The 127,719-nt window shown below is 44.8% G+C and overlaps 3 protein-coding genes across 3 annotated transcripts; all 3 read left to right on the forward strand.

Annotated features, from left to right (window-relative positions):
* Positions 1-13,993: 13,993 nt before the first annotated feature.
* Positions 13,994-72,034, forward strand: ITCH (itchy E3 ubiquitin protein ligase). The gene is made up of 25 exons (XM_066561456.1): positions 13,994-14,047; positions 39,465-39,555; positions 42,084-42,222; positions 44,082-44,206; positions 45,382-45,519; positions 47,581-47,623; positions 49,654-49,823; positions 50,930-51,164; positions 52,323-52,418; positions 53,675-53,849; positions 54,702-54,768; positions 56,292-56,376; positions 57,853-57,981; positions 58,618-58,690; positions 60,084-60,155; positions 60,802-60,890; positions 61,499-61,658; positions 61,938-62,071; positions 64,228-64,368; positions 66,070-66,190; positions 67,135-67,239; positions 67,459-67,555; positions 67,922-67,994; positions 68,646-68,784; positions 69,565-72,034. Exons 2-24 carry the CDS (start codon positions 39,486-39,488, stop codon positions 68,743-68,745), a joined length of 2,637 nt encoding a protein of 878 aa, XP_066417553.1. The 5' UTR covers positions 13,994-14,047; positions 39,465-39,485; the 3' UTR covers positions 68,746-68,784; positions 69,565-72,034.
* Positions 72,035-74,760: 2,726 nt separating this feature from the next.
* DYNLRB1 (dynein light chain roadblock-type 1) lies at positions 74,761-80,558 on the forward strand. Its single transcript, XM_066561596.1, is given in 5 exon segments — positions 74,761-74,802; positions 74,805-74,945; positions 77,443-77,518; positions 78,816-78,983; positions 80,064-80,558. Coding segments are annotated over 5 exon segments (471 nt in total). The 3' UTR covers positions 80,108-80,558.
* A 5,868-nt stretch (positions 80,559-86,426) lies between these two features.
* On the forward strand, positions 86,427-104,379 carry MAP1LC3A (microtubule associated protein 1 light chain 3 alpha). The gene is made up of 4 exons (XM_066561691.1): positions 86,427-86,540; positions 96,312-96,367; positions 102,544-102,650; positions 103,184-104,379. Exons 1-4 carry the CDS (start codon positions 86,501-86,503, stop codon positions 103,344-103,346), a joined length of 366 nt encoding a protein of 121 aa, XP_066417788.1. The 5' UTR covers positions 86,427-86,500; the 3' UTR covers positions 103,347-104,379.
* Positions 104,380-127,719: the final 23,340 nt, after the last annotated feature.

Here is a 127,719-nt window from a genome sequence, read left to right on the forward strand (position 1 = left end):
TGGAAGATCCTGCTTTGCTCTTGCTGGAACCCATTCCCTACCAATGCAGGGGCTTCCATCGTTCCCGGATCAAGTCTGGTGGACCTGTGGGCAACAAGTCTGTCCCGTGTGCATCTGACAGCAGAAAAGAGCAGGACATGGCTGCTTCCAGCACTTGTCTTGGCCGCTCCTTCAGGGGGCTGGCAGCATCATCCAAGACACAGAACAGCTTCTCCTCCCAGAGTTATCCCTATCCTCTGCACTTCCCCAGGTGTCTGTCTTGATGTTCACTGGGGACCTCCCTGTTTGTGGCCGTCCTTTGCCATGCTCAGCAGGCAGCCAGTTGTGTTTGCACGTGAGCTGCCACAGGAAGACACACAGGAAGTGGAGCATTGAATAGCAGAGGCTGGGCCAATTCTTTCTCTTTCTGAGTGCAAGAAAGACAGAAAAGCACAAGGAAACATGACAGTGTTTTGGTGGAGTCTCTTTCTCCTGTGAAATTCTGTAGCTACTGGTCTTTCTGTGCTATTGCTAATCCCTTCCTTGAAAAGATCATTCCAGGAAGCAGCAACATCATCTGACATGTACCAAGTGTTGCCACCAGTTGCTCCAGGTGCTCCTACCAAGAGCCCCTGTAGGGTGGAGCCCAGGCCCCAGTGCACAAAGTCGGCTTTGGCTGCCCTCTGGCAGAGAAGCCCTCTGGAGGCACAGGTCCCTGGGGCAGGAGATGGGCACCAGCGCTGCCAGGGGCTTGGGGGACTCTGCTTTGGTGGGGACTCTGCCACACCTGCTGATATCAGGGCTCCCTGGGCCCCAGGGCTCAGAGCAGCATTTGTGCCCTGGCTCACACGCTCCTTGTCTCTGTCACACAGCCACGCTTAGCATGGACACCACGCGGGACATGTCCCGAGGAGGCCGTGCCAGCTTCTGTGGAAGGCCCCGTGCCCTTCCCGCCACGGCTGGGTCAGCAGCCACGGGGGCTCCTGCTGCCCTGAGCCTGCCGAGCAGGGCAGCCTTTGCTTATGGTTTGAGCCGTTCCTAAAGATCCTGTCGGGCTGTCTGAGACACTTGGGGCAAGGCATTCCTTCCAACCTTGGCCACTTTGGGGGGGCTGGGGGCGGCCCCAGGGCAGGTGGCAGGGTGTGCAAGGGCCCTTTGTGACATGGCGCTGTGTCTCGGGGTGCTGCCTTTGGGTGCTCCCTGCCTTTCCCTGGTGTTGGGTGTCAGGGCATGCATTGCTTCCAAGATTTACCTTTCATATACAAGATACTCTGTTTGAAAGAAGTAACAGTGTCAAGTTAGTGGCAAGTGTGGCACAAACCTTATCCATCCCTTGGGGAAGTTTTTGTTTTGAAGAGGTTCGTGTGGCATTTGCTAAGATTTGGGCTCCTGCCATTTTATTTTCTGGGTTTGTACTGTCAGGGTTTGACACTGGCATCATGCCAGTGTCCCCATGAGAATACCCTTTCCCTGGTTTCTGCTGTGAGATGTGACCCAGAATAAGCAAAGCAGGCTCCCACTTAGGAAAAAAAAATTATTAACTAAACTACAAGGGAAAGGGAAAAAAAAAGAAAAAAACCACACAAGGAAAATGAAAACTTCACAAATACATCTCCTCCTCCTCCCCACCAAATTCCCAATACAATACATCCCCCAAATCATCGACTCTCAGTCCCGCACCACCCTTCAGAATACTCAATCCTCAGTTCATCAAGAGGAGAAGGAGTCCTTCTTGTGCCAATGGGGACCTCTTCCTTTCATGTCCAGCCCTCTCACCACTGAACACGGACCAGAGCTGCTTCTAGGGTCAACTTTTAAGGATGCTTCGTCCCACTCCAAAAAGGCACAGTCTCAACTTTGGGACATCTGTCCCCTCCATATTTCACCTCTTGGGCCCGAGGGGTACCAACACTGAACCCTCTTGGTTCTGAGGCATTGCCTCCCCCTAGATGCAGTCTCTGTATCACAAGGAACATGGTTCTGTCCATGGCTGTACAAAAAGAGTCCAGCAAAAGCCACTCCATCATCTCTTCCCACTAAGATTCTTCTCTATTCTTCCAACATCTCTCACTTGCCCAGACCTCTCTCACACTTGCCCATTTCCTTCTTCATCTTCCACTCTATCTCTCTTCTAGGAAAGGTTAATGTTCTGTAAAGTCTTCATTGTCTGAAAAGAGGTTAAAAGCTCTTACAAGCGGCCGGCTGCACCCCCCCTTCTTCTCCTTCCCAGCCGTGCTGCCGGCACAGGCACGCGTTTATCAAGTCTCAAGGTTACAGTCCCAGGCACTGGCTCTCTCTCTCTTTCTCTCTCTCTCTGTCTCCCGGGGGTGGGGAGGGGGGCTGCCCGATGGCTCCCGGTGTCTCTCTCTCTCTCTTCCACCCTTCCACCCCCGGGCTCAGGCCTACCTCTCCCGGCCACATGGCTTTCCCCTCTGCCCGCCCAGCCAGCAGCTGGGCCGGGGGAGAGACCCAAACTCTTTCCCGCCGGAAACCCAAGAGAGGCTCCCAGGGGAGAGCCCTGCTTTTAACCCTGTGTTCTCAGAGGCGGATCCAATGTCCCAATGGCCACATTAGGTGCCAATATTAAAATCTGAGCACCAATTGGCCTGACCACAGCATCCCAGAAAACATATTTCCTGTCAAACCACCACCCTACCTAGAAAAAAGAGACTTCGACTCTGAATTAAGCTGTATTGGGAATTACAGATGTTTTCAGGAGGACACAGAACCTGCCAGGGTCTGGGTGCACTGCCTGTCCCAGAGCAGCACCTAGAGCAGGTTTTGGAGACTATGGTATTGTCTAGGCTTCCCATAATGAACAGCCAAAAATGAAAACGGGTGGGGTGGCTGTTCTGGTCCTCCCCCACCACACAGAAGGGCATGGCCCAGCCTGTTCTAGTCCCCACACAGCCGGAGCACAGCCCTCCCTCTTCAGCCTGGCATGTTCAGCAGGGAGCTCACTGGAAACAGCTGAAAAACAGTTTCTTCAGGGCCACCACACTGCTCACCAAATATAACAGAGGTGCTCAGAGAAGGGATAAAGCCTTGGCAGGATGGATACTGCTCTGGGTAAATGCAGCATGGAGTCATCCGATGGAGGTGGCCCCAGTGTCACTGTGCTCTTCCTGAGAATCTTCTCCTGGGCTGTGATTTTCAGCACCACTTCTGGTGGGCTTTTTTCCTGCCTTGTCCTAGCTCTGGATCTGAAAGAGAAAATAAAATCCAAATTGCTTCTACAGGGGAAGCAGCCAGGTGTGTCTTCAGTGAGAGGCTCCTGGTTTGTTCCCACAGAACTGTGGGTTTTCTTTGCCTGTCTTTGTTTTTTCTTTGGTGGTCCCCGAAAGCCTCTTTCCACTGAACAGCTTCTACTTGTCTAGGTGGTACCCAGCAGATGAATGGGGATGAATCTAATGAGAACACAGTGGATAACTCCTCCTGCCTCGCCCATACCTCAGTTAAAGCTGCAATTTTCTGTCAGAATTCTTGTCCTTCTCTGTGTTTTGTGCTCCTGTTTGCCCTTGACTTTGCTTGGAGAAAGCTTGAAGAAAGTGATAAATGAGACAGGGTGGGCTTTTGTTTGCCACCTCTGTGGGACACTCAGGATGTCTGGTGCTGAAGGCAGAAGGCACAGATCTGACTGTGTGGAGTGTTTGGGAATTTGTAGATACAGGGCAGAGGATTTGGGAAAAAATGATAAATTCTAGAAAAGTTATGAATGCTAGAAAAATTATGAATGTCTTTTGCACTCTTCCATGGCTACTGGAAGGAAATCTGTTTATTTTCATGACTTTTTCTAACAGATCAATTCTCCAAGTGTTTGATTTAGGCACTGAAAATAAATGGGCATTTTTAGCACTGTTTTTTGAGCTGCAAGAGATGATGTCTGTCCTGTCTGGACTATTTTCTTTGAGGACATGGTGAAACCCCAGCTGAAGAATAATCACAGTTGCATGACTTCGTCTCTTGCACATGTCTGGATTCCTGAATAATTCCTGCATTATGTGTAAATCCTTTTTCTAAGGACATAAAGATCAAAAATATTTGGGGGAAGAGGGAGTGTTGTCAAGTTAACAGGACAGAAGGGATTTATAGCAACTATTCTGCTTTAAAGCTTTCCCTGAGGTACCTGTAAGCAGCTCTGTGGGTAGAATGAGTAATTCCAGAGTATTAAAGTTTGTTGTAGAGACAACAGCACAGCAGAAGTTATTTGTCCTTGCTCTTGCTCATAAGCACAGTCTCCCCTTGTCTCCTTTGTGGCTCAGAGCATTGTTCATTTTGCAGCTTCGGTACAAAGGTGGAAATATCTGGAACAGATAAATGTTTGCAAGAATTTTCTGGGTATGTTTAAAAAACACAGCAATAGTTTTGGGCAGCCAAGGTAGTCTGTGTTTTAAGGATGCTGCTGGAGCTCTGTGCCTGGCCTGGCTACAGGTAGCTGTAGCTACTGGGGTATTTGCTCTACAGTTTGAGGAGGGGATCTGGGGCCCTGCCAGCTCCTCAGATTCCACTGGATGCACTACAGGCAGTGGAAAAACTACAGCAAATGATCTTTTTGCCAACAGTGGTGTTGGGTCATGCTCTCCTTTGGCATTTACACGTTCTTTCTCTTACATTCACAATCACTTGTTTTATTAAATGAGGACAGATCAGCTCCACTTGGTGTGAAGGTACTCCTGTGACAAAACATTCTTAGTGGCTTCTGAGTGCATAAGGAATGCTTAAGGCGAAGCCTCTCTAGCTGTGTGGTTCATCCTGACCCTCTAATTTAGGAGATTAATACCTCACAGCACACAGTATTTTATTACATTTTCGTGTAAGTATCTCATGCCTTTACTGCTCCTATACACCCTGGTCCTTTCATTTTTGCTGTCGCTGGTAAATTTGGGACACCAGGTGGCACAAGATAGTCATGAAAGGAAGAGAATAGGGTGTAGTGAAAAAGAAGGACAGGAAAAAGAAGAGTACAAAACCCTATAACCCAACAGAGTCCATGACACAATAACAGAATGTTATTCATGTTATATATCCTGTGACAGTTTCATTTGGTGCAGTAGTTAAAGGAGGGAAGTTCTGGGATGTAAATTTACATATTTCACAGTCACTGAAATGCTGTAGAACTCAGGGGGGAAAGTCCCACTGCTTTAAAATTAAGAATATGACATTTCTTCAGAAGTATATTGAAAAAAAAAACAAACCTGGGCTTACTGGTATGGCTAGGGAGTAGATGACAAGACCAAGAGGAAAAGATCAGTCTAGCCTCTGTAATGCAGGTGATACTGACACAGGTGCTCCATACAAAACCACCTAGTGGCTCGACTGGGACGATTGACATGCTATAAATATTACGAGAAGGATTTTGCGCAACCTGAATTTTTATTATAAAAAGAATAATTTGTTCAACAGGATTTTCACCTGCCAGGACACTGGAAGGATCTGTGTGAGTGTGAATTAGAAACACAGAAAATGAGGCTGTTGTTCACAGGATTTCATTTGTTGCAGCAGGAAGAAGATGGACACCAAAGAGTGGCAAGGATGGTCTGACAACACAGTGCTGCGTGAACATGGAGAACAGGGTTCTATCCTCCACAGCACATCATCCCCTTGTGGTGCTGCCTCAGCCCCTTGGACAGCTTTTGCAGTGATCCTTTATTTCATACTCATTTTCTAGGTGTGCATGACAAGTGTCCTCTGCTCTTTCCTATTTCTTGATCAATGTCTGTCAGGCTGCATGGACCGAAGTCCAGAGTATATCACTGACCTCAATAAATGTAGCACAATGCCAAATACTCTGACAAATACTCCCTGTATGTCTGAAAGTGGTATCCACAGAGAAAAAAATCACTTAATGTTATATTCTGTACCTCAGGTTGCCCTTGCATGCAAACTGCAATGATTTCACCCTTCCACAAACTCAGATGCACATTTCAAACACAAATTCAGTTCTGCCTTTTAGGCACTACAATATTGCGGTGGTGGCCTTCAGGAGACCCTGGTTAGGAAATCAACGTTGTTCTACCCTGCATAGTGGCTTGGTGAGGAGTGAAGAAGAATCCCCATGGTGAATGATGCAGATGAAAGGTGTCTAACTGCTGTTCCAGCCAGCACAGCTGTCCTGTGCAGAGGGACACATGGAATGTTTGATGATCCAGTTAGATCACACCAGAGCAAATGTCAAAAAGTGCCTAGTGAAGACACCAGTGATGTCTTCTAAGCAAAGTCTGTAGCCTCACACTTGTGAGGGCCCCAGCCAGCAGTACAGAATGGCTGGGATCCAGTTCAGTTAATACAGTCTCCATCCACGAAATGTTTCTATTAGTGTAGCAAGCATTTGCATGATGATGATTACACCACTTGCCCCAGTGATAATAATTTTTACACATTCCAGTTTTACTGTGGCAGACTTTCTCCCACCCTGTCCTCAGTAAAGGCTTCTGCACCAAGCCAGATCCTAATGCTGTAATGGTACCATCCCCTCCTACCATGAACTGCCCAACAGAGGGCAGAGAGAGCCTTCATTTTGCTTCCCTGGGAACGAGGATGAGCAGCATTCAAAAGTTGGGTATGATGGTGCTAATGCCTTTTGGGAGGAGCATAGTTAGTCCCAGGGTTAAAAGGTGGCTGTGTTTTTGTTTCAAGAACACTAGAAATTATTTACTCCTGAACATGTTGCGTGTACACCAGTGCAGGCAGAAACCGAAGCAAGACCCAGAAGACAACAAATGAACTGATGTGAAGGGAAGCTTTGACTAATTTTATTACCTCTTGCCTCTTATTTTCCTTATACCCTTAACAAGAGGAAAACCAGAACATTTTGTTCCTTATGGGAATCCTGGGGCCAGCCTATTACACAAGAGGCTGGTTCAGTCCTTGAGAGTCCCAGGCTCTGGGTTGGTGGTAAGTCAAGTGCACCATCTTCTCCTCCCTCTCCAGTTGTAGCAAGCATGCACAGAACATCTGCTGAGGACCAAACCCTGGGCCTTGCAGAGCAAGTTTAACCGAGTAAATTCTCCCCTAATCCAGTCTGGAAAATCATGAGCACTGCACCTGGTATGTTAATGGCATGTGATGGGACTGGTAAAACAACCTTCCTGCCCCTGCTGTTACTCACCCTCAGATTGCAATTCAGTGCCCAGTTACTCACTGCACACTGAGCATAAGAAAGGCTGGATAAAAGAAATTGAGTGAATGAGAAAGATTTCTGCTCAGCCAGGGATCTCTCAAACCTGGACTGTCAGTCCAAGACCAGAGGCTTTGTTCAGAGCTCACAGGTGTAATGCTGCAGCTGCAAGGGACAGAGGGATGTAGTGAGATGCATAACTCCACCTCTAACTCATCAGAATCGATAGCTTGTGTGAGGATTCAATTTTTAGCAAAGGACATTCAGGTATCCTGTTACAAGGTGCTACATAAGGTAAGGAAGGTACAGACCCCTAAAGCTGATAAGGACTATTAAAGAGTTATTAATGGAAACCAGTTCATTAGCTTTATTTGGCTTTGGATCAAGCTCCAGGTATTTAAATCATACCTCCTCCCTTTGTATTAGTTTTGATGTTACATGGCTTTTTTTCAGCACCTGTTCTTCTCTGAAATACAAGCTGATTTATACCAGTGCGATTTGCAAGGAGGCAAACCACTCAGGGGATGAGTCAGCCTTTCAGATGTAGATAAGTCACAATTGTAGAAATGAGGGACGTGATCAGGGTGGAACAAAATAAACCTGGGTCTAAACAAAAAGTTCTGTCTCTACAAACATCTGCATGTCAAAAACTCTTCTCAAAGAGCCTGGCAGAAGCAGGCATCCAACTCACACTGACACTGCACGTCTGCTCCCATCGTGCATCCTCAATGCATCATCCAGAGGGCAAAGCTGTAACTGGGATCCAAGTGGTGCCTGTGGACACCCTGCAGATCTGCTGTGGTGCCTCCCATGGGCCCAGCTGACCCTGCTTGCAAGGTCCCTGTGGAGACAAGAGCTGGACAGAGCAACCAGTTAAGCACTGCCTGGTGTATTTTACCTTTCTCAGCACCAACACTTCATGTTTGCTTCTGAAAAACCTGCAGCACATTTACAGTGTCATGTTCTTCACTCCCAGGGAAAAATAATCGTCAGTCTTTTGAGTGGGTAAGAGAGGTTCAGTTTTCCCAGTAGCTTCTCCTTCCTTCAAAACATATCTTGGTTGTGTCATTTCCGTTCTCAAGACACCTAATCACTCCCTCCCACTTCTCTGATTATGCACTGTAGAGCAATTGAGTAATAAAACAATTAAATAGCCGCATGTCCTTTTTATACCCTTTAATTAGATTACTTGGAAATAATAATAGTTTCTCGCCAACCTGAAGGGTTCATTAATTCTCTCTGCAGATAACAGGAAGTAATCTATCTTTTCCTACTGGTATTTTTTCTAAATCCTAAATCAAATTAATCAATTCTGATTTTAAAGTCAATTAGAAATATAGATACACTCTGACACTACACCATTATCTTCATGAGTGAAATGAATTCAGACTCTCCTTACAAGGCAGCTCAACAAAGTTTCTCCTTCTAGGGATGACAATTTCAAGACAAGAAGTCAGATTTTAAAATATAAAGCACTTCCTGGAATAATTACCCAAGTAACAAAATGCTCCAGAAGAATAAGAAGATTGACGTTATAGTACTTACAAAGTGCTTTAACAACAGTACAGAAAAAGGATGTGAAAACTAAGTACTCCTGCATTTATAAATCACCAACTTTACACAGCCTTAAGTCAGACAGCAGCATTAAGCCATAGTTAAAGACTGACAATTGCTTAGGCACTAATTGGTGCTGATGACACCTGATGACTGTTCCATAGTCATTGTGTGATACTTGCTCAGGGCTGTGTCTATCCCAAAACAGGTAAACATCCACACTACCAAAACTGCCTCCATGGAGACATGGCCACTGTGGTCTCCCCAGCACCAGCTTCATGTTGTCAAGTTAATCAGCAATAGGGACTGAGTTCCTACAGGAAGGTGGAAAACACCCTCAGGAAACTCAGCAAAGGCAAATGCAGGTGTCAAAGATAGTTCTGGGTCTGGGAGGAAGTAACTCAAATTCAACAGGACATGGGATGCTGCCTTGAAAGCAATTTGGTGGAAGAGGTGCTGTGGTCCCAATAAGTTGAGTAGGACCCCAGCTGAGTGCCCTGTGACAAAGAAGTACATTCAGGGCTGTGTCACCAAGAGTGCAGCCAGCGGGGTGAGGAACCTCACCTTTTACTCTGCAGTGATAAGAACTCACCTGTGAGTGCTGGCACCAGCCCAAGCTCCCTGGTGCCTGTCCTGTCTAGGCACTGATGAACCAGAGTCCAGAGGAGGCCACCAAGCTATCAGGGACAGAGCACAGGACACATGAGCAGCTGCTGAGAGAGCTGAATCTGTTCAGCCTGGAGAAGAGAAGGTGAAGGGGCACCTTACTGCTGCCTAAAACTGCTTGCTGGGAAGGTGTGAGGAGGATGAGCTATATTCTTTGCAGAGCTGTGAAATCACAAATAAACATAAGGAAATAAAATGTACTAAGGGGCATCAAACACTGGACTAGGGCACGAACAGGCTGTGCGATCTCCAGCCTTGAAGGTATTTATCTCTTACCTGTGCTGCATTATCTAAGCTGGCTCTGGTTCAAGCATGGGGTGGACCTAGAGACCTCCAGAGGTTCCTTCCTACCTGAATTATTTTGTATTTAAGTGATTCTGTCAGGATTTTTGTGTGCTTCACACAAAAACCAAACCAAAACAAATGCAAAAACAACAACAAAAATCCCAACACCACTAAACTAAAAAATCATTACACTTGTCAAGGAGCTAAGAAATCCAGCCCTGATTCCAAGTTTGACAAGAGATTTGGTGTGCAACCTTTAGGAAATTATGTAATGTTGGAAAGGTTTGTCTCGTGTGAGGTCAATGGAGTTGGTTGAGAGTGGGAAAACTGAGGGAATGAAGGCAGGGTCTATTTCAGGAGTGGGAATCCTGTACTCTAGGGATAGGAGAATAATAAGAGTGTTCAGTCCTTTTGTTACACAGTCTTGTCCCAGCCCTTTAGCTGAGGGAACCCAGAGCCCAGAGGTATCAGAGAGCAATGTCCATTTGCAGACTTATGCTCAAAAATCAAATAGAACCCCAATATTTTAATGATCTTGCAGGATTATTTTTATTATCACATGAAAGGGTCAAACATGGGAGTCATTTACACCACTCTGCCACACAGACCCTTATCCTCAGTGGCTTTCTAGTCAGCTCTCAGCACCAACAGCACTCACTGAGTGTGGCAGTTCTGTTACAACAGGATAAGTTTCCATTAGGAATGTGAATATTGTTACTTACAATAGCCCAACCAAGAATAAATGCTACACATATTTTGCCACAAGCACAAATCCCACTGACCAGTCTGGATTGAACTGAGAAATAAAAGAAAAATATTATGAAAATTATTAAATATTAATTCTCAGAAATTATCTCCCAGAAGAACAGCTTCACCCAGCAAATGTGGAAAGCTACTAAGCATTCAGTTTTCCTGAAAAACCTTTGCACAAGATCATCCTGCACTGTTGTGGGAAGGTTTCCTATCTGTTGGGGTTTGTACTTGTCAAAAGAAAGCTATGACAGGGAATAGAGAGAAAATTCCGTCCTGCCTAAGTATCTTGTAGTTATAAAAAGCATAGGAGGAAAAAAAGACAATAATCAAGCATTCTACTCCTCTCCCCAAAGGTAAAATCTTGGATACATAGTTCTTCTGCCACTCAATTATATTCATCTTCACTCACCACGTATTCTGTGTTAATTATTTATTTGTTTTTCCAGTTCACTGACAGGCCATGATTTTTAACAGGGCAAATGATATCTGAAAGAGTGTGAATGTGAGGATTGCTCTGCGTTCCTCTTGTCCTGGCAAGCACAAGCTGATCAGTAGTCTGCACCTGGAATCCATTCTTTTTCTCATGAATTTTACAGAGCAGATGGAACAAATGGAACTAGACTGGAGGCATCAGAAGCTGGAAAACAAAGAGATTAGGGCTGCTGAGGTTGAAAAAAAGCGCTTTGTCTGAAATGCCAGTTGGAAAAAGGAGGGGGAAGACATTAACTCAGAGGACAACTGATGTAATGTTCTTAAAAAGAGACACTGAGTGTTATTCACATCTGCTTTAGCAATCTTTACTTACCAAAACCCAGTACCACAAAAAGAGACTGCAAATGGCCACACTGCCCTAGGGATGGGTACATGCAAACCTACTGGATTCCACAGGGGCTACAGGGATGTGTCCTTGGGGCAGCATTCAGCTTCTTCCTGCAAACACCCAACTCTGCTAAATGTAAAATGAACCCAGGTGGCTGGGGAGAAGGGTACAGTGCAATTATCCCACTGTTGGGAATCAAACCACAGGCAAAACCAGTCTGCAAAACCAAACACCGTTATGTTGTAGGAGCGACAGGGGTAGGACAGCCGGGACGGACGGAGACCAGAGATCTCTGCAGCCAGGGCTGGAACTTGGGGTTTATTGCAAAGGGCCTGGGGGCAGGGCCCTGCTGGGAGCTGCCACAGCTCAGAGCAGGACTGAGAGGAGCCCAAAAGGGAGAGAGAGAGAGAGAGAGAGAGAGAGAGAGAGAGAGAAAAGAATGAAAGCAAGAGGGAAAGAGAGCAAAGTTCCTGTTACAATACAATAAATCTTCTCTGCTGAATATTCTAATTTTCACTAGCCAATCTAGTACAAGGTACAAATCCTACAGCATTTCCATACAGCCTATAAGAATCACTATATTACCATACTGTGTTACATTTAAACCCTAAAAACTCCTCTTTGGGCCCCTTCTGCCAAGCCAGTGGGGTCTGCTCTGCCCCTTGGGCCTGTCTGCAAGCAGAGGGTGTTGTTCCATCAAAAGGGGATCACCTTCAGCTGGCCACACCATTGTTTTCCAGTTGTTCTGGAAAACAGAATAACTAAGGCTTGGTATCTCAAAGCTTGCTTTCATTTCAGTCTTGCTTATAGTTTCCATATTCTCAAAATCTTTTGCCAGGCAATCATATTTATAAGGCTTTCCTGTTTCATCTTCTCCAACATTATGTGCCAGCTGGGAGACAACAAACCCACAGCAAAGGATGCCCAGCTGGGCAGATGTGGAACTCCAGCTGCAGTCAGCCAGAGCGTCACTGGCCAGGACAGGAATTGGATGAGAGACCACTGCTTATGTAGGTGATGCATGAGACAGAAATCTCTGTTAAGCAAGGCTTGTACAACTCATTTTTATCATTATTAATTTGAATAGAACATTAACTATGGAAATTTAAATGTATGTGTATCGGGTAAAATATCTCTAAAGGAACATAAAGACTTAAAGGTGCATAGAAAATGTTTAGAGAAAATAAAAAACCCTCCAGACCTTATATGAGCTGATCAATTTGCTTGTCCTTATACTGGGCTGTAACCTTGGCTCCAAACTTGCTTCCCATGTATTCCCACCTCTCTGACAAAGCCCCATGCTCCTGATTTTTCCATACTCAGCCGCTAGCTGAGCAGCACATGTTGTTCTGTTCTGGAATTAAAGTGATTTCTGTGCCTGAAGTGAGGTGCACATGTACCTTGGTCAGTCGGAACCACAGGTGGCTGATTGCCATCAAAACACATGTGTTGGTCTGTCAGGGAAACAGTAGGAGCTGTTTTCTTGCTTAGGCCTTATCAACAGAAACAGTCACTTAATTGTGGCTGTGAGATCTTATTGGAGTTTATGTGTGGAAGACAAGATGGATTTTCACATCCCTGCCAGTTGTAAGAAAATGCTAAACTTTGCACTTGCAAAGTGTATAATTTTTCTGAAAAATTATTGAGGATATTCTCCTACTCTCTGAATATTGAGTATTATTTCCTCTGATTTCAGAGCCTACACTGTCTCATTCCTCACTGTCAAAAGAAGAAGTGTATTGTAATTTCTATGCATTCACTTATGCAATAGTGCGTTCATGTTAAGAAAAAACACACTTGAAACAAGAAAAATTTTATGTAAAGGTTAAATAATATTAGTGGCTTAAGCACCTGCAACAAATACTTTAAAATCACAAAAGTTATTTTATTTTCAAAGGGCTTTATTTTGTGTCCCAAAGCCCACAGTGACAGCAGTGATGTCCCAGCTGCTTGACTGTTATAGACTCATGTTAGCCAGGATGTCCCTTTGTGCTCTCAGAGATTTCCCTTGGCTGCTGTCACTGCAGTAATGTGGGGCCAGGGGGGGCCGTGGGTTCCTCAAGGTGTTCCTGTACCAGTGAGCCCTCAGGGCTGCTTTGATGATCCAAGATTTTTACTGTAGTGTATGTGCACACACACACACACACACACACACATATATATATATATATATATATATATATATATATATATATATATGGTCTGTTTACAGAATCATAGATTCATGGAATGGATTTGGGCTGGAAGGGAACTTAACGATCTCATTCCACCCCCTGCCATGGGCAGGGACACCTTCCACTGTCCCAGACTGCTCCAAGCCCTGTCCAACCTTGCCTTGGACATTTCCAGGGATCCAGGGGCAGCCACAGTTTCTCTGGCACCTGTGCCAGGGCCTCAGCACCCTTACAGGGAAGAATTTCTTCTCAATATTCCATCTAATCCTGCCCTCTGGCAGCGGGAAGCCATTGCCCCTTGTTCTGTCACTCCAGGCCCTTGTTCAAAGTCCCTCTCCAGCTCCCTCGGAGCTCCTTTAGGCAGTGGAAGGCGCTCTTAGTTGTTCCTGGAGCCTTCTCTTCCCCGGATGAGCACTCCCAGCCCCCAGGCTGGCTCCAGAGGATATGGAACTCGGCTCGTCACCCTGCACCTCACAGCGCCTCACGGTCCCACCCCTCCCGTCCCTGCCTCTCGCTCCCGTGGCCCGCGCTGAGCATGCGCAGTGCTTGGCGCGGGGCACGGTGGGAGCTGTGGTCCTTGCGCCGCAGCCGGGGGACTCGGCGCCTGCGCACGTCGCGCCCGACTTAGCAAAGTCGCTGCCGGAGGCCGGGCGGGCCGCGCTGCCATCTTGGACCTGAGGGACGGGGGAGCCGCGGCCGGTGAGCGGAGCGGGGCCGGGGGGTAGAGAGGGAGCACGGGGGTAGCGCTGGGGAGGGGACCCTGCGGGGGGCGCGGGAACCCCGCGGTCGGGCCCGGATCTGGAGAGGCTCGCTAAGGGCGGACCCGCCGCTCTGTACCCCCGGGCCCCGCGGGGCAGCTCTAGGAGCGGGGCAGCACCGCTCCCTCCCCGGGACGCGGGCGGCGATCCCGGGACCCCCGCGCTGTCCGCCCCCGCCGCCCCTCCGCGGCTGCCGGGGGCACCTGCCCACACCCCGGTGCCTCCAGTTCCGAGTCTTTCCTCAGCCGTCCCCGGCAGTGTTGCGTCCCTGCCCGGCCGGACCCCGCCAGCCTCTCCCTGTTCCTGGTCGCCAGGATCTGCCCCTAAACCTTCGCCCTCTCGCAGGCTCGCTCCCTTCAGGGCTGTGCTTTCCGCAGCCCTTCCAGCACAGCCTCCTTCCCCCGTGTGTGTCCCCCCTGTCCCGGGGCTCCTTCCAGGTGTACGGGGCTTCGGTGTCTTTATCTCGGCCGAGTACAGTCGGACGCTGAAGGAATGTGTCCTAGCGATAAAGCGTGACTACAGCCAGAGGTTTATCCCGAACTGTTCTCTCTTGTAAACACGGCAGAATGGCATCGTTGGTGCCACCGCTCTATTTTGGAAACATGGACAAGTTCTGGCTGTTAACTCCTCCGCTCCCACGCCGGTTTTCTTTGACCTTGTGTGCTAGTGCTGTCGAGATAAAAGCAGACAAAGGTGTTCGAGGATGGGTTTGCTCTAATAATCGAGAATTCAGCTTGTTTTAATTGCTGTAATTTGTGATGTTATCAGAAGACCTTCTGATCTGAGTGTGATGCAGAGAAAGGGGCAGGTGTAGCGTTTGGGATACCTGTGTTGTGGCAGCCTTTACCCTTGATGCTTGAGGAAATACCCCCAGCAAAACTTACCTTTATAGCTTAGTTAGGCATGAAGAAGTCAGAAACCAGCGTATTTTAGACTGTCTTTTCCCAATATATTGCTGCTTATTGGCGTGAGTTTCTCATTGTTTTGCTTGGTCTCTGCTACCCTGCCTGTCAACCTTTTTGAAGAGAAGTGGAGAGAAATCTGGACTGGTATTTGAAAGAAGGCATTCTGTGCTGAGGGAGTGACAGTAGATCCAGCAGTTGCTTGTATTTACCTGAGAAAAGGCACAGGCGTTTAAGAATGGAACATGAATCACAGGCCATCTTTGGTTCTGAGGATTTTAATGCTTAAAAATGTATTGTTTGAAAAAACAGTAAATTCTTTTCTGTTTTCTTGAAGTGAAAGTCCAAAGCAGTTGTAATTTCATTACAATTACCCTGCTATTCACTACAGCTGTTTAAATGTGGACTGTGTCTAGTGTGCATTCTTGGTTGTGATTTAGCTGACATTTAATCACTGCACTGAATGCATTCACCTCCAAATGATCTTTGGAATAATATGTAGCATTCAGACCCAAAGTGAGTTTCTTGTCTTTAAAACAACAGTAGATGTGAGAGATAATTTGAGAGTGGAAAATAACTGAGACTTCTGAGTGCTAACTTTGAAAGCTTCTTACAGATTAAAGTTATTTTAGGGCTTAAGAGAGATTGAGAGAAGATTATTTATATGAATTTATTAGTTAAGCAGCATCACTTCTTTTTCTTCCCTCAATTTTCTCTCCTTTCTTAAAGTTCTGTTTCTTCTGTTGTGAAACCAACCTGAAACATGAGTTATCTTATTTCTTTAAGTTTCAAAATGGTTTGGGGAAAACTACAGCATAAGGTAATAGGAAGAAAGGCAGTAAAGTAGCATGGTGTTTGTCTTGAGGAGATTAAATTGATATTTTTTTTCAGAGAGTTTGTCACAGACTGCTTGAAAAATGTTTCATGAGAGATTTACAAAGTAATTTTATTCTGTTTTACAGCATGTGAAAGAGATGTTTGTCAGCAGCATTATCAGTATCAGTCAATGATAGCATCTGAATAAACATCTTTTGTGAGTTTAAGCTGTTTAAACAAAGTGATAAATATATTCAACCATAGTGAAGTACTTTTCAAGCAATAAACCCAATTTGATTTCTTCTTAAAAGCAAGGAAAAGAGTCTGTAGGCTGAGAGTAGAAGAAAAACCCCTTGCACATGGTAATGATGACACTTCTGCGAGTTTATTTTTAAGCTTTTCTGTTTGGGTGTCCAGTTATGTTCATGTAATGTTCTAGTTTTTGTCATTCAGCTATACTTACATGTAATTGCAGGAATTTCTTTATTCCCTCACAACTGAGGAAGGTGAAGGTGTGTGCATAACCCAGAGGACTGTTGGCCACAGTTCCTTGCTGTGGCTGCACTTTGCCCAGATGCAGAAGCATTTTGAAGTGAGTGCTTGCCTCAAAGGGGAAGTAGACAAACCATGATTATAGTCTAGCTTGGGAGTATTCTAGATATTTAGTTTTACTGTCTTGTAACTTGAGTATTTTGAAAGACTGTAGGCAGTCCTTCTTGGGCCTGGTTGGACTGTTAGCTGAGCTAATTCTGAGTGCACATTTTGGTGAGAGAAAGGTGCTTCATCCTTCTCTTAGAAGACTAAAGCAATAGAGACTTGGTGAGTTTCTCTAAGTGACTGACACTCAGGTTTTACTGTAGTGCAGAGTTGCTGGAGCTGAAGGATTGATATTTTTCTTCATAAGAATTGCAAATTACGCATAATAGGAATGAAAGTATTACAACAAACTGGGAAAGAGTGTTTTGAGGAAGCCAGGGCCCTGTTTCATATGACCAGCTCTCAAGTTATGTCTGGAATTTCTGCTTTTACTATACCAAAGCACTGCAGGTTTTTTTTCTCCCCTCTGAGGAAACACGATACCACATCTTGTTGTGCTGGTTATTCAAATAGTTTTTCAAATTTGGCGGTATGTTGCTGTTCTTTTTTTTTTATTTTTTATTTTTTTTAAAGTTCCTGCTTTGCACCCACCTGCCCAAGCTATTCTCTGCTGCTGGGAGAGGCCGATTGTTTCAGTCAGGCACAGAACTCCTGTCATGTTTGCATTTACACCATTGGTTCTGAAGCTGGAGCTCAGACTCAAATGGTGCTGTTGCTCAGCAGGAAGAGGCCAATGCTCTTCAGGTGGATTGTTCCAATTTGATTGTGTAGAACCTTTCTAATCAGGAAGTGAGAGTTCGGTGACTTACCTTTCTTTACCTGAAATGTACAGGTCTCAGGTTCTGGATTTGGTAGCCCATAATATGAAAACTGGAACTTTCAAGAGGAGTGTTGCTATCAGCCTGTATAAAATCTTCATGTTCTCAGTTTTCTATTTTTTATAGGTCTAATTTTCTTTCAACGGTAGCCTTTACACATATTTTTTCTTTCCTAAGTATTTACTGGATACCTAGTAATCTTTTTGAAGTTTATTACTAAGGAAGAGAAAGATCAAGTGAAAGATTAAGGTGATCTTGAAACAGAAAAAGATGGTAAGACAGGCCTGCAATCTGCTTCCAATTTATTCATTAATTCATCAAATAAATAGCCATTAACAGTGAAATATCCATTAGGAATATAAAATTTGTGACTGGAAGCATGTTAATTTTCAGAAAAATAAAATAGGCTCTTTGATCCCTTCAGTTTCATGTGATTGGGATGGAACTTTTGCCTGGGCAAGTCATTCATAACTTACTACCCTTTTTAACCTTGCCTCATTCAGTGGAAAAAGTGAAGGAAAGCTCAATGCTGAGCAAGCTGAAGAGATGGACTGAGACACAGAAGAGTGGGTTGTGTTAATTTTTAACATGCTTTTGGTCAGTATCCATGCTTAGTGCCTTCCCAGTCCCCAGTGCTAGCTAACTTTTAATTGTGTATTAATAATCATTAGTCTTGCTTAACAGTTAGAATGCTCAGTTATCCAGTTTTTTATTTTATTCACTGCTGGCTTCATAAACACTTGAATGTATTAAGACTTGTTGCTCTGAATATTCCTCTTCTACTTTTCTGACACCCTGAGGTTTTTGCTCTGTCAGTGTTGCTCTTTTCATCTATTTGTAAAGCAGATAGATGGAGCAAGTTTGTTCTGGATAAGGATTCCTCATCCTTAAAGTTTTTTCTTTTACTTTGGCTTATCAGAGCCTGAGTTAAGTGATCTGTGGATCACTGTTGATTCATTTCTCTTAAGGCTTGTCTCTACAAGTGTATGTGCCTTGTATATGTACATGTGTATTTTCTACTGCTGTAAGTATATAATTTCAGAGACTAGATAAGAAATGTATTGACCAATATATAAAAATGTTCATAAAATGGTAATTTATTTGGGCTAATCTTTAACCAGGCTTGCTAACTTCTGTGAAAGTGGTGAGCTGCATATTTTCACCAGATTTTACCTCAACACCCTTTACTTTCTGTTCAGATTAAAACTTCCTGGGCAATCCTGCATGTGAAGGGCACTTTATAAAGGAAATGAGAGAAAGGAGAATTTGTGAGCTTAGAAGATAAAAAGTGAGACTTGTGTGACACTGACTTGCTTTTTGTATCTGGATCACAGCATGGTTTGGGTTGGAAGGAACATTAAAGACACCAGTTCAAAGATCACAAAGCTGCTTTGGTTCTTAAATGTCTGTGATTGACCCAGTGCATGTGATGTCTTCAATGATGAAGCTTTCAGAGCAGTTTCTTTTTCCAGCTGTTTGAATGGAAATAACGTGTATGATGGTAATGGTAAAGAGGAGGGAAATGCTGAAGGAAGACACTTTGATCACCTCACCTCTACCTGAAAGAAGTTTCCATAGCTGCCCAAACTAAACAGCTCTCACCTGTGTTTTCAGATGGAATACTCACCACATGTAACATTTCTAATTCCATTTGAGTGATCATCACCCAAAGATACAGAGGAAAACTTAGGATCCACAGGCAGTAATCCTGCATGTAATTGGCATGTTCCACATTGTGCATGTTAAATTGAGTTTACCAGTAAGATTTTAAAATACCTTTTTTTTGCTTTATACCGATGGGGCATTTTGTGAGTATTAAAAAGACCAATTTCCAGAGCAACGCTGCGTTTATTAAACGTTTGCCTGAACCAAACTGAGTTCAGGTCAATGAAAAAGCTGTCGTGAGGCAGCGGTGTTCTCATTGTTCTCCTGTGCACCCATTGAATCAGGATGTTTAACTCCTGTTCTGAAATCTGGTTTGGGCAGGTGGATTTGCTCTATGTGGAGACCTGTTGACATTGCTGGTGGTTTATTTGATATTCTCCATGGTTTAAAGGTTTTAAACATAGCCCTGTGAGGTGTGGTGTGGCATCTCATGACTTTTTTCTGCTTTCCCTTCCTTTCCACTCATCATGAGGCTCTCTGGACTACAAGATTTAAGGCACTAGTGAGAGTTTGAGTTATTAAAGAAAAAAATAACATTTAAGCAACATCTTGCTTTCACATCTGTGATGTGAACAAAATAATACTGTCCTGAGGGGTATTGCAAGGTGGACAAAATAACACTGTCCTGAGGGGGATATTAGAGGTGAAAATATTTTCAGACTAATGCCTGTTTGTTTCGAGGCTGGAAGCTGCCCAGTGCACTCTGTGTTTGAGTGGAGAAGACACCAACAAAGTGAAATTCATAGTTAGGGGTGGCTGATGTGGGAGGTGACAGAGGAGGGGACTTAGACACAGTAATAATAGGGATGAGATTTATTCTAAGAGTCTGCATCACAGCTGGGATTTCTTTGCTTTTTGGAATTTCACTTCCTGTTTTAAAAATAGTAAACTCTATATTTCATATTCTATATTTCTGCCTTCATCACTTCTAATCTCACACAGTAATGCAAGCTACATAGTGTCTGAACAGAATTTAGAAGAAAGTTGTCACAGTACTCCTCACATGGTTCAGACTCAAGGTTTGTATCTGTAAGGATGTTTTGCTGGTTGAGGTGGTCACTGCACAGTGTTCTAACCCTATGAGCCTGTTCTTTTGCTCCAGTGTGTGGGTTCCATTTTGGTGTTCCACATGATGTATGGCCAGGGAAGCCATGAGGGGTGGATATATGGTATAGTGTGTTCACAATAAATTACTCTCCTCGCATAGAATATTTTGCCAGGGCATACAAAGTATGCCTATTTTGTTTTTAAAAAATACACAGTTTCACAGTTATCAGGGTTTTTTTCCTGAAGATTTCCTGGATTAAACAGATCCTTGAATGTCAGTTTATGACTAGAATTGACACGAAGATAGGGAAGGACTGTGAGACAGGGGAGTGTCACGGGGAAGGGGGCCCACTCCTTGGGCAGTATCCAGCTGCAGGAGGATAATTCCCCATCTTCACTGCTCAGTAGCTGCACTGCTGACATGTGTAGGTGGTGCAGTTACCTCTGGTTCACTTACAAGTTTTGGTTTAGGAGTCAGTCCTGTGCTTCTTCACCCACCTTTGAGCTTCCAGTTGTATCCCAGCTGTAAGGCAAGTCCCTTGAAATTGAAGGATACAGTCAATGTTTGTTGTTAGAAGATAATCTTGTTCTTTTGTTTTTATTTAATGTGCAATTGTCAGTTTTTCACATAGAAGATCTAGGATGTAAAGACTGAAACTTTTGTTTAAGGAATTTACTTATTACTTTAGTTGAAAGAATTAAGATTTCTGACATCTGCTTTATCTTTTTATAAAGGTTAAAGGAGTCTTAGGGCAGCCTCAGAAAACCCAAGTTTAATGGAAGTGTTGAGAATATTGGAATAGTGGTACAATTCTAGGCCACCTTTCTCCTATAGTTTCTGTTTTATTTTACAGAGAGGCATGAGCTGGAATTTAGCAAGCTGTCAGATTTTGCAGGGTTGAGATGCCTTTGTTGTCCACCCATGGCTGTACTTTGACCAGTTGCCATCTGGTCACTTGTAAACAATTTCTAGGAGCAGGTATTGGACTTCTGGTGAAATTAGAAAACATGAAGATGACTCCTCTGGAATTAAAGGTTTTGCTTGCGGCAGTTTGCGGTTTTGGAAAAGACAATGACCCGTAGCAGACTTTCAGATACCTCAGGGTTGACTTAAATAATCTCAATACTTTCTCCCCTCCCTGAAATTCTAATTTCCATTGCATCTTTTGGATTTACTTAAGTAATAAATAATTTAGTTTGGAAAAATGCAACGTTTATTTTCAGCTGACACTGAATTTTGCACATAGCAATATCATTTCATTTTGTTCCAAGTACTGGCTTTCCACTTCTAGTTTCTTTGATTCTACTGTTCAAGAATACTCAGAGAAGCAGCTTCTTTTTCTTAGGGGGCAGTGCATGTGTAGTCATACCTTACCTGTGAGAATTTCAGTGCGTTGTCTAGAGCAGTTCTTGTTCCCACAGCTGAGTCAATCAACAGGAACTGTCTTACACCCTCTACTTTGCTGAAGCAGGTACAAGCAGCAAGCGACAAAGAGCTTTCTTTTTCAAGAGATTTGAAGTCATCAGCACATTTCAGATATGTGGTTGTTGCTGGTAGTAGGGAATGATTCATCATTTCTTTGATGAGCCTTGCCAGGCTGAATTGCAGAGCTGTGCAGTCTGTTTCGATTTCGTTTATTGCTCAGGTACCTGCAGTGATGATCTGTTTAGCAAGTTTTTATGGGCAATATCTCATGAAAGCTCCATAGGCCTTTTTAGCTGTGTTCTTGGGAGCAAAGGAGTGGAGCTGTGTCGGGGGCTCTCTTCATTGCTATACCCACACAGGGAGGTAATTTTGTGCTCATTAAACCTTCACTGGTGCTATTGGACACTTAAAACAAGGTGCATTGTGTACTGGACAGTCCTGCACAGAACATCCTGAAAAATTGTGTTAAGGTTCATGTAGACACCAGCATTGCACTTTTGGAAATTGCATCTGCTCCATTTTAGGCTTCCAGGTGAGATGGTTGGGGTTGACATTTTGCTGCTAGACAACAGTCTTTCCAGAAGCTACTTTTAAAAACATTACGGCTGTACAATTTTACAACCATATAAACATGTACAACAACTGTAATGGCTGCTGAAGTTGTCATTCTTAGTAATCACTACAGGTAATTGGGTAATTGCATGGTCAAGCTTTTGGATTTTTTTCATTCCCCAGAGTTAAAAGCTTTTTGCAGGTTTGTTTAGGTGTGTGTACGAACCATTGATAATGAAATGTAGCTCTGAGAAAGGAATGGGGAAATAATGTGAAGCAAGCACTGAGCTGTAAATAAGAGGTAAAACTAATGGCCGGAGATTATGAAATCCTCTGTAGGTGCTGCCCTCTGTTAATAACTGAATGTGTAACTGCTTCTGAAGGGACTTGTTCCAGAGCTGCAAGGTGGATGGTGAAACAGAAGGTGGTGGCCTCATATTTTGTTTTACTGTGTTATTTTACAGCAGAGAAAATGTTTCTTATTGACACTTTGATGTGCTTAGGCCTGAGCAGCAGGCCTCAGCCAGAGTTGACTTAAAAGATGAACCCTGGGCATTATGTGACTAACACAATCAGTATTATTTAGCTAAAAATAAATAACACAGATGCTTATGCTAGCTCTCTATAACCTTGTGTAGTTATCTGCAAGAAATGTATCATTTTAAGAAACTTTCCCAACTGCCATGAATAGAGGTTTGTTTGTAGGGTATTTTAGGGGAAAACCCTCCCAGCCAAGGCCTGGGCTCTGGCCAAGCTCTGGCCCCTGCTGCTTGGGAAGTGTGCCATTGGATCCAGGAGTTTCTGTGCTAAAAATATCATCAGGTCACTTTGACTTGCTGATTTGGGCCTATAAAAACCCATTTTCAGGGAATTTGGAGACCTCACTCATGGGTGGATGCACCATGTGGGACTTTCTCAGTTGCCAGCAGGTGTTCTCTCGGTCCTTCCTGCAGAACGGGGCTCCCCAGTGACTGTGGGCTCTGGATGATGGTGGAGTATTTAGGCAATTGGTGATGTATCTTTCCAAATCATTATCCTGTCTCTCATACAGCAATTATTAGGTGCATTACCTTGCTTCTTTTTGCTTGTTGCTAAAGCCAAGAGTGTAGTTTTATTGAATGTATTATTTTACTTTTGTGTTGCCTTAATATTCATAGTCAAACAAGACCACTCTTTCCATTAGCGTTTGTCCTTTAAACCGCCCCCATCAACTGGCAGAACACACTTCAAAAGTAATGCCTTTGAAGTATTTTTAAAAATAGCTGTAATACAACAACCATGGATGTTTTCCTGATGACAAGTCACAAAATAATGTGTCAAATAAGTTAAAGTGGTTCTCTTAACATATCCAGTGATACCAGTCTTTTATCTCTTCCCATAAGCATCAAATTAAGTTCTGTAGTTTCTGAAATTTGCTCATGGAGGTTGACTATTTCCACCTTTTTAATTGGAAAGTAACTTAAAGCAGTAGTGTGAGCTGTGATGCTGAGTGGGTATGTCTGTACTAACGAGATAGGGAAGATAAATGTAGGCACTGGGAAATGAGGGAAATTCAGTGGATGTGTGAAAATCATCAGGCTAAAGTGGTAGAAGAGCACATTGATGGGAAAGGCAGCTATGTTATGCTATGCAGCTATATTATACCTCCAAAATCCAGTTACCTGTGTAGACATTGTGGGGATTTTGACAGCATCATGTTTGTTTAGTTTTAGTATCATAAGTGAAACTTCAGTGCCAGTCTTTCCCACTGAGGTTTGGACTAATTTATATAGACACTCAGGAGAAGCTTTTAGAAACTGTTAGAGGATCCTTTAAGCGACTCTCCAGCCTAAATTTGTCACAGATGGGATATTTTGTAGGTAAAAGAGAGTAATTAGTTTGATTGAAAGTACCAGGACAGTGGCTTTAAAGAAGCATGGGAGAGATAGGGAACAACATACAGGTAACTGTCCAGATTTGCTTGGGTAAATAATAGCCATATAAGTTAACATGAAGGAAATACATGAAAGCATGAACAAATTATGATATCTTTTTGAATAAACAGAGTATCACCCATGATATTTAATGACTTTCTCATCACTGACGTTGTTTTTATAACGATGGGATAGCACAGGTTCCAAGGCAGTGATATGTGAATTTTTTGTGAGGTTTTTTATTAGGGCAAAAGAAAATAAACCAGGAAACCAGTGTGCATATAAAGTGTCCACTAACAGCTTTATGTTGGGACAGTTGAACCAGTTGACTTTTTGGATATTTTTCAGTTTCATGTAACCTGATTGTCATTAATTGGAGCTGGCTAACACTTGGGTCTGCATAGTGCTGGACATGTAGGAAATTCACTCGAGCCATATTGCTCTTGCTATTGTTTGTTATAATACACAGTAGCAATAAGGGAAATGGAAGTAGTTGTTAAAAGTGAGAAGAAATACCTGGTGCAGACTTGTGCACTGAATTTTAGTGTAGGACATAGGAAAAGCTGTAGAAATTAAAATCTTGATGTTCAAGATGAACATTACTGAACTTGAAGAAAGTGCAATGCTGATTTATGCAATCTGTGTCTTTCTATTCAAACTAGTAAAGCTGTATTAATAACTGAGCACTGAAAGGGATCCTCAGTTTGGAAAAAAAAAAATAGCCTACATGACCAGCTTGATAGATGTCTCTTTAGAGGAGGAATCTGCTACAGGACAGAGACTCAAAAAGAAAAACAGGACAGGTACAACAGGAATTACTGAGGTTGTTTTAGGGAACCGAAAGAATCACAGAATGCCTGAAGTTGGCGGGGACTCCTGGACATGGCTGATCCAAATTCATCTTCTTAGAGCGAGGCTTGTTAGAGCGGTCAGTAATGTGTTCAGTCAGGTTTGGAATGGCTCTGAGAAAGGTGATTTAACCTCTCTTGACAAGTTCTCTGCTCTTCAGCCACCTCACAGAAAAATAAATTACTCCATCCCCTGTTTTTAGGCTGAATTTCCTGCATTTTAATTTGTGCCTGCTGGCTATTGTCCCATCCCCGAGTACTGCTAGGGAGAGTCTGCCTTCAGCCTTTTAACCCTTCAAGTATTTATACACACTGATTAGATCCTCCTGATCATTCTCCTTTCCAGGCTTAACAATCCTACCTTTCTCAACCTCTTCCCAATCACTTTATTGTTTCTGTACCCCTTTGCTGGTGGGTGTCACATCAGTCCATCTGTGTCACTCTTGATTTGGGGAACCTAAAGAGTGGTTCTAATTCTAGAATTAGAATGAAAGAGAATGATCACCTTTCTCATGCTGCAAGTGATGCTTTTTCCTAATCCAGGACGCTGGCAACCCTTTTATTTGTTGTCACTGTGAGGAAGCATTGCTTCATGTACAACAGCACCAGTGTCTTCTGCAGAGTTGTGTCTGTCCAGCTGCCCCCCAGCCTTTACTGGTTCATGGGTTTATTCCTCACCATGTAGAGAACTCTGCACTTCTCCTTGTGGAATTTTTGTTCCATCAGCATATTTGCTGAGGGTGAGCTGGGTGCAGGTCATAAATGGGGAACTTAAACAGTGCTGGTCAAGTCTGTACCCTTGGGCTCCAGCACCAATGCCTGGGTTCTAACTGGGCAGTGCACCTCTGATCCCAGCCCTGGGAACCTTGCCCTTCATCCAGGCTTGCAGTTACCCCCTAGTCCTGCCTGGCCCTGCTTCATCCCCTTGTGTGAGGATGTTGTAGAAAATGGTGTTGTCCCAGCTGCCAAGTCATCTTCTCAAAGAAAGCTGTCAGGTCTATCAGACATTATTTCCTCTTTATAGAGCCATGCTGACTAATACAAATCACTTTCTCGTCCACATTATTTTTGGAATGGCTCCTACGAGAATTTGCTCCCTGACCTCCCTGGATTTGAGATGACACTGATCACTCTGTCTTGGATCATCCTTCTTGCTATTTCAAAGAAAGGAGGGTCATTTGGTTTTTTCAGTACCAGGAATGTGGAGAGTCAACTGATAGGAGTTGGACTTTTCACTTCAGTGTGGCACAGAGTGTGGGCTTCACTGATTTTCTCTAATGCATAGAATAAACAGGAGAAGAAACTTCAGTTCTTCACCATCTTTCTAGATGCTGAATACTTCTGGAAATTTATACTCCTTGTGGTAAAAAACCATTTGTGCTTACACAGATAGTAGTACTCAGTGACTGCTCCTCCTTCCACATGAAACAAGCAATTCTGTAGTTTGGCTCATCACTTAGGCCTCAGGGAGACAATCTGTTACCCTGTTTGATGACACAAATATGTTGTGCTTTATGACAGACCTTTTTTTACCTACAGCATTCATCATTTGTATTGAATAGACATACAGTCTAAATGTAATCTTAATCTCTTTGACTAAATACTCTGTTTTTTCTTAGACCAGAGCACAGCAGTTAAAACTTCCTAGTAGTTTTGTAGAAGCAATTTTCTAGCCTTGATTTTGCACAGAAGAAGGTAGAAAAAGCACATCTGTCCCACTGATGGAGAGTGAGAAACTTTGGGATTTCCTTTTTATAATTTTATAAAGGAAAATATTCTGAAAAAAATCTCCTCTGAAGCTGTCAGAATGGAACGAAAGGTGGCAGTTCAGAAAGAAAGGGGCCCAGCAAGGACAAACAAGAAAATACTCATGTCCATGTGCAGGGAATTAAAGAAGAACAGAAGTAATGCAAAAAGAGTGAACTTGAGTCAGTGAATGTGAGAGACCTGTGGAGGTTTTCCTCATGGCCAGAATGCATAGCAGAGAGAACAGGAAAAGAAACAATCTTCATTAGTGGTTTAATTGTTTTAATTTGGACAAGGAGTCCACTTTGGAAATTAATCCACTGAATGTTCTCACAGACTGCACTTGATTTGACTTGTGAAATCTGCTTGGATCAAGGAAGCTGAGTTGCTTTTGGATGAAAGTAAACTGGAAGCTGTGGTCTTGCTCGTGTTGGACTGTGGGATCCCACTGGAGCTGTCAAACTAAAACTCCAAGAACATATCCCATGTGGGTTTCAGGTGTGCAGACCTTCCTGCCTGGTGCCATTCCTGTTGTACTGCACTGCTTGTGGGTGTGGGCACAGCAAATCCTCATGAGGGAGTTCAGAGACCGTCACTGGAAATGGCTATGCCATTGTGAAAGGGGCTGCAGCAAAAAAGAGACAGGTTGACTACAGTAATTCTGAAAGGTGTAGGCACAGAGTTTTTCCGAATATCACAGTGCAGGAGGTGAAAATGGGTCTGTAAGAAAAGAGGAATCTGTTTTGGCAAGTAATTCCTGCAGTGAAGCTTAGAAGCCATATGACAATGCAATTAGCTGGGATAAGCTGAAGTAGTCTTATTCTTAAATACAGGTTTTAGTATTCTTTTTATTTTAATTTTCTCTGAATATGTACTATATGAACAAGTTTTGAAAATGAGGCAGCAGTGAAAGTCTTCAAGAAGAAACAAACAAACAAAAAAACCCACCTAAATTGAGAATAACTGAAGCATTTATATAGATTGTTATTAATCAAAGGTGCAGAGAAATACACATCCTAAGGTGTTAAAGGAGTAGCTGAAAAACTGAGCAGGAGAATCCTTCCAAAGGAGTTAGCTTGGAAACTCTTCTCAGTCCTTCAGTTCAAAGCCATCTGAAATGAATGTACAAGCATACACTGAAAAAATTATTGCACTTCTAAGAATTAAATCATGTAGCAAAATAAATCTTGTCATGTACAATGTTTGGGCTGTTTTTTTAACTGTTAGATTTTTCCTGTGGTTTAGAGAAGCTGTTTGATTTGTGGTATGAAGTTTTGACAGAAGTAAGCAATCTTGACCGTGAGCAATCTCTTACCACCAATATCAAGAGGAATAAAATTTCTAAGGAATGCATCTTTTTGCAATTTCATTTTTAATGTGTTTTAGTTTCCTTGGTAGGTTTTAGCAGCAGTGTGGTATGGAGATGTTGATGGCTGACATGTTAAGGATGGAAGGCATTATGCACATTCATGCCCTAGTATGTGTTTGTGTAAAGCCTCAGAGCCACTCACTTTTTTCTCATTGTATCTGCAAGCATAAATGTCTGTTAAGATGCCTTTATTATAACTTGTATTTTGCTCCTAGTTGAGTGTAGTGAACATTTCTACAAGTCACTTGAGCAGCTTGGGTTAACAGTGATGTACCTTGTTTTGGAGGATGTTGGACAGGATTACCCCCAGAGGCCCTTTCCAGCCCAAATTATTGTTTGCTTCTATTAAAAAAAAAATAAAAGGAAGAAATTGAAAGGAATTCCTAGAAATGTGTTCTTGTTTTAAGATATCCTCATATGGTCTTTTAGTAACCCATTTTCATTTATGTTATTTTCAGATCATTCTTAGATCATGTTTTGCTTAAGCGCACAACATAGGGAAGAGCAGGAATGCATGGAAAGGTTCTGAGAGGTAAAGATATAAATGTAGCTTGGCACTTGTTAAGACTGTTTTCAGAAATCTCCAAGACTTAAACCAAGCATGCTTTTCTCATCCTCAGTGAAAATTTTCACAAGATTAGGTACCCTGACTTCAAAGTCAGTGCCTATTCTGTGTATTTTTTCTCCTTAATTATCTGGGTGCTTCATAACAGGCAAAATTTTGGGGTTTACTCTGGTGTCTTTTCATCTTTTTGAGTTTTGTTCATGTATTTCATGGTTTTAATCCATGAATGCCTTTGTTTTAAATATATAAGTGTTAATTTTTTGTTTTTCCGTACTGCTTCCACTGACTTCTTGGATTGCAGGAAAACTGTTGAAATACCTCTTCCAGGCAGTCATCAGTTAATAGATTATAAGTAAGAAAATTGCCTAAAGGAAGGGAAATAATGTAAAATTTTTACTTAATGTTTTTCCTCTGAGTGATCGCATTAAGATAATTTCATTGCCCTAATCAAAAATTAATTGAATAACATGAATAAGTAGCTTATAGCTTGTGGATTTATGTGACTGTCTCTTCTCACTACTGTGTCATGCAGCTGAAGCAGTGATAAGCAGAGGCCTCCAGATAAATTCTTTCCTTCCCCTTCCCATAGCAACAGGCAGGAAGGGACTTTGGGTAAAGTTCTTCAGAAGATGCCTTTGCCTGCTGTCATGGTAAGGTCTAAAATAACCTGTTGTGAACAGCACCATGAATATTTGACTGAGATGCTCAAGATTGGAATTTTTGCTTTGTAGGAGCCTCTCTGCCTCTGAGCCAACTGAAACTAAATATGACTATAGGGCTAAATAAGCTTTTACAGGGCAGATGGAACAAAATATTATTGTTTTGGGTAACTGTTTTGTTAACTACCTCGTGGTACTTCTCTTCAGTGCTTCTTTGGGCTCAAAGTCGTCCTTTCTGATAAAATGTGAGTTAGGAAACCTGATCTCTGAATTACAAAACAGATACATGTATTCCTACAGCCAGGGTGGGATGTTACTTGGGTGAGCCATAACTGAGGCTGTGTGCTGTAGGGTTTTGTGTTTATCAAGCAGCTGCAGTTTACAGAAAGCACTAAATGTTCTCAGATACCCGGTCAGGTTAATGTCAGAGCAGTTTAACAGTGACTGCTTGGAAGTGTCTGGCCACACTGTGTGCTTTTCCCTGGAGAAAATTCTCTTCCAAGGTTACCAGTGAAAAAATACTGTTTATACTTTCTAGGTACTTTCTTTATAGAAACCTCAAAATGTAACAGTTGTGAGTTTTTAAAAGTGAAATACAAAATGTTTTATTGCCTGTTAGGGAAATACATGCTGTTCATAACATTGCTTCAGTCTGTCTTATTTCTGAGGAAGGATATCCCTAAAGTTATAGCACAGAATATTTCTTTAACCTCTGTTTCCTCAAAACTCCATGTAGGACATGGTTCACAGTGCAAGGAAGTGGAAGAATTAAGAGGGGAAGCTGTAATTTATTTCTACAAGATATGAGAGCTCTGATTGCTAGAACTTTAGCCTTTTTTTGTTAGAGATCTAGACCAACAATCTAACAGTCCTAGTAACAGGAATATTTAAGGTCAGAGGGATTTTGGAGATACTAAAAGGGTATTTCCCTGTGGAAGAAGAGTATTGCTCATTCTGAGAAGTTGGTTCCCTATAGTCAAATCATTCCCAGTTCTAGGACTTTAACCTTTCAAGGGCATAAACTCTCTGCTCACAATACTGTCACCTGGTGGGTTTCAGATTGTGGGTTTAATTTGTGTTTTGCAAGCTGAATTTCATTGAAACCAGTCTGTAAGAAATGTGATGGTCACAGCAGAGCAATGGGGTGGGTTAACCATGGCTGGCTGCCAGGTGATCACTCTGCCTCCTCAACCAATTGTGATTAGGTGTGTTTGATAAGTGAAACTCTTGTGTGCTCTCACCTTTAGGAGTGTCCATTGAGAAAAGGCAGCCAGCAGTGAGTTAAAACTCTTCCAGAAAAGGGGGCCTAGGAAAGAGTTCTACCCATCATGAGCTAGATAAAATAGCACAGACCCCTATAAATGAGCTTTTACCTTGTGTGTTGCCAGCCCATGATAACACCTGGGAACTCTCATCTATAAAGGAACAGGATTGAATATCTGGTTTCTTGAATGAAAAGCAATTTGTCTTGTGCAGGTAGCAAGGTAACTACTTACCTTTCCACTCCACAGATTGTGACTTTGTTCTGGTCATGAACTCCCCCTGGGAAATTTTCCTGAAACCTCATCATAGAAGCATTAGAATGAAAGAGTTCTGAGTCAGTGCAGCATTGTGTTGTAATGATGTGATTACCAAAGATTTTTTGCAAAGAATTTTAAAGGCCAAAATTAATTTCTAAAAGCAGTGGTTTGTAAAACGCAGGAGTTAATCCAGTTAATGTCCAGTTTATATGGGCAAATCCAGTAATTCAAAAATCTGTTTGAGTTTGTGGTAGTGACTTACAACTATTCCAGTTTCACTGCCTTCTCCTCTGTCATCTTAATACTAGTTTAATTCTCTGTACTGGGGTTACTGTGCATGCCAAGTTTCATAGATGTTTTCCAGTGGCAGCCTTTAAGAACCAGCCAGTTTAAGTATTGCTGTATTTTGAAGATTACAGCAGTGAACCAGTTCTAGCTTAGTGGTTTGCATATATGAATTGTTGTCCTCTTTGAAATGGATTGTACCATGAGAAGGAAATGGCTGAAACAAAAATAGACCATCTCTTTGTTTTTACAAATGGTTTTAATTATCCTGTGCAGCTCTCTGCAGTGTCTGCTCTTGCCAGGCTTTTGGAAATGAAGCAGAAGGCATATGATGTTCATGTACATTTTTCCTTTTTTCCCTTCTTTGAGCATTTCTTAAAAGTTAGTAAAAGCTAACATCCTCCTAATTAGGAAGGAAATCCATTGGGAAGTTGTCTGAGTTGGTGGCAATACCAGTTTTACCCCTTCTATCCTGCCTGCCACAGTTTTAGTCTAAGAACAGCTTGTGGTTGGGGAAATTCTGATCTACTGAAAGCGTGAAAAACTGTCAAATTACGTTTGTCTTTCTTGGAATTTTTTATATTGCAGTTCTGTTTCTTTACACATTGTCTTTTCCCCATTCTTTTATTCAGAATCAAATGCTACATGTGTGTAGAAAAAAGTGGTGTGAACTATTTCTGCTGAGGTGCAGGTTTCACAAGCAGGCTTCTTGTTCCAGAGAAATGCTAATGACTGAATTCTTTATAATTTTGCTGTAAGTCTCCAGTTTGGGAGGCCTGAAGACAGTTGAATTTGGACTGCAGTGTAGGAAGCATTTTTCTCCTCAGGCTGAAGTTGATAGACCAGTTTTTCTAACCTGTGCCATTTGCACAAGGAACCCTACCTGGTGATCCCAGGTATTCAGGGAAAAGTTAAAGTGAGTATCACTGGATGTCTGCCCACAACGTTTCCAGAGTTATTCTGCCTTTCATTGGGCAATGTCTTTGCTTTGGTAGGCAGAAGGAATTTTTTTCAACATTTCCAACTTAAAAACTTCAGATTCAGAAGAGTTTTCCATGCTCAGTTCTCTCTTGAAGTGGTAGGTGTTTAGGAACAAGGAATCAGTGTGAGGATTACTTTTGCCTAAATAATTGTTTCTAGAAAAGGTATTTAAGGTTGATAGTATGTAATTTCTTAGTGTTTGCTGCTGTAATTTAAGATCTGTTTATGACAATCATTTTTGATGCCATTGTTGTATATCAATATAGTGTCACACTTGTCATTCATGTTGCACTGAGGTCACAGGAAGTTAGTTAAACAAAATTCACTATGAGTTTACAGGGTAAAGAATCTCACTCTCTTTACCAGGGATAATGTGATATTAATCTTTAAAATCTCACACTACTTACACCCTCTCACACATTTCATTAACTCATGCTCTCACATGTGTACTCTCAGACACCAGAACATTTCTGGGTGTTGAGGTGGGATAGTCAGTGTCTCTTTTGTGCTTTGGGGAGGATGGAACTAATGGTGTCTGTCACTGTTCATTGTGCTCCAGGTTCCTGTTGGTGATAACAAACTACTTCACATATGGATATTTTATATCCTCTGGGAGTCAGGAGTTGTTTTTTGCTAGTCCTTTGCTCCAGAATCTGGCTTACTTCAGCTTCCATAAATCTTCAGTGGAGGCTACTGCTGCTTGTTTTTTTCCTTATTTGGAATATCCATCTCTTTAAAGCTACAGTCTGTTTTCCTGTTGGGCTGACAGGAAATGGAATGACATATGTGATGTGACATAACCCTGTTGGCACTCTTCTCTTTGAAGCACAGGCTGTTTTGCTGGTCAGGCATCTGTGCTGGAGTCTTATCAGAGTGAAGGCATCCTGGCCTTGACACAAACATTCCTGTTTTGTTCTTGTAAGAAGTGCCCTTTGTTATCAATCAAAGCCATTTTAACTCTTGTTTAGCTGATTTATGCATGTTTTCATCCCTACTTTGTTCATCTCAATTTAGCATCTTCATTACATTCTCTATAAGGTATGTTTGTTCATAAAAGATGTTTGTTCATAAAGTAAAAGATTCAGTAGAAAAGTTCAGAATGGTGGCTCTGGAGAACAGATACAGATAATCTCACTTGTGGAATTAGAGATCTCACCTGTTGATTTAGAGAAGATGTAACTTCTGACTCTTGATATACCACTGTCCTTGGAAGGGGTGATCATCTGTACGGAGCTGTAACAAGAAAGTGATTCCTGTGTTGAGCCAGGAGTACAGTAGGTCATATATATTATATATATGGTTCAGATATGAAAAAAAATATACAATTTTAAGACAGGGTAGTAGATTAAGCTTCTACTTCAGCATCAAGGATTTCTCAATAGTAAGTCTACTGTAGAGCCAGGACAGAAGTTGGGCGCCTCTTTTCATTTGTTTTGTGGTTGATCTATCTTGCTTGTCCCTCCTTGCAGCCTCTGAAGGTCATGTCACTTGGTTTGCTTCCCAAACTGATTAAACTGTATTCCCCACAAACATATTTTTAGCCTGTGTGTTGAATTGGCTCCAGTCTTATCTTTCAGTCAGGATCACTCTTTGTTTCTCTCAGAGCAGCTGTGTGGATGTTGGCTTTGTACCTGGATAACCTGAGCATGGAGGCTGCAGGGAGCTGTGCCTCTGATGGCAGGAGAGACAGGACCACACAGCTCAGTAATCCAGCCCATGGCCTGTTTTCAGACCCATCATGTATGTGACATTTGTATAAAAACCAATTTGGGCATTTGAAATTCCAGCAGTTGTATTCTGGCACAGACTGCTTGGATTCTCCAGACTTCTTGGTGAAGTAGATGGATGTAGTGCTGCTCACAAAGTAATGGCCAAAGGGAGCCAAGCTGCATTCTGTGTTAAACCTCTCTGATCCATTCCTTATATAAATATCCTGTGATGCAAACCTCATAATTGCTTCCCTTTCCAACGTGTACTCAACACTCTTATAATCTGTGTCTATTCTTTTCTCCCTGGTTGATTATTCAGCAGTTTCTTCCTTTCTGTCTTTTGACTTGTTTGAGCAAACCTGACCACGTCCTTAAAACTTATTTTAGGGGAAAAAAATGTGTAAACCACTAAAACCAGCTTTGTCAAACCACATTTTACTTTAAAGATGAACAGTCAAAGTAACTGCAAATTTGCTAAGCAAGTAAGTTGCCAAACTCCGTCTCACTGTGTAGTTATAGCTAACATTAAAGAGAAAAACCTCTTCCCCAGTATGCATGCCTTCAGTTAAAGAGAGGCTTCAGTGTTTGGGGGGAAGAACAGGAAGCATTTCTATAATTTCTCCCACACAAAAAAGTGCATGTATTTATCATGTACCTGTTGATAAAGGGGGCATGTTACATTTTACATGCAGTTTTCTGAACAAAATTTTGTATATTTTATGGTTTCTCCCAAAAGTCTGTATTCCTGTTACATAGTGAGGTTCTCAAAACCATTTTTAAAATTACTGGGTATGTTAATAGAATTTTTTTCATTATGCAGGTTTTTTTTCTCCATTATTGAAATTGCAAATGCACTTTGAATAGGAACACCTGCAAAGAGCAGCTTAGCCTATTCTTAAAATTAATTACTAAACATAAGACTTAAAGCAGCCAACAATGTGCAATTATTTCAGTATTTTTTAAATTATAAAGAGCATGTGCCAACATATTTCCAAAGCTATGCATGTGGAATACAGTCACAGGGTTTCATTCTCACCTCAGTGTCTCCTTTCAAATAAATACAAAACAAAATTACCTTCTTCAGTAAGCTGGTTCCTTACCAGATAAATTCCGGTGCTGAATAAAGTCACCCAAGTTAAATTGGTGTGACACTGAAGGTCTCTCAATCCGTTTATAGCATTTTTTTTCTGTCTATACTCCCTGATTTTTGTGGTTTGAGGAGCTCCTGCCCAGCTCTTCCCTTCCTTTGGTTTAACCACGAAGCACTAAAAAGGGTGGGGATAAAAGCAGCTTTCTTGTGATTTCTTAGAAAAATAACTGAGATCCTCCTTTGCTGCCTTCCTTTCTCCCAGTGTAGCATTTGGGTTGCACTCTCCTCTTTCTTTTACCCCTCACACTGTAAACTGTGGTGGAAATTTGTTGTCTTGGATGAAAATAGCCCAGCAGCACTGGGCCAGGCCGGGGGGAAGCTCCTGGGAAAGCACTGCAGGTGGGATTCAGAGAACAGGAACCAAAAGGATGGTCCGAGGTTCCTGCTGTGAGGCAGGTTTATTTTAAGCAGTGTTTGTTCAAACCTGCCTGAGTACCAACAATGGTGCATGCAATTATGAAGATGAGTATAATTTATCTAATAATTTACATGTTATGGTAGGATGTTATAGAACCAAACCTCCCTTGGAGCAGGTATGCAGCCACCGAGGAAGTTCAGACAATTATTTCAATGGTTTATTTTTAGTTGCAAGAAGATACTCTGTCTCTATTCTATCTTTTTATATGCCAAATAATTTGTCTTGTTCATTTCTGAGAAAATCATACTTACCTGATCATGCTCTGAACATCCATTACATTGCCCCAGTCATTCTGTCACAGCTCTCAAACCTTTCAGCTGATGTTCCTAAATTTCAGATTCTGACGGTTTCTTGGAAGTGAGTTGCAGCATCTGGGAGAAAAATGGCAATAGGAGTTTTCCATAATTTAAAACAAAACAAAACCAGAACAACAAAACACCAACCAACAACAACAGCAACAAAACAACAACAAAAAAACCTCAAAACCCAGCCCAAACCACACAAAATCCTAAATATCCATGAAGATGTGTTTGATTTTCTACTGCAGAAAAAAACCTGAACATGCATTCTCAGCTTTGGAATGGCAGTTTCAACTTGTGAAAGTGCTTGTAGCATTACAGTGACTTTTATAAAGACATTTGCTTTTCACATTCCTAAGTACCATTTCTATTACAATAAAACTAGATGGAAGTATTTTAATAATGACTGAGGAGTGGTTTTTTAATTTTGTGATTAGGCTTACAAGTAGCCCTGGGCTGATTCCGAGTTGAAATCGTCTGCAGCTTTTAATAGAGTAGTTTTTTACACACAAACAAAATCTGTTTGGTGTATTTGTTACATAAATCAAGGCAAGTAAAATGTTAAAAATTAAATGTAAATAGACAATAGCTGAATATGTGTGACTGACGGCATTACTGCCTTTGGCACTCTTTTGTTTCTTTCTAAGTCTAGTTCATTAATCACCAGAGATTCTTCTTTGGCTAATCAGTATATTTTAGCTTAGTTTCCTAACAGAATTAGGTGTACATAATTCCACCTTCTCTCTTCCCATTCTCCCATGTGCTGCACTACAGACTTTCTAAATTACTAATTCATTCCAGCTAGAAACTGATGGAGATGGAGATAGAGAAGTTGATGAAATTTCTATGAGTTGTGAAAAATCCAGATAAAGTATATATATATGCATGGTAGGGAAGGGACTTAAATTAGTGCCCAGCTGAGAGAAAAGCTGCAGTGTGTTTTCTGTGATGATTCCTTGCTGGAAGCTTGGCATGGAACCAGCTATTCTGCTTGTGGAGTCTTTCTCAGCGGGCACTTAGGGGGAGTAGAAGAGGAGCTGGAGTCAAGGTATTGGAAAACATGGAAAGAGAGGTAAGGATGTTGAAGTGCAGGGCAGAGGTAAATTGTTGCTTCCTTCTTCTTCCTCTGGAACTCTGCTTTTCCTGGTTAATTAATGGAGTTTACCATAGGTGTGCAGCCTCTAGATTTTAGCAAGAGTACAATAAAATAAGTCTCTTCAGTTTTATTGGTCAAAAATAATTAGAAACTTTCTAGCAGCTGAGAGAACTAAACAATGTGTAGTACAGTTTCTTTTCTTTTAGAAGTTTTGGCAGGCAGTGTATTCCTGGAATTTTCCTGAAGCTGGTTGTTGGTGAAGGCCGTGTCTCCCATCATAGACATTTATCCTTCCACATGTGTTAGCTCAGTGGGTGTTTGCAGGACTTTCATTTCAGATGTGGTTAAGCTGCTAGATTTTCTTTGCATGTTCTCAATGAAAATGATCAAATGTTACTAAAATAATTTTAATGAGTGTAGTTGCTGGGTTAGAAATCAAAGTTGGCTTTAACACGTGCTTCTGAATGAGTGTTGTATGCTGTAAATGCTTAGTGTGGGAGTTCAGTAAAGAGGGATCCCCTTCAGGGATCCCAGGTGTATTCTGTGCAGTGTTATTTCTCCAGGTGGGAACTGGCAGCTCTTTTGTAAATCTGAACTCCTTCAGACTATCCAGTGTGTCTGTGCTGGTCTAGATGTGATCTGATTGCTTTCATACAGCATAAAGGATACCCAGGGAGGTTGGGACAACCAGTCACAGGAGCAGAATTAAAAATTGCCCTCTAAATCATTTAAATTTAGGCTACTTTTTAAAAACTTAGGTAAAAATCTTTTTCACTCTAACATGATTTAAATTTGTGTGATTCACATCTGAAATTTAGTAACAGTATTGAACTATACTAATAACACCAAATACTATTTGAGCAAGTCATTAGTACCTTTTTTGGAGGGGTCACATTTTGCAATAGGAAACACTGGCATCAGCAAGCTGCAGGATGCAAAAATTACCCATTTCACAACTTTCAAACACTTGTGGGGTTACAATTCCCATAGTCACTGTCACAGACATTTGCTTCAAATCACAGCCTCCAAAAAGAAAGTTGCCATACCGAGACCTGATCTCCTTGCACAAATTCTGGTTTCCTTGGTGTGAAAAATGCAAATAGTAAAATGAATACTATATGTGTTATGTTGGGAAGTTATGCTCTATTAGTCTCTTTTAAGTAGTGCTGTATTAATCTATTTTAAAGTAATGTGGTAGCTATAGTTTTGAGGCTATAACATAATATTTAAATAGAAACTATGTGGTGTAAGATGCTTTTTGTAGCTAGCTCAAGGAATGGATAAGATAATCAAGAAATTCTTCACAAAGAGATAACAGCAACAAGACACCAAAAATCCCAAGAGAAGAATTATTGCCTCCTTATCAGGACAACCCAGACTTCAAGGAACCTCAGCGATTGATTTACAAGATGGGGGGAGTTGAAGTTAAGCAGAAATACCCATAGTTTGAAAGGAATATTTGTATCATGTATGAGATAGATGAATATGCAATAGGCTATTGCTTTTAAGGGTTAATCCTTTGTTAGCAAGGTGTTCTTTTGTGGCAGAATGCAAAAGCACCCAGATGTCCATAATTCTTTGCTTTTTTGTTGCCATTTATTGTCCTAACTTGCATTGTCCAAATTCTTATTGTTCTAATTTTTATTACTATTTTATTACTATTAAACTTCTAACATTTTAACACAAGTGAGTGGTGTTTTTTACGCTTGGCGTGGCTGAACATGTTTGGGGTTAGATAAACTGCTTGTGGTGTTAGCAGCTGCAGGTTCATAAATGGAGTCTTTTGACTCACGGTACAGATAGCAGCAGCCTAAGGTAACACTTTTCCTTCCTTGCTGGAAGTCATGTGTGCAGAAAAGTGCTTGAGGGCTGGCAGGGGATGTTTGCTCTGCATTGGGATCCTGTCTGGTGGCTGCCCAAAGCAGAGCATCAGTGGCAGCTCAGGGCTGCAGAGCAGCTCCCTGGCCACAGCAGCTGAGCCCCATGAGAGGGGACACCCAGAGAGGTGCACAAATGGTTTGCAGTAGGCTCTGAGCAGGGAGATGGTGTGGGAGGAGGGAACAGGGCATGACAGGGATGCAGGGAGTGCTCTGGAAGTTGTATCCAGCAAGCTGTTCCTTTTGCAGTGGAGTTGGTAAGAGATGCTGAGGTGAAATGTGTTTTAAAAATGAATAGGTGACAGGGGTATCTGGGTATTTCCAGAGTGATGACTGTGTTTAATGTAATAGTACACAATTTAATTTCTCTGGAAGCTCTATGATGCACACTGTCCACTTTGTCTGCCCCCCCAAAACCAAATACTGCAAGGAGGAACCTGTGCTGCCTTTGGCTGGGAGGATCAGACCAGCCTTGGTGTGAGGGTTGGGGTGTGCCAAGAAAAGTTGTGCAGTGACTGGAAGTTGTCTTGTTCTCTTTCAAAAGTGATGCATTTCCTTTTTTATTTAAGTGCTTTGTAGTGTTACAGCCTCTATCTGTAGACTTGCTCTGACCAGGTAAAATCAAACAAGATATAAAAGCGGGTTTCTCTAAATTTGAAATTCCCTTTTTAATTTAATAATTTATTTTCAGTCTTTTTGCTATGCTTGTGGATTGTGGTGTTTGTTTATTTTTAAAAACAAAGTAGTACTTGACACAGAAAGATAAAGCTACCCAGGATTTATGACACCCAGACAAGCAGATGTTTTAGACATAAGAGGTACAGCAAACTTTGGAATTAGAACATTATTCACTCATTAATTCACAGATTGAAGTGACATAATCAAAAGACCTCTTTTGCCTAGAACCTGAATAGTTACAGGTCATGTAACAGAGACTGAGCCCTTTGTAAAGGATTTTCTGTACTTTGGGAAATTGAAAGGAACTAGACAAAAACCAAGTATGGTGGGTTTGTTTGCACTGTAATGTATCCACATGTCAAAAGCCAGATGAATTTTTGAGCTTCTGAGTATTGAAATGTTTGCATTCTCTCTTCATGCAGATTCAAGATCCAGCCCATATTATGGCTGGCAGTGGGTCCAGATCAGGACCAGCCAGTGGGTTGTCCATGAAATCGCAGCTTCAGATCACTGGTGAGCTTTCTGAAATTATCTGTCTTTTCTGCTTAGAAACGTGACAGTGTTTTTCCACAATTAAACAGAATTTACTATGTTGCATTTCAGGAAGTTTTGCATTTTAAAGCACCCAAGAGAAGTCAGGATTGATGTTAGGCCATCATTACTTAGCAACTGCTTTATTCTGGGTTTTATCTAAAATGCATTTTGAAATGATACATATTGGTGTAAAAGAAAAAAGAAAGGAATCATTCTTTTTGGTTGCTGTTAATTGTACAGACAGTCCTCCTGGAAATTTAATAGTGTATTATGATACTGCTTGCACTTACTGCATCCTGGCATAATATCAAATCCAACACTTTTTCCTGATTGTGCTGTTCATTGAAGTTGACTTATGGCTTCTCCCTTGTTACATGTTTTTATGGCCACCATTGAAATGGATTAAAAAGGGGATAAAAAATTTAATGAAAGTGTTGGTGAGAATATCACTGTAATTGAACACCTCTGGATTGTTTGGAGATGGATTTACATTACAGCCTTTGCTTTTTGTAGTGCCTTACCAACAGAGCAGCAGTTGAAAGTTAATTATCAAAGTTTTCTCACTTCTGCTTTCTGGAAATTTAACTGGGGCATCAAAAAAAAAAAAAAAAAAACCAAAACAACTGAATGGGAGATCAGGGGTTTGTGCAGGTCTCTGTTTAGAAGCATCAAGAGTAAATTTTGCACCCTCAGTGTGAAGACCTGTGGGCATATGCAGCAGTTTCAGGAAAGGAATATTGTGGGGATGAAAAGAATGGTCAAAAATAGATAAAAAGCTTTAGATTAGGAAGGAGGTTGGATCTCACTGTTACACAGGCTGTAGCTGTCCCTCTGAGGTCACAAGCTTGTGTTTCCTCAGTAGGCTGTGAGGCTGTAGAGAAATCTTGTCCCTACAGGTTGATATTGGAGAGAATTTGGAAGAGGTTTTCATAGAGGCACCTCCTGCACTCAGGGATGGAGAGCAGAGCCAAGGATTGAAGTGGTGACTGCTGTCCAAGGCCTGAGACTCGCACAAGAACAGTGAATAAATGCCTCAGTGTTTAGAATTGAGATTACTGAGGTATTTGAATTTCAGGTCTGAATTTCTGTAGATGTTCAGCCATGATTTGCAGCAAACTGTTGCTGGTGTTACCTCCCTCCTGTCCTACCCTCAGATCTCCATTCTGCTGCCCTCATTAGTTTTAAATGAAGTTTCAGAGCATCTGGGTAAGAACAAACTTGGAAAGTAGGTACAAATCTGCTGATTTCTGCTGCTCCAAGGCAGGTCTTTGGGATAATTAGAGATGTCCTGGTATGAGGTGCTATAGCATAGAAGTACTGGAGACAGGAGGGGAAGGATGGGGAGCTGTTTGTGAAAATTAATGAGTTAAATTCTGTGAGATGTCTGTAATACACAGAGGAAGAGTTTTCCTTGTGAGTATTTCAGAGCAGTTTATACTAAGCTACTTCTCTAAATCTCTAAAGGAGCAGAGGCTATAAAGGGAATCTGGGGAGATTAGCCAGATGGGCCTGAATTAGTCATTTCTTTTTAAGGATGTAGTGAGGCTGTGGTGGGTGACAAACACACAGAAGAGCAAGTTGTTTTTTGCCACAACAGTGAATTCAGGGGCCAACTGGAAATGATAATATCTTTGTCTTCAGTACTGTTTTGTGAGTTCAGTGTTGCCAGTGAATCCAAGACACCTGGGACTCAAATATCAGGGTAGACACGCATCATAAAGGAGGCAGCATAGCAGTGGTGTTTGGAAAGATGGGAATGCTGCAGTCAGTAATACTGAAAGCTTTAAAAAAAATCCAAACACAAAAAAAAACCCCACCCACCACACCCCCTCCCCACCAAAATTAAAGCTCTAGAGCTGCAAGTCTTGCCCAGATTTGTTGTTGTTAGAACAGGAGGTAGCTACTGGAACCCAGGGTTTGGATTCAGCTTTTCAGTAAATCTACTTAGCTGCAGAAAACTTTACACAAAATTCATTTTCTCAGTGATGTTCTGTCCATGAGAAGTTGTGGCAATTTTCCACAGTGCCTTGATGAGAGGCAGATCATATTTTGAGCTTTTTAACAAGCAGTGTAATAAACTCCAGGAATTCTCTTGGCTGGTGATAGACAGGAGACGCTTGTGGAGGATATTTTCTCTTTCAACACCTAAGCACTTCTGTGGATCTTGTACTAGTTATGATTAATAAGTGTCTGATGTTGCAAAAGTATTGTTGCATGTTTTAGGTGTTTGTGTGAGCTGTGGCATTGTAAATGAGCTGGAATGCAAGAGGGTTTTTATCCATGTAATGTGGTTTTATTCTTGAGTGTTCCTCTTCCTCTTCCAAATTCTCTCCCATATCAACTTGCAGGGACAAGAGGGTTTTTATTAATGTAATGTGGTTTTATTCTTGAGCCTACTATCAGGCATCAGTGATGTGACACTTGAATACTGAAGCACCCAACTGAAAAATACTATTTGTAATTGAAATCTTTCTGAGTGAATTACTGGTTTTTCTCTTTCTTAACAGTTATTTCAGCAAAACTAAAAGAAAAGAATAAATGGTTTGGACCTAGCCCTTATGTGGAAGTCTCAGTAGATGGACAGTCAAAGAAGACAGAAAAATGCAACAATACAAATAGTCCAAAGTGGAAACAGCATCTTACAGTGTAGGTTTGGTTTTATTTTCCAATTTATTTGATTAAAGCAATTGACAGTGGGCTTGAAGATTATGTTTTTATTTTAAGCAAGGAGTTGAGTGTTGCATGAGGTGGTGACATTTGTATAATTTTTAGAGTAAATATAGTACAGTCTGAAATAGATATTTACAAACTATTACACTGCTTGTGCTTATATTTTGTATTGCTATGTGTGGCATATTAAAGAAGCTCTAATTCTGTGATTAGTAAGGACAGTAATTTGATATTAAAATTGATGGTCCCATGCCCATTTTTGTTGTCATATTTAAAGTTACAGCTTTCAGAAGTTCTGTTGCTGAAAAGTGTAGCTGTTCTTTGTGTCCCACTGTGGTGTACCATGCCATGACACAGGTAGTTGGCTCTCTCTTGTGCACCTCTAAATTCAAGCAGAAATCCAAAATTCCCAATCAATTCCTGCAAATTGTTAGTACAAAACTAACATCAGATTCAAGATGAATACAGCTGTTGATATTTGCTTGGCCCAGTATTTGTGTTGTGAATAAAGAAGATACACAAGTTCTATAAAATTTAGTTTTCTCTTAATGTCACATGGAACTCTGGGATAAAGATCAGTCTGTGCTTGCACATTGGACAGGGACTTTTCACAAGGGCATGCTGGATGGGATACAAGGAAGAAATTCTTCCCTGGGAGGGTGCTGAGGCCCTGCACAGGGCTTGCCCAGAGGAGCTGTGGCTGCCCTATCCCTGGGAGTGTTCAAGGCCAGTCTGGATGAGGCTTGGAGCAATCTGAGATAGCAGAAAGTGGGGTGGAATGAGACAGGCTGTAATGTCCCTTCAATGCAAACCATTCAGGGGTTCTGTGATTTGCTTGTACTTAAATTGTAGATTATTCTTCTTGAAGCATCCGGAACATTGCCTGAGGAAAACCATTTTTGTATCTGTACTTTTATTGTACTTTAGATTGTTGTGAAGTTTTAGTTACTACTATTTACTGCCTTGCTTTGCACTGAGATATATTAAGAAAAAGAAAATCTTGCACTTTGTATGGAGGTAAGTGTAGAAGAGCAGAATTTTCTTTGACCTTTGAAAGCTTTCCTTTTTCTCTTCCATTTTTTAATGGGAATGTTGGTGATTTGTGCTGTGCAAATCCACACAATAATGCATGTGCCATTTTTACTCTTCTTGAGTAAGAGCTGAGCACAGGCACCCCCTATATATCAACTGCATTGGAAATTACACTAAAGCTGCATGGAGCTAAGTGAAGTAAATTGGTTTTTATGAAATATATTGGCACAGCTGCCTATATCTGGATTCAGGATAAAAAGGAAAAGTATAGTGGCTTCTGCAAATGAGGCTAGACCCTCTTGGGGTTCCTCTCTGTGGAGTTTGTTAGGTGGATCTTCTCAAGGGATTGGCTAACTGTGAAAGTCTGGACTTACCAACCATATACAGCTAAAATTATCCACTGAGAAAATAGCAGTCATTTGTACCCATTACTCACAATGAAAATAATTTAAAACTATATAAATGTTAGAGTATTCCTTATAGAAAAAGAAATCAGTATTAGAAGTTACTTTGAAGTTGTTGTCACAGAACTTACTGTGTTGTATATGCTGGTAGTTTTTCTGTATTTCCCTTAAAATAGTAATAATAAAAAATGTATTTGGTCTGTGAACTGTCTTGCAACAGTCTTGATTGACATGACATATCCAGGTGACATGAGAATGTGATAATTGGAAATGGTTTGATGCTACCACCATTATTTCTTTGTTTTTAAATTACTTCTAGTGACAGTGGAAGTAGATGGCTCAGTTCACCCCCTTCCCCACCAACAATTGCCCTTACAGTGCTCAACTTTTTCTTTTCAGAATTGTCACTCCTGTAAGTAAATTAAACTTTCGAGTCTGGAGCCATCAAACATTGAAGTCTGACGTCCTGCTGGGAAGTGCTGCTCTGGATATTCAGGAGACACTGAAATCCAACAGTATGAAATGTAAGTCTGAGACGGAGGGTGCCTCTGAACTGTCTGTTAGTGAGCATGAGTGCTGTGTGCACCTCTGGAAATGGCCCTTAAGGGTTCCTTTGGGTGCTCCTGGTTGCTCTTATGAGCTTCCTACTACGTTTTCAGTTTCATCTTTTTTAGTTATACACAGGCTGCCATGGTGTCCCAAAAAACAAGATGTTTTTTCTTTGCTAGTGTGTGCAAGACTGAGTGAAAGAAAGGAGTTTCTTTCATATAGTTTAAAAATCCAAACTGTGGTTGGCATTCTGGTGCTAGACAGGAAATGTGTAAAGTTATTTTTGTTCTAAATAGTGCTACAGGGGTATGTTGTATTATTAATCTTGGATTTATTTAGGCTTTGGGCAGTATTTGCATCCTGGACAGCTTGAAGGAGAAATACAGAATTCTACAGACCCATTCCAGCACTCAGGGGGCTGCAGCACAGAGCTCTGTGCTGTCCTGTTTTTGTTCCATCCTTTAAGGAAGTGTTGGCTTCCCAACTGTCACATGGGTGTTGCAGATGGAGTGTGCTGACAGCAGTGAGAGCTGCTCTCCTGGCAGTGTCTGTTCTGCTGAATCTGGGTGAAAATCCCTGTGGATCAGTGCATTTGCTGTCTGACACCAGGCACCTGTTGGAGCTCACTGGGGTTTGTTTCAAACATTTCAGCAAGAATGCTTATTTACAGTTCTGTTTCACTGAAAACTCTGAATATACCATTGGTCTGGGGATATGATGGAAAATGTTCACATTCTGAATGTGAATCTGGATGTCATTAGGTAAATGTGAAGCTTTTTAGTCAGAAGACAGAAATTGTATCTGCTCTTAAAGTGAATTACACTTCCTAACTCTTTATTGAGGGCAGATGCATTAATTGCTGTGGAAATGTGAGAGTCAGTCTCTGCTGTCATGATAATCCTTTCTAGGCAGCAACAAGATTACGCTCCAGTTTTGCCCTTTTTGTAGAAACAATAACTTTCTAATGATGTGTGAAAATGCTCGGTTTTACCACACAAAAAATAATGGAGAGGTAGAGCTGTAGGTCTGGGGTGGTGTTTGGGATTTTTTCCCCCCTTGATCACTGAGGTTTGCAATTGGCTTCTTGAATAAAAGGCCCTTTTTTCTCATGCAGTGAGATAAGCTCCCTTTGTTCTTTGTTCTTTTCCAGTGGAGCAGGTAGTGGTGACCTTGCACCTCGTCGGTGACAGGGAGCCAGCAGAAGTGGTGGGAGATCTGTCAGTCTGTCTGGATGGGATGCAGGTCGACCCTGAGCTCCTCACCAATGGGGAAGCCTCAAGTACAAGAAGTAAGTACCTTTGAGTCCAAATCTACATATATCTGCTATGCAAAGCCATTTTTGGAGAAGCTTTAACACAGTCTTGAAATAAGCACAATAACAGCAATTTCTGTAACTCTCTGTTTATAGAGATCAGAAATCTCCTGCATTTTGAGGTGGAGTCATAGTTCACAGGGCAGACCTTCAGCCTTATTGCAACAAAAACCAGATCAGCATCTTTATTTTCTGAACTTTGCAAACTTTTATCTAGTGATCCCAAATGTTCATGAAGGTCTCTAGCTTCCCTGAATTTTATAACGTCATAAACAGAAAAATGCAAAGTTGGTTTGATCTCATCATCATCCTAGTAATAAGTATTCTGCTTACTAGGAGACATAAGTTTATATTAACTTTTCTTAAAATAGCTCATTTAAATGTATTCATAGATTTATTTCCCTGTGGAGAGCTGCAGAGAGGGATCCACTTTCTGTTTTGTTGGTGTGTACAGTCTTTTAAACTGAAAACTTGAATACATGTAAAATATCTAATTGCAGTAAAATAAAAAGGTAATTTTAATTCCCTTGGAGCAGGACAGTGGAGCATTTCTGAAATGCTGTACATTGAGAAGTAGAACTAGGTAAGGGTTATTTTCCTAGAAAGCAACAAGAGACACTGTCTGCAGTAGTGACCAGCTGGACATTTAATTGGCAAGTTCTAGGTTTCTGGGCTGGGGGGGGTGTTAAAGTCCTAGAGGAAGTTGCTTTGAAATTTCATCTTGAGTATCATAGAAAAATGGAATTAATACACAAATTCTGTAACCATATTTCTTAGAGCTTTTAGTCCATTTTCTTTGCATTTTGTTACAAGGATCAATTGCACAGACTGATTGTGTGGAATTTTGTTTATAAATAAAAGCCAGATGGTGGGATTTTGTGGGACTTACAGAGTGGGGCTGAGGTATAGGGATAGAAGTATCTAGTGAAAGTACCAAATTTTCCTTTTATCCAATACTTGATTTTCATCTGTGCTTTCTTGGATTTCCCAAAATTCAGCCACTGAGAAAAAGGTGGGAAAAGCCATGCAGGTAGTGGAACTGAGTACAGAGTTGGGCACAACACAGCAAGCCCCAGGCTCAGCAGAAGGTTCCCAGATAATCAGGGGACAGGAGCACATAAGGAAGGAGTTAGATGTTAAAGTAGTCTAGCACATTGTACAGGCTAAAGGCACTTCAGGCAAGCACATTGTTTATGGAGTTGCTTTTAAGTTAAGATTTCTCTTGCTGGGATTTAATTCCTTCCATGCACAGTCCTTAACAGCTCATTATCCTAAGCCTTTCTGTGACTACATCCTTGTCTTTGGCCTAGATCTCTCCACAGTTCCTATCAGAACTGAAAACTGATTTCTTTACTAATCACATTTAACTCTATGGAAATAAAGTATTGGTGCTATCTACATGAATGAGCAGTTCTGTGCTGCATATCCAAGGTTTGCAAATGCTGGCACAAAAGGCAAATATTTCTAAGCTGTCTGAATAAGCAGTTGCAAAACATTTGCAAATCTAGGCTGAGCTGCTGCAATGCTTTTGGAGTACAGCCATATTTTGTACCTGCTTCAATGCCTTTATATTCAATAATTTACAGAGAAGGGAAGGGTCTGGGCTAGAGAGTCCAGTAAACAAAGCCCCCAGCCAACCAGAGAGGAGATTCCAGTGAAGTTTTTGTCCTTTCTGCTCTGCCTGCCCTCACTGAGAGAGTATGAAAAGCCAGCTCCACTTAAAAGAATGAACACTGCTTTATACTGCTAGAAAGAGAGCGTGTTTATTTGGGAATATTCACACAGTCAAATGATGTCCTGTTATGTCTTCCATAAGGTGGAAGTATTACAGTGGCAGTGGTTAAAAAAAATTGTATTCACACACACAAGTAGAGACATGCAAAATATATACAGATTTGAAACCCAGTAGATAAGCAGCACATCGTGTCTCACCTCCACACTTGAAAGAAGTGTGAGCATTAAAGGCTGTTCCTTTCCTTGGAAATGATTCAGAGTGTTGCTTATGCTTCTGTTGTCTTTTTCTTCCTGGTATTTAAGGTCCTACACAGAGTGAAAGCTCCAGAGTAAGGAGTGATACACGGTAAGACATTTTTCCTCTCTCTCTTTTTTTTTTTATTCTGTCTTTTAATATTCACAGTTTTGAAAGAGAGGAATTGTGTGTTTTGTAAAGAAGACAATGAAAAATTTATGAATATGCCCTGCAGCAGTATCTGTTAAGATCTGAGCATGCCCTAAACAAAAGTACTGAACTGTTGCTCTGCTCCATTGTCTGGCTGCAGTTTTGCCTCCATACCTGACTGATCTTTTTGTGTTTTCCCTTTGTGCTCCTCATCCTTCTCCCAGTGATTACCCAAGGTAAAATATATATTTTAAAAACCCCAAAACAAATGGCACTGGTTGTTTTTACACTGGTTTGTTTTATAGTATGGAGGTATCAGAATTATATTTAGCTTTGTTAAGATCCCAAAATCTGTCTGGCACTTACAGTGTGCTAAGGCTGATATCGGATTATGAATCTTGCTGCCTGGTAGGATAATAGTGTGCCCAGCCATGTTACTTTAATTAGTTCCATGTTAACCATGTTACTTTAATTAATTCCCAGTACTAAGAGTATTTTAAGGATCTGTACAAAGCACAACACTCTGGATGACATCTGGAGTAACCAAGCTAAATTTCACTTTTTTTCAGTAGTTTGTGTTCTTGGCTATGTTGTCTGAAGTCTTCCCTTGAAAGTTTGGGGTTTTTTCTGTTTTCTTTTTGTGTTTGAATGATTTCTTAGATGCCTGGATATTCAGAATACCTGAATGTTATATAATAATAACAATAATAATTATAATGATTCAGTTTTGCTATCAACCAGGGGGCTTCTGGTGGTCATTGTGAGGATCATGGAAATGATCAGGAAAGTGACATTCTACAAGGGCATGATGTGAAAGAACAAGGGGGAATGGTTGAAGAGGTGGGGCTAAGCCTCCTACAGATTTGAGGTCACTGATGATTTGGACCCATTTATTTTGAAGTTGGTATAGTATGAATTACGTGCACCATGCCTAGTATAGAGCAAAAGTGTGTTTGACCATGATACTGAGGTTAAATCAACAACTTGGTCCTTTACAACTTGGGATTTACTTAGCCTTACCTACTGTGTTTTAATTTGTGTACATTTGAAGGAATGTAATTTTCAAGGTACTGGGTTGAAACTGTAACCTCTTCCTTCATTTGTGATGTCTTATGTGCTTGACCTGTAAATCCACTAGAATTTTAGTTGACAGCCTTTTTGTTTTGCCCAACATATTCTGAAAATAAAATGCTTTTGACTTAAGATGTGGATACCTCTAACTCTGCTTAAGGAGCTACAGATGTATCAGAATAATACTCTGCTAGGTGTAAGTGAACAGCACAGCATGGGTCAGTACTGCTGTGTAGTTTCTTATGTCTTGTAAGGTTGAGCAGTTTATATTCATAGCTGCTAGTTAAAACTTTAGTGCTAAATTCTCCAGCCTGTTCCAGAATTGAGTTTAGAGGAAAAAATATGTACGCATTAGTAAGATTTCTAAAAATTTGTAGCATTTTGTATGTTCTGAGCATATGCCAGCCCTGTGGAGTAAAGGCACGCAGGCTGTTTTAAGGTGTTAGCCTCTCATCTCATTAGGGACTCATGGGCAGAAATAGCTGAGCAGCAAAATCCAGAGCCTGGACCTAAGGGCAAGTGTATCAAATTGGGAAATGAAAGAGGAGATTTTGATGACAGATGTTATATGCATCTATTTCACCACTGTTCCATCAACTGAGGTTTCAGGTACCTCAGGAGATAAACTCTGTGTGTTTATACAGATGTCTAGATACTTGGAATTATTGCGAGTGTTACAAATCTCACCTCGTTGTAACTATTGCATTCTAGTGTCTTTCACATGTCTTTTCAACCCCCCTGAAAGTGTCCCAGGCCAGGCTGGATGGGGCTTGGGGCAACCTGGTCTAGTGGAAGGGGGTTGGAACAAGATGATCTTTAAGGCCTGTCCTAACCCAAACTCTTCTGTGATTCTGTGATTTGCAAAGTTTCATGTCACCATGCACTACTAGAACACTTCTCTGTGTCTTTTCCTGCAAAAGGACTAACTCAAATGGCCTTGAAAACTGTGAGGATGCTGCTTCCAGTGAAAACAAGACTGTTAATGGCAGTGACTCTCCGTTGCTCACAAATGGGACCTGCAAACCTGCCAGACCCCCCAGGCCTGCCAGGCCCCCGCCCCCCACTCCCCGCAGACCCCCGTCGGTCGCTGGTACGTCCTTGGGCCGGGCATTCCTTGAGTGAACATAACTGTTTCTGCTCCTGATGTTTAACTGCACTTTGGATGGTAAATTCTTTGGCAGGTCACTTCTGAAGGAGTATTTTTTAGCTTGCATTTGGTACAAGTTGTTTAGTCATTATTACTGGAAATTTCTTGTTTCCACGTCTGCTCAGGGGTGGTGGCAGTCAGTGATGGTGCTACAGAGAGTGGAGCTGGGACCAGGAGAACACAAGTGAGTGCTGCTGCTGCACTGAGGCATCCACTGAGGGTGACATGAAATCCACTGAAGGCTCACAGAATTGTCTCAAGTTGATAATACTGCATTCTGAGATAAAAGTTACTGGTTTCTACAATTGCAGTTAGATTCTGTGAAGCTGCAGCACTTAAAACACATTCATTATCTGCTGAAATGCATAGATTTTTTTTATCTAGCTATTAAAAACTACATGAAGGCCACTAATTCTGAAAAGTTACTTGATATTTTTGAAGTAATTCCTTTACCCTCATACAATGCAGTGTTTCTGTAGTCTCGTTATTACAATTGATAAATGCTGGATCTGGATGGGCCCTGCAATACAGTAATTACTTTAAAAGATTAATCCCATGCAGTTAATTAATGAAACTTGACCTGTGTTCAACTTCTAACCCCACCCACCAAATGGCATTAAGATAAAACTGAAAACATTTAAAGAATGTCTGTGTTCCCCTTCCATTGTGATTGTTGCTTTCCATGCAATATCAAATCTCCTCTTGAAAATTTTATGCTTATCCTCACTTAAATTATTATTCCAAATAATAAATGGAAAAGAATTAATTCATTGGTACAAAGAAGTAGTTTTTTATCATCATTTCATGTTTACAGAATGCAGACAAGGTAAATATTTATCAGAAATACCAAAACGCTGTTCATGGCAGTTGTTGGATTAAAGCATTTTTACAGTGAGACAGAGTTGCTGTTCAGTTTTTGTTTGAGCTACAAAATGTGGCTGTGGAAACAGCAGTTCTGGCAGGTTTGCTTTTGTAATGTGTAACTTCTACAATAGATTGGTGATAAATGTCAGTTAAAGGCTTTTTCTCTTCTCTTTCTGACATCATAGCAAGTGCAAATGGTCCTTCATCCACATCCACAGAAAGCGATGGGGCCAGTGCAGGATCACTGGCAGGTACAGCCTCAAATACACCTTCAGAGCAGAGCCCTGAGGGGGCAACAGCCGCCAGCACAGCTCCTGCCACTCCTGCACTCACCACTCCTCCAGTGTCCAGACAAGTCCAGCCAGTAAATCCTTCACCTCAGGCTCTTACTACAGTCAGCCAAGGGCCTCTTCCACCTGGGTATGGGTTTAATGACTTCTTTCTCCCCATGTGTGCTGACTTCTCTGGTTTTACTTTATTTTACTTACAGTAGGTGTAAGAAACCATAGATAATATCTGCCTTCTGTTGCCTGACAAAAATCCCCCAATATGAATTTGGAGGGTTTATAACTGTTTCGTATTCAAGTATTCAAGGAAAGAATTCTGATACTTATATGTTCCCATGTCAGTGGAACATAAGTTTAAAATAGTGTGGCAGGTTATTGTCTTCAAATTAAAATAAACTCAGGTAGGAAGATATTGGTACAGATAAGTAGAAGAAAAGCTGCTATTGCAGTCCTGAAGGTTTGGATTTCATACTGCAGCTCCTGAGTAGTGTGGACATACTGCTGTACTTTGGGTACCTATGGAATTTGTCAGATGGTTGACCTCTTGCCTCAAAGCTCTCAACTTTAAAAAAACAGCAGGAAAAACATTTCTGGACTCTCTGAGTGAGGGAAATCAAAAGCTTCCCAATGTGAATGGTGAAGTTGGTGAATTACCTGCCTTGATTTGCAGGTAGTGGAAGCAAAAGGTAGGAGTGCTCTGAATAAAGAAGTGGTCTTGAAAACAGCAGTTGTTCCTTATTCATTTTCTCATTCAACAGAAATGGCAAATAGCTTTTTTTTTTTCCCCTGTGATGTTACATTTGATGCAAATACAAGGGTAAGTCATTATCCCAAATACTGCATGTGCAGAAAATGTGACCAATGCCCTTATGGTGATCTCTGCATATACTTGACCACTGAAAAATGTGCATATGTTGGATTAATGCTACTCTAAAAGGGGTTTATTATCTGTAGTTGGTTCTGTTCAATAGGTTATTGATACACTTGATATTGAATACAAAATTTTGCTAAAATTTTACACCTAGGCATGAATTTGAGCTTCTGTTTCCCAGAAAGGTGGTCATGTACAATGCTTTTTATTTTAGTTGGTATAGAATCACTGTTAATATGAATGGTACCATTGTGTGTTGCACACTGTTCTGGTGCATTTCATGAGCCAAGGGTTAGTTTGAAGCATTTTTTTTAGAAATAAGCATTTTATGAAAACAGATGTTTCTCATCTTTAAGCTGTACATGCATGGTTGGAGTAGTTTGATCTGGAGGAAGATTAAACCTTTTGATCTCTATTCAGTTGGGAGCAAAGAGTAGACCAGCATGGTCGAGTGTACTACGTGGATCATGTTGAAAAAAGAACAACGTGGGATCGGCCAGAGCCTCTTCCTCCAAGGTGAGTCGGGATCAGCCATGCAATCATCTCAGATGTCTGGGGTTTTCAGGAATTAATTGCCTGACAGTTTTCTAAAGCTGGAACAAATATTTGAAAACAGAAATGTGAACCCAGTTGCTCTGGGTTGTCTCCAAGGAATGCATATGGAAAAGAGTTGAATGTCAAAAAGAGCCAAATCTGAATTTCCTGTCAAAGATGAGGCAAGTGCATCTTTAGTGACCGAGAAACAGATTTCAGTTAAAGACAGTAGACACCCCTCAGAGTAAAAGGGAACAAAAACCACAGAAAAGTATTTTAGCATTGAAGTAACTATCAGCTTGAGCAGCAATGCTCTTGGTTACCTCTTATCCTGAGGTTACTGTTTGCAGGCCTTTGATCTTGTCTCAGGGCTCCCAGCTGCCAATTTATTATGCACGTAGAAACCAGCTTTCATTATTAAATGTTTCCAGTTCTTGGCATCAGAACAGCTAGTGATGTTAGCTCACAGTTGCTGTTTCTTATTTTTTAACAGTATAAGAAAAGCACAAGAGTTGTTCTATTGCACTTTTTCATCCTCAAATGGTTCACATGCTATAAAGAATTACAAAGTGAAAACATGGGATGGTAAAGAGAACTTGTTATTAAAGAACAAAAACTGGCAGTCTCATAAATGGAGCCCACCTGTCATGTTTCAAGTTATTTTGAACTTTTTCAGCAGATAAACTTGTATATTGCTTAAGCTTACTTAGAATAGGAATGTTTTCTTTCAAGTTCTGTAAGTAGTACTGATCTCATGTGAACTGAAAACCAGAAAAAAAAACAAAAAACCAAAGAAAATCAAAGCAAAACACCAAACCCCATGCCCAAACCTTTCTTTTCTGCCAGATCAGAGTGTGAGGAAGTCTTGTGTTGAATAGCTTAAAATGTCAGAAGGTTTGCTGTCTTCTGGGACAAACCAGCTGGGTGGGAAAACTGCAGTGATGCCAGCACAGTATGGACAGTGGTCTAGACAGCTCTTGACAACTATTTCAAAAAACCCTGAAAATACAATAAATTGCATGGGTCTGACTTTGTATAGTATGCAACAAATAAAAGTGATTCTCATAAAAAAAGTCTAGCTCTTGCATAATTTTAGCAGAGGTTACAAGGAGAAAAAAGCTACTGGTGAGCCCATGCTTTCTGTTCCCTTCCACCACACTGGCCTCCAAGTGCCTCTGAGCCATTAATTGCCAGCTGTTGACAGCTGGCAATTGGGGGGCTTGTCTTTTCCCCCACAGCTGGGAGCGCCGAGTGGACAACATGGGCAGGATTTATTACGTCGACCACTTCACCAGAACGACCACGTGGCAGCGGCCGACGCTGGAGTCCGTCCGCAATTACGAGCAGTGGCAGCTCCAGCGCAGCCAGCTCCAGGGAGCCATGCAGCAGTTCAACCAGAGGTTCATATATGGGGTAAGGACTACTGGGGTGACTGAGGTTAGGGTGGTTTTGGGGTTTGGGCGTGCCTGTGGGTCACCTTTCCCCATAAAGGCAGCAGACTCTGTTATGGTTTATGATAATGTCTCTGTGTGTAGCATGGCAGGGAGGGCTCCTTGTAATGTTAGTTCATCTCCTTCCAATCAGCACATGGGGTTTAGTTGTGACCTCAATATAGGGATTCTTAGATAAAATTTATGTAAAATATTGATAAAGCCTTTGGCTCAAACTACAGCTTAGTAATAAGCTGGTGTATTTGTATTGTATCTTGTATTACCCTGGCCAAACACACGGGAGGTAAGCAATGCATTTCTGCTCTGGGTTAAATAAATTATGCACAATGAATGTTAGGAGAGCAGGGAAGTTGAAAAGAATCCTTCCAGCATTTTTACTCCATTATTTGTCTCTGATGAATAGCAGACATTAGATCACTCCAACTCATGCTACTCATGCTCATCAAGAATGATGGAGGTTCTGATTTGCTGTACATGTGAGAATAAAATGGAGCCTGTAAGTGGTGGTAGGGAGAACTGTACTGAGTGCAGGAATGAAGGTTCTGATTGCTTTGGGTGCTACTGTACTAATTTCCTCCTGCCTAGGCAGGGGTACTAAACAAAGAATAATTATTTCTTGGCACTGTAGTTAATTAAGCATGCCAAGGTCAGTAAAATGGGCTTCTCTGTGGAGGAAAAGAAAGAGTTGGCATCCTTGCTTATGTGTAACATTAACAAAAATGCATTTACTTCAATAATTCAGGATGGCTATGGTAGAACATCTGGAAAGCAAATGACTAGTCATTAATGCCTCATTTGTTCGTGTGACTTGCAGAACCAGGATTTTTCATCCACACAGAACAAAGAGTTTGATCCTCTTGGCCCTCTGCCACATGGATGGGGTAAGACTAACTTGAATGTGTTTTGTAATGCAATGTAATTAAACATTAAAGCATACTTCTGCCAAATTATTTGTCAGCTATTCTAAACTAGATTTTGCAAATTAAAATCTACATTTAAAATATTTTTTAAATATTTTGAAATATTAGATCATATTTTAAATATATGATAATAAATATTAGATCATATTTTAAATATGATCTAATCAAATGTGCTATTAAAACAGAATCCTGACTAGGCTATGCCATTTCAAAGTGGTTTAGAAACTATAAAGTATTCTGGTTTACTGCATTGGTAAAAAGTGTGATAGCTGCTTTAACACTGTCATCCTTTTGAGACTTTTTCATTTCCCCCCACCATCCTGTTCCTGCTAAATCAGGCTCCAATTCCTCTCTAAATCAAACTGCTCAATTCTCTCTCCAAGACAACTCTTGAAGAGTTTTGTTAGTCTGAAAATGTTTTTTATAGTGACAACTAACTGCTTCTTGATTTGGCCCTCTCCCTGGAATAAATTTGTTCTTGTACTTTACAGGGCTGAGAATTTACAATTAATACAAATTTTGGCAGGGTGTAATAAAAATAGAAGTGTAAAACTGCTTTCTGGTGTGACTATCAAGCAAATATAAAAATTCAAGTTTTATGATACGTAAGCAAAGCTCTCAGAATTCTCTTGTGGAATTTGGAGAAGGTAATTACTTGGCAGAGTTGGACCTGAGTTTTTGGGTTCCTCTGCTTTTCAAACAGAGCTATTTGGATCTTTAGTCCTGGTATTGCTGCAACTTCATGCCATGAAATTGTCATTCCCCACCCTTGTGCTTAGGCACATTATATATAACATTTCACAGAAAGGTCTCGAGGCTGGCAGTGTCCAGGAAATGGCAAACTGAGTCTCCACATCGTGTGGAATTCTGCTGTCAGGCTCACAGGCAAATGCCTACTTACAGACTTCTCTTGGAAACTGAAGCTTTTGAGCTGTGGTAGTCAGATTTTGATTCATTTTTGTAGTTTGTTTCTCTTGCAACACTAAATAAAAATGGTATGATGAGCTACAGAATGATACAGAGGGCATTTCTCATAGGCAGTGTATGCCCATGGTTCATCTGAGAGAAAATATAAATGGGTTTTCTTGGAAACTGCATTTGACTGTGTTTTATTCCCTGCTATAAATTGAACTTGAAGACCCTTCGTACCTTCTGGATACTTCTGTGTATATCTGTTCCCTCCTCTGTGTTTGCTTTTTGTGTTGCTTGTCAGGCACATCACAATATTTGAAACAGCTGAAGTTTCCTGTGGACAAAGCAGCTCACAGTTTTCAGTTTCCAATTAATTTCTCCTACAATTGAAAAATAAATTACATAGTAAGGAGTAACGTCAATGAAAGTGAAAATATGTTGGGTCAGAGGAGGTACAGAGAAACCTGAGAGCAGGAGAGGCTGAGTCTGGTGATTTATATTGTATATTTGGTATAGTCTCAACAATATATTAAAGAGGGAATTGAATTTGTTCTCCTTTTACATCTTTTCAGAAAAAAGAACTGACAGCAATGGCAGAGTGTATTTTGTCAATCACAACACACGAATCACTCAGTGGGAAGACCCCAGGAGTCAGGGGTAAGAAAAAGTTGAAGCTGCATGTATGATAAAAATGTAAATTAAATTAAAATGTAGCCAAGTAAGTGAGAGTAGAGTGAGCCAAGAATTGCTGCCCACAGGTGAGGCATGGGTTGTGCTATGCAAACATCAGAGAGCATAATAAAAAGTTGAGATATTGGCCAAAATGGAAACTGTCACAATATTACTGTATCATCCTACAACTACCAGGAAAGCCTTGGTCAACAGTAAGCAATGAACTCATTCCCCAGTAGAAAAGCTTCTGCTTTTCACAAGTAATCAATTACATTTGTCTAAACATTTGTGTCATTAGAGGAAGAAAAGATTTCCTTTGTATGATGATGGGATGGTGCAGAGTCTAGAGTAAGACTTTGGTTGTTTCCCACACAGTCACAGAATCACAGAATGGTTTGGGTTGGAAGGGACTTTAAAGCCCATCTCATTCCACCCTCCTGCCATGGGCAGGGACACTTTCCACCATCTCAGGGTGCTCCAAGCCCCATCCAACCTGGCCTTGGACACATCTGGGGATGGATAGGAGACAGAAAGAAGATGACCCAAAAAACTGTAGCACCTTTCCTCACATCTCTTTAAAAAAGGAGAAATAAAGGAGACAGAGAACTTGAGGCACTACTAGAAGCACAAGAGTTTTGTTTATTTTGAGCTCTGTCACTGCAAAGTCTTTGAGGTAAGGAATGGAGGCAGGAAGTTGAGGGTGAAGGGTGTTCAATCCCAACTGCTGTTTGAGCTGAAAATGTCTGTTTGGTGAAGCAGCTTCACCTGTCCTCCATGAAGGAGGGGAAAGGGGACAGCCAAGGCTGTGTGAGTAGGGTCACAGCTGTAGCCACTCACCTCTGCAGCTGCGGAGAGAAATTACTCTTGGAGCAGCCCAGCAACAGAATGTTTGGGCTGCACAGTCAGGACATGGTATTTATGGAGGGAAGCCACTGGGGAGCACTTCACAGTGATACCACTCAGATCTTCCAGATATATTGAGATCTAGTTTTGTATACAGCAAAACCGAGTTGGAAAAAATTGGCAAAAAATTTTACATGATCAGGATTGGCATTTTCTTTTATTTTTGTCATTCTGAAACATTTTTGGCTGCTGTGATTATTCATGAGGTACCAAAAACTGCTTATTAAAATTATATCAGTTTTTGAGTAAAAACCTCATAGTTAGAAGATAAAATTCTGTTGTTTGTGAAGGAAACAATAAACCTTACTTACACTTTTCCCTTCAGGCTTTTTCTTGCCTTTATTTAAGATATTGCAAGCAAATGAGATAATGCTTTTGATCTAATTGAGAGTTGACTGCAAATTTTGGCGAGGGAGGGAAGCTAAAATAAAACCAAAGAGAAACTTTCTCAATCTGTAGACTTTCTAGATTTTCCAAGATGTTTACTGTCTCAGGTATTACACCATTGACATAATGGATTCAGTTGATCAGTTACCATGTATTTTCTTGTATCCATAGTCAGTTAAATGAGAAGCCCTTGCCAGAGGGCTGGGAAATGCGATTTACTGTGGATGGAATTCCCTATTTTGTGGATCACAATAGAAGAACCACTACATACATAGATCCCCGCACGGGCAAGTCTGCTCTGTAAGTGTTCTTAACATTTTACTAAGGTTTCAAAAGTCGAGTTTAGCACACATAATTTATAAAATATTTTTAAATATTTATTTTTTGCTTCTTACTACATTATTAGGCAGGAAGGTTTACATGGAGCAGTGCTTCTTAATTACCTGGGATTTTTTATTCACTGAAAGTCCCTGAAGAAGCCAGAGTTCTAAACACTGCAGAATCCTTCTTGCCATGTAATATATAAGATTTGAGAGTAGTGGAGGAGCTGCATCTGTCTTGTTGATGACCAAATCCCTTCCTTCTCTCTTTAAAAAAGACCCAACCTTTTTCTGATATTTTTTTTAGGAGCCAGAATGAAGTTGAAACCAGAATTTACCTCCTAAATTAATTGAATGTCGTCCCTTCTTTATTGTTAGAATCATTTTTTACAGTTTAATGTTCAGGTAGTTTTTTAAATGTACTGTTAAGCATTCCACAGTTTACAAAGGAAGATTTTTCTTTTTAGTTTAAAAACAAGAAATTACACCCCAAAATCAAAAAATGTGACTAGATAGCCAGCTATACCATACAGCTGTATAACTAATACATCTGTAGGCTTTTACTTCAGTTACAAAAACACTTGGAAATTCATTATTTTCGTCCTTTTGTTTGCAGAGACAATGGACCCCAGATAGCCTATGTGCGTGATTTCAAGGCCAAGGTCCATTATTTCAGATTCTGGTGTCAGGTATGGATTCTTTTTTTTGCAATATTTGCTTGCATTTTTGGTTTTGCTTACACTCTTTTAATGCCTTCTTCAGTGCCTTTCAGTAAAGGGAATCAAACTACTCTAAGGTTAAAGGCGAGTTAAATTAGGAGGGAGTAAATGCAGCAAATGTATAATCTCATGTAAGCTTTAAAGTGATGTAACTTTTGGCTTTAAAATATTGTAGAATAAGGGAAAACATTAATTTCCCTACTTTTTTAAAGTGGTGGGTTTCTGAATAGTGTTGTCTTGCTGTTGTTAATACAGGAATATATGGAGGCACAGTTTAGAGTTAATACAACATCTGCTTTCTATGTGAATACCCACTTCTGGCAGAAAATGCAGGGCATTTGCAACACAACAGACATATCTAAGCACTGAGGAATATGCTGTGGTGTACATAGGGTGCTCTAACATAATATCAAATTCCAGCATGACCGTCTTGGTCCTCTAAGCTCCTTATATCAAGAGATGAAGTAACTTGATGTTTGGGAAAAAAGTTTTTGGTTTAAATGTTCCAGTTTTCAAGAGTCAATTACCCTTTGAAAATAGTGGAGAGACGAGCCTCGTTTTTCACTTGGAACTTTGTGCAGTATAATAGCCTGAATATTCTAGTTTTTTATTAAATTAATAGGATCACAGAATGGTTTAAGTTGTAAAGGACCTTAAAGATCATCTCATTCCAACCTCCTGCCATGGGCAGGGACACCTTCCACTAGCCCAGGTTGCTCCAAGCCCTGTCCAGCCTGGCCTTGGACACTACCAGGGATCCAGGGGCAGCCACAGCTGCTCTGGGCACCTGTGCCAGGGCCTGCCCACCCTCACAGGTGCTGGGAATTCCTTCCCAATATCCAGTATCCCTGCTAACCCTGCCTCTGGCAGTGGGAAGCCATTCCCTGTGTCCTGTCCAGGCCTTTGTCAATAGTCTCTCTCCATTTTTCTTGTTGGTCCCTTCCAGGTACTGGAAGGTCACAATTAGGTCACCCTGAAGTTTCTCCAGGTGGAACAATCCAAATTGTTTCAGCCTTTTCTTAAGGAGAGGTTCTTCATGTGCCTCATCAATTCTGGGGTAGAAAGGCTTCCTCAGCTGGGACATGTTATTGATCTTCATGTTTTCCAGTATCTTGTAGGAGTGCAGTATTTAACCTGCTCTGAGCAGCATCTGGAGGTGTTCTTGTCACTGTAGATAGCAGTATTGGAACCAATTTATTCTTGGATTAAATTACAATTCAGATACCTTGATTGCTGGATTTGTTTTATATTGATTGGTGAAATTCAACTGTACTTTTTAATATATACAACAAATAGCAGTCCAAACTGAGTAGTGGAAACTTTAAGTGATTGTACCCTTCACATCTAAAAAATTTCCTTTCAGCAACTTGCAATGCCACAGCACATAAAGATCACAGTGAGCAGGAAAACATTGTTTGAGGACTCATTTCAGCAGGTATTGTGTTAAAACATGGGAGTAATGGGTATGAAAAGTAGTGTTACTACATTTATTCTCACATGTCATTTTTGAACCTTTGATGTCTTGCTAATATTACTTTAAGTTAGACTAACAAAAAAATATTTATTTAATAGTTAGGCTGCATTCACACTTACCAGATCATGCTAATATATGTCATTCTGGCACTGATTTATCTGACAAAGGTGGGTTTGGGTTTTTTTTTTCCCTCAGAATGATTTAAAATCTGAGTTGATTTTGAGGAGACTGCTGGGACAGAGCAGCACCCCATTCTCAGGATGTTTTTGTGTTGTGCTTATGTTTATGCATTTTTCCTCACAATGTGTTGTACTAGCATGGTCTACATACAAAAAATATATTAAGTTGATCTTAGTCTGGTTGTCTTGAAATGAGTAATTTATTTTTTTTTTAAACAAAAATTATTAATTCTATTTGCATTATTAGGAGTGAAATTCTTACTAATCTCTGTAGACCCAAGGTTAAAATATTAAGGTTTTGTTAAAGTCTGTAGACCCTGATTAAAATTTTTCCAAATTATTAAGTGCTTGCTAGAAAATAGTAATAATTCTAACCGGTGCTTATAGCTGTTTTCTTAAAAATAATTGATTGTTTTTCTTTCACTAAGATAATGAGCTTCAGCCCTCAGGATCTCCGGAGACGTTTATGGGTTATTTTCCCTGGTGAAGAAGGTTTAGATTATGGAGGTGTGGCAAGGTAAACTACACTGAAATGGCAGATAACAACTTGTTCTGATAGTGGGGATGTGAAGCTTCCCCAGAGTACTTAACTGCAGTGCTTTCACAATAGGAGTGAAGTTTATTCCTTAGCTTGGAACATCTGAGGAAGGCAGTTCTGTAAGATGTTTGCATGTCTTAAAACTATGTAAAATGATTTTCAGTTTGCATTAGGAGTTACTTAAATCATCTCCATGATTAAAGAGATGCAGTTTACTGAACTAAAGTGACCCTTTGACCCAACTGTTAATGTCAAAGTAGAGTTTATTGAAAAAGTGAACAGAAATCTACATTTAAATACAAAGTCTTGATTGGAATGTACATGAGAAGTGCATATGTTAATTGGCATTCCCCAGCCCTGGATGTTTAGATCAGGGGTACACTTGTAATGTGCTCATTTAGATAAGAGTGGGTTTTATCCAAGCCACTGACAGTTGTGTATCATTGCAACTTTGCATTTTAATTTGTAATTTGCTGTAGTTTCCCTTTGGTGTCAGTGTAGGTCAGCTGCTCTCTGGGAAAGGAGGCCCAACAAGGGCCTGAGTCAACATGAGTTTTTGAAATGTGTTTTTGTTTGTGTGATTTCAGGGAGTGGTTCTTTCTGTTGTCACACGAAGTTTTGAACCCCATGTATTGCCTGTTTGAATATGCAGGGAAAGATAACTACTGCTTACAGATAAACCCAGCCTCTTACATCAACCCAGACCACCTGAAATACTTCAGATTCATCGGGAGGTTCATTGCCATGGTAAGTCCTTAAGCAGGAAGCAGGTCTGTCTTGTAATTTTCCTATAAGTAAATACTGTGCCATCAGATGGATAATGATAAAAATCCATTTTTGAGCTGACAGTATCAGGTGTTTTGGCTACAACTCTTGTTGGTATAAGCTACTTCAGCATATTGGCAGTGATGGTACTCAGGTTGGTTTAATTCTTTGGCTGATTTCATGGGCACAGAGAACAGAATGTTGTCATATTAAGTACTGAAGCATCCTTTGCATTATTTTGTCTGTTTTTGTGTTCCTCAGGCTTTGTTCCATGGGAAGTTCATTGACACTGGTTTCTCTCTGCCATTCTATAAACGTATCCTAAACAAGGCAGTAGGACTCAAGGATTTAGAATCTGTTGACCCAGAGTTTTACAACTCTCTCATCTGGGTAAAGTGAGTTTGACTTTTTGTTCTTGAAATAGCAATACAATGTTTTTGGTTTTCACTTCTGCCAGGAAGTAGGTGTAAATCTATTACTAACAACCCCACAGAAGAACATGATCTGACATTGCAGAGCAGTATGGAATTTTTACTGTGAGTTTAGATACACAAAGAATGATTTCTTCATGCAGAGCCTTTCTGGTTCATTGACTATTCCGTGCAGCATCTTGTGTTGTGTTTTTATTGGCTGTTACTAATTCCAGGTAGACATACAGCTCTGGCAGTGTTGAATGTGGTTACAAATAAAATGGCTTGAGTAAATTTGACTGAGACTTTTCAGATAACTGATTAAAAGAAATCATTTAATGTTTCTCTAGTACTGGTTTAGTTAGAAAACAAAATGTTTAGTGCTACAAGAAGATGAAGTTAACAAATGTAGTTTATTATTTACTACCACACAATTCTTCTGTTGCAAGTCACACTTGCAACTTGACCTCAAGGTTGGTATTGAAGATTTAATGCTTTAAAGAAGTTCTAGCTGTGCTGGTATTTTTGCCCCAAGCTTAATGATTCCAGACCATTCCTACCTGCAGCCTTCCATGTCTGCATGGTCAGGCACCTCTCTGTCCCTGTTCTTGTGGAGTCCTTCTCTTGCACTCTTTTGCAAATTCCTCTCCAGAGACTAGCAAGTAAAAAGGATGTGGAGTTTCTACACCACAGTTCTTTTGGAATTATGTGTTACAGATATTTTAAGAAATAATTTTTAAAACCCCTTTGATCTAAAGCATTGTAATTTTGTACTGATTTTTGTCATAGGAGGATGTCCCATGTTTCAATCTGTGATTGATATGCACCATTTGTTTCAGTAACACAGATTTTTTTTTCTTTCAGTTAAAAATGTTAACAAATATATTAGAAGAAAAAGACAAACTGAGTAATTTTTTTTCTTCAGCTATAATAAAAACAATTTTGCAGAAAAGTTAGTTCTTTCCTGTGACTAAACATTCCACTTAAAAATCACATGAAGAATAGTTTTAAACATGGTTTGAAAACTTCATAGAAGGTGTGAGAATAGATAGGGTTTTGAAATGCAAAAATAATATAAAAGCCAAGATTTTCATCTGTAGTGGTGATTCTTGGAAGGTTCATATTAAATACTGAGGAGCAGAGAAAGCAGCATGAGATGTTTAAGAACTGAGATGGGAATTTTGTTGGGTTTTCAGAGTAGTATGTTCTGTACTCCATGGATGTGCTGATAATGTGCCTTCATTTTAATTCAAAGCAATTTCTGTAGTGATAGGAATCTAGGCTGGAGTGCAGAAGAGGCTTTGCCTCTTTGAAAAATCACTTAAGGATGTGAAAATTGGAGAAAAGGCTTCAGACCTCCAAGGGCTGCGGAGTCCTCTCAGTCCAGACCCAAACTTCAGTGTAGCTGGCGCTGCTTTTCTGTAGTGCTGCTGAGGTACCCCTGAGGAAAGCACTGCACATTTACAGCGGAGAAGAGCCATGGCTGTCAGGACAGGCATAATTTTGTTCCTCACAAAAAAGCAAATTTTATAACTTTGCAGGAAGCATTCCTTGGCACTTGTATCAGGGGGCTGTTTTTGTCATTCTCACCAGTTTGAGGATTTCAGAGATTGGCTGAGTTTGGAAGGAGACTTTTAGAGGTCACCTGCCAAATCTCGGTGCCCAAACTGAGCTAGAACATGTAGCTTTCATTTTAAAAGGGATGGATAATGAAATAAAATCAGCCTTTCATCTGAAGCCTTCCCTCCTCACCCAAGGTTTCATGCAGTACTGTATATTTTGGAAAGATGAAGTTCAGAAGTGCAGTTGCATCATGGGGCTCAATAAACCACAGCTATGTTTTCAAGACTGGCATTGCTGTGTTATGAGTCAGAATAAATATCTGGATTTTGCACTTGATTTTGGAGGAAAACCATCATCAAAAACTCTGTATATATAGGCAGTTCTTCACTTTCCAAAAGCATAAATCAACATAAAAACTCCAGGACTTCTGCCAAAGCCATAATTACTGTGTAAAGAACATTTCCTTATCTTGACTATTTAACTCCAAACCTTCTACCTTTAGGTTCTTCATACTCATCTCCTCTGCTGTGTGCAAGTTCTCAACACAGTTATTTAACACGGTATTTTTTTCTTTCCAGAGAGAATGATATTGAAGAATGTGGCTTGGAAATGTTTTTTTCTGTTGATAAAGAAATACTAGGTGAAATCAAAAGCCATGATTTGAAGCCAAATGGTAGCAACATTCTGGTCACAGAAGAAAATAAAGAAGACTACATCAGGTAAGAATAAGTGAAGACTTTAAAATTCTCTGTCATTTTCTTTCTTTGAGTTCTAGCAACAAAAGACTGTCTGTGTCATCTAAAGCATTGCTGAGAAACTGCTGATGCTGGCAACAAGTGGCAAGTGTTTGGATCCCATATTTGAAAGAGGAATATTGATAGAAATAAGTTTCTAAAATCCGCTTTTCCTAATGATCATGGTTAGAAGAAAGTCCACTTTTTTCCTAGTTATCTCAGTTTAGCAGAATACCATGACAAGAATTGTGGCTGTCATATATTTAATGAAATGTTACATCTGTTTATTACTGTAATTATATTGCTTTATAGCCTGCTGACCTTCTAGCCAGCCATTTCTGGTTCATGTGGGGTTTTGAGGGGTTGTTTTTTGTTGGGGCTTTTTTGAGAACATTTTTGGATGTTTTTGTGAAGATTCTTATTTTTCAAAGATACTTGGAATTGCTATTAGTTTTATCTGGACTGGTCTTGTAGTTGTAACAGTGTTTTGAATGATGTCATAGGTTGTATTGTCATAAAGTAAGGATCATACTTGCAGCACCAAAATGTTTTAAAGCAATAGATTAAGAGTGAAGGAGCCTAAGAGTGATTAAGGAATAAACATGTGAACAGTGACCTGCTTTGTCCTGAAATATCCCCTCCTTCCTCAGTGTGCAGCCATACAGCAGCTCTGATTTAAGGTGTGAACTTCAACATAAAAGCTTGGAGGATGTGCTTGCAAAAAAGGCTGTCACACATTGCGGGCACAAACTAAACTGAATCACAGAGAATTTTCCTCTTGGTTACAATGTGTTCTGTGAAGGCTTTTCCATGGGCAGGGGAGGGAGTTGGAGTGAGCTCTGTTTTCATGGCCTGAGAAATCTGCAGACATTTCAGTGATTCACAAAAGAGGTGGTGTTTGCACCAGAAACATACTGGCATTTGGCAGGAGGGAGGATCTGCAGGAAATCATTCTTCTCTAGTTCCTAGGAACCCAGGGAGAGCTCGATTTACAGTTTCATTCAGATTCTTTTGTCTTACTCCAAGTCCTGCTTTAAGTCCCCCAAGTTTCTAGGACTGAAATGAGAAATAGCCACCTCTCCTTTAGAATCTAGTGCTCCTGATAGCTTAGGCTTGAATTCAGCATAATATCTGCTTCTCCCTGGGTTCAGGTTCTCCGAGTCTCCTGCCTGCTTTTCACCCTTTTATTAATGGAGAGTGGAGTTTCTGCCACAGAGCAAAGTTTCATGATTAACAGAAACAAATATGGAACTTTCCAAATGGACATAGTCACTGCTTGGTAAGCTGGCAGTCCTGCTGCTTTTCACCAGTACAACTTGACTTGTTTTTTACCTTGTCATGGATAACAACTGCGATTTCTGGGGAGAATATCAGACAAAATCTTCAAACACCTCAGGACTGCTGTGCTCTCATTAATGTAATCAGTGAAGAGATGCTGACTCCTCTTCAAGTCCAGAATACTTCTGTAGCAGAACAGTTGAACACTTAGGGTAATTTAGAGAAAAAATGCAATCATTTGCAAAGAGTAAAGGCTGCTGATAAAATTATATGGTGCTCTATCCCCAGAACTTTCCAGACTTTCCATGTTTTTTTAACTTAGCTTACAGTTCATCTCAAAATAGGTAAAGATGTGGACTTGGGTTAGCATGAACCATTTAAATGATCTTGGTGTGTCTTCTTTTCCAGGCTAGTGGCAGAATGGAGACTGTCCCGAGGTGTTGAGGAGCAGACACAGGCTTTCTTTGAAGGCTTCAATGAAATACTGCCACAACAGTATTTGCAGTATTTTGATGCAAAGGAACTGGAGGTAAAGGATTGCTTGGCTATTGCTGGATCCAGGTCATTACCCATAAAATAAACTCCAGTCAGTACATCTGAAGAGCAGAACTCATTGAGGCTGACAACTGTTTTATAGGGAATATGGGGGAAACTTCATGGAATAGTATTAGATTAATGTGTTTTCCTTAACTTTGCTCTTTGCAGCCAACTTAGATGTTTCTAAATGCCAAGATTCTGTCAGCAGAAATTTCTTACTTAGTGATTCTTTGATTTGCCTGTGTTCAAAGAATGAGTAACTTGACAGACTGAGAGATAAAGCCAGATATGCAGTGGATGGTTGCATATAGATTGGGCCAAGTTCTTGGTTTGGGTTTGATCACTCAAAATTAGACTTTCTGAATAATCTGTTCAGTTTGAAAAGTAAAGCCATCAAAACAAAATATCCCATCCCTAGTGAAGAATTATATGGCTAGGCAAAGATAAACTGGCTTGAATAGAATCCCAGAATGGTTTGGATTGGGATCTTAAATCATCTTGTTCGAACCCCCTTCCATATGCAGAGACACCTTCCACTGTCCCAGGCTGCTCCAAGCCCTGTCCAGCCTGGCCTTGGACACTTCCAGGGATGCAGGGGCAGCCACAGCTGCTCTGGGCACCTGTGCCAGGGCCTCCCCATCCTCACAGGGGAGAATTTATTCCTAAAATTGCAAACAATTACTCCATTTTTCACAACAGAGATGCTCTCTAATTTGTGACCTCTCCAAATACACTTCATGAACCAGTCTTTGAACCACTTCATCATCAGTCGTTGTTTATAGAAGTTTTGGATGAAGTTTAAAATTAAAACCAAGTGCACTGTTTTTGCAGATGCTGCTAAGTGGGGGTCCAGTTGTTCTCTTTTGCTGTGCAAGGTCATAGAAGGAAAGTGGAAATTTGTACTCCTCTGCTTATTTCCCTTTTTCTGCCCCAAAGGTGCTTCTCTGTGGAATGCAAGAAATTGACCTGAATGACTGGCAGAGACACACCATCTACAGGCACTACACCAGGACCAGCAGGCAGATTGTGTGGTTCTGGCAGGTTTGCAGATTTTACTTTATTCTCAGACCAGCAGAAGTTACAGAGCACAGCTCATTGAACAGTGGTCAGAACACTGAGCACACCTGCAGCATGGAAATAGAAACTGTTACTGCTAACCCAGCTGTTCCCAACATTACTGTTCATCTGTGGATGGTGATGATGTAAAAATCTGAAGGTTGAATCTATCCCTAAATGTTTATTTCCATTACTGTTTTTCAGTTTGTGAAAGAAATAGATAATGAGAAGAGGATGAGACTCTTGCAGTTTGTGACTGGAACTTGCAGATTGCCAGTGGGAGGATTTGCTGACCTCATGGGTATGTATTAATAACCCTTCTAATGCAGGAGATACACTTCTAAAAAGAATCTAATTATATATTTATGGCATTTTTAATGAGTTTTAGGTTAAATGCTGTTTTGTAAGCTATGCATATACTTGAGCTATGATGGAAAGAGATGGAAGGAATGTTTACACCTATTTATTGCACTTTAAAATCACTTCAGATTGTTGCATTTCTCCACATGTAGACTTTGATCCAGGCAGAGCTGTAGAGTGAGACAAATGTCCCTTCTCTGTGCAAATAAGTGTAATCCTGTCTTTATTTAAGCCTTGCATGCTTCAGGTGTGTTACAGTGATAGAAAGGTAGCTGGACTATGCCTTGTCTATTGGAATTTGTTACAGGGAGCAATGGACCCCAAAAATTCTGTATCGAAAAAGTTGGAAAGGAAAACTGGTTACCCAGAAGTCATACCTGGTGAGTACATAACAAATCAGAATATTGCTGTTGCTCTGGGTTTGGTGACCACAGTCTGCTGTGACATTTTAGTAAATGGCTAATATGCTGAAATGGTTGAGACTCTGTGAAAGCAAACACAAATTACGCCAGTGAACTATGTTGTTGAATAATAGCTAAACTTGTGAAAAGCTCTTGTGGCATGGAATAGATTCCACTGGGAATTCATGGATTTGTGTAATATATTACTGAACAATTAAAGTCATTACCAGTAGTGTCTAAGAAGGTTGGGACTATCTTTTGTTATCACTGCACTCCTTAGTAAAATAGCCACATTCACACACTTCCAGAGAAAAGGTCAGTTCTCCTCTTTTCTTTGGGTAGGCAAAACCACACAAATTGAAAATTTTGTATCTGAACGATGACTCTAATTAACCACCTAGAGGTTGGTTTTCCTCCAACTAGGAAAAGTTAATGAAAACTGTCTCTGTATCAGCACTTGAATACTAACCTCTGCCCTCAGAAATACATTTATATCAGTAGTCAGCTTTTCTCAGGGTATAAATCCCACTATCAATCTCCACGGCAAAAATTCTAATCACCCATATTCATAATGGATTTTTTGTTCCTATTGAATTCTTCCTCAGTACATAATTTTTTTTTATTTTGCAGTTTCAATCGCTTAGACCTTCCACCATATAAAAATTATGAGCAGTTGAAGGAAAAGCTGTTATTTGCAATTGAAGAAACAGAAGGATTTGGACAAGAGTAGCTAAAATTTGCACCTTGAAGAATGTGAACCCAACACGATGTATGTGCTTCACTTCTTCTGCTTGTTGCACACTTCATTGTAAAGTAGACATGACTTGGATTTATTTAACAGTACTAATGTGTAAATAAATGGATGTTGTCCTGAGGTTATCCACCTTAACTCTGGATTTCTGCTGAGCACTTTCAGAAATCAAATGCGCAATCCAATGTGGCTTCAAGCAACTAATGACCGAAGTAGAGGTTTAATACAGCTTTGGGCTCTGCTTTGTTTTACCATTCATTAATTAGAATGTATCCTTAATGACTGACAGATTTTTAACAATAGTTTTGTCTTTCCTTTTTAGTAGCATTTTTGCTACTGATGCACTGGGAAGTTCATTGGTAGCTGCAATGCTGCAGCAGCATCCTAAGCCTCCTAACAGCAGTGTCAGAGCCAGCCTGGATCCCCCTCTGTGCCGTGAGCAGCTCCAATCCTTAAGCTCCTTTTTCTAACTCAAGTGTGGCCAGACTGTTTTTCCTTGCCTGGAGTCTGCTCACGTGCCAGCTGGACTGAAGCTGCTGTTAAGGGGATGTCAAACTGTGGCACAAATCCAGGGCATAGCTTCGCTTTGGTTTATCCCAGTCCTGCTCCTGTCAGCAAAAGAGACACCTGCCCAAAGTTGTTGGAACACTGCTCTGTGCCCTCTGAAGGGTTCTGAGCTTTTGCTGTGTAACACCTTTTAACTTTGAAATCAATATTAACACTGTGGTACTTCATTTGTTTTGCAAAAGACAAGCCCAGCTGGGATTGCACTGATTCCATTGAGGTTCCTGTTTGCAGGCTGTTTGTCAGCAGTGTTAATGGACATTACCCTCGGTGTTTTTCCTACATGTTGCAGTCACTTTGCTCCGAAGAGTTCGTTTGGCTGTCAGGAAGAAGCACAAAACAACTGGATTGAAAAAATGATCCTACTCATCATTTCTGTGGATGAACTGATGTGTGAGACTGGCTGAGGCCAAGAGGATTAGAAAGTTCAGACACGGATTACAGGTTTTTGGGAAGCTGGAGCATCAGTAAATAGTTCTATAAAGTTTGAAACTAAAGTTTTTGGGGAGGTTTCTAAGCTAATTCACCCTAAGCTGCTTACAGCTAGTAACTTTTGTAGCGAGTTCCTGTTAAATTAACATTTGTTATTTCCTTTTAGAATCTGTTAATTCTTTTCTGGTTTACAATAACATTTTGCATTTTACTGCTCCTTTAGACTGAATGCACTTTTTGGGTCTGGTCAGCCCTTTCCCTTCCCCCGAAGGGAGGAAGTCAGACACCAGTGAAATGAGCTGTAGCCACAGTGAGAGACGTGACACTTGAAATAACATGTAGCACATACTAAAGCAAACCTGCAGCTCAGAGCACTGGGGCAGGAGCTGCATTTAAGACTCTTTCAGATGACAGAGCTGAAACAGGACAGTGGGAAAGTGAAACACTGAACATTCAGTCTGGAAAAGAGTATTTCTTTCCCGCTGTCTTATCCATCTAAACTGCAAGAGGGAAAAACTGATTCAGGCCTAAGAACCAAGACACTACAGGTTTTAGCTGACTTCACAAGTGTGTCAGGGCTCAGTGATAAATGCTTTGGGAAGGCAGGAGGGTGGGACTTGTCAGGCTTAATTGAAGGAAGGCCTGGGGAGAGGTGCTGATGATACAGAAATGCCCCTCATTTAAAGTTTCATTGATGGTGAGAATTCACCTTCAGGTGTAACTGGGAGGAGAACTGCCAACTTCCACAATATTTGGATCTATGACAGTATACAGCTCATGAGAAAAAATAAAAGCCTTATATATATTTTCTGTTTATATTAATTCTTACAGTGAAATGTAGTTATCTAACATATTTACAAGAGAGATTAAATTAAGCAAGATAATGCAAGGTTAAGCTATGAAAAATAGTCTATGTTCTGCATATTGCTTTACAATTCGTGTAGGGAACCTAGAACTATTGTTCATGTATAAATATCACCCAAAAGGCTGTCAGCCCTATATTTTTAAAATAAAGAGTAGTTATAATTGAAATAGCCTTAGCCCTAGTTCTATAGGGTTTGGCTGTTTAATATTTTTATGGTTGAAATGTTTAGTTCAGGAAAAACATACCTGCTTGTATATATTTTTGATGTCCAGGATTCCACTTATTCCATTGTTTCTTTAATTTAAATGGCATGTTTATATGTCTTTTCTGCTGTACCAGGATGGGAGAAAGGGGGCTGGATATTCCAAGCACCAGATATGATCTTAAAATATTGCAAATAAAGAATTCATTGAGGGGGAAAAATAATCAGTGAAACAATCGGATTTGGCCAAATAGAAAAAAATTAAAGCAACTTTACAGCATTACATTGACAATATTTCTGAAGGCACAAGTTTAGATTCCTTAGGCATTTGACTTGTGAATACTAACAAATCTGTTAAATTTTTACAGCATGTTGTGTATAAGGTAAAAGGAATTATACAAGCCACTGGTGCACTTTTCAGTTCTTTCTGGGGATCTGGTGAAGCAATACAGGGATGAGCCCAGAGCAGCTGCTATCCCAGATAACAGGTTTTTGTGGATTGGATTTACAAGTGAGATTTTCAGCAGAGATTAATTAATTTGTCTCCCATTGTTTCAACTGTTTTAGCTACCTGAGCTGCATAAATTCATAGTATGTCACAAATGTACATTCATATGCAAGTGTGAGTTGATCCTAATTACCAAGTATTAAAAGAAATTTTATTTAGAATTTTCCTTCATGAGAATGACATGAGAAAATTAAATACTGAGAATTAACAAAGCCTTATTGTTACAAGTAGCTCAGGAACTGTTCATTTACTAATGACATGCACAGTAAATACATTCTTTATCTGATCTAGTATGGAAGTTTGAGGTTTTTAATCCAGTTGCTTGTCTTTAAAAAAAAACAACCTTTTTTATTATTTTGAGAAAAATAAAAAATTGTTTGGGGGTTAGGGGTTTTTTTTGGGTTTTTTAAAAATTTTATTTTACTACATGCTGCACTGGATTTGTAATCTCAACTCTGTTATATTGGTATCTCCAGCCCCCTTTTTTGTGGTGTCTTTTAATTTTCTCCAAGAATCACTGTTTGTGTATATGTGCTCTAGTGAACTCATGTAGAAACTGGGATCAGCAGCACTGGATTGTAAAATACTGTACTGAAATTCATTGTCGATATTTCCTTGCATTGTAATTTCAAATACTCAGGTAACTGTAACAGTATCTCAGTAAGTCAAATACTTTTATAAAACTACTTAAAGAGCTGGTGGTCTGGTCCTTATTCCTTATGTGTGACAGAATATCCAGGTGGAAATGAATTGTCCAGGGGTTCCTGGGGGTGAGGGTCAGGCTGCCTGGACTTGTCCTTCCACTAGGATTCTTCAGGAACAGTTCTTTCCCAAGACCTCATCCACCCTGGTTGATTGCACTGGCTCTTGAAGAGGAGATTTTGGACACAATTTGTGGATTTTTAGTGCTTGTGGATGCTGCCCTGAGGAGCCATTGAGGGCTGTGAGGCTGCTGAGGCCTGAGGGAGATGGGCTGGAGGGAGGTTCTGCAGGAGCCACAGCTGTAATATCCCATTGCAGCACTGGTGCAGGGATACCAACAATGAGGAATGACACTGCAAGGGGTTTGGAGTGGCAGAATGCCACAAAGGAGGGGGCAAAGCTCCAGTGAGACCAACCAGCCTTGTAGTGTCCCTGATCCTCCCTGAAGGGGGAGGTGGCACTGAGATTCTTCCTGTCATGAGGATCTCTCCTGATGGCCACAAGCTTTGCCAGGTAACTGAGATGGGCTTTGCAGTGAGGTGCCAGTTCCCTCAGTGCTCACAGGGATATCCCATCAGGTCTTAGCATCATACAGTACTGGACTTGATGATCTCAAAGGTCTCTTCTAACCAAAACTAACCTAGTTAATTTTGTGATTCTGTCTCAGGGACTTGATTCTGTCCAGTTTGGTCAAATGGTCCCTGAAGTGGTCATCCTTCCCTGAGGGTGATATTCCCTGCTGCAGACCTTCCCACTGGGTTCTCCCTCTGCTGACTTTCCCAGCTGTTCCCACAGGCTCAGTTAACTCAGTTTTGTCAGGGGCAGCAAATCCCAAGGATGATTTTCTGTGCCAGGCAAATACATGCAATAACAACTGCCTTTTTCTGCAGTGGGGAGGTTGGTGAGGAGTCACTTCCTCCAAACTTTGAATGGAACCATTTAAAAGCATCCTAGTAAGTTGTGTAAACCCAAAACTTGACACTGCTTTGAGCAGCTTTATATGAATACAGCTGCAAGGGTATTTCACATACATCTGAAGTTTATTTTAAAAAGGCAAAAATTAATCACGGTGCAGTATATGATAAAAGTACATCTCAGCTGCACCATTTTTTTTTCTATTTACTTTAATGATGAGGGTGCTAATGTCAGCACCAGCCCTGGGTGGGAGTGTTGAAGGTTTTGTTCATGGCAGGATGGGAATGGTTGTTTAAGCAAACCCATGTTTGCTTGGGTGTCTGATGGCAGCTATGGGCTTATTATTGCCCAAATTATCCACCACATCCTTACTATTGCCCAAATCTTACCATTGCACAGACCAGAAATTAAATCAATCCATGGCAAAATGACTTCTTGTAGCCAAGCTGTAAAACTTGCTGCTGGACTGGTCAGAGAGATTAGAATTTAACTGAATTAGGTTCGCAGAGCTGTAAACAGCCACTAGAAGAGGAAACGGCCATATCTCTTGGGTCCTAAAGAAGGATTTTTTCCTGATCTGTGGCAATGCCTGATCCAATTTCGATTCTCAGCCTGTCAGCCCAGCAGTGCACAAATGACAGGGCTCATTGGAGAAATCTTGTTTTCTCTAAGGAGAATGCAGACTGACAGATTGGAAAGGCCAGTGAGCTTACGTGCTGTGTCAAATCCTGGCTTTCAGAGGGGGGAAAAAAATCTAAAAACACTTTATGAGGACATGTTTTACATTTCACCCAATACCATCTCTCTGTGACCGCTGTGGGAGCTCAGTGTGAGCTCTGTGTCTGTTTGCTGATTCCAGGATTGTGGTCCCAAAAGAAGGATCATTCAAACTGATAGGGAGTAGGTTTAAATTGGATATTGGGAAGAAATTCTTCCCTGTAAGGGTCATGAGGCTCTGGCACAAATCACCCAGAGAACCTTTGGCTATCCCTGAAGTGTCTAAGGCCAGCTTGGATGAGGCTTGGAGCAACCTGGAATGGTAGGTGTCCCTGCCCCTGGCAGGGGGGTGGCATGAGATGGCCTTTAAAGGTCCCAAGCTATTCTGGGACTCTCTTTCACTTCTAGCAGAGCCTGAGGTCAGAGGGAAAGTCCCAAGTGCTGCTGTTGTGTGTGTAGAACAGAGCTGGGGTTATGGGGATGCAGTTCTTGGATGTGTTATTTTGTTTTGCCATCAGACTGTGGGACATCCCCAGTCCTTCCTCCAAGGGAGCAAAGAGCTCTCCCTTTCTCATGGCAGGGGCAGCACCCACCTTCACCCTCGGGACACGGATCCCCGGGGCTGTGGCAGGGAGGTCCCCGGGCTTTAGGGTGCACCATGCCTTGGAGTGGCTCTGCCCCTGTCCCAGGGGCCTCCGGCTTGCGGCTATTTGGCGGAAAAGAACTTCCCACACCGGTTATGATGGAATCACAGAATGGTTTGGGTGGGAAGGGACCTTTAAAGGCCATCTCATTTCACCCCCTGCCATGGGCACCTCCCACTGCCCCAGGTGCCTCCAAGCCCCAATGTCCAACCCGGCCCTGGACACTTCAGGGATCCAGGGGCAGCCACAGCTTCTCTGGGTAACCTGTGCCAGGGCCTCCCCACCCTCACAGGGAAGGATTTCTTCTTAATCTCTAATCTAAACTTCCTCTCTTTCAATGTGAACCAAGCCCAACTTGTCCTGTCATTCCAGGCTCTTGTAAACAGACTCGTCCCATCTTTCCTTAAGTCCCTTTCAGGTACTGGAAGGATGGGGTTTCACGCTGATGTCCCTAAAGCGGGATCAGGGACCACCGCGTCCCCGGGAGCGGCCTCGGGAGCTTGGGGGGATTTGTGCGGGCTCCGAGGGGTGGAGGGTTCGGGGCGGTGTCTCGGAGCGGGCCCGCCCCGCGCTCCAAGCGCTTCCGGAGCAGCGCCGGGGCCGACACGGGGCGGAGGCGGCTCCATCATGGTGGGTGAGGCCGGTCTGGAGTCCGGGTGGGGCCCCTGTGCCGCCCTCGGGGGTCTCTGTACCTCCCCGGGCCTTGGGGGCTCCTGCGGCCGGCGCAGGGCGGGGCGGTCCCGTCCCGGTGCCGGTCCCGACTCCCCTCAGGCACAGGCGCTGCCCCGCGGGCGGGGCCCGGGTAAAGGCGAGACCCCGCTGCGGGGACCGCGGGGGCTGGGAGCGCTCGGTTCGGTTCGTGTTGGGTTTTGTGTCCGGTTCTGTGTCGGGCTCCCGGGCGGGGCCGTGTTTGTGCGGGGCGGGCCCGGCGGTCCCGCCCGTTCCCCCAGCACCGGGCCGGGAGCGCTGCGGGTCCCGGCGCTGCCTCCGCGGGGCTGCCCTGGCTCTGCCCGGCCCTGAGTCACCGCGGGGAGAGGCCGGATCCAGCCCAGCCCCGTGCCGGGGAAACGCTCACTGCGAAACCTGCATTTCCTACGGCTGCCAGGGCACTGCTGTAAAGCTGGAAGCAGTCAGGAAAAAGAGACTGGTTTTGGATGTTTAATAACCGCGGCTGTATTTGTTCTGTTGTGATTTTATTGGAGGCTTCTCCCTGCTCAGACATATGGCTGGCTATGGCGTGTTGATGAAATTGGGGATCAAATGTATATCAAAATTTGTAAAGAAATAAATGCTGACCAGAGTTCCAGAGGGAAACTTGAAATTATCTAATAAGATGTATTTTTTAGGCAAACCTAGCAGTTTAGTTATTCCAGATGAAAACAGGAAGATACAGGCTGCTGTTGTACATATAGCAAAGGATATTTAGCAGCAAAATGGTGTTGAGGGAGTGTTTATTCTCCTTTTCTAGAGTGCATCTCTCCTCCTTCATGTGCTATCTCTTGCAGTTATCCAGCCCTTCATTAAAATGGGGTTTGTGTGTTTCATGAATTAAATATGTGATTTTGTTCTCAGTACTATTTTTTTGGTCTGGTGAGCTGCACTGGCTTGTGGAGGAATTGGAGGAGCAGGACCTTCTCCCATCAGCAGCAGTGAACTGTCAGAGCAGATCACCCACCTGTGAGTTAGATCAGCTGAAGGTGTTAAGAGGAAATTAAGAGCTCGTATCCTTCTTTATGGATGCTGCTTTGCATCTGAAAAGGTTTGTTAAGGTCCTGTGAAGGAAAGTATTTAATCAGGACTTAAATAGTACTAGTAGGAAGGCAGGAAATCAGATCTTAATTTCTTAATAGATTTAACATTTTTCCACTATATTTTCCCAGCATTTATACACCCTTTCATTTGTTCTTTGTTTAATTTCCTTTGTCTTCCATTTGAGAACAGTCCAGCACTCAGAAATAATCAAGAGTTCTGTTGAAAATACTTGAATTTTTCTGTGCTGGATCACACAGAAAAACTTCTGCTTCGTAAAGACCAGCCTGAGGGCTCCCATCTCTTAGGAGCCACGGGCTGTGTTACCAACAGCACCCTGAGCAAAGTGCTGGTGCTGCTGGGGCTGAGCTGGTGTTTGTTTTGTTGTGTTGGTTGTTGGATGAGGTCTCTTGCCAGGGAACAGGGTGTGTGAGATCTTTGTGCCCATTTGCTGTGGAGGAGGTGGAGAGGGCTGTTCGGGGTGCCCAGGGAACACAGCCTTGGCCAAATGCCCCTTGTAGGTCTCACCTGGTTCAGGTGATTCTGGTCTCCCTTCCTAAACCATTTCTGAGGGACTCTGCCTTGCAAGATCTGAAAGATGCTACTCGTTTCTGTTTTCTTTAATGGGAATAAAAAATGCTAAATACTCATCCAGCTGTGGAAATCAGCTCAGGTGTGAGGGTTTCTCACCCTACTACAGATGCCATAGTTATATTTAGATGGGTGTCTTGTAACAGGAATGTTGTGCAGAAGGTACTGAAACCTCTTTTGATGGTTTCTATAGATCAGATAAAGGACTGTTGCCTTGGCCTGCGTTGACATTTTTCCTTTTTTAAGTTGTAAATTATTGGCAGTGGTTACAGCCTTGCAGCCATCCCAGCACAAATCAGAATTACAAACAAAGAGTGTTCATTCATTGTTTTTTCTCTCACTTCTCTTATTTGTAATTGCTTTTGGCATTCATTTGCTAAAAGGGAAGGTCATCTTGCACCCACAATGTATTCTTTTTCCTACTTTTTTCATAAAATTCCATGTCCATTTTCAAAGATGATTTTTGTTTGACACCTAAATTGTAGCAGTCTGCCTGCAGCTTCCAGCTGCAAGCCTTCAGCAGGAGGCTTGGGGAGGAGGAGAGAGGGGAGTTCCAGGATGATAATCACAAATGAGTGAAGAAGGCAGATGGAACTAACTGGAAAGGTCATGCAGAAAAGGTGGCACCAAAGTACAGACACTTGGCTGTATAATCCAGTGTAGGCAGTGGCTTTTTAATCATCCTTGTGCAGCTTTGTGTTCAGCCATGTTATCCTAAAGCTTTGGTGGGATGCAAGAAGCAGCTGTAACCCTGTAACCCTGCATTGATTTGTGCTTTGTCTTGCAGGCTGAGGTGGAGGAAACACTGAAGCGAATCCAGAGCCAGAAGGGAGTGCAGGGAATCATCGTGGTTAATTCAGAAGGTGCCGTGTCAGCCTCACTTTTCTGACCTATCACTCACTCCAGCCACCCCCTTTGAGGGCTGCTGCTTGTACCACTTGCACTTAGCTTAGAGTCTGGCTTTGGGAGAGGTTTTCCTGCAGCCCAAGGAGACAGACAGTAGTCAGGCTGCAAAAGAAAATTGGTTTCCAATTTCTGGAAGCTCACATTATTATTTTAGGAAATACATTAAGATAATTTGCAAAAGCATTGTAATATTTGAGTTATGGTAGTGTTTGAAACTGAGTCTGTAAAAACTTTCATCAGTAACACTGAGGCTCTCACAAGATGGAAATCTTGCTGCTGGGCCTATCCAAAACCCTGCTGGCCTGGCAGGCTCCAGTTCTTTAGCGCTGTCTGGTGCTTGTGGAACTCATCAGCAAGTAGTCCCTTTGTGGAGTCTCTGATGAGTTCAACAGACCAACTTCTTCAGAGCATTCTCAATACACTGTGAGCAGCCCAAAAATTGAATTTTTCCTAGAAGTAATCCTTAGAAAAGATGACAGCAGCTACATGTGAATATACTGAAGATCACATCATGAACCTTGGCTCCTGCTCACTGGTTTTCTATGATAGTTGAGTGGTTTGTGCTCTCTGTGCTGCAGCTGCAGTTACTGGAACAGACACCTGGTTCTGCCCAGCAGAATTTGGTACTTGGCTGCTCTGTTCTGACCCTGGAGCTGGGGTTTGACTGGGTTTTGGAAAGAAAACACATCTAATGGGTGGCTGAAGTGTAAGGGAGCTCTGTAAAGCTCTGGCTGAACAGTGTGCCTGCCCTCCAGGCTGGTTATCACTGAACCAGGACTGCACTCTCAGGACTGCACCTCCTCTTAGGGCTGAATGTTGGAGCTGTGTGATGCAGCAGCTGATGTCCTCCATAATCACTGATCCCAGCCTCGTGTAGCTCAATATCATTTAACTGGTGTAGGGGATCCTTTCTGTAGTAAAAAAAGTGTCCCTGTCAGGAGAAAAAACTGCCAACATTGGTATTTCTTCTCTCCTTTACAGATTATTATTTTTGTTTAATTTATTTCTATTTTTAACTCTGAAAATGAAAAAGTAAAGTACTGGTGCTACTAGAGGTAAACAGTTCTCACCTACACCTGCGGTCCCACATCTCAGCTTTTTCCTATTTTGTTTTTCTTCATGTTTTCCTCTTGCCTTCAAAGAGAACAGCCCTGACCCTCTGGTGCAGTGGCAACCGAGGTTGGACCCGCTGGTGCCCAGTGCAGGGTTGGTGCTGGAGGTTTGTCCCTGAGCCTTGCTGTCCCTGTCCTGCAGGTATTCCCATCAAGAGCACCATAGACAACGCCACCACCATTCAGTACGCCGGCCTCATGCACAGCTTCATCATGAAGGCCAGGAGCACCGTGCGGGACATCGACCCCCAGAACGACCTCACCTTCCTGCGCATCCGCTCCAAGAAAAACGAAATCATGGTTGCTCCAGGTAGGAGAGAGCAGGGTGAGAGCAGCACTCTGGGAATCCAGCTGGATTGTTCTCACTTGAGACTGACACAGTCAGCCTGGAAGGAGTCTGCCTGCTGCTTGTATTCACATTGGATAATCCCTTCTCTCCAAGAAGCTGCTCTACTTTCTGGAGAGTTGAAAGCTTTATCATTGACCTAAGTTTCCTTTGTCATGTTTGAATGTGGCAAATCCCTTCCCTCATTTTGTGTAGATCAAAGTAGAAAGTATTAGATAATGCTTGAGAGGGTGCTGCACCCTCTCATGCTTTGTTTTTCAGTATAAAACCCTAGCATTTGGAAAGAAATACATTCTGGGAGCAATTTCCATGCAGAACTGTGGACTGAGGGATAAAACCAGACAGTCCTGACTTTCCAGTTCTGGGAAAAGTATTAGAGCACACTGTAGCTATTAATGTATGTAGCTGGAATCATGAGTGATGGTATACAGCAGCAGCAACCTTCTTTTCAGGAAACATCCTCAGTATTTTGTTGAATTCCAAACTGGGAAGCAGTGGGATGAGTGCAGGTCGCTCATGTGGCAGGAATTCAGCCTTGTCCCTGTGTGCTTCCTGCTGGGATGGGGCTGGTGGAGAGGCCAAGCAGTGGATGGCAGTTCCCCATGGCAGGCTTGGGTCAGGGCAGATCTTAACACAGGCTCTGGTTCGTGCTGAGGCAGCCTCAGATTTCCACAGGAAGCATGGGAAGAGGAATAAGCATTGCTCCAGCAAAACCAGCTGCAGCCCCAGCGTGCCTGTGAGAGAAGGGCAGTGGCCACCATGCACCAGTGTGGCACATGCCTGTTACTGAGTTTCCTGGCACTAACTGGGTTAAATTCAGCTGCTTTGGGAATGTGCAGTTTCTAAAGCTGAGAGTTTTTCTCAGTAAAACCCATAAAATAAATGACCTAACACTTGGAGCCTGTTTTGCTCATTGAGAATGAATGTCAGGGCTCTGCAGTTCCCACAGCACATCAGAGAGATGTGAAAAATGTTGGAATTTACTGTTTCTGTGAACAAATACCAGCAGTGAAAGAATAATTTCTTTTTTTTTTTCCTCTCCAGATAAAGACTATTTCCTGATTGTCATCCAGAATCCAACTGAATGATTACACTCGGTCTGTTTTTTTCCCTTTGCCTGTTTTATTTTCCCTGGTTTATTTTTTATTTAATGGTAAAAGAGCATTAGTGTTAGCTGTGCTGTGACTCTTCAGTAAGGTTTGTGAGAATTAAAGCAGGTGGTTTTGTTGTCTACAAACAGAAAAAATGTCGCTTTTTGTATCACAAGTCGTTTTGAGTGAGAGCTGGTGAGTTGGAATTGGGCAGTAAAAAATGCAACAGATTCTTTTAATAGCTAAGATAATATAATAAAATTCTAATAATAACCAAAAAAACCTATTCTTTGTATGCTTCTGTGCTTCTTTCACCACTGAGTTCTGCTTTTACACTCTTAGTTTTGAGTGGCTGTAAATATGACTGCCTGTCCTCTAGTTCTGTCTTGCTCTCTTGGTTTTACTTCAAAAAGTCTGACCATAAGAAATTAAAAAGTGTCACCAGTAACTGGTTTTGTCTTATGTGTTTTTCTTCTGAAGATTTTAAGTTTTCTCATGATTGATTGAGTTTTTCTTCAAAAAACAGAACTCTTCTAAACAACAGAACCTTCCCAAAACAGAACCAAACTGTTTTTGTTTGCCTGTTGCTTTCTCTCAAGGATTTGGCCCAAGGGCATGTGCAGTGCACTCACAACTGGCTCTTGTGTTGAAGTGTTTCCCTGCCACTTTCCCTCTGCTCCAGACAGAATTTTCATGGCTAAGAAAGGCCATTGAGCCCACCCATAGGAGATCTCACACTGTCACAGCTCAGTAGCCAGTTTGATCTGCTGTTTTCCTTTAGTAGTTTTTTATTGATGCCATTAAAGACCAAAAAAAAAAGAAAAAAACCCCACATGATTACTCCAAAATGCTCAAGGGGGTTTTTTTGGTGGACTTTTTCTTCAGAAAAAAACAAACAAAAACAAAACAAACAAAAAAAAAAAACCAAAAAACACAGGCCAGGGCTGGGGAGTGCTACAGTAAGTGCAGCTCTGGAGATTTTGGTAAAAATGTTGGTGTTGACTTGGGCACCTGTGGCTTTCAGAGCCCCAGGAAGGCTGGTTGTGTGGCGCCTCAAACAGCCAGGGTAACCTGCATGTTTGGGGTTTTCTCTGTGCATTTTCAGACCTGGACATGCATTTTCAGACTGTGTCTGATCTTCTAGGTGCTGGCCATGACCCCGAAGGTCAGAAATGCCTGTTGGGGTCTGTAGCCCTGCAGCATCAGTGCTCTGGGTGTCCCAGCTGCCCCTGTGACTCAGTGTTGGTTGGTGCTGTTCATGAGCTGCTTTGAGCCATTCCATCAAAACAGGGAATAGGGTCTGGATCCTGCCTGGCCTTTGGAGCAGCTCCTGATACACAGCAATTTACATAAGGCCTGTGATCTGCAATAACCCAGCAAGCTGAAGTCTGGGTAAAAACTGAACAGTGAGGCAAGGCAGAAAAAAAAGTGACCTCGGTGATCTCTCACTGTTCTTTGTAACCCAGAGAAATATTTCCTTGGAAGTGGTGACCTGCTTATGGATTTTGGCTTTCCCGAGTAGGTGGCAGTGCTACTTCTCTGAACAGTGGAAAATCTGCAGTGTCCTGCATTCTTTTGGACACTTCCTTAAGGACAGCTGTCCTACCAGTAGTTTGGGACAGAGAGTGTTGAGTGTTAGTTTTACTTAAAACAAGCTGTAATAAATAACCTATTGCAAAACCAAAGATCACGGCCCTTTTCTGTCATGTTGAGATCATAAACTTGCAGTGAAATGACTGAGCTCCTGCTGTGTGCTGGTTGGTTGGAGGGTTGGGGGTTGGTTTGGGGTTTTTTTCTCAAGGATTGAGAGAGCCTGGCATGAAATATACTTGGGGATTTGAATGAAAGGCTCTTAAGCTGGGTTTGGAGTCAAGGAGTTTGTCAGATCCATCTGGGCAGGGTCTTACTTAGACCATGAAGTGCCACCTTTACACCAGCACCCAAAATTAATTCAGATTTATTTTTTAAAACTGGCAAGAGGTGAAGGAAATTGAAGAACAACAGCTTCCATTTAGTTACTGTGGAACAAAGTAACTAAACTAAATAGTAACTAAACTAATAAATTAAACTAAAGTTTATTTGGATCAGGACCATTAGAGGGTCACAGAGCTGGCAGCAATTTTCCACAGAGCTGGCAGCAATTTCCATGTATGAAAGTTAGGGGAGGGTTTCACTTTCCTACTCTATCATAAACAGGGTCAAAAAAAAGGATGGATGGAGCTCAGATTTTGGTCCTGTGCTTCATGACTCTGAGCCTGGTTATTTGTATGGTAAAACTACTGCCAAACTGAGGAAGAGCAGAAAAATGAGCATTTTGGTTCCAGTCCTTTTTTGTAGCCAGGATCACAGGAGGCCTGGGCAGCCTGTGCCACCTGCACCTTGGAGCTGCTCTGTGCTGGGGCTGGACACTGGCCTGGTTTGCTGTCTTGGAAAAGTCAGTTTTGGTTTTGGGGAATCCCTGTTGAAGGCTGGGGAAACATCTTCTGCTGGGAAAACAAACCCTGATGGATTAACAAGGTAATGAAAGGGAGTTTGGGGCATGGCTCTGGGCTGGGAAGGGCAGCACTTGAGGCCCCAGGATGTGCTGCCTCTGCTGAGATAGGGCTTTGACAGAGGAATGGAGGTAACACTGTAAAAGCTGAGCTTGTAGACACCTTCTGTGGATTGGTGTTGGCTCCAGAGCCCTCCTAGGAAACTCCTCCCCTGCCTAAGGTGGCTGATGAGTGTCCTTCACATACAGGACATGGAGGAGCTGTGGCTGCCCCATCCCTGGAAGTGTCCAAGGCCAGGTTGGACAGGGCTTGGAGCAACCTGGGACAGTGGAAAGTGTGGGCAGGTGTTGCCCTGATTTTTTAATATTTTCTAAACCTTCTGATGTTTACATTCTTGTAGCAAACTTTCTCACACACTTTCTGTAAATAACTTATTGTTTTGCATTCTTTTATGGAACAAGAGAAATTTGATAGACTGTTGGTTTGTCCAGTGTCATTGGAGAAGTTGCACTGTCACCCTCCAATCCAGTCAATTTTAGAAAACTATAAATGTTGGAGTCAGAAAATAAACTTCCCTTTGTCTTAAGAGCAGAGGTGTGTGCTTGTGTTGTTTTGTGTCCTATAGCGACAGGCAGGGGTGGGACTGGATGAGATTTACAGAATTCCCAGAATGACCAGGTTGGAAGAGACCTTCAAGATCATTGAGTCCAACCCAGCCCCAAGCCCTCAACTCAACCCTGGCACCCAGTGCCACATCCAGGCTTTGTTAAACACCCCCAGGGATGGGGACTCCACCACCTCCCTGGGCAGCCATTCCAGAACTTTATCACCCTTTCCATGAAAACCTTTTTCCCAATCTCCAGCCTGTATTTCCCTTGGTGCAGCTCGAGGCTGTGTGCTCTGGTTGTGTCAGTGCTGCTGGAGAAAGAGCCCAGGGCCAGCTGAGCACAGGCACCTTTCAGGAGCTGTGAGAGTGATGAGGGCAGCCCTGGGTCTCCTTTTCTCCAGGCTGAGCACCCCCAGCTCCCTCAGGGCTTCCTCACTCACAGGGTTTGTGTTCCCAGCCCCTCTCCAGCCTCGTTGCTCCTCTGGACACACTTGAGCATCTCAATGTCCTTCCCAAACTGATTTAAGGTCCCTTCCAAGACAAACCAGTCTGTGATTTATGTTTGATCTTGTCTTAGCTACTTCTCTAGGGGACAAAGGCAAAGATCTCACACCAAGAGAGGCTGGGCTAAGGTGAGCAGAGCTACACAAATCCTGGGACCCAGCAGCTGCAGGAGAAGCAGAAGCAGCTGGGGCTGCAGGGGCAGGAGCTCGGACACTGCCCTGGCCAGCAGGAGCCTGAGCATCAACACAGTTCTGTTGGCAACAATACACTTCCTTTGCCAGGATTACAGGATTCCTTCAGGGAGATTTCCCTCACTGCTGTGGTTTCACAAGATCCAGGAGTGCTCCTTATCAGTGGTGCTACCCTGTGGAATGCTGGCATGTGGGAAGCTCCTTGATGATTCCAGGTCATGTTAGGACAGCTTGCTGGTGCCTTAAACCTTTGACTGATTGGGGGAGAGGGGGGCTTGGATCTGAAATGCACCTCCTTAAATGATGAGTTTTGCCAGTGACATCAGTAAGACCAGGCAAGAGAGGCATTTATGTGTGCAGAATTGTTCGGGAAGCTGACGGCTGAAGGAAGAAGTGGATAAATTAAATCAAACTTATTTGATCCATATCCCACTTCTGGAAGCACACTAACATGCTGAGAAGCTCCAGAGCTCCTAGGAAATGGAGTTTTTTCTCCCTTTCCAGGTGTCTGAATAATATTCTGTGGAATTATGGCCCCAGTCCTGCAATGAGGTCTGCACGGATAAAACCAGGGGCCACATCACTAAATTGGAAAGACTTTCACATTCCTCTCATGGAAAAGAGGTTCACACTTTATAGCAACAGTAACAAGTCCCTTTGCTGAGGATGAAGTCTGTAAGGATCATCACTTGCCAGGTCTGATTCAACATTCCTGCTTTACCTTCAGTATTCTCTGATTAACAGGACCTATATCAGAGATTAATAGCTCTACTTGTATCTTAATTATGAAAGTGAATCTGAAGAGTTTATACTTCCTCACCAGTGTGTGCTTGTTTAACTACTGCTTGGTCAAGGAAAATCCATTATATTGGCCATGAAAGTGTTTTCTTTCTTGGGTAAACTCAAAAAGGAAACAAGAATATCTTCAATTCTTGCTAAACATATATTTGTTTAAATTGGTGACACAATAATCGCAGCAGTTCTTTCAAAACTGCATCTTTCATGTATTTTTTTTTACCAAGGTTATACTTAATCCTTTAATATTTTGTGTTCCCTCCTGTTTTGTGCCAATTCACTGTAACAACGAGACACTGCTCCAAATGATACAGCTCCTGTTGTGGCATGCAGTGAGGAGGGATACTGGACCTGGTGAAACACTGATGCTCTGTTTGCAGTTGTTTTTTGATTCATTTACCAGCTCCAGAAATAGCTGCCCTATTTGTAGTTGTGTTGCAGGCATTAATATATTCAGCACAGCCATGGCTGTGAATGCAGGAGGGAGAACAAGGGGCTCATTAGTGGGGAGATGATTGGGGTAGATGTGGGAATCACAAATCTTGGAGTATCTGTGAGAGAGTAGTTTATGTCCAGGTTTGTTGGCTGGAGCCTGTGGTCTGAGCTGTTGTGGCTTCTTCCCCACACAATCCTTCCTTCTCCTGCACCCTTCTCACAACAGCCACATTTGCTGCCCAAAGCTGGCAGTGGCACTTGGGAAGGTTTGAGCCAGAAGATGCCACTGCAGGCCAGAGTCACGGACACCTCTGTCCTTTGGGGACCTCTGGAAATCCCAGCCCAGGGGTACTTCTGCTGCCTTAAGCAGGGCCCTCAGGTGCTCTGCTCCATCAGAACTGGAAAAAATGCTCGTGTTTGGGGCCACCTCTGAATAAACCATTATGTCCCATTGGGAAATGGGGATGCTCTGCCACGGTGTTCCTATGGCACAGCCGTCCTCGTGTCACCAGCTGCTCTCTGCCATGTTGGGGCTTATAAAAAAGAGAGGGGCAGATAGTAATAGGACAAGAGGGAATGGTTTTAGACTAAAATAGGTGAGATTTAGATTGGATTTGGGGAGGAATTCTTCCCTGTGAGGATGGCGAGGCTTTGCACAGGGTGCCCAGAGAAGGTGCGGCTGTCCCATCCTTGGGAGTGTCCAAGGCCGGGTGGGACAGGGCTTGGAGCACCCTGGGACAGTGGAAGGTGTCCGTGCCCATGGCAGGGGTGGCACGGACTGGGCTGTACGGCCCAAACCCGGCGGTGGCTCGGTGCTGTCCGTGCCCCGGGGGTGGCTCGGTGCTGTCCGGGCCCCGGGGGTGGCTCGGTGCTCTCCGGGCTCCGGGGGTGGCTCGGTGCTGTCCGGGCCCCGGGGGTGGCTCGGTGCTCTCCGGGCCCCGGCGGTGGCTCGGTGCTGTCCGGGCTCCGGGGGTGGCTCGGTGCTGTCCGTGCCCCGGGGGTGGCTCGGTGCTGTCCGGGCCCCGGGGGTGGCTCGGTGCTCTCCGGGCCCCGGCGGTGGCTCGGTGCTGTCCGGGCTCCGGGGGTGGCTCGGTGCTGTCCGTGCCCCGGGGGTGGCTCGGTGCTGTCCGTGGCCCGGCGGTGGCTCGGTGCTGTCCGGGCCCCGGGGGTGGCTCGGTGCTGTCCGTGGCCCCGGGGTCGCTGCGGGGCCCGTCCGGGGCGAGCTCCGGGGTCGCGGGGGTGGGTGGGGCCCCGGCCGAGCAGCCCCGCCCCATATGGGCGGTTACCGGTGACGTCACCGCAGCTCCGCCGCAGCCCCAGCGCAGACGGAGCCGCCCGGTCCCGGTGCCGTCCCGGTCCCGCCGCGATGCCCTCGGACCGGCCCTTCAAGCAGCGCCGCACCTTCGGTGAGCCGGGACCGGCCGGGAGCGGCCGCGCGGGAGAGAGGGGAGGGAGGACGGACGGACGGACGTGGAGATCTGCCCTGCGCCGCCCCCGCCGTGCTGCCCTGCGGGGCGGCCCCGCCCGGGCCGGGGCTCGGCCGCCGCGGGTCCCGCCGGGCGCGGCCGCGGGAGCAGCGGGGCCCGGGCCGGGGGCGGCGGTGCCGCAGCTGCCGCGCGGTGATGTCATTGTCATCCCGGCCGGGCCCGCTCCGGGGGGGCCGCGCCGCGCCCGGGCCATCCCCGCCGTGTCCCCGGGCCATCCCCGCCGTGTCCCCGCTGCTCCCGGGCACGGCCGTCACTGGGGCGCGGTGGCGGCCGCAAGGGGCCGTGGAGTGCCTGGGACGAGGGTGGTGGCCGGGGGTCCCTTTTGGCTGTCAGAACACAAAGACCTCCCCAAAAATCGCCGCCCGCGCTCCCCATCCCGGCGGCCTCGGGGCAGTTGTTGTTGCAGGATGCCGCACGCCCTCTGTGATGGTTGTGGAGGCTCAATGCTCACATCCTCCCCCCCCCTTTGTCAGAGGTGCGTGCTGGGGACGCTCAAAAGGTGAGGAGGTGACTGTAGAAAGTGCCAGATTTTTATCTCCAGACCCGATAGCGGAATCCGAGGAAACACCGACTGCTGTTTCCCTTGACCTTTGCCAGCTGGCGCAGGGAGAGGTGTGTGTTTCTGGCAGGTTAAATTCCTGGGGAAGGGGTAGCATTTGAGCTTTACTCGCTGTATAGTGCTGAAATCAGTGTTTTCATGCCATAAAAAACCCTCATATTATGCCAGAGACTGTCCGAACACAGGTGAGGGCGTTTCCTACATGAGTTTTAAAATTGGAGCTTTTGCCTGCTGAAAACTGCTGATCCAGGCCCTTGCTGCTCTCTTGGAAACTGTAAATATTTGGTATTTTATTGGCACAACCCTTCTGGCCTTGAATGCTTACCCAGCCCTCCCCTGCCACAGGACCAAGCCAAGGGAACACGCACAAACAAGAACCAGCCGAAGCCTGGGAGCTTGGGATCCTTGCTGGAACCCTGCTGTGTTCTCCTAAGCAATGTCTTAAAACCAGCAAAGTCCTAAATCAGCCCTTTAGTAGCTACCTACTGTTAAACTGGTGAGAATCAGCTTATTATGGTTAAGAGGAGACTGGTTTGCCTTTGTGGATTGCTCAGACTTTCTTTGAGCCAGAAGGAAAACAAAATCTGAGGCTCAGAGCAGTTGAAAGAAAGCAGGATTAAAATAGCCCAGGAGGGACAGAGGGGGTGAGGGAGTTTGGTGCGGCGACTGCAAGTGCTCCTTGATTCTCTGTACTTTCCTCTGCCCTTTTGCTCTCTCAGCTGACTGGGCTGCAGAGCTGAGCCAGGAGGAGGAGGAGGCCTGGCAGCCCCCGCAGCTGCTTTGGGTCAGGGCTGGAATTACTCTGTTGGAGAAAGTAAATACGGCTTGTTTTTGTCTTTGAATCATTACACAACAGGAGCAGGAAGCGATTGTTTACAATGCAGTTGGAGAGGGCTGGTGGAAAACATCTCCAGCGATTCTGTACCCTCAGAATGGCTTGATTTTTAAGGCTTCAAAACTTTACAGAAATGGAACAGTTCCAAAAAAGCAGTGAAAAGGCAGAGTCAGGGCTATGGCTGTTTACAAAAGGCACCCAGGCTCCAGTTTCATGGCAAGTGGCTGCCTTAGGTCTTGGGCTGCTGCTCCTCAGCGAAGATTCTGCTTTCCTCAGTGCTTGTGTTCCCCCTTCTTGTATTTTTGGAATTTTTCTGTGAATTCCTTATGTTTGTTCATCTGCTTGGTCTTGGGTCTCTCCTGAGTAAACTTTCCTGATTTCTCTTCATCACTGTGAGGACTTGAGAAGGGGACTGGCTGGGAAACAGCAGGGGTTTGACCTGAGGTGTGTGGAGGGCACGGGGCAGTGACTCTGCCGTGGCCTCAGCTGCTGTCCCTGGGGGCAGGTGAGCTCTGTGGGCTGCCCTTGGCAGCAGAACCTCCTTGCTGTGGGTGCAGGGGGTAAATGTGGCAGCACCCTCTGCATCCATGTGCTGAACCCAGAGGCTGAGGCGTGTTCAGATCTGTTACAGGAGTCCAAAACAATTCCCAGAACAAAGCTGTGGTCTGTGTCAGAGGAACAGGCTGTCCTGGCAGTGCTGAGAGCATGCAGCAGCCTGACGACACCGTTGCACTTCCCGAAAGGAACACGAGTCCTTGGGAGCATTGTCCCACTGCTCCTCAGCTGGGTTTGCATTGGGCTGGCAGCAGCTGCCAGCTGTGTCTTCAGTGCAGCACAAAACCAGCGTGGTGATGGACACAGGCCTGGATCCCAGACCAGCCAGGTGACCCAGAGCACCTCGGTCCCGTGTCCCCGTGTCTGGCAGGAACAGAGGCAGGAACACACCCACGTGTGTCTGCTGGCTCAGCTGGAGCCCCTGCCTTGGGGACAAACACGGAGGTTTGACCTCAGCCTCTGTGGACAGAGTGTTCCCATCCCAGGTTCCATCCTCTGGGAGATCTGCCCTTGGTTCTGGGGAGCCACTCATCTGCACAGGAAAGGCAGGGGTGGGTGTGGAGCAAATCCCCTCTTGGCTCTGGGGAATGGCGTCCCTGGGGACTCACCCGGTGCCTGTACCCACTGAGAGACCAGCAGGGCCTGAATTGTCTGCCTCACACCCCATCCTGAGCTTATCACAACAGTTCTGCTCGTTGGCTTGGAAAAACATCTGGATATTGATGTGAGGTTGGGTCTGTGAGCCCTCCCTGGCCCTTGGGTGTCTGTGCTCTGGCAGTTGTGCTTTGAGAGCTGGGATTCCTTGAGAGGAGGATGCTGCTCCAAGCTGCTGCCTAGCTGCCTGTGTCTTGGATTAATTACTGAGGACATTCTGTGACTTGACTGGATGTGGGGGTCATTATCAGTGTTGGAGAACTGAACAGGCTTCTAGAACAAAAGCCAAACTGACATGTAAGACCACAAATTTTGATTTTTTTATTATTACTCTTTTATATAACACAAGTTCCTGACTGGCAGCCAGGAATAATAAAACCTGTGTGTTTTGTTCATTACTTGATTTTTTTTTTCACTATAAAAACTTCAGATCTGCCTTTGAACCAGAAGGGTGGAGACTGGTGAATGCAGGGGCTGTCAGGGTGGTAGGCCCTTGCCACCTCTGCCATGGAGTAGCCATGAGCCATGGATAAGTCATGTCCCTTGGCTTTGGTGTTCCTTCTGTGGTCAGTCCCAGCAGGGATCACAGCCAGGAGAGTCACTTGGGAGGTCTCACAGTGTGTCACCTGCTCAGGTGACATTCTGTGGGTGACTGGCAGTGTGTAAACACCTACAGCTCTGTCATGCTGTTGTTTGCTGCCTTTTGTCCTCAGAAGGTGCTTTAAGGCTGTGAGAGAAAATGCAGGAATGAATTCAAGGCTGGTGTCTGGCATGTGTCCCCAGAGCAGCTGTGCATGTCCGGGCCTGTCTGTGCACAAACAGCAGTGAACTGTGCTGGGCAGAGGCTCCTGGTGCCTGCAGGTGCACAGGGGCTGCACCAAAATACCATCCTGCCAGCAGTGCCAGTGCTTTCTTTGAGCAGTTTGAAGTAGCCTGAGTAGTCCTGAGAAATCTGAGAGTGTTCCTGCTGTCATGGAGATGGATGGGGATGGATGGGAAGGTGGAAGGTCACACAGCAGGCAGAGGGAAACCCTGGCACAGCCTCCCCAGGGTACAGAGGGAACTTGCTGTTCCTTTACCAAGGATAGTGAACCTGTGATTAAATGTTGAGCAAAAAAGCAGTTCCTTATCTGAAACTGTGATGTAAATCCTCTGTTTGCCGTCCTGACGTGACACAGAAGGTGCTGCCCATTTCCCCCTCATGTCCAGAGGGTGCAGTGAGTTTTAAGCTGTTTGGATGACTGGAGGTCCAGTGCTCATCATACACAGCCCATGGCAGGGGTGGATCACAGAATCCCAGAATGGTTTTGTTTGGAAGGGGCTTTAAAGTCCATCCCATTCCACCCCTGCCATGGCAGGGACACCTTCCACTGTCCCAGGCTGCTCCAAGCCCCATCCAGCCTGGCTTGGGGCACTGCCAGGGATCCAGGGGCAGCCACAGCTGCTCTGGGCACCCTGTGCCAGGGCCCCAACACCCTCACAGGGAAGAATTCCTTCCCAATATCTCATCTAACCCTGCTCTCTGTCAGTTTAATGCCATTCTGCCTTGTGCTGTTGCTCCAGTGGTACTGTACAACCAGAGGACAAGTGTCTTGACATGTATTTAGAGTTCACAGTTGTGGTGTGGCTCTGCTTGATCACGAGCTGAGCCCTTATCATGATTTTCCAGATGCAAATGCTCATTCCTGGAGCCAGGCTCAAAATCATACTCTTGTTACACTTTTAAACTGCTAAGAAAAATGAAGGTGTTTCCTCTTTGTGTCTTAAAATCCATTTTCAAGCTCTGTTCTGGAGCCAGGAAGATTGGGAATTTTTGCAAATGAATAAGGCTGCTGAGATGCTTCTGCAGTGACAGGGCCCCAAGAACCTGGCACTCCAAAATCCTCCCAGACACTGCACATCTGGTATTGGACCTGTAGTGATGGGATGGAGAGTCATGAAGACAGAGCATCCACTGCTCCATGTTTATGCTGGTAATAAGGTCCAGGGACAGTGGAGCTTCAGGCTCCACCTATTCTGTGATGCAGAGATATGTTTTTATCAGGTTAAAGCTTTTAGGTTCAGGGCAGTGTAAGTTTGGTCCTGAGTCATTTCTTCTGTGTGGAGCACCCAGCTTTCCAGACAGACAAATAAAATAAAGCTGACAGTCAGAATCACTGTCAGGTCTGCAGTGCTGCTGTCCTGTGTAGCCTGGGACAAGCACCCTCTGGGGTGCTGAGGACACCTGCCCTGGGCACAGCCTCCTTCCTTCCTGGATGTGGGGATCTCCTCTCACTGCTCCCGCAGCACCACTGGCCTGAGAAGGAGCACTGGGCAAGGACAGGTCAGGTCAGCTGCTGGGTGAGCCATACACACTCACAATTTGGGTGTTTCCTGGTGGTTAGAGGTGTCTGGCCTTAGGGTGGTGTGATATTACAGAAATAGTCATTGATGTTCATCTGGAATGACCTGCATAACTGGCCTGTGTCTCCAGCACTTGCCAGCTCATCCCACACATATCCTGATTTCAAACCATCCAATTCCTCCTCTCCTGGCAGAAAATCTCTTGGGAGAGAAGTCCATGCTCTAGCAGCACTCTGCCCTGGGCATGACCACAGCAGCTTCTTGAAGAAACATGTTCATTTTTGCATCTGCCTCAAATCTTAGGCAGATCCCTCTCTGGGCTGGCTGGCAGGGTGTTGTGTGGATGGCAGGGAGAAGCCACAGGGCCAGCAGCCTGCTGGAGGTGCCAGGGATGTCTGTACACTCTGGAGCTGTGGGACACAGGGAGAGAGGCAGCAGCTCCTGGCTGCATTTCTGGTCTCTGTTCTCTGCACACGGCCCTGCCCAGCTCAGGAGCTGTTGATCTGCACACTGATGACATTTCCAGGTGGTATTTGCTCTTACTGGTGTTTTCCTGACAGCATTCCTGCTGGTCACAGGCAGCAGGGCCTCTCCCTGTCATCCATCTGCTGCCTTGGGGCAGCACCAGTCTAGAATCTCCTGGAAAATGGTGCCCCTTATGCAACAGCGCTGTTGGAGGACGTGCCATGTGTTTTCCTTCTGTCCCACCATCTGTATCTTTTGTCTGCTGGGGCTCTTTTGCATCCAGGACTGTCCTTTCATCCCATGCCTGCACAGCACCCAGCACAGCAGGGACCTGGCTCCCATGGCCAGGGCTCCTGGGCACAGCTGATAATAAAGGTTAATGTTTGCAAAGTGTGCCTCAAAATTTTCCACTGTTCTCCTCAAGTGCCGTAATGATCTCATCCTGCATTGCCATGGGATACACTGTGTGCTCGCATCTTCTGGAGCACAGCTTGGGAAGGACCTCAGTCAAGAAAACAGCCAAGATTCTGGTGTTTTGGGCAATTTGCAAGCTTTGCTGTTGGTACTTAACAGTTGAAACAGCACTTGGAGGAGAAATAGGCAATTTCCCGGCATATGCAATGCTACAAAAATACTCCTGGCTTTCAATAGGCCCCAGCAGAGAAGTTTCCCTGGGAAAAACCAATAAAATTGTGTGGGTTTTATCGTGCTGCCACCTTGAGATCTGCCGTCCTGGCACTGGGGAGAAGGCTGGCTTCCCTCATGGCAGAGATGTGGTGCCCACAGCTGGAGCAGGGATGGATGGGGCTGTTCCCTCTCGTGCAGGTCAGTGGGAGCAGCAGGAGCCTGGAGCCCCTGAGCTGCTGCACTCAGGGCTGATGCTCTCCTGCCCTCAGGGCTGGTGTCCTGCTGCCCTGGCAGCCAGGAGGGACCAGAGGAGGAGAACATGGATGGGGACAGGGCTGTGTAAACAGCTCTGGTTTGCTCTGCACATTGGCTAAGGATTAACTGTGGCCAGGTGCTGCAGGGATGGGGAAAGTCTCAACTTCAGGACAGTTTGGGAGAGCTGCAGGAGGAGAACAAAGCTTATAAGATCAGGTCTGTTGTATGTGAATGTGAGAGTGCAAACACTGCAGGTGCTGGGGTGGGGGGATCCTGCCTGTCCTCAGCACCGTGGGGGCTCCGGTGCTGGGCTGGCACCTCCAGCCAGGTTTATCTGCAATGCCCTTTAACCATTTTCTCTGTATTCCTGTGACTTAGATTACACTGCATAGACACTGAATTAAGGCTGGTATGTATAGCTGCTCCTGCTGTGTGATGTTGATGCTTCCATGAGTCACAGGCTCAACCTCTGGCTCCCAGCCCAGGCTGAGGAGGGTGTGGGTGACCATCACTGTCTCCTGCTGGAGATCCCTCGTGCCTGAACTCCTGTGTGCACAGGAATCACCCAGAGATTGATGCAGCTATTCCTGATTGCCAGGCCTGCTTCCTTGGCTCTCCTAGGCTAGGATGGGACAGAGTGTGCTCTTTAGGAGTGCTTCAGGTGGCCTGGACACTTCTGCCTGTAGATTCAGGAACATGAGCACCTTAGGTGGGATTGTTCCCAACTGCCTTCCCGAATGGAGTTTTTGAAGTGAGCAGTTGCAGAGGAAGAAGTGCAGTGCTTGAGGTGTTTGTAGTTGCAATCCATGGACCTGCTGGAGGGATCCAGCAGCCCCTGGAGTAAAGCAGCACCTGCTGCCAATGCCCTGTGTCACCACAGGCTCCCCTGAGGTCAGGAAGGCTGCGAATGCCCTGGGCCTGCTGGCCAAAGGAAGCAGGTCCTGGGCATGTGGCAGGTTTTAAAGGGTGGGACAGGGGAGCTTCCACTGTGGCCCAGCAGACTTGAGGGTAGCTGAGAGCTCTGTCACTGGTGTCTTGTGCCCTTATTCCTCCTGAGCACGGAGTCAGCAAGACCTGAAAGGATCTTTCTGCAGCAGCCACCCTCTGCCCAGGGCACCCCATCTGCTCCCCATGGGGGACAGAGGACTGAGGTCCCAGGGGTGGGATCCTGAGGCACTGATGTGCAGCTGGAGTGATGATGGACCCTCTTCCTCTCTGTGTGGCATCTTTGTCAATGTCATGGGCAGGAGGCACCTCTGTTCCCACTGTGTAAATGGAGGTGGAGAAGGAGATGGCTTCTGTCATCTTGTGCTGTAGCTGGTGATGCCTCCAGGGAGCAGGGAGGGATGTCTGGCATGTGGCTGCCCTTTGGCACATGCAGCCTGGGCTAGCTGGATGCTCCAAGATTACCTTCATTTACTAGCCATGATAACATGCCTTCAGCACATTCCTTCTCTGACCCTTCTCACAATTACCTGCATTGTTGGGGCTTCTGTGCACACAGTCCTGTGACCTTGCAGGGCAGCACGTGATGTTTAGGAAGCTCATGCACATGATAGCATGGAGAGAAGCAGGCTAGGGTGACACTGAAGCCAGGATGACTGGCCAGATGTGAGGACACAGCTCTGCAGGCTCTCTTAACACCCACAAGTCTGAGCTGGCTGCAGTCAAGCTGCTGCAATTTCACGGTGATTGGTGTTGTGCAGTTGAGCTCTGGATCTCTGGATCTGCAGCCTTTTGGATGCTCCATCCTGGACACAAGGGAGCATGTGGGAATGGGCTCTGTGGGAGGGGGCAGCTGGGGGCTGCTGGCACCTCTGTACCAGTGTCACGGGTGCTGCTGATGTCTCAGTCACTCCCCGGCTGGTTGGTACCTCAGGGGAAAATTGGCTGTATCACAAGGATGACTCTGGATCCCTGGAGCACTGGATTGGATGAAAAGGAAACATGAGAAGCTGCATCTTCAGTCATAGAACCCAAAATAAATATGCCTGAATTTTTCATGAAATCCAAATAATCTTGCTTTGTGTTGCTTGCCCATGGAGTCCTACAGAATAAAAGATCTAACAGTTCCTAGCAGAGTGATATTTTCCTCTCAGAGGAGGCAGAAATGGTGCTCAAAACTTTCTATGATCTGGTGATTTTGTAGTCTTGTGGCTTTTAAAGAAACTCCAGTTTCTTCCCAAAGTCATATCTAGCCAAATTCAACATATAAGCAATAAAGTTTTATTGAGTGCTCAGAGGAGAAATTATCAATGTTTCTGAGGAGAAAACACTCATGCATTTATTCAGCCCTCCATTCTCCCAGTGGGCCATGGGGAGCTGGGGCTGTGTGAGCTGCTGAGGGGAGCTGGGCTGGGGCTGGGGCTGTGCTGGGTGTGGCAGGATGGTCCTGTGATAGACCCTGCAATACCCAGACCTCCTTTCTAGGCAGTGCTTAGTCACTGACCTTCACCCCTGGCTTGGTTTCTGGGCATTTCAGGTGCAGGCTGTGGAGCACCTCCCAGAGCAGTGGCAGTTCCAGGAGCAGGGCAGGTCTCCAGGAAGAGCATGCACAGAGGGAGCAGCACACCCTGGCACTGCTTCTCCTCTGCTTTCTGCTGCTCTGGGTTGTGGAAAGAGGAGAGCCCTCTGGTAAAGTAGTGAGGGGTATGGGAATTCTCCTGTAAACTAGAAGAGTGCACAAGCTTTGCTGCCTGTTGTGTGTGTCAATAAACTCTGGAGGAAAATGGAATAGAAATAGCGTGAGAACAACTGCAGGAAAAGTCTTTCTGCATGTGGGTCATCTCCTTGCTTAAGGTTTTCTTCCTGCCTCCAGGCCTGGAAATGTCAGGCCAAGAGCTGTTGTAGGTGCTCCACAGATCTGTGCTAGGGCAGGAATCCTCCTTGGTGAGGTGCAGCTCTTGTGGAGCCAGGCTCTGTGCCAGAGAGTGCTTGGGAGTGAGCAACAGGCAGGAGGAAATGGCTGAAACCCAGCCCCAGCTGGAGAACTGTCCCCCTGGGGGAGGCATCCAGGAGACACAAGGAGCACAGCCCCCAGAGCTGTGCTGCTGCCCTGCACCCACTGCCAGCAGCTGCATGTGCTTAGGGTGGATTTAAGTTAATTTTGTTAGCTTTATGGTGTCCTTTCACTCTCCTGATTCCAGGTGTGCTGCCCAGTTTTAGCAGGCAGTGTCCCAGCCCGGGCGTGGCTGGGGCAGTAGGAGCCCGTGAAGGGTTGGTCACTGGAGCTGACACCTGGCACACCATGCTCAAAAGGGCTGGGGAGCAGAATGTGCATTCCTTGGGAAATGTCCTTCTCTGGGTCAGGCTGTGGCTTGCAGAGTGGGTCCCTCAGTTCTGCCTGCCCTAGCCCCCAGGTGTTTCTAACTTGATTTCTTCACTTCTCTCCCTCCAGCGGATCGTTGTAAAGAAGTGCAGCAGATCCGAGAGCAGCATCCAAACAAGATCCCAGTAAGTGAATTGTTCTCACTTTTCTTGTCAGGCTTTGTTCTCAGGACCCCTCTGTGCTCCTGGGTGGCCTCCACAGAGCTTGCAAAGTTTTGCTGCCTGGAATCGACACAGGATGGTCCCCATGAGCCTCCAGTGTGTGCCAGCTGCCCAGCAGCAGAGGTGTTCTCTGCAGTGCAAAGCACAGCTCTAAAGCTCCATGCTGCCCTGGAGGCAGGGGACTGATTTCATCTCAAATCTATTTCCAGGCGAGTGCAGTAGGAGAAGACTCTGAAATGGCTTTTGTTTTGGCTGTAGTAGCTACCTGATTTTTCCTGGACAGCCTGGTAAGGATTTCTCTGCCCAGAGAAAGATGTGTGGGCTGATCTTCACTGCTCTGAAAGCACAGAGTCTCTTTTAGGATCATTCAGACCCATTCTGTGCTGTCCCAGCACCTGTAGTTGACAGGCACAGGTGAGACACCATGAGCTTGCAGTTCTTCCTGCCCATGTCACACCTGAAATGCTGAGTTGTTCTTTGGCTGTGAGTCTGCTTTTGAGTTCCTACCTGAGGATTTGCTTCTCCTCCTGAGAAGATGGAGAACTTAGAGGAACATCCTGTTCCTAGAAGTGTCCAAGACCAGGTTGGACAGGGCTTGGAGCAGCCTGGTCTAGTTGCAGGTGTCCCTGCTCACCTTTAAGGTCCCTTCCAACCCAAACCATTCCATGATTCAATGAAATTATGTACTTGGGGCTTGCTCAGCTAACTATTTGCTATATCACAGCATCTATGACCAAAAAGACATGATTCCTTTTTCAGCTCCCTCTCAGTGTTGGATGAACATCAACCTTGTCTTAAAATTGTAGACTATCAGCATTTGGCCTTCAAGACTCAATGTCTCAAACTGCTCTTGGCCCATCTTAGTCCACTTCTGCCTCACTCTTGTTTTGTTTTTAGCACAGTGTTTTCTAGCCAGAAGAATTCTTTCTTCTCCTCTCCTCCCACCAGCACTGTGGTGTTCATGTGATGTTCACGTGTTTCCAGCTCAGCAGGGCAGGGCTGCCCCTCACAGCACCCTGGGCCAGTGCTCCAGGTCATCAACACATTGATTGACCTCTGCTTTTAACGTGGTTTTGATGGCATTAGACTGGCTCTGCATTTCTCCAGAGCTGTGGCAGAGCTAACTGCAGTGCATTCAGGCTCTGGCTGTAAGGCCAGGCTAGAAATAAGTTGTACATAAAAAGCACACATGTGCATGTATCAGGTGCCTGCATACAAATGTGTTTTGCTTGGGGAATGGACAGAAGGAGCCAGAGCTGTGCATCCACTGGCAGAGTTCTGTGGCATCACTGAGACATGGTGGGAGAGCTCCCATGGCTGGAGGGCTCTTTGTGTTGGAGTCAACACCACAGGTTTTGCAAGTTTTGCTGGAGGGGTAAAAAGAATCAGGTGGTGAGAAGGGTCATGAAGGCTTGTGGGGCCCAGCTGTGTTTTGTCACTGCTGTCTCTAAAGGCCTGGTCCCTGTTAGAGCCCAACACCAGCTTGGTGCTGTGTCTTCTCTCCCAGGGCAGGTTTCAGGGCAGTGATCAGAGCCTGGTGCAGCAGGGTGCTGTGGGCACTGCCATGGTCCAAGCACTGCAGGCTCATGGGCTGTAGGAGGGTCTTGGTCATCTGTGCAAGACAGGAGCTGTGTTTTCCCAGGGATTGGCTTCCCTGGAGAGGCACTTGGAATCAGCAGAGGGGTTTGAGCCTCCAGCCCAGGGGAGTGAGGGAGAGCCAAGGTCACACCCTTACTGCTGACAGAAACCACAGCAAAGCTGTGCAGCACCTGCTGCCCTCCCACATCTCCAGTTTCCAGCCAGAGTCCTTGGGCAAGTCCCTTTGACTTTGAGAGGGGGCCAGGAGGATTTGAGAGGGCATGGCCTGGCTGTGTGCCCAGGGAAGAGCTCATCTCTCCTGTTTCCATGAGTGAACTTGCAGGGAAAGCTGAGGAAGGGACTGACGTGGAGTTCTTTGCTTCTGTTTCACGGAAAGCTCATCCCAGCTGCCCCCCTGGCACGTGCAATAAGGACAGGAGGAGCCAGGACCCCTGTCCATGCCAGGGGCTCCTGTGCTGTCTCTGCATTCCCCAGAGCTGCCTGCTCTGGCAGAAGCTGCTGACCACAGGCACACCTGCAGGCAAGGTGAGATGGTTGTGTTGGCAGCAGGGGCTGCTCACGCTCTGCTCTGCTGGGAAGAAATCTCCAGCTGCTCCTCGCAGGGCAGTTCCTCCCTGGGCAGTCAGAGCAAGCAGAGAACTTCAGCCTTTCCACTGGGACTCCCATCCACAGCCTCAATATGTTTTCAAAATCATTTCTGTCCTGTTAGAGGACAGGGAGCCTGTGCTCCCTGCACTGTCCCTGCCTGCTCTCAGCCCCAGGGACCGTCCTGGAGATGACTGAACCCTCAGAGAGTCTGAAATTGCTGGGGAGCAGCTGGTGCTGGGCAGCAATGGACCAAACCCCTTCCCAAAGCCCTGCAATGCTAAATTCAGGCAGGCCTGGTGAGTCAGGGAGTGAGGGCAGGGCCACCCCTCGTGCTGGCAGGGAGGGCTGAGGGGGAATTTAGGCTCTGTTGGGTTCATCTGGGCACCCACAGAGGAGCATGGAGAGACAGTGGCAGCTGGGAGATCCCACATAATGCCCTGGCCTGGCACAGGGGTGGATGGAAGCCCAAATTATGGACTCAGAGGAAGGGACAACCTTCTCTGGGCTCCTGGGAATGCTCTTCTGGGGAGCTGCAGATCCAGTGTCCAGCACTGACATGACTCTGGATGGATCAACACCAGAGCACCTTTTGACTGAGGGCTGCTGTGTCTGCTGCCACTAAAGCACCTGCACCCTGCTCTGCCAGAGGGGGACAGAGTGAGGCTGGTGCAGGCTGTGCTCGTGTGAGGTCTGTGTGTGTCTGTGTCAGTCTGTGCCTGGCTGTGGATGTCAGGGAGGTGTTGCATACACACACTTGAGCCTCTGTGCCTGCTGGGAATACATTCCCAGCCTCACTCCTGGTTGGACCTTGCCTCTGTTGACCCCCACATCTGGCCATATTCCCTACCAGACTCCCTGTCCATCTCTCCAGACAAAGGCTGTATTCATAAACACTGTCCAAGCCCCTTTGCAGCAGGACCAGGACTTCAGGCTCTGCCCTGTTTCCCCTCCCCACCTGTGCCCACTCATGATTTCTGCAGAGATCTGTGGTGGTTCCCTCTGCAAGAGCAGGTGTCCCATGCTGAGGAAGCCCTGGCTCAAGGCAGCAGCTTGGAAGAGGATATGGGCTGGGAGGTGGCTGTGCACACCCTCCCTGGGGCCACAAGGATGTAACTTTAGCATCTGATCATGCTTTTCCCTCCAGGGCTAGACAAGAACGTTTTGTCCATTGGCCACCTGTTCTCATAGCTGGGTTACCCAAATAGCAGCTCATGTTCTGGGAACAGAAACTCTTGGAGTTGTTCTACATGAGAGGCTCTGTGTCTGCTCAGGGCACAAGGCAGCTGCTGCTCCAAGAGCCAGGACAGCCATTGCATCCCCCTCTTGGATTAATCTAATGGTGGTTCCTCTTGGGATGGAACTGGCTGGTAATGAGAGACACCAGCCTCTGGTCCTGCTCCTGTGAGAACTGAGGCACCATCCAGGTGTGCAGGGCCCTCTCTGCAGGTGAAGGTGGATGCACAAACAGCTGCTGTGTAGCTGCTTCTCCATGCAAACCAAAAAGCTGAGGGGCCACTGCTGCCTGTATGTTTCTCAGCAGCATCCCTGTCTGTGGTGTTGGGAGTGCTCAGCCCCTCAGGACTCCTCTCCCCACAGCCAAAATTCTCACCTGTCCTTGCAAGATTCAAGTTAAATGCTGTAGGGTGGTTCTGCTCATCTTGTCCTCCCTGTGCCCTCCTTGAAGGGATGGAGGGCCATCAACAGCTCAGTGGGGGATGTCCCAATGCATGATTTAGTTGGTTGCAGAAAATGGTTCTTTAATCAGATCCTCCTTTGCCCAGGAGGGCTACCTGGTGTTCACATGCTGCTAGCCCAGGTGTTGGGCTCCCCTTGGGTGAGATTTGTCCAGGGTGTGTGGGAACCCAGGACATCCCTCTGGCAGTCCAGGACAGCCAGGACCCTGCCAGGGGGCTCAGAAACCCTGGCACAGAGCCCAAAACACCTGTGGGTTTGATTATGACCTGTGGAGCAAATTACCAACCTTGTATGAAGATCAGCAAGCCACAACAGTTTAAGAATAATAGTGAAGTTATCATGGAGTGGAAAAGTAGATTTTGGGGTTTCTGGTATGGAGGTTCAGGAGGCAAGATGGAGGGAACTGGGCATGTCCAGCCTTTCTCCTCCTTCTTCTTGGCCTCCATCTTCTGCTGTGATGTTGGCACTTACAGATTGGTTTAGAGCAGAAGCTCACTGTCTAACACAGGTGATAGGTATTGGGAAGTAACTGTAAACATTGTACAGGTAGTTTTTAGTATAAAGACATAACCCTGCCCTGGGGGCAGGCAGAGTGCCTGGAACTGTCCTGCTGGATGGACTTCAGCAGGGCAGGAGAAAATTTTTTATAGATAAGATACAATAAACCTTGAGACCGAGAAATGAAGAGCCCTGACTCCTTCTTCAAGCGCTGGGCTGGGGAAAGAGACTTTCCAGCTTTTCTCGGGGTCACTCTGACAAGCTGGAGATCCCGACAAGGGTGGGCTCTGCAGGGGCCGTTTAGGTGCAGAGCCCCCAGCAGGGCACCTCACCCCCTCTCTGGTGAGTGCCTGCAGCCCAGCCCTGTCAGAGCAGCCTGGGGGCTCCTCGGCCATTCCCAGCTCCCCGGGGACTCCGCTCTGTTCCAGCCGGGGGTGTCTGATCCAGCTCTGGGGGAGCCTGGCACGAGTTCCACTGCTGCTGCTGCAGAGGCTGAGGTGCCAACAAGGGATCAAAGGGAAGGGAAATCCGTGTTCCCAGAGGCTCCCTGGTCCTTCTGGCTCTGCAGAGCCATCTCCTGGGGATCCTCCTCTCTGCACCCTGCTCCGTCCCTCTGCTGCCAAAAGCCATTTGCAGCTCTCGAGTATTTTTGGAAAGGACCTGGGAAAATAAATTCTGGCAATTCCTTGCCTTACAGTGAAAAATACTGTTCAGTCTCAGGTGGGAGAGGATAATGGGCTGATGAATATCCAAGAGTCTCTCTGTGGGGAAATCAGCAGGTTGCTGGAGAGATGTGAGAGAGCAGCACTGCAATGGGAACATACTAAGCTGTACATTCTTCACTTATTTTCATTTTTCTTAGAAGTACCTTCCCTATTTTAACTTCCTGCCACTTTGTTTCTCAGAATACAAAGGTACCTTTCCACGCAGGTTTAGAACAGCAATTGTAGCTGTCAGCAAACAGCTTCACAGAAGAAAATCATTAACTATAATAGCAGGAAAATGGATCAGAAATCATCATTCAGCCATTTCAGAATGTAGGGATGGTTAGAACTTTTCCAAGCAAGATGTCTGGCAGAGGAGGATGGGCTGAGTTGTCCCTGTGGTGACACCATGCAGGAGTGCCTGGGAAGCTCAGCGCACAGCTGGGGTGGCCCTGGGTTTCTGATCCTTCTCAGAGTCTGGCTGTTAACATAAGGAGTGGGACTGGTGAGATCCAAACGCCCCTTTCTGAAGGAATGCCTGAGTGGCTTCACTGGGATTTGTGGAAACTGCTTGCTTGGGAATATCCACAGCTGCTCCTGAGCAGGCAGAGGGATGCTGAATGGCAGCAGGAAGGAAACTGCATCATGAGCTGTCTGTAGCTCAAGCCAGCAAAACCTGTGGGTTTGGTCAGACAGAAAGTGATATTAAAACACTTCACTCCTCTTCAGATGTCCTGCATGCCAGAGTACAGAATCTGTATCAGTCCAGTGGTGCCCACTGTTTCTGAGCCAGGCAGAGCACTTGGTGCTTTAGTTCATTGTTCTGGACACTGTTCACTGCCTGGCTCAGGTACAGGTGATGGATGAAGAGCCATCTGCAGCCAGCCTGGTGCTCACTGCTCATGTCCTTTTTTTGTTTTGTTTCCTGTGAGAGTGAAGCAAAGTGAGGCTGTACCTCAGCTTTTCTACCCATGCTAGTTGGATTTGTATCTGACTTTGGGACCAGTGTGTGGGGCACTATGAACATGACTAATCCTGATGTTGCCTTTCCCCCAGGTCATCATTGAACGCTACAAAGGGGAGAAACAGCTGCCAGTGCTGGATAAGACCAAGTTCCTTGTCCCAGACCATGTCAACATGAGTGAATTGGTCAAAATAATCCGGTGAGTGGGGTGGTCTCAGCTGGCATGTTGAGAGCCTGTCCTCCCCCACAGGCCACTCACTGCAGGGTGCTGGGGTGAGGGTGAGGCAGGGGCAGCTGCTGAGGGCAGGGGTGGGGACGTGGCAGCCGCAGCATCCTTGGGTGTGGTACAGGCTGTTGTGGGGGGCAGGGGAGGGCAGGTTCTGAGCACCTTGTGAAGGGCTGGGGTCTCTCCCTCAAGGGGACACTCATGAGCAGTGAAGGAGTCCCATTCCCTCTTTTTATTCTTCAGCTCAGAGGGAAGAGGCCCCTCTGCTTTGCCCTTGCTAGCAGCACTTGGAGTAAAAGGGCTTTGCAGAATCCTGGCTCAGGAGGCCTTGGAGCCTCCGGCAGCTCAGCTGGAGTCATGGATGCCATGTCCTGAGTGGTGGGAGCAGGTCCTGAGGAGGCCCTGGCTGTGCAGGCCTGGCCCCAAGGGAACAGCATTGCTGGGGAGGAGGAGCTGGCAGTGAGGGCACCACCCTGACCCTGCCCCTCCTGCCCTTGCCTCCACAGGCGCCGCTTGCAGCTGAACCCCACCCAGGCCTTCTTCCTGCTGGTGAACCAGCACAGCATGGTCAGCGTGTCCACCCCCATCTCGGAGATCTACGAGCAGGAGAAGGACGAGGATGGCTTCCTCTACATGGTCTATGCTTCCCAGGAGACCTTTGGCTTCTGAGGGCTGCTGACAGTTGGCATGTGGAGACAGATGAACTGTGGCACAGAGGCCCCTGGCCTCGGAGGACAACACAGCCAGAGGCTCATGGGGGGGGGGGCTGTGCTGACCCCCCTCCTCTCCCTCCCTCCCTCCCTCCCTGTCACCAAAGAGGCTCGTGGCGCGTGTTGGACTCGCACAACCCCTTCCCCTGTGTAGGTCAGTCCCGCTCCCCCAGGCGCTGCCCAGGTGTGTGACACCCCCAGCCAGCCCTGCAGACCCCGCTGGGGCCTCTCCCTTTGTCCCCGTGTCCCCCTGTCCCCGCGCTGCTCTCGCTGTGCTGTGTGTGCTCTGCTGCTGCCAGACCTGCTGGGCCACTGTCACCCAGCACAGGGAGAGCCACCTCTTCCCAGGCACTCACAAAGGGCAGGAGGTCTGCAGAAGCAGCTAACAGATGTTACCATTGCTCCCGAGTTTTAATTGATTTTAATTACACCCATATCAGATTCTTGGTGCTACTGAATAGATGTAGGCGTCTCTATAGGACTGTGGATAATGTCTATCCTTTAGATTTATTTTATTGGTTTGTTTGTTTGGGTTTGTTTGTTTGTTTTGGTTTTTTTTTTAGGGATAGATTGGAATGGGGAGAGGGGGAAACTTTCCTGTATTCTGTAGGTAAATAAATCAGGCTTCATTGCACTTTAAAGCATAGTAGATGTCAGAGTGGAATTTTCTTTTAATTTATACAGGTTTGCCATCTATAGTGCTGCTCCTCTGTTGACAGTTGTACCTAGATTATCTTGTTTCAAACTTTTTTTTTTTCCTAATAAAATTGATTTCCCTTCTCTCTGTCTCCCCATTGCATGCAATTTTTCACTCTCACTGTGTCAAGGAGTTCACTGAAGGAATGTACTGATTTATATTTGCTATGTTCCTGTCCCTGTTTCTCATGTATAATACCAAAAAAATGTATATGATAAAATCCCCCCCAGTTTAATCTATACAAAGGTATATATATATATATATAAATATATATATAAAATAAACATAAATTCAATTTGTGTCTTGTAGGAATGTTCTGTTCCCATCTCATTTGTCTGTGTTAATGTCTCTGGTATATCAAATGTGATGTGTGTTCCCCATGTTCCCTGGTGTGTGTGTGTGTGTATGTGGCCAGGCTTCTGAGCTGGTTAAAAGAGCAGCTGGTTGGGACTGAGGGGCTGGGACAAAGGGGGAAGATTGGTTTAGAGAACAGAGCACTGGACAGAGACAGAGAAACATGGTTGTCCTAGCCCTGCCTGTGTAGAGTCTCTTGTCCTTTGATTAAACTTCCTCATCTGGGAACAAAAACTTGAGTTGGAGGCATTTGTAAAGTTTGTTTTTAAGGGAAGCTTTGAGCAGTGCAGGAAATCGTGGCTTATCCCGAGCCCTCCATCAGACTTTTCTCCAGGCAAAGGCAGGGGCTGATGGACCTTGGGCTGGTCAGTGTCTCCCTGCTCCTCAGCTCACTCTTCTTCCTTTGCACTGCCCAGCAGAAAAGGGTTTGGGCACTGAAAAGACTTAGGGCTTGCCCGAGTTGCAGTTCACTGTGCTGTTCCTGTCCTACTCCTGCAGGGAATCCTCTATCCAGGAAAGGAGCTGGTGTGAGGGACAGGTCCAACAGAGCACTGCAGCAAGATGCTGGAAGCCAGCTGGAGCACAGCTCCCAGCAGAGTGGGTGAGAACAGCTGCCCTGCTGGTCCTGGCAGCTGGAGCAGCTGTGGATGTTGCCCCTTGCACCAGCCTCATGATATTTAAACTCCAGTCCCTGCGAGGGTTCTCTCCCACGCAGCTCCCTGCAGGATGGGTGCTGCAGCTGATGGGGCTGTACCTGGTCAGCCCCTGGGAGGTGCTAAAGGAGATGCAGATGTGCTCCAACAGCCCCACATCTGTCCTGGGCTGGGCCCCAGGGCTGGAGGCAGCTCTGCAGGTGGGGTCTCCCCTCAGTGGGGCAGAGGGGCACAACCCCCCCACTCCTGCTGCCCACACTGGGGGATCAGCCCAGGACACGGAGGGGGCTCTGGGTGCCAGCACACATGGCCAGGACGTGTCCACCTTCTCATCCACCAGCATCCCCACGTCCTTCACTCGGCTGCACCGGGCTGCTTCCCATGTGATGTTGTCTTTGAGGTTCGACCACTTCCAGGATCTCTCCTCTTACTCTTTTCCAGACAGTTCTTTGCTGTTCTCTGTTCTTCCACTCTGCCCTTAGCTCCCAGTGAGTTGGAAATTAAGGTGAGTATCTTCTCCCCAGGGGCACCCAGCAGCGCTGCTCATCCCTACACAGCTGTGTTTATGCATTCAGCTGGATCTGCACAGCCTGGCTTCTCATTCCTGCAGCTTCTCAAAAGGTCTCTGAAGGGGGATGCTGCTGTCTTGTCCCCTCCTCTCCATGGGGGAGATGAAAGTGGGCCCCTTTCCTTGTCCCCCCCACCCCGCTCTGCTGTCCTTTCATACGCAACCCTCAGGAAGTGCTGAGTGTTTTCACACAACCACCTGCCCGGGCTTTCTGTGGGCAATGCCTCTGGGCATTGCTTGACTAGTGGATGATAATGTGCCAACCTGGCTCCAAGGACTGACCAGAGCTGATGGAGGCAGCCAGCCTGACCCAGAGCTGAGCCATGCAGCTGTTGTGGCACAGCTGTATGACTGATGCCACACGATGGAACCACCAGGGTAAGAGGAGGCCAAGGTTCCTCTGGGAATGGTGGAACACAGGAGAGCCTGGGACAAGGGTAGGTAGGGCAGAGCACTAGCAAGGAAAGATACAAATGCAATGCTGATCATTTCCCTCATGACAGAGGACAGGATAAAGACCTGAGGATGAGTGTGACAGTTTCAGAGGGCACTTTGAGTTCCCCCATCTGTCTCAGCACAGAGCTGCACATGCTGATGCTGGTCTGTTCATCTTGAGGGCACCCCACAGTGAAGCTGTGCGGGAGCCTGGGGTGAAGCTGCACTGCACTGGGGCTGTGCCTCACAGCATCACTCAGTTACCTCAGCCAAGCCTCTGCATGTGTCCTGGTTTAGGGTAAATTTGGGAGGAAACTTCCAAAGAGGTCCCTCTAGAAAGCAGATTCAAGCGGCCCCTACTGGTTCAGGAAAAGATTTCCTTGGAGAAACTGGAAAAAAACTGTTTCTATAACAAGCAAAGTATTCACAAGCATAAGACATGAATAATATTAATAAAACCTCTCACTGTTCTGAAGAGATGGCAAATTCAGAAAGTCCTTTTCACAGGGTGTAGCTTGGCTTGTTCAGTCTCCTATCAGTCCCTCCTGCACTGGAAAATGCCACGTCCTGGGTCCTGGTGGGCCATAGATGTGAGCTCCAGGTGTTTTTCTGGGTTTTCGGTCCAGAGCAGGGACAATCAGTTCCAAGAAAAAGAAAAGCCACAGTCTGGGGAACTTCTCTGCCTCAGCTAAGAAAAAATAACTAAAATAAACAAACTAAATAACTAAAACAGCTAAGAAGATCAAGTAAAAAGCAAAGGAGAGCTCCTGCTGTCTGTGCTGCACACAACACAGTTTGTGAGAAGAAAAGCTGAAGCTCTTATCTATATGTTTTTGAATACAACAGCCTCAGACATTCCACCACTTCTCCTTCTTCCCCCTTCATTCTCAGATCTAGTCTTAAAGGTGCAAAACTTATTTCTGGGCTAAAGGGGGATACAATTCAGCATCATAAATTCACCCTAGGACATTATGTTACATGTTGCTGTAGAGGGTACAACTGACACCAAAAAAGGCTTCAAGCATCAGCCCTTTTTTGTTCCTCAGTTTTTGTTCCTCAACCTTTTATATCCTTCATCTTACATGCATTGCACCTGTGTGCTCTCTCTACCCTTTTGTGGTTGGTCAGTACACCTCAGCACTCCATGTCTCATTACCTTCAATACTGGCCACCTGTCCTGCACAGCTGGAGCCCATTAGGGATGAGGCTCCATCACAGCCCCATTCCCAATTACCACAAACTGTGTGCCTACAATTCCCCCTCTCTTTTTCTTGTAAATAAATGCCATGTCTACCATCCATCTACAGGGCCCTTGCAGAAGAAATAGCAAACATGGTACAAGTATCCCCTGTGTAGATTCCACTAACTCTGGAATGTGTCCATGTACTGACCTTGATTCATTCCCCAAACTTACATTACACATCATCAAAAATCCTTATACCTACACTTACAGAACATTGAGAATATCAATACCTGTACTTTATAAGGCAACACACAAGAATAAGCTAAAGGCTAATATATTAAGATATTAACAAAATCAGTAGCTACAATCAATAGCTTTACAACAACATCAATAACTATACAACTTCATAAAGTAACAAATAAGGATAAGAGTCTATATGTTCCCATCACCCACATGTTTTTGCTTATTCCTGGGAGTCAAGCGAGGTTCGTTGCTCCGAAGGGTGTTATCCAACACAAACCAAATGAAACAAGCAGGCACCCACTGAACTCCAGTATCTGTTGAGTGCACTTATGCCTATGGAATATAAACTTTTATACCTATGCCTAATCAAAGATCAATAGCTGTAATTCACAAACACAATACATGTTTCACCAGCAAAAAACCACACGGTACTGTACAATAGAGCTATTCTGTCCCCAGCTCCCACTGCTGCTTTAATAAATTCTCTTGTTCCTTTTACAGTTTTTGTTGCATTAGTTGGTTACTGCAAGCCTCTCTTGCAATCCCTCTGCTCTCTCTTGTCCTGCTCTGGACAGTTTTCCATTCTTTTAAAGTTTCATAGCGCAATCTCCAGGCAGTAGCCAAATCTGCAGCTGTCTTGTCCCCTTTTGATACCATGTCCCGTAGTCTTTCCCCAATTTCTTTCCATGCTCTAACACTAAAAGCAGTACTTGCATCAGTCTCAAAATCTTGTGACTTTGCCCATAGTAAAACACTATGAAGAGCATATTCATTAATGTCTTTTCTTTCCAACAAAGCTTTTCATGTAGATAAAACAATCTGTTCTTCATGTGATAAGTTATTCCCCATTACATCCCCAGCAGCTCACCTGCACCCCTGGTGTCAAAACCAGTCAGGTCTGGACCAGGGCTGCTCTCAATGCTACGCTGGGCTCTGTCTCTGGCTGTGCCTCACCCTATAGCCCAATCCCGAATCACGTCGGGTCACTGTGGAGACGGCCACCATACAGTTTCAGAAAGCTTCTCTTATGTGCTTTTTGTGCAGCTCTGACTCCACCTCTCGGAGCTCCACGTTGTTTTTGTTCCAGTGCTCCCGCAGCAGCAACTTAGCAAACCTCTCCCTGCCCTCCCCAGGGGCTGTTGCTGCGGCTCTGGCCGCTGCTGTGGCCACGGCGTTTGCCATTTCCATCCCTGCCGCTCCCTCCGTGCCTCTGCTGTGTCCCGCTGCCCGCGCCACCAGCACCGCCCCAGGTCCCCACTGGGCCATGGCCACACCTTGTGGGGGCACGGGGCTCGCACCCCGCGCCTGCACGAGCCAAAGTGCAGCTGGTAGTCTCCTACATTTTAACAAAAAAGCAGTTTGTATGTTAGCTCCCAAGCCATCTCCTTCCAAATAAGTGCATAGCCTCACTGTATTTCTTTGGTACCAGATAAGCAAAGTGTGTAGCATCTGCTCCTCATATCCAGCACCCATCTTCTTGGGGATGGTGTTTCATATGTTGTCCAGACTCCTAGGCTCTCAGGTCCGCCTACATTTCTTTCAGGCTCTCAGGTCTGCTTGGCTATAACTCATCTGGATTTTTAGGCTCTCAGGCTCTTGTTCCCCCCGGCTCAGTTCCTAGGCTCCTAGTCTGCCTGGCTCTACCATCTTACTGCTCTTAGGTCCACAGTCATCTGCCCCAATCACCTCAGGGTCACCAGATGTTGCTGTAGGGGCTACAACTGACACCAAAAAAGTCTTCAAGCATCAGCCCTTTTTTGTTCCTCAGTACAACCTTTCATAACCTTCATCTTACATGCATTGCACCTGTGTGCTCTCTCTACCCTTTTGAGATTGGTCAGTACACCTCAGCACTCCATGTCTCATTACCTTCAATACTGGTCACCTGTCCTGCACAGCTGGAGCCCATTAGGGATGAGGCTCTGCCGTGGCCCCATTCCCAACTACCACAAACTTTGTGCCTACAGTTACACTGCACCCACCAGCAACCAGAGCCATGACACTGTAACATGTCGCCTGGTGACTGCTAACACAGGCTGTGACTGATGCTGGCCTGTGTGGTCCCCTCTCGACAACCACCCACACAATGCTGCTGCCAGGGCCACCTGAGCCCCCTGGTCTCCACGATGGGTAAGCCAAGCTCCCACAGTCTCCACGAATGGATGGTAATGAAGAGTTAACCAACAGATTTTGGGAGGTGCTAGGGTTACCTGATGCAACACCAAACGTATAAAATGTAGAGCAGCCATTTTAATGAGCCACATGGTAGGCAGCCATGGGGTGGGGCTCCCAGGCCTGTTTTTCCTTATTTAGTCCTTTTGTTGTATTTCTTGTTAAGGTTTAATAAACCCTTTAAAATGTTTAAAGTGAGCAGTCATTTTTCACAATGGCAGTTATCTTGGATCAACACCTTGTCTCCATGGCTGTAGGGGATCTCAAAGGAGAAGTGCTCCCTGCTACAAGTTCAGCAGCTCCGTCGAGTTCTGTGACCATCGGTGATTGTAGGTCAGCACCCAGCACAACAGAGGACTAAACAACAAAAGAGTAAATGGGGGAGAAAAAAACCCTGAAAACTTCAGATCTAGAAGATTGTGAGTTCTGGTGCGTGTATGCTTGAAGCATAAGTGATGTAATTCCGGGAGTGTGCTTGAGGAAGATACGGAACTTAGAAGATCCTCTTAATTATTCTGGCCAAATTGTTTGTAATCTGGATGTACAAATGCCATCTCCAGGCAAATCATACATGGGACCCGTTCCGGGAGTGCATTGGAGCTTAAGGACAAGCGGACAGTTAGACATTTAAGGTGGGATGCATAGCAGATGAAAGCAGGGATCCTGTAGAAGGAGCACCCTGTGGTTGGCAGGATGCATGTGATAGAAAGATGTTAGAGTTATGGAGACCCAAGAGCATCTGGAAACATCAGACTGAGGGTCACTGGATTTAGAGGGTGTTAGAGTGATGCTGAAAACCACTGTTCAGTAGAGACGGTGCTTGTCACGGCGGCTTTCCCAACCCACGGGCAGCGGGGGGCAGGGGAGGCTGCGTGGCTGATCCACACGGAGCAGCGGCGCGCTCAGCACGGTGAGCTTCTGGTGCACGGTCAGTGCAGTAACTTCCAGAGCTTTCCAGCTGAGGCGTGGGAGGGAGTGTGACCGCTAAGGGCAGTGACTGAAAAGCATCGTGCGCCTAGCCACGGTGACTTGGTGGTGCCAAGGGGGGCAGTCCAGCAGGTTCACCTGGTGGTAGAGTGCCCAGGAGCGGGGGAGAAGCTGGACGGGGTCTCCCTGACCCCCGGCCCAAAGGAAGCCGAGGGGAAAAGTGAGTCTACACCGGCTGCTTGTGCCAGGGCACAGCAGGGGCAGCAGAGTGCGGGGCTGTGCCAGCTTCCTGCGGCGTTCGCCAGAGCGGAGCCACCGCCACAGCGAGCAGGGACTGCAGCAGGCGCTGCTGTGGAGGGGGGAGCAGAGGCGGCGCTGCCGCAGAGCACCAGGCGGGGGTGGCAGCAGCGCAGGGCGTAGTTCACGCACGGTGCTTCTGAGGAACAGGGCTGACCTGGGGGCACCCAAACTGCAGCAGCTTCCCTGTAATATCCACCAGCATAAAAAGCCACGGGGCCACGGCGCCATGTGGCCAGCTTTTCAGCAGTCGCCCCATGCTAACAAACCAAAAGGCATTAGGAAGGGAGAGCGGGTGGCAGCTTAGAGGCACGGGAACATGGCTGTGGGTGGCCCAACAGGCGATCGACACCTCTTAGTAGGGACCCCAGTACTGGGGGCTTGTCTGTACAGGGCTGCCTGCAGCGATTCAGGAGTTCCAGTAGCAGTGGTGCCCAGTGGGACAGCTCAGCAGGTGCTGGCGCTAGTGTGATGAGAAGGGGAGCTGGGAGCACAGATTTCCCCTCTTTCCTGTTGGCATAAAGCCGCACAAACGCCGCACCACATGAGCTGCTTCCGCTGGTGTTCCAAGAGTGTCAGCTAATGATTTATTTTCCAAGAAAAAGGCAAAGCTTCTTTATTTCTTCCTTTCTTTCTTTTCCTTCCTTCCTTCCTTCCTTCCTTCCATCCATCCATCCATCAGGGAGGCAGCTTCTGTCAGGCAAGCTTGCAGTTAGTCTATCAGAGAGGCAGGTTCTGTCTAGAGACTCTGTAGTTAGAATGAACTGTGAGCTGCTCTCCACAAGTACCTCCTCCTCCTTAAGTTAAAAGGTAAGAAGGATCCCTTGACAAAAACACAACAGTGTAGCTGTGTAAGGGGTGAGGAATGCCATATGTGCTATACACTAACAGTGATCCTTAATAAAACCTTTTAATTCTCTCCTTTGTGCTGATCAAGCCCCTAGGAAAGACAGAATAACAAAAAGTGCTCATTTTTGTGCCCTCCTGCCATTGTTCAGTAAGAGGCAGAAGGCAAAAATCCAACAGTCTTTCCTTGACCTTTCCTTTAAGACAACACTGTCTGTTCCCACCCCAAAGGCACAGAGGGTAAAATACTGCCTAGAAGTGGCGGGGTGGTAGCAGGCAGTAGATGTCCTACTACTCTCTTTCCAGAAGAACTCTGGGGAGTGCTTTGCACATAAGTGCCAGTGTGTGTCCATGTGCAGGGTGTGTGAGTCTACACATACGGTACCTGTGTGTACCATTGTGCACAGCCCTGGGTGCACACACAAGTGCCAAGGTGTACATGTGTTGTGTGCACTACTATGTTCATGTGTGTTAAACTACCCCCTCTCAGGTGTGACTAAGTTTGTGTACAGTCCTCTGTTTGTGAATGTGCACAGGCTCTACAAGTTTGAGCATAGCCCTGTGTAAGATATGTGTGTTGATGACACTACACATATTAGTGTGCACAGATTTATATGCTTGTGTTAATGTACACAATTTCTATGTACAATGTCATGTTGGTGAGCACGTGTGCATTAGCAGAGACTCTGTGTGAGTGTCTCTGTGGCACACGTGTGCTGGTGTATGCAAGCAGAGCATGCACAGCTCCGTGTGTGTGTGTGCAAGAGTGTGCTGCTAACAGGGACCTCTGTACGCCAGGGCTCCATACTGGTAAGCACGGGGATGTGTGTGTGTGTGTAGGTACTAGTTCTGCACACATGAGCAGATCCTGGGTGCACCCTGGGTGCACACATGAGCTGAGCACACCCAGAGACTCAGCTCTGGATGCACAGCTCTGTGCATCCAGCTGCTGTCTCACCTGAGAAAACAAACGTGTGTGTTTGTGTGTGTCAATGTGGATGTATCACTACTGAGCTCTCCTGACCAGAGTAGCCCCTAGCTCTGTGTGTACACTCTATTTATCTAGAGTTCAACTTAGTATATAACAGAAGTACAAAATGTAGCCTCCTGACTCCAAGATCAAGAATCAAAAGTGCTCTTAAGTCTCCACCACTGACTGCAAAGTGAGAGTACACCCGCCAGAGAACTCCAAAGGAGCAGAAATCCTAGAAGTTCTGCAAAACCCCAGAGAGTGGGTACTGACACAGATCATAAACTGCTTCCACTGAGCCATTCTGAGAAGACAAGAATGCCTACAAACCAGCCCATTAAACTGCTGCTATTTATATTCTTACCTTTTGCCTTAATTTTGCTGTAGACTTGTTAGAACTTGCAAATGTATGATGCAAGATGTGGCTGGGGGTGTGTATTCTATTGCCATCTCTTTGACCTGGGGCAGTTATCTTTTGTTAATTGGGCAGCTTTCTTTATCTCTTCCACAACTAATCCTCCCTCTGGAAAATATCTTCTGTTCATGGGCTATTGAGTGTCACTACATGACAGATAAAATTACATCATCCCATTGTGAGATGCTCTGCCCAGAGGGAGGAGCCAAGCATTCCTACCTGGATATAATCTGAGGTTTGGAACACCACAGCCAGCCTTTTCCCACTGGATTCCCAGAGGAGCAGTTTTCTTTTCTCCTGGATTCCCTACTCATTCTTGTAGACTGATGGATTAACGTTATCCCCCTGTTGCTGTGCTTTCTGAAAGACAAGTGAAAGCCTCACAGGGCTACCCTGCATGATTTAGATAACTGTTTAAGTAACATTTTTAGCAGAGGATGTATATTGTATTAGTAATTAATATAATTGTCCTATTTTAAACAGATGAAGATTACAAGTCTCTTTTGAGGGAAGGACATGAGGAACAATGAGAAGTACTGGGGTGGTTCACTTAAGAGGGCAAGATGGGATTGGCTCCTGTGTAGGCCTCTGAGAAGATTATAACCCTGCTGTGGGTAGCAACCCTGTAGTCATGGTAAGGTGGGGGCAAGAAAGCCATACCAGACCTCTATCATTCCTCAGTTGTCTCTTAATACAACAGAGACTAATTGGCTTCTGTACTCACCACTAAGAAACCAAAGATTTTCTCCTGTTCCCACTATCCTCACCATCACCAACAGATCCTAGTAAATTTTTTTTGATAACTAAGGGTAGATTATCAGAGTCAAAAATGAGAGTTAATTCCTCAAGCCAAATGACTTATAGAAAAAAGAAAAGAGGGGTTTGTTATAGATAAGTAATGTAATAGTTGGCTCTCACAATTACGAGATAAATGTTATGTGTATGTAAAGACGTGTTGTGATGTTGTTGTAATATGTCCCCCATAATGGCCTTGGTAGTGGGGACATACAGGGGGAGGGCAGGCTTGTTACTAAGAGTCATGGCATGGCAACACCTGACCTCCAATCAAGTTGCAAGAAAGCAGTCTCCATTGTGGGAATCCACAAAATTAGAGGGTTTTGGGAAAGCTGCAAAAAGCAGGCCTCAGAGACAGCAGAACTGTGATTAGACCTAAGCAGCAGCCATGAGATAGGTCAGCAGAAAAATTATTTAAAAAGTAGAAAAGCAAGGACAAATAGAACAATGGTCGGTGTATTAATGCTTGTCTAGAATAACTCTCTAAGCTACAGAGAAGTTTATCTAGCAAGATATTAGGAAGTTTGAAGCTTAATAATGGAGCTCTGTGCGTTGTTTTAAGGCTTACAAGTAGGTATTGTATTCAAAATAAGCAAGCATTGTTCTAACCAAAGGTATGTGTGCTTATAGTGGTTGGATAGAACTACTGTCAATGTGCTTTTGCTTTGTGTGATTGATCAAAAAACTTACAAAGTAAGTTTAACATTAAGTTCTTTGTCTGCTGCCTGGGATGTGAGCTGGTGGCATCTTCCCATTGTCATAACCATGGAATGAGACTGATGCTGAAAAATAAAACAGCTCAAGGCACATTCCACAGCAGTCCCGTCCCATTTGTGATTTGTACAGAGACCCCTGGATGGCGATAAACCACCAATGGGTGGCAACGAAGAGTTGACCGACAGACTTTGGGAGGTGCTAGGGTTACCTGATGCAACACCAAAGGTATAAAAGTAGAGCAGCCATTTTGTTAATGAGCCACGTGGAAGGCAGCCATGGGGCGGGGCTGCCAGGCCTGTTTTTCCTTATTTAGTCCTTTTGTTGTATTTTTTGCTAAGGTTTAATAAATATTCTAAAATTTTTAAGTGAGCAGTCATTTCTCACATAAAAATACAGTTTTTATTTTTGTTGTTAATTAAGCTTAGACATAGTAGTGAAATAGCTGATATAAGTATACTTGTGTTAAAATGCCTGCTTGAATGGGATAACATCCAATGAACATATGATGAGGACACCTGCTACAGATATGGCAACTATCGGCACTCACCATCTGAAGACAGTGTGGACCAAGGCCTAAAAACTGAAGGTTATGATAAGAATGGACTGAAATCACAACCAAGGAATATGCATGCTCAAATATTGTGGCTCCAGAGACTGCTGGTTGCATCTGTCTGTTGGACACATTACCCTTGGGAAGCTTCAGGATTTCGGTGTACTCACAGCTGGAGTCTCCTCCAAACTGAGAAGCTATCATGGATTTCAAGAGGCAGCGAACATTCTTAACAACTTGTGTGGTGAGTTTGTCAAGGCAAGCGTGTAACCGTGCTCTGTCTGTTTCAGCTTCCTTGGATGTGTCTGCTTGGGCGGCTCCTCCATCAACAGGCTGCTCCTTCTGCCTGGCTGCCCTCCCTGGCTCAGAAGCTTTGGTCTCCAGACGGTCCCCCAAGATCTCCAATGCTGTTGCTATAAGCTCCTTGGCCACCAGTTCTATTTCCTGGTGGTGGTCTAGAGGTGTCTCTGTTCTCACACAGCTGCCAAAAGCTATTCCTCTGATCCTCCGGGCAGCCCTCCTTAAAAAGTTGACATAGTGATCCTGAGGAACCCTGAGCCTCCCAAAGACTTCGTGCACAACAGTCTCAACCAGCTCTTGGAGCTTCCTGCACTTCTGCTGTGGTCAGCTGCTCAAAGACAGCTTTAAAGAGGCTGTCAGCAGTGTTGTCTGGCTTCTTGTGGGAGTCAGCAGCTCTGCTGGCATCTTCCTGACCCAGCTTAGCTGTGGAGTTGGTTTGGCCCTTGTCCAAAGCTCCTTTCCCTCTTCTGAATCTCCCTGATTTCAGGGGGTTCTCTTTGATCTTCTGTTGTGGTGGGCAAGAAGGTTTCTGAGGCTGCAGCTGCCACTCAGCCTGTTAGGTGTCCTTCCATGGGCTCTCAAGACCCTCAGGAGGTGTTAGCACATACTGACCGAAGGGGAAGCACTACCTCAGGTCTACCTGGCTGCCAAAACACTGTCAAAGCTGCTCTGTCAGGGCTCTGCAATGGGGTCTCTTTTTCACCTGTTTCAGATAATATACAAAGCGATAATGGATAACATGTCACCAGTGTCCTGGTATTGGTTTGGGTCAGAAACAAGTGTATTTAGTGGGTTTTTCATACACTGTCCCAAGGGAAATGTGGTGGTGGAGTGTGCAAATAGTCTGTTAAAACTTTTTCTGAAAGCTCAGAAATCTAGATGGGATGAAAGGTTACCCCCTCTGTCAGATAAAAAATGATAGGGACCAAAGGGCAGGCCTGTATCTCTGGCTTTCCTGAGCCCCATCTCTTTCAAATCAGATCCAAAGAATAAAACTGAATCCTTTCAGGGCAATCTGAAGATGGACTAGCCTGTCATGTTCAAATTACCCCAAATTCTAGTTGTACCTATGACTCTAACCAACTGTTCAGATGGAAGGTGTCCTGCAGAATCTTAAGAGATGGGAAATAAGCCTAGTAAGTAGAATGAAAAGAAAGGAGAGGATGTCAAAAGGCTTCAGTCTGAGCATACCTCCTGGCAGTTGTTTGAGGAGAATGTTCAGGGGCTGGAGGCAAATGGATGTGTCTTGCAGCCAAGGAAAAGACAAAAAGAAAATTATACAGAATAGTATGTTTGAGTGGACTAGGGGACCTGCTAGGTCTGACCCATTGACCAAAACAGGGGTCATCAGAGGATTAGATTTGTAAGGCATTAAATTAGTATATGAATGCCAAGAGACCTTGCAATCAGGACAAATGTGATTATGCCTCCTGTTGGAAAGGGAGCTGTTCTCTCTTTGTGGCTAGGAATCTTAAGGAGAGTAAGGAGGAGAGAAAAAGGGACAAGTGGGACCCTTTAAGTCATTCACTCCCTCCCTATGCACCAGATGGAGAACTGAAGGCCATAGCTTTAGAAGGGGAGGCTGATGCGGGGGAGGGGGACTGATCACATGGAGGAAATGAGATGTCAGGTCTTCATGCTCCTTTGATTTAAAAAATACAGAGAACTCGGTCTGCTGAATTAGAGCAATTAAGAAGGAATATTCAAAACTTTCCTCTTCCCTTTTGAGATATGGCCCCCATTTCTAGTACAGGAACACTGATGGTTTGTGGGACAATGAATAGAGATAGTGCGGCAGGCAATCTTGCCCTGATGAGTTCCAGGTGTACTAATTACCAAAGCATGCAAACAGCCTTGCCCTTAATAGGTTGCAGCTAGGTCCAGTAAGGCTGTATGTTATAAAAGAATGGGTTGGCTGGTCATGTGGAAGAAGGAAGTGGGAAGGTGTGGTAGGTCATGGGCCCGACACTGAAGCAGGGATGCCTTGGGAAGACTCTACCATGTAGTTCAGGGTGAGGGACTTGGATTTTACCCAGAGCCCTCTGTTTCTTCTATGTAAAACAGCCCTGCCACTCAAATGATATATACCTCCCCTGTTCTAGAAAGTTCTGTGTCCCTTGTATGCTCATTGGCTTCTGCCTCAGACCACTCCCCTCTCCTTTCCCCATTGGTTGCTGTTGTGTCACCCCATCCTAGCTCCTCCCCTTTCCCCCAACCCTATTGGCTTGTTTGTACCCTAACCCCTCCTACCCTTCCCCGGTTATATACCCAATCCCCTCCGCTGCTGGGGGTGCTGTGAGCTCTCAGTGCTTTGAGCCTGTGTGCCTGTAGCTCCCGAGAGAGAGATCAGCACCCTCCCTCCTTGGCTTCTTGACCCTGAAACCCTTCAGCTGTGGCTGTGGACCTTCTTGCCTGCCCTGCCTTTCACCTCGCTCGCTCCCTACCTTCCCTGGACCCTTTGCTGTTCCTTCAATAAAGCCCAGTTGGATCCTTTGTGTCAAGGACTCTCCTTCAGCTTCTGGTTGTGCATGCTTTGCTTCATCTGGGCCTGAGTGCAGCAGTGGTGGGCTGAGGGAGCTGGTTGTCCGGACTGGGAGGGGATCGCTCTTGGGAGGGTCATCACCCCAACAGCACTTGCCCAGGGCTTCCCACAGCTGGCACCTGAACAGGGACCTGGGCAGCTGTCCAGTTCCCTGAGAGCGGCTCCTCAGCGCAGCAGCTCTGTGAGTTGTTGCATCAGGAAATATGCACTGTTTGGACTCCGCTCCAGGGAGAGCTGCACCTTCATTGTACAAGGACTGCTGTACCTGGCATGTCGACAACCGACTGGATTTTGCCAGAGAAGACGTGCTTGCAGCTCCGGGGGGGAGCTTTTGGCAAACCAGGAGGACCGGCAGGAGCCTACCAACCCCACAAGGTGCCATTCCTTTTGCCTGAGCCTTCATGATTTGCTAAGTGACCTGGGTCTCAGGGAGGAGCACCCTGCTCGGGCTCATTTAAGTTTTCATTTTGCCTCGTGGGGGGAAGCAGTTGGGGCAATGGGGGGGATATCTTTCCCTTGCCCAGAAGGAGTTCTATCTCCAAATTCAATCTATCCTGGTCCTAGGGGACATTTCTTTTTCTAAGAGGGAGGTCAAAGCTTTTGGTAAGTTTTTGTTCAAACATTTCCCTGAGAACTCTCAGGAAGATGCCTATTTGGTTTCTTTCTGGGGAAAAATGGGGAAATGTATTTACCTAGAACAAGTTAAAAGGAATTACAAAGTGGGGAAATTTAATCCTTTATTTGATCCTATTCTTAAGTTAGTAAAAGAAAGAGGGAATGTTGGGGCACCCAGTTCTCCTTCCCCACGCTCCTCCCCACCCAATCCTAGACCCCTTTTTCCTATGAGTGGGGCAGGACACAGATCCTATTTAAGGGCACAGGGCTGCCACCTGCTCCCTGCTGCCTTCTGTCCCACTCAGTCCACTTCCCGGCCTGGGGTTGGCCCCCCCAGTCCAAGCCCTACCCGCCTCCCTGATCCCAAGACCCCTGTCCCCGGTTCAAGTCCCAGTTTGTGCAAGTGTAAAATAGTTGTCCAAAATGGCGCTGACTGCGTGGCTGACCACCTCAGCCCACAAAATGAGGCTTGCTCTTCTCCTGTTGGTCCTTCTGCCCTTCCATTGGTACCTCCCATCACATCGAGCTCTGCCCCTGTGTCGGGCCCCGCCCTCTTCCATGCGTAGACATCTCATGCGTCAGGTTCCGCCCCTTCCGTCCCTTCCACTCCTCCCCCGGGTAGGTCTTCCATGGGTGGTTCTGGCTTCCAGGAGGGCCACGCCCCAGTGCGTGGGTCCGGCCTTCCATCAGGCTGCGTCCCTGAGTCTCCTGTCCCTTCTGGTTCCCATGATATTGGAACTGGAAGTAGACCTGACCAGAACCCGGCCATCTTGGCCTGCCGGGGCCCCAGCCACCAGCCACCACGACTCAGTCGGAGACCCCCTGCACTCCAGCTCGCGCGGCCCCGTTGTCCAAGGAGGATGAGGACAGTGGCACTCCTGGCCGTAACACCAGGCCGGGTGAAAGCTGGGTGCAGATCAGAGAGGGATCACCATTAGGGACGGTGACTTAGAACTGGTGAGGGATCTCAACCGGGTGGTTGCTCCTGTCATTCTGAGTCAAAATGGTGACACGCATTGGGAACAAATTCCCTATATGGAAATTAAAGAGCTGAGAAAATCAGCTAAGGATTATGGGAGCAACTCACCTTATTTTAAAAATTTACTGGACTTGACATTTACCAGACATACCTTAATCTGCCATGATTTGAGATACATCATGACTGCCCTGCTGTCTCCCATTGAGTTTTTACTATGCGAAGCATAGTGGAAAAAACTTTTGAAACCTTTAGTAGAAAAACATGAAGTGGGTGGGCTGGAGGATGGTGCTCTGAATGCCTTTTCTGGAGATGGGATCTTTGACAGACCTGAAGACCAGGCCACCTTGCCGGTGGATGTGTTAAATGATATCAAGTTGGCTGCTAAGACGGCACTTTTAAAGATCCTGGACAGTTCCACCCCCCTCCAGAATTTTTTAGCAAACCATCAAGAGGTGGAGGAGCCTTTTATAAAATTTATAGACCGCCTTCATGAAGCTATTGAGGGACAAATTGACGATGTTGAAGCTAGGGATGAGTTGCTAAGAAAATTTGCTATGTCCAATGCAAACCTGGACACAAACAAAGTTCTTAGGGCTCTTGCTCAAGATCCTAAACCTTCTATTATGCAAATAATCACTGCTTGTACTAAGGCCACTTCGCTCAAACAGACTTTGGCAGTGGCTGTGAGTAAAGGGGTGGGGGAAGCGATGGTGACTTTAAATAACATCCAGTGTTTTAACTGCAAGCAGTTTGGCCACGTGTATGCCAACTGTCCCTATCCCCTGTCTGAGAGCCGCATTTCATCCTCTGTTACCTCTCCTCGTGTGCCCCAGAATTGTTTGCTGCCTTGCTGCCTGGGAAATGGATGGCAGAGCGTGCCTTGGCCCCGCGTGATGACAGCAAATGGCAGGCTGCAGCAACAGGGTCTCCCTACCATCCAGGAGACCCAGTTCCCAGACAGCTCATTTCCAAGACTCGGAGTCACAAGGAGGGGCTCAAATACTTCAGAAGGACAAAGCAATTAGATCAGAATTTGTGTCAAGTTCTTTGCAGCTCAGTGCATCTCAGTACCAGATGAAGATTTGCTGAGAGTCCCAGCAGGATACCTGAAGCCTCCGTACCACGACTGTTCTACACAAGTACTTCTTTTATGGGACAATAAACATACACCTTATCAAATATGAAATTACAGTCACTATCTCATGTACCTCTCCTCCATTCACCTTGTGCAAGCACTCTCCTTTTGCACAAATGTATATATTGCCTGGACAAGATCCTGATTCTAATAACTTTGATGTTTACTTTTCTCATATTCTGAGCAGGGAGAGACCAAACATACCAGCCACCATCTCCCAAAAGGACAAATATATCGATCTTACACTGATGGCAGACATGGGAGCCGATGTCACCATCATCCCAAGAGCAAAGTGGCCCCATGACTGGGAGTTGGTGCCCCTTTGTGGCACAGTCTCCAGCATTGGTGGAACTGTCAACTCCCTCTGCAGCAAATATCTGGATATCTGGTAGGCATAGATGGACCTGAGGGGCAAATCGCATTGGTAAGGCCATTTGTTACCACATGCAACATTGATTTGATTGGCAGAGATGTTTTGTCTCAATGGGGGACCCGATTAGATATCCCCAATGCCACCTGGGATTTTTAGCTTGGGCCACTGCAGAGTGCACCACCCCACCACTTACCTGGAAGTCTAATGATCCGGTGTGGGTGGATCAGTGGCCCCTTCCTGAAGACAAGTTAAACACGCTCAACGATTTAGTAGAGGAGCAGCTGTGCCTGGGGCACATAGTTCCATCAAATAGCCCCTGGAACACCCCAGTTATCATTATTAAAAAGCCAGGCAAAGAAACATGGCGCCTGCTCCAGAATCTGAGTAGGGTAAATGAGGTTATAGAAGACATGGGCCCCCTGCAACCTGGCCTCTCCTCCCCCTCTGTGCTTCCAAGGGACTGGCAGCTCGCAGTCCTTGACATCAAGGACTGCTTTTTCAACATCCTACTGTTTCCCGGGGACGCTCCCATATTTGCCTTTTTGGTACCATCCATCAACTGAAAAGAGCCCTACAAGCGCTATCATTAAGTCACTGTGCCACAAGGCATGAAAAACAGCCCCGTGTTCTGCCAGACATTTGTTGCGCAGGTATTGTCTCCAGTGAGAAATCTTTTCCCTGAAGCAGTTGTATTACATGGATGAGATCCTCATGTGTGCCCCTATGGAAACATACCTCAAGGCTGCACTTGAAAAGACAATGACAGCTGTCAAAGACGCTGGGTTTCAAATTGCGTCACACAAAACGCAACTTTCTAGCCCATGGAAATACTTAGGATTCCAAATCATGGGAAGGACCATCGTGCCCCAAAGTCTCACTATCAAGGACAACCCACACACCCTGTGGGGCCTGCAGCAGATCTGCAGAGTTATTACGTGGATCCGGCCCCTTCTGGGCCTCACCACCAAGGAGCTGGCACCTCTCTTCAACCTTCTGTGCGGCGACTGCGACCTCGCCTCTCCTTGTGCCCTAACACCAGAAGCCCGTCAAGCCCTGGAGAGGGTTGCAGCTGCTGTATCGACCCGTCAGGCCCACCATGTGGACCAGTCCTTCCGCTGAATGTGGCAATCCCAGGTAAGGCATGCACTACCATGCCCTAATTTTCCAATGGGACAGTGTTTCCAAAGACCCACTGCTTGTCATTGAATGGCTGTTCCTTCTGCATCAGCCACAGAAAACTGTGACATCCCCCCAAGAACTGGTAACTCAGCTGATACTCAAAGCTTGGTATCGCCTCCAGACCCTTGTGGGGTGTGATCCAGCGTGCATCTTTTTACCATATAATCTAGACCAATTAGACGCTTACTACAAACCAACGAGCATTTTCAGATTGCATTACATAGCTATCCCAGTCAGCTTTCGACCCATTACCCAAAACACAGACTGTTCAAAGATTCTCTGCATTTGGCCCCAAAAACATTTAGAAGTACAACTCCGATCAAGAATGCTCTCACAGTGTTCACTGATGGGTCAGGAAAGTCCCACAAGTCAGTGATCACTTGGAAAGACAGACACTGGAAAGTGGGAGTCCAATGTCTAGGTTGTTGAAGGCTCCCCTCAGATTGTGGAGCTTGCTGCAGTCATGAAAACATCCAGAAAATTTCAACAGCCTCTGAATTTAGTTACAATTTGGCCTATGTAGCCAGGATAGCTGAACGGGCAGAACATGCCCTGCTCAAAGAAGTTCAAAACAGAAAATTATTTACCTTGCTCTCAGAACTTATTTGGCTACTCTCCCACCGAGAACAACCATACCATATCATGCACGTCAGGTCACACACAGATTTACCCAGCCCCATCACTGAAGGTAATGGGAGAGCTGACCTTCTAGCTATGCTTGTAAATCCAGATCTTTCCTCACACAACATACCAAACATCTTCCAACAGGCTCAATTGAGCCATCGCTTTTATCATCAAAATGCCCCCGCTTTGCGCCGGCAATTTAAAATGTCCACAGAGCAGGCCAAAGCAATCGTAGCAACATGCCCTGTCAGTCCTTTTCGTTACCATCGATGCCAGTGGGTGTCAATCCATGGGGCTTGGAGCCCTTGAATTCTGGCAATTGGACATAACTCATTATCCCCCATTCGAAAGGTTGAAATACATACATGTATCCGTGGACACCTTTTCAGGAGCGGTGTTCACGTCACCCCATGCAGGGGAAAAAATGAAAGGATGTTATTAAACATCTTTATATGGCATTCGCAACTCTAGGAGTCCCCAGGAATATCAAGACTGACAATGGTCCTGTCTTTGTATCAAAAAATTTTAGAGAATTTACACAGCAGTGGGGGATTGCCCATACCACTGGCATCCACCACAACCCAACAGGGCAATCAATTGTAGAAAGGGTGCACAAAGAAATCAAAAAACTACTAGAACAACAGTATGATGCTGCTATTACTACTTCTCCCCAAGAAAGAATGTGCAAAGCGCTTTATGTGTTAAACTTCATAAACTGCTCCCAGAAAGAGCCCAATCCTCTAATTCTTAGGCATTTCCACAACACCACACATGCACATCTCAAAGAGAAACCTCCTCTACTCATCCGAAACCTGAATCAAAAGTTATTGAAGGCCCATACCCCTCATCACATAGGGGAGGGGGTTTGCTTGTGTTTCTACAGGCACCAGACCCAGATGGATTCCTGGAAAATTTGTAAAACCTTACCTTGACCACACGCATGAAGATAGCCTTCCTGATGGACACCAAGTTAATTCAATCACACACCATGCCCCTGAAGCTGCCTTCTCGTGGAGACTGAAAAAAATGAAATGGACTTACCCAAACATCATTGCACGGACACTGATAACACGCAGATATGTCCCACTGACAGCCCTCACATCAACTTCTAATGCGGACATACCCTACCCTTACCTTTCCTACCTTCCTGTTACCAGTAACTCCCCATCCCTGTTCCTTCTTCCCCCAATCCCTCCATTTTTCCACCTCCCTCCCTTCTCCTTTCCCACTTCCCTCCACCACTTCCCCTCTTTCCCCCAAACCCCATTGAAAAAAGAAGGGGGAGATTTGGAGAACTACAGGGGAATGTTTGAGAAAGTAAAAATAATGGAAGGAATGTTAAGTTAAACTAACTGATGTATGTTCTTGTCACCCAAAAGGAAACACTACCCAGTGAGAGAGTGGGAAAGTATGGCCTCCTTCACAGTAACCCCGGGGACACCTCACAACAGCGCAAGAGTTGTCACCACTGTTGTCTTCATCAGCGCCCTCATGGTTATCCAAGTGACCATCAGTTGGATTGTCCCCCAACCAAAACAAAATGTCTGGGTCACTTTAGCGAAGTCTTTGCAGCAGGACAATCTCTGCATGGCCATGGGAAGTGTGGGTGACCTGCTCTCAACGTGCCTGATCTGTTGGCGGATGAAGAGACCACCAGGCACGCCACGCTGCAGAATCGAGCAGCAATCGATTTTCTGCTGCTTGACCATGGCCATGGGTGTGAAGACTTCGCAGGGCTCTGCTGCTTCAATTTATCTACACGCAGTACTTCTATTCAAGCCAACATAAAAGAGCTCCAAGACCAAGTTAAGGACATTCAAACAGAAAAGAAGACAACTGACTGGGTTGATAAACTTTTCGGGCGCTGCGGAATTCCCGAGTGGGCTGCCTCCATTTTGAAAAGCTTTGTTTGGATTTTTATTATTATCGCCATTGTTATGATAGCCATAGTGTGCTTCAAAAAGGCCATCCAGAAGATGGTAGGTGAGGCATTTTTAATAAATAAGAAAGGGGGAGATGTGGGAGGTCATGGGCCAGACACTGAAGCAGGGATGCCTTGGGAAGACTCTACCATGTAGTTCAGGGTGAGGGACTTGGATTTTACCCAGAGCCCTCTGTTTCTTCTATGTAAAACAGCCCTGCCACTCAAATGATATATACCTCCCCTGTTCTAGAAAGTTCTGTGTCCCTTGTATGCTCATTGGCTTCTGCCTCAGACCACTCCCCTCTCCTTTCCCCATTGGTTGCTGTTGTGTCACCCCATCCTAGCTCCTCCCCTTTCCCCCAACCCTATTGGCTTGTTTGTACCCTAACCCCTCCTACCCTTCCCCGGTTATATACCCAATCCCCTCCGCTGCTGGGGGTGCTGTGAGCTCTCAGTGTTTTGAGCCTGTGTGCCTGTAGCTCCCGAGAGAGAGATCAGCACCCTCCCTCCTTGGCTTCTTGACCCTGAAACCCTTCAGCTGTGGCTGTGGACCTTCTTGCCTGCCCTGCCTTTCACCTCGCTCGCTCCCTACCTTCCCTGGACCCTTTGCTGTTCCTTCAATAAAGCCCAGTTGGATCCTTTGTGTCAAGGACTCTCCTTCAGCTTCTGGTTGTGCATGCTTTGCTTCATCTGGGCCTGAGTGCAGCAGTGGTGGGCTGAGGGAGCTGGTTGTCCGGACTGGGAGGGGATCGCTCTTGGGAGGGTCATCACCGCAACAGCACCTGCCCAGGGCTTCCCACAGGAAGGAGTCAGTAGGAAGGAGTTAAGGAGTCAGTGCTTCATGGAGCTGCCTATGACAAGTTTATAAAGAGTAGGTATGAAAGTTTTACTGTAGGATAATTAAGGGCTGACACTTGCCACCATCTTTGGTCAATCATTTGAGCCTCCATCAATCTCGGGAAATGTATGAGAATTTAGATAATAAGGGATGTGTTGTGGGAGGCAGCTGTGAGGGAGGATGAAATTGCTACAGGGTTGCTCATGACATGGCATTTAGTTTGGGACTCAGAGCTATTGTTGTCTCTGCTGCTGCTCCCCCAGTCCTGGCTGCAGCCACCATTCCAGCAGCTGACCCCCCCCCCAGTGTGGCCGTGTCCCCTTTGTCGTCTCTTCCCTTCATGACTGCTCCTTCTGTGAAGAGTCCTATCCTGTCAGTATTGCCTGAAAGTTGCTCTCTTCCCCCGGATATCGATGATGACATTCCAGTGTCTTGGGAAGCGGCACTGGCCTGGCCATGGTGGAGCCCTTGCGGCCCTTCTGCCTGTGCAGGTGTGGCCTGCAGAGGTTTGGGGTGGCGCCCGGGAGCCTGCGTGGGTTGTTGAGGAAGGGCTGCTGGCTGCTGCAGCTTCCCTTTGTAGGCAGCCCCCTCTGTCTCTACAAGGGCAGCACGGAGCTGAGCTGACTGAGAGCTGCTTCCAAACGCTGCTGCCGCAGATGGAGCTGGTGCTGCTGGGCTCCAGGGAGAGCTGGTGGAGCTGTGCTTGCATCATCAAGCGGCTCCTGGCTGCGCTCTGCAGCCAGCAGAGTGCTGTGGTGGAGGCTGTGTGGAGGCTACCAATGGATGAACAGGCTCCCCAGAGGCAGAAGCTGCTGGCAGATCTCATCCACAACCTGAGCCTGTTTTGACAAACTATCAGGTGGAGCAACTTGCAAAGCAAGTTGCTGCAGTCATGCAAGTTTCCAAGAGTTGTTTTTGATATAGTCAAGGAGTGTATTTAAATGGAAATTACCCCAACCAGCCTTGGGGCTATTCAGTGCTAAGGGAACAGCAAGCAACATGCTGTCAGGCTGTGTGTACACTGCAGCCAGTCAGGACGCTGTGCCAACAATGCTGCTCCAAGGCTGATAACCAGGGATGAGTGCTGTCACCTAGAGGCTGTCAGGAAATGGGGATGCACACTCAGGTACAACTGTCAGTGCAAGAGGCAGCCCTTATGACTGTACCCTAAACCTCTGAATATTGGGACTGGTGTATGAATAGCAAAAATGTTTGGGTGATGGGAATGCATAGCTGCTAGCTTATTTTTTGCATGTTACTTCATAAAATCGTGCAGCTGTTAATTTTTGTTATTATCCCATAGGCATAGGTGTGAAGATTATGATGTATGCTGTATGAATTTGGGGAATGAATCAAGGTCAATTCACAGACATATTCAGGAGTTACTGGAAATTACGCAGAAGATGCCTGTACTGTGTTTGCTATCTTCTGGAAAGGGCCCTGCAGAAGATTGTAAACATGGCATTAGTTTACGAAAACCCTTAGGTTTATGTTCTTACTGTGACATGTTGCCTAAACATTTGTATAACTGTTAGGCTAAGTGAAATATATGAATGTGTCATAATGTCAATTTACTTGAACAGGTCTTTCTGGAGATGCCGCAACTTTGTAATTAAAAGAAAAAGGGGGAGTTGTGGGACAATGGATTGTAAGAGATAGACGTAGTGCTGTAGGCAGTCTTGCCCCTGATGAGTTCCAGCTGTACTAATTACCAAAGAGTGGAAACAGCCTTGCCCGGTAATAGGTTGCAGCTATGTCCAATAATGTTGCAGCTATGTTCAATAAGGATGTGGGTTGGCCAGTCATGTGGAGGAAGTAGGAAGGAGAGAAGGTGGAAGTCAGAAGTAGGATGGAGAGAAGAAGTCATTGTTGCATGGCACTGGCCGTGAGAAGTTTACAGAGAGAAGGTATGAAAGTTTTACTGTAGGATAATAAAGGGCAGATGCTTGCCACCATCTTTGGCATCAGTCATTCAAGCCCACTGTCAATCAGGGGAAAGGT

Source organism: Molothrus aeneus, chromosome 17 (assembly GCF_037042795.1).
Source record: "Molothrus aeneus isolate 106 chromosome 17, BPBGC_Maene_1.0, whole genome shotgun sequence".
NCBI classification, from domain to species: domain Eukaryota; kingdom Metazoa; phylum Chordata; class Aves; order Passeriformes; family Icteridae; genus Molothrus; species Molothrus aeneus.

Bases quoted from the DNA above. Each gene is read 5' to 3' on its own strand.
- ITCH (XM_066561456.1), top strand. From the start codon at position 39,486: ATGGCTGGCAGTGGGTCCAGATCAGGACCAGCCAGTGGGTTGTCCATG. The intron at 56,377-57,852 runs GTAAGAAAAAGT...TTGTATCCATAG, and splicing joins GAAGACCCCAGGAGTCAGGG to TCAGTTAAATGAGAAGCCCT. The intron at 60,891-61,498 runs GTAAACTACACT...GTGTGATTTCAG, and splicing joins GATTATGGAGGTGTGGCAAG to GGAGTGGTTCTTTCTGTTGT.
- MAP1LC3A (XM_066561691.1), top strand. From the start codon at position 86,501: ATGCCCTCGGACCGGCCCTTCAAGCAGCGCCGCACCTTCG. The intron at 86,541-96,311 runs GTGAGCCGGGAC...CTCTCCCTCCAG, and splicing joins CAAGCAGCGCCGCACCTTCG to CGGATCGTTGTAAAGAAGTG. The intron at 96,368-102,543 runs GTAAGTGAATTG...CCTTTCCCCCAG, and splicing joins AGCATCCAAACAAGATCCCA to GTCATCATTGAACGCTACAA.